Below are 122,708 nucleotides of genomic sequence, written 5' to 3' on the forward strand. Positions count from 1 at the left end.
TATATATAAACACATTATATTTTATATTTCGCATTTTCAACCCCGATATCTTGAAATTCAAATATAAGATAGAGCCATTCCCATTTTGAGGTTAAACTTCAATATAAAACTTATTTACTGTGGAATATGAAATGCTCACAGTTAATTAGTGGTGAAAGTAATAATCTGCCTATAAAATTTTCAATTAATCACATTGAACTGTAAAACGATAGATCTTCAATTGGTCCAAATCTCTTATAAATTGCCAATGGTATTTTCGTAGGTATAACTTTCTCTCTACGATATAAATTGCCAACCAACTGTCTATCGCGTATTATATTGATGACGCATGTGTAATGTTTCTTTCCACCAACTGTAATTGATATTTGTTTCATTCGCTATGTGTAGTTGTTTTCATAATATTCAATTTCCATGTATTTTTCTTGTTATTTAGTTGAAGTAAAATTGTGAACGATAAAAATGACTACTGACACAATAACAAATAATAGAGTAGTCGACTAGGAAGAAATACATGTGATCCAAATGAAATCTTCATTCGATACAAATGATTCGGTGTCAATTTATACCTTTGCAAGCAAATTCACAAGAGACGTATGGAAAAGTTGTATGTAAGTTAAATAGAAGAGGAAGGAGATTTTCAAAAGAAGTTTCAAAGGTATTTTTTCATAAATATTTCAATTTCATCAGATTAGTTTTTCAGATTAGGTACATGGGAAAAATCGATCTTGAAATTTTCCCTGTTCGGTTTTTGGCGAGTGGAAGTTTTTGAGTAACTTCAACTTCTCTATTCAAAATATCCTGCCATTCACTTGAAAGGTTGCTAGTGAGGGGTGGAAGAGAAAACCTTTGAAAATTTAACAATGAATTTTATTTTACTGTATCAGAAAACGACAGATCCTCTACACTTGTTAAATCTGAAAGAAATGCTAGCACATACAATTTTTTTCAATCAGAAATACTGCATTTTGATCACATTTTACAGGAAAATTATTTTAAACCTCAAACATGTCCAATTAATATATTTATAGTTGCTTGAATTGAATTGGAGAAGTTCTGAATTCCACTAGTAACTGTAGGTAGTATCTTTTCACCACTCCATGGTGAAAAGCCACTACCGTCACTTCAGGTTTTTCTACGTTACAAAACTACTGAGGAGTTTATGGAAAGCCTCTATAAAACGAAAGAACTCAACTTGTGCTATCTATTTTTCTTAAAAACAAGAGTTTTTTGAATCTATGTTCTAATCTATGTTCTATTTTCATGACATTTCATAGAAAGTGTTTTATAAGCATGATAATAATCGAGGTTATTTTTTGAAACATTTTGGGAATCTAACTCAATTAGAACTATGTTCTAAAAATTTCGACTTTTGAACTACAGGGAGCTGAAGTTTTCGAAAACAAATTTTTCATTAGCCCAAAGGTATTTTCTGCTATGCAAAAACATTTTTATCGTTGCCAGTGTCGTCCCTACCTAATTTTTGCTCAGACATTTCAAAAATTGATTTGACATTGATTTCCAGCAATGTCATTATTGATGAGGAATGAAAACGTATCTAGTAGGTGAGAAGCAGATTTTGTTTTGATAGTTGCCTTCCCATTCTAAATGTAACAGTATTAGTTGGAACCCGTTGAGCAAGAGGTTCATACGAAAACCGGAAATTGAGAAGATCATTCTGCCAGGATTGTGTCATCAACCTCTTAGTCTACCATATTCGTGAGATGGGTCTAGATGTTCCTGACAAGAGGTGCAAAGCCGTTCATGAAGTGCCTAAGATTCTTACATCGACAAAACGCGAGCCTATAACTACTTTATTACTATCATTGGCACTCCTACATTATTGACAGATGACCGGTGTTGCTCCGGGGATTGTTGAATCCGTTGTAGGAAATAAGAGGTGCCGAATTCATTGAAACTTTTCATTTTCCACTCTCAGGCTCAGACAAACCAATAAACCTGGTGTAGTCCTCCTCCATCAAATTGAGACGATATTCATCGTGCAGTTTCCACCTCCAATGAAGCGATCATTTTCCGAAAAGATGAGAAAAAACAAATGAAATTTCGGAATTTCGTCTTCGAACGTCTCAGAGTCTACACAGAGTTGAAATGGTTATTCTGATTGCTGGAGTTCTTAGTGGAATGACGCCCTACCTACTTCAGATCTCGAAATCGAACCAACTTTCAACCGGGCCATGGCATTGCGCCTGCTCGGGGCTCATTATTCCTCGGACCCAATGATCTCTTAGCTCACGGTACAGAAAGTGGATCTGAGCTTCGGAGAAAGGGCTCGACCGACGCAACCGTTCTGGTAAATTCACAAAATTCACCACTCTTCAAAAATCCAAATAACTCAAGATTATCTCCTATGATTAGCAGCCTGAGGTCTACCCCGACTATATACAGTAACATATGAACTCGGGTTCATAAGTAACTTGACCACGAGGTTCTATTGTTTGACTTTTTATATTGTTACGTCCTACAGCAGTCCTCAATATTATGTCTATTCGTGAGCATTTCATAATAAACCAAGTTTAAGGTCATGCAAATTCAATAATCTCATTTGATAATTCAAAATTGCAACTGAACACTATACTCCACTGAACTGAACTGAACTTCTTTATTATCGCACTTATTTCACTAGTTTACTTTTTTATTAGTTGCTTTCTTTATTCTCGAACTATTTTGCGTTCTGAACCAGTATGTGAACTAATTTGATCTGTCTCTGCAGCTTGACGTTCTCTCATATATATACCACACTCGAACATTCTTGTTTATTCTCCTATACACGTGAACATTCATGTACCTATATTCACAATATGAAACTTAGCACGTGCCGATGCGACGTCATGCACGTTATGTTGTCGGATTTGTGCCGTTCGCTCTCACGCCATGTTAGCTTCGTCATGCGCGTAAAAATATTTTATATCAGTCAGCAGGTCCTAGGAATGGTTCAAAATATGCCTCCTTTCTTTCTGAATCAATGAATGAATAGATTGTACCGGTGCAGTTTGCGATATAAAGGGAATACTTAACCATGAAAAGGTGACACAGCCAGAATTTTATGAATTTTTGATATTTTGTCAAGAAAAGGTATACCTAGACTATAGGGGCAATTGAGAAGAAAATGGGGCGTCTTTTGTTGACAACTGTTGTGGTCAATATCTGATGAAATGTGAGAGATGAGAGGTTACCATTTATTCTTCCATTATCTCTGCAACAACTTTCACTATCGTCTTTTAGACGAAATTGCTGCAATTGGAAAATGTAGCAGGGCAAAACAAGTGAATGTACAGAACTTTTTACAATTGTTCTGATATTCCAAAGAGCTGTTAGATCGAAATGATTAACCTCAATATTTTCACTCGTATTACCTTCAGAGCAATGATATACCCAAAGAATTCCACTCGGGATGTATTGCTGGACTTAAAGGAATGGAAAATGCGATGATGTCTCCCCTTTCGACGACATGTATCAAAGTAGAACCCAACAATGTATTCGTTATTCAGATTAGCCCCACTACTGAGGCATATAGAAGGTCAAAAACTCCCGTGATCTATCATTGCAGAAATTAAATCCCACCAATAAAACCCTCATTATTATTATCATTAATAATATTTCGAATATTCAAGATGGTGGCGGTTAAGTATTCCTTTATCAAAAAATCATTTTTCAAAATTTCCGGCTGTAGAAATCCGAAAGCACTTTTTCGAAATCACGCGGGTGCTGCATCGATGATTTTTATAAAAACCGCCATATTTTTATAGCAGCGATACGAACCCGCAATACCAAAACGGCCACAGTGAAGCTGTACCGGTACAACCTCGTCCGCCCCCCGGCTACTCGCCCCCGCGGGATGAACAAATGGAACCTGTCGATTTCTCAACCGCAAATGAACCCACCGTTAATTTCAGTGGCGTGCGGCCTGTGGCGACCTTCGCTTCAAGCGCTGGCGGCGGGCCCGTCTTGGCGCCTGGCTCCGGCTACAGCAGAGAATCCACCCCCGACAGCGGAGGCAGCCACTACATGGATGCCTACAGGGATCCAGCAGGTACGTATCAATGTTTCTTGCCCTGAATAATATTGACTACGCGATTGCTATTTCTGCACCAAGTTGAAAATCAGAGGACAACGACGAGGTCGTTGTCAACGTCACTTTCATTCGGCAAAACGTGTTGGTTAATGCGACTGTTTGGCGAACAGGAGAGCCAGGTTCGAATTCTGGTCGGGATCAAATCAGTTTTTCTTTCATTGATATCTGCATACTTTCAATTTTGACTCTTCCATATTTATATTATAGGCGATAAAACTTGTATTTATAGTCGGTTTATTTCATGCAATCCTGATGTTGCTCATATATGTGAGCGATTCTATAATGAAATAACAATTTTACTTCGAATGCATGAAATTTAGTTGTTTAATTCCTCATAACCAACAAATGTCATATTCTTCGCATCAACACCACGCAGAAATGAATTAGAGATGTGATTCATCGGTCATTCAACTCCGTTGCTGGTTAGTGCACCCGGTCAGGTCACATTTTTTCAACTCAGTTTTTCATCTATCTCGGCATACAGCCAATTTACTCTTTCACAATAATGAAGATCTTGATGCATCTACTTGTTAATAAGAAACATATCCACATATTTTCGCGCACACTTACTTGAAGCAGAATCACTCCAACGAACCATGATTTCCAACTTGGTCGAATACGAGGGATGTGGGATTTGTGAATTGATTGAGAGAGCTACTTATACATGCGCCGTTGCCACGTAGTGAAATATCTTATAGATTACAATAACTTTGTTGGTCGAACTATGCGTCAAAGATGATAACTCAGCAACGACTGACTTTTTCAGTCAGGCATTGTTGAGACTTCGAAATCCGCAGTCGTTGCGAGGACCTTCGTCCTCGCAGACTACGGCCTTCCAGTCCGGAATTTCTTTTAATTAATTCACTTATTCATAGTACATTCCTTGGTGAACACTTTATCATTTTTCCTAGGTTATGGTCCAATGAGTCCGCACCCAGGTTACGGTATGACTACAGTGGCGAGCGATTATTCGTCGAATCCGTACACACCATACCCCACAGGCGGTTATTCATGTGCCAGCGGATATCCGGGAGCGGTGACAACAGGATATCCTGTGCCTCCCGGTGGATATTCTCCCAGCACTTGTTATTCGATGCCTCCACCTCAGCATTCCCTATCGCAGCACGATAAGTCGCCAAATAAAGACAGGTAGGTGTAGTTTCTCAGTAATATCTGAACTTTTCATCAATTTCTCTCGTTAAATGTAACTCGAGCTCAGTAAAACAACCTAAGGTAGCAAAAAGTTGGAAGAACTTTGAAGAGAAGAATTTGTTTTCAGGAATTTCCTGAAACTGAACTGAGAGAACGAACGGCGAAGGTTCTGCATTTTAACATTAGAGTAAAGTGTTGTATTCAATGGAGTGGTAGACCATTCTCAAAAGACAGATTTCTATTTGCTTTCTCCTTCAAAGATGCTTATGCAATGAGGTTATTTTTCTCAATTTGCTCTTCAAATTTTTGTGGCTTTAGCATTGGCCAGATTGATAAATGTATTAATATCTGGTCCATATTTCCACAAGGTATCATGCGATTGTTGGTTTAGTCTCCTGAAAACTCATTAATACAGTTTATTCTATGATTTTCACTATAAAGGGTTTTACAAACCGCGACACGTGTTTCGCTATACAATAAACTGTATCAATAAGTTTTCATACGGATTTTCATCAAGTACGGCCAATTCTATTAAATTAGTGTCCTGAGTTAGCCATGGTATAATTTCTGAGGTTATGTGATCATTTAATAAGCGTTGTGTGTACTCTCTGGAATCTTAAGAGACTTCGAGGACTGGACAGCGAAGGGCTCAGATACTCCATGCATGTTTGGGTATAACTGATATGATTTTAAAAATCAGCAGAATGATCTGGTATGCGTGCGCCACAATCCACAATAAACCTACGTGAATAGATTGAAGGAAATCTTTTTTATGGACAAAACATAAGCACTACAGGAAAATCCTTAAGGCGCTATAAAAGCGGTGACTGTGCGTAAGTAGCGATTCTCATTGGATTTGAATCGCTGGACGAGATTATATTCATTTGAAAAAACGTTCTCAGGAAGTTTATTCCACATACACGCAGTTCTCAAAATGGAAGAATGTTGATTCAATGAAGTTCGACGTGTACTGAGTGGAACCTCAAAAGATTAGCACTCTTGGTGGAATCAAATGTGCTAAGTTACTCGAACACTTCCTGTGAAAATATCTATAAAAGAGAGACAAATCTACAACTTTTCTTCGATGTTCCAGACTATCAAGGTTGCGCAAGTGTTGTTTGCGCTCCAGTTAAGCAGGTGGCTCTTTTCTGGATGGAATCCAGCAGTTTCAGGGTATGCTTAGGGGCGAAGCTCCATACATGAGAACATTACTCCAAAGAAGGTCTAATCTGAATTTTGTAAAGCATCAAATGGTGCTGAGGAGTGTACAGTTTTCTGGTTCGGAACAGTATTCCAAGCTTTTGAGAAGCAGCCTTTGTAATTCCAGTGACATGATTATGCCACAAATAGCGTTTCTACTAAATTATTATTATTTCTTCAATTAGTTCTTCATTTGATTAAAATAGTTCTTATTAGTTTGAGTATAAAGTAATAATTTCTTCATATCATTTTTATTTCATTTCTTTTATTACACTTTTTAGTACACGACCATATTATTCAAGCATTATTGAATTAATAAATTGAATAGGATCCAAAAATTAACATGATATGAAGCACTTTTTAGTCTCCTCAATTAATATAACTAACTGCCAATCATCAATATGCGTCATTTTCAAAATGAAATTCAATTTCAAATCTCGAATAATTTCGAGATACATCGACAACAAAATATTCAAGTATCATTATTATTGATTCGGTCTCGTTAATTTAACAAAACTAAGAATTGATCTCATTAGCGGACTTTATTTGTGCCACTCCGTATAACGCCAACGACACTGAACCCTGATAAACAATCCATTTTAGAATACCTGCGAGTCGGTGACGTCTTGATTGATAACGTGAAGAAAATCATTTACTCAGATTCAACACTTATTTAATAATGGTTATCTGCATATGTTTATCGAAATCCGCAATCTATCTTCAAGTCTAATTTACCAGTTTGTTCGGGAGGAATATGGATAAAAATATGTTCAGTAATTTTCGGTTCCGTTACCCTTAGGAGGTTCAAGTACATTTTGTACGAGACTCATATCATGGAAGAGATAAAAAGGTAACATATAAACATATTCTGAACAATTTCTGTGTGATATGATTGTAGTTTTTCTAATAAGTTAGGAGCAGTTTCAGTGCTTTTTTTTTTCATTACACTAGATTTCATACCTTTCCTATTTTTAACTTTTGTAAACTTTCAAGCATTGATTTTCTTCAAATAAGCAGTATTTTGTTAGGACTTTTACGGTGAATTGTTGGAATGAGTAAGTAATTCATGATTTGTAATCTTTATACATAGTTTATTGGCCCATTATTCTTGAATTTGCACTCGGAAGAAAGTTTTTTCTGTCTCTCTCTAATGACAACAATGGATTTTTAGGTTAGGAAGTGCTTTTTCTACAGAGTGATCGAAATAATGATCGATATAAGGAGTTAATGATATTAGAAAGAAATGTTTCACTTATATACAGTGTTAACGGTTATTTTGTAGTATGGATTTCATTGTAGTTATTCAATTATTTCGTTTGTTCATATGTTCGTTTTTAAAACAATTTATATTTTATTCTCACGTTAGTATTTTATATTTATATTGTTACAAAATATTGAACTTCTCATTTCAGTTGCCCTGACCAAATTATTAAATTTGGCGAAAGTTTGACATATAACAGTGAGTTTTCTTTGTAACATCTCAATAGGTAATTGACTGCTACCACACGAAACACCGATTTATAATCAATTCAATCCAGACTATATTCGTACCTGAATAGGTTGACTTTCACAACTATCTGTAGAAATGTACTTATTAAGTACTACAGTTTCTACTAATTCAACCTAGGGGCGGTGACTGACTGATACTTACAAAAACGCGTGGTTTTTGATTTTTGTATCGGAACTAAGTAGTTGCTTTCTAATGACACCAGTACATTTGACCGTTTTTTTTATTCAGTTACACATATTTTCGCCGACAACAAGAAACCTGTTATTAGGCAAATATAACCACAAAAATGTAGTTTCAGTTCTACCGTCTCCCGTTCTTCATGTACAAAATGCTATTGTCTCCATAAAAAGTCGTTTCCCGAATTCATCATGATTAAAAAGGTTTTCATTTCTTCTAAAACTAACATCTCAAGACAAAAACTATTTGGTTATCGGTACTAACACAAAGGCTTTGCTAACCTCACCCACTGATTTTTAAATGGCTTTCATCATTGCCATCTTTCGGCGACCTAGTTTCAGCGAGAGCCAAACCAAGGACAGTAAGGAGCTGATTCAGTGCCCAACCACTAGCTGTGATGGCACGGGACATATTTCTGGCATCTACGTCACCCATAGAAGGCAAGCAACATATCAACTTCTTTTGTTGACAGGACTGTGCTTATATGATGCTTCTATATAGATTTCTCGAATGTGGCCTATAGTACGAACCTTGCGGTATAAATTTTAAAACAAACTGATTGTTGCGATATTATGTCGTATAAGCCTGGTTCTGTTATAATAATCGAAGCCAAGAGTCCGTGTCAGATTAAATTGGTATCTTCAAAAATATACTGAGTCAGGTCCTTCGGTCATGACAAAATTAATAGATATTGGCTAAATATTACATCAATGGATGGATCGAACGGTTCAACAATAAAAAATGAGTTGCCTTGTGATTTATTAACCGAGATATTCCAAATCACTGAACTTTTTTTCTATAAAACTGAAACAAAGAAACAGGTACAGGTTCCTTTCTTCTGAAGTTTCTACCCAGCGTATGTTGAGCAAAATTAATATATTTTACTAGCTCATGGTAATTTCGTGTGACATATTATGCTGAACAAATTTTAAATATCTCTAAAAATAAGATGCAGTGAACCTAAAAAGAAAGTGTTGATTTTTTGGTAACCTTCAATAGTACTTAAATCTAAAATTGTCAAATTCACCACAATTTACTGGCTCTCTGTTTCTTTAAGTTTACATGATTCCCATGAATAGTCCTAAATATGGAGATATTTTGATCATAAAAGTAACTGAGATGCTGATTTGGCTGATTAGATATTTAATTGAAGATCATTTATCTCAATATGTTCTGATTCAAGTTTATCGGATCTAATTGCAATATTTTTATTTGTAAGAGCTCTAGTTAATATTCATCATCCAATTCAAAGATACACTTGGAATCAATCTCCAAATAAAAAAAATATATTTTCTGATTATGAACTTTCATTATTTCCTTCATGATGAAATATTGACTGATTTGATTGTTATTATTGGCATCGATTTAATGGTCACTGTTATTTTTAATTTATATATTTCTTTTGTCATGTATATTTATTTATGTATGTTATCATATTAAAATGGAATTATTATATTCTTATTGAGATTCATTAAATTCGGGTACATGAATATGTTTATGGAAAACTTCTACTCTTAGGTATTCATGAAATACTGTCCACTTTGAGATATGTTAAATCAATTGCTAGAGTTAGTGGTCATATATTCTGAATTAATTTTTTTCATTAATGAAATTGTTTCATGTCCTTTTTTTCAATTACAGTTTGTCTGGTTGCCCTAGAGCAGATCGTTCCCAAATTCAAGCACACTCACAAGAGTTGAAATGCCCAACACCAGGTTGCGATGGCTCTGGTCATGTAACTGGGAACTATTCATCTCATCGAAGTTTATCGGGCTGTCCTAGAGCCAACAAACCGAAAAGTAAACCCAGAGATGGTCAGGACTCTGAACCATTGAGGTGAGTCATCTAGAATTAATTCATTACGAAAGTTTTTACATGAAACGTAGTACTTTCAAATATTGAGCAACTTTGTAACAGGTTGAAGCAAAGCATTTTCATTATAATTTATCACTGTACTTCGTAAGAAATATACATGTAATTTCGAGACTATTTAGAACTGTTGATCAAAAGTCGATTTTTTCACGCTCTCAGATGCCCAATACCGGGTTGTGATGGATCTGGACATGCGACAGGAAAATTCCTATCGCACAGGAGGTAATCTAGATGTTTCTGTAATATGTTGAAACTTTCCTTGGTTGTAGTTGTAATATAGTCTTCCACTATTTCCATTTATGAAACCAACAGAAATATATTTAAGAAGAAAAATTTTCTGTTTTCTTTGACTTCTCAATGTTTTTGTGCTCTGCTGCATGACATATCCATAACTTGAAATTGTTGGTTTTTCCACTTCAAAAATAGTTTTTCATATCTTGTCATATTTTGAATACCTATGTTGCTTACATTCATTCAATTACCAATCTCATCTTTGATTGAAGGAATATCAGAATATTTCATTTTTCCCTATTTACTGATACTCATGAAATAAATCAAACTCAATTCTTCAATTCACTCAATTAATTCACAATCAATCAAGTAATTTTTTATACAAATAAATCAAAAATATTTGTAGAATGAAAGTTGTGCAAAAATACAATTAGTAAATTTATAATTTTTGTTGTTGTCTCAGTATATAAAATAACAATTTAACATTGATATGAATGTAGATGTTCAGAATTGCTGTATTTTTTATTAAAGCTTTTGAGTGCTTCATCAAAAGAGGGTGGGTGCTATGCCACAAAATCAACTTAAGAAAATGAAGGTTTCATCAGAATAAGTAATAATAATAACTGTATTTACATTAATTGAAGTTAACTTTCTGACAAATAGGCGAAGTGTCAGCTGAAGCTGTTTTTCAAACCAAACATAACACTAAAATAAATCATCATACATTTTGAAAATAGATGTGAGAATATGACACACTTTCCAGGAGTTAGTATTAGGATCCACAGGTATCAGCACCATCCAGAACCAATAACTTGTGTGGCATAGCCCCTTTTCTTACTCAGGCACTCGATTTCTTTTGAAGAACTGATGTACAACAAAACTGTGTCAAATCTGAATCATATCTGTAAACATAACATGCACTCAATGATTCAACTAGATCATCAAAATTGTGTACCCTTTCAGTGCTTCTGGCTGTCCAATTGCCAACCGAAACAAAATGCGAGTCCTGGAAAGCGGTGGTTCAGTAGAGCAGCACAAAGCGGCAGTAGCAGCAGCCACTGCTATGAAATTTGAGGGAGTCAACTGTCCAACCCCCGGATGTGATGGAACTGGCCATATTAACGGATCGTTTCTAACTCACAGGTCACTCAGTGGATGTCCAGTAGCTGGCCAAAGTATCAAAAAGTCTAAATATCCTGAAGACATGCCGTTTTATGCCAAGGGATATACAGGTTGGTTTACGTTTATTACAACTTGTCTCAAAATATTCTATGGGATATCATTCAGCAGAATTGTATTTCTGTAGCAAGTAATAGTCAATTCAACTGCTAGTTCTACTATATAAATTTCACAGAACTTCACGTATGTACTTGTCTTGAGCCTCTGCTCATTCAGTATTCCTTTTTGTCATTTTCAAATAGTGAATATCTGGCAATCATATCCTTCAATCCTGAAAGATATTGTATTCCAAAATCACTTCACAAGAGTTAAATATATTTGAGAACCAGTGAATTTGTGAAACTACTTCCCTACAGAATATTCTTTGGATATATTGAGAACATATATACAGAGTAGTTTTTCTCATTGAACTAAAGTTTATTTCTAGACATCTTCTTGCAGGTATAGAACAAGGTCCCAATAATGGTGAAGACCTCATGACTTTGGAAGCTGAAATTTCAGAACTTCAGAGGGAAAATGCCAGAGTGGAATCACAAATGATAAAATTGAAATCGGACATAAATGCCATGGAAAGCCATCTTGGACATGGTGAAAAGGTGAGTTTGTAATAATCATGTAAAAACATTTCATGAGTTATTGCAATTGTGTAAGGTTTCAAGCAGTAGGTACACTATTAGAAATCTTTTAGCAAAATGATACAATTAGTTGAAGAACCAACTAGATTGATATACCTAAATGGTTAGTTTTTAATAAATAAGAACCATTTCGTGACCTAATCACACTGTGAATGATTGAACTGTTTTGAACTAGTGTAACACAATAGGCATTAATTTGAAGTAATGAAATGAGATTGTTCTTGACGAAAAAATTAAATATTGCAGTCTCCAAACTGCATTATCACTTCTGTACATTATGCACTTCACAACAAAGCAATGAGTATACCTAATTTCAAAATCAAATATTGTATTATAGCGTGCTAGTATTTATATGGGACAGTCCAAGACAACTAAAATACCCTTTTTCTTTTTGAACATTCTCACAATGATTAGTAGAACAAGATAAAATGCAATAAAACCAAATAGTTCTTCGTGAATTTTGGGGGTAATCTCAAAAACTCGTTCAGAGTGTAGACTTCTCAAAATGAAAAGTTATTAATGTAGGTAGGCAAGTTTTATCATATCATCACCAACAGTTATCAAGATATTGTGAAAATTATGTTCTGAAATCTTCAATATGTAAAAAAATTGGTTCTAAATTTCAATGTCAAAAGTTGAATCTCCAAGAGATGTCTAATGATAAATGCAATAATGAATCCATTTTGTGGGTTTTATCTCAAATTATAACAAAAATATTGAATGGATCTCTATCAATATGGCAATGAAACCCCACTTGGGTTTTATTTGAAAAAGTAGTAATTGTATTAGGTTTTAACAGCAACAGATTTCTTCATAATTATCATACATTTTGAAAGAAAACTAGTGGTGATGTAGAATTTGTTTCAAAATTTCAATAACTACAGAAATGAACAGCTGATGAAGGATGGAGACCATAAAAATTGTGATTTTTATTCCTTCTAGTGGGAGATTCGACTCTCAACATTGTACACAACTACTCGAAATTTTAGAGTGTATACCTCTTTTGTTGCTCCCATAGTTCTGATTCAACAGGGGTTTCCTCCATTGTCAATTTCTTAAATTCTCGGAAAATATACAAATATCTGTTAAATGAAGAGATATGCTCAAGCTGCTGAATTCCCTGAAATTAACAAAGGTAGTCATATTTAGAAGTGATAGATGTTTTCTTTTTATTTCACCGCATTTATCAGCTTAATGTTAGTTATGCTGCCAAGGAACCCACTAAAATGAGTAGTGGACTACCAATCGATTAAGACTGTTTGAGCCAATAACATATAGATGGCGATGCTAACTCCAATAAGTTCATACTATAGATGTGTTCGTTTGTACAGAACTCCGTTATGTCTAGTCTATTCTGTGTTCGATATTCACGAGAGCGAAGAAAAACAAGTGATGGGTTGGATACGAGATCAATAATGGGGTCAGACAGATTTTTTAATTGTCACTTGTCATATTGAAAAAAGAATATTTAATTTTAAGTATTTTTGCATTATGTACTTTTCCTATATGATCAGGATAATATGAACAAGGCTACACCTCACAAAAAAAATATTACCTATAATAAATCTGCGTTTTTCTTTTTTACTATTCTCATGACAAACACAACTCATAAATTAAAAGTAATCCTGAATTTTCAAATTTAGTTTCTTGTCACAAGATCATGACAAATATACCTATACCTAGCTTCAATTTCTCAACAAAGGTTCTTGCAGCTTATGACACGTGGTGAACATTTGACGTTTTGATTTTTTTATCCAATTACTTTATTTAATCTCAAAAACTTGTCTTTTCAGAAGAAATATAGATCGATTCTGACATCTCTTTGAACATCAGATGTTGATGTTCACTTTTTATGGTCGCCATTTTCTTAAAAATTTTAGCGCCAAACCATTCGATTTTTCACCATTTTTGAACTATAAAAAATCTAGTATTTTGATATATTAAACTGTAAGAGTTTTCGTAGTAAATATATTGAACAATTTTGATTCGAATTGAATTCAAATTACGACTCAAGACAAAGGCAAAAAGTCGCAAGGAGGTCTATCCTTGAGTTATATAAAACTTCCTTGAAACAACGAAACAGTCAGTCATAACTCAGTTAATTGGTTTACAGATTTTCAATTCAATTCCGTATCTTTGTTGTTCAAACGAATATTACATTAAAAAATAAAATTCATGCATCAATGTTGCCACTTTGAATATTGAGAATTAATGACCTAACTTCCCATGATATATGTATGACTCGTGCGAATTTACCTTTAGATAACTCGACGTAAACCATGCATCGATCGTATCGTCTACGTCTAGCGACAACATCCAACTGGAGCAGATATACGTTGATGAGCAGTTGATCTATTTCAATTATATATTATTTTGAATACTTCAGATGACAAGCAAGGATGTGATAAAAACAAAGGTTATTTATTTTTAACTGTTTGATCGTCTAACAGTATTTTCAATGAAGTCGTACATATCCCGACAATAAATAGAGTGGAGAATTGTAAAAATTTAAGAATTGTATCAAATATGCATCTTAATTGGCAATGGTGTGGTCTCTAGACTCTTTTATGTACGTCAACAAGAGTGTCACTACATGGGGAGTTACTGGTAGATAGAGTTGGTTGCCAACTCATGAATACATAATACACATAAATGTGATAGTAATCATGTACAGAACATTAAAAATATTCATGAAGTCCTTTTATTTATGATATAAGTTGAACATGAACAATAAACAATTATTAAATATTATTCAGTCCTAATTAAGAAAAATGGTGTTCAATTAGTTCAGTCTATTTAAAAGCTGTTTCTCATCAGATTCACTTCTCTTATATATTCAAAGAAAATTTTGACACTAAAAATAATGATATATTAATTTCAAAACAGAACTTTATATATCATTTCACTAGCAAAAAAATACCTAACAATAGGTTTCATATCAGTCACAGCTGCCTTTTCGTAAAAAACCAATAGGACTACGTCACTAAAACTCTTCCTTCTCCCCTCAACGCAGGAAACGCAAGCCCTCAGCCAACGAACCACCAACCTGAACGAGTACTACGAAAGCCTTCGCAACAACGTCATCACCCTCCTGGAGCACGTACGACTGCCGGGAGGCGGGGTAATGACTCAAGAGAAAATCGGCCAAGACAACTTCGATTCCTACTTGAGTAAATTGCAAACGCTTTGCACGCCTGAGGGGTACTGCAGTGACGAGAACAGACCATTGTATGAAACTGTGAAGTGTGCATTGCAGGATTTTACTGTGTTGCCAACGCCTATATAAAATTGAAATTTCTTGAAAGGTTCTTGGGGCTTCTTGTAGTTGTAGATTGAAGTAAAAACTGTCCAAAAGTTTCAAAGTGACATCAATATAAATTTCTTCAATGGAAGGCCATGGATCAAATATTGATAATGATTTTGATCCCTATCGAATTTCATGTTAGGGGCTCTTCGAGTTGAAAATTACTGCATGTTTTACGTTTTTTTTTTACTAAAAATGAAGCAATACTTGAAAGTTACTAATGGACAAAATAATTATACGAGGGTATTTGCAATTTTAACAAATATTATGTATTAAGAGAAACTTAACTTGGATCACTGATAAGTCACTGAAACTTATTAATATCATCATTTTTTAAAACTACTATGAGTGGTTTGTTATTCTTGATTGATTTATTATTGTGAAATGAATGATTTAATATTTGAATAAACATCTTTTTTTTTCTCCCAAAACAGATGTACCTAAAGTGTTTATAAAAAATCAAATCGATTTTTTGAATAACGTATACAATGAAAGTCGGCAGTTTGTGACCTCCTTCTATCAATGAACACTCTCCTGTAGTAATTCACTATAGATTTCTGAAAAAAATAATTTTTGAGAAAAAACTCAACCTAAAGAGCTTTTCAGAGTTGAACGATATTTTATTATTTTCATTTCATTTACAATAGTTACTAGAGTTGACACATTTAAAAAAATTGTCTTGAAGAACCCTTTCACCACTTGAAATTCAAACTATTTCAGTGGATCTGGTTGAAATCTAAACAACCATCAATATGAAATCCACTGACCTTCAACATAAGCAAGAAATTTTCTGTGTATCCACGATACTGAATGTTTTTCCTACTCTGGAGCCATACGTAATATTAAATTGTGATTTTGTAAATAAATACCCAAAGACAAAGGGATATGAGCTGTATAGATATCTCTGGCTAAAAATGAAAAATGCAATGTATTATATACCTACTATTGAAAAATGATTGTAAATAGCTCGTTTTTATTTGTATCTATGTACAAAGTTCGTTTTAGTTAAGTATTTATATCTTCTTGACCATAATGGTTATAAATATTGGTTCTTTCTTCAATTGAACACACTGAACATTTCAATTCATTCATAACCAATTAAAGAAAGAAACTTTAGTATTGATGACATTTCAGCGATACGTTTAGTAAAATTTGTTTCACTGTTGTTTTTGTTAAATTATCTGTAAAAAGGTTATAGATATTTATCTTCTTTTAGAGAACTATTTTAATAAAATCGCTCATAAACATGGAAACTTCAAGTATTAGTATAATTTTTTTAGATACTCTGTGATTATGTATACCTAGTCTCTATATAGGTAGAAAAACTAGTGCTACTTGTAAGCATTCATCGTAAATGCTCAAAGTGATTTTTTTCAGTGGGGAGAACCCCTACAGTTATTTTCTGTCGAGCATTCAGCATCCCCTTGAAAACGTGCAATGAGGTGTGTATATGATAATAAAATTCACACAGTGTTCTGGAAAGTCTGTTCTGTTGTTATTTATGAATTATTTCATTTTTAGTTAAACTTAAACTCCAACCGAAAATGGTGTTTTACTGTGCTGTTTACCCAAAAGATATTGTTGTGTAATGTGTAAATATATGAATGATATATTCGAATTCTCATTATTCAATTATTTGTTCTCACCAAATATATATGTTAATATACATGTGTTGTTATCAAATAAAGTATTTGAAAGGCCTCTGATGGTATTTTTTTCATTCCTAAAAATTTTTTCAACGTTTCAGGTTTCACAGAATAAAGTTCGGCTCAAAAAACCTAATGATATGACAAAGCAGCTACAAGCAATTCACAAATCAATATTATATATGTGTACAAAAAATAATTCCGGTTCTCAGAATATAACAATTTTTGAAGAATTTTGCAGCAGTATTCAGAACACTCATCCGTAATGAATTGTTACAAGTGGATCAACGTTATTTTATGAACATCGTCTGAATAGTGGTAGATCATTCACATATGAAAGGAACAGCGAAGGATCAATAACTGAACAATGTGGTACCCTAAAAGTTTCACATCTTGAGTGTGTGAGGGAACTATGGTTCTATTTGTCATAAATGATTTCAAACAATTTTTCATATTGGCAGTTTATCAGTCAACTGACCTCAAAAACTTTTGTAACTCAGGTGAATACATTAGTCTTTCTCTATGACTTTTGAGAAAACATCAATAATGTGACAGTTTCCTGTTGAATTAGTAATCAAAATGATTCATAACTCACACCTTTGAACCAATCACATTCGATCAAATTTATATCTCACTACCCTGAGGCCAATCACAGATGAGCGAATGCATAACTTGAGAAGCCTTAAGAATTCATCTACTTCGAAATTGTTTTCAAACGTCAAACTTAATCAGTGTACTTAGAATTCTCGTTTTGAAATATATAGTTTTTTTGGATTCGGAAAGTGAAAACGACTGTACCACTCCTGAAATTACTAATGTGGCAGACAGCAGGTCTGTTACCATGAAAATGAAAACAAGGTCATACAGCGAATTCCAGCACCTTATAATCAAAGTATCGATGCCATTTTTTTGAGAAAATATGACATGGCTCCAGATGAAAGATTGCTGGAGTGAAGAAGCATAACATAGCTTCATAAACATAAACTCAGACATGTATCGCGGTTTTTGCTAAATATAACTATTCACCTTTTATGAATTTGTATAATGGGTTGTCTATTACAGCTATTCCCAGTCGTCATAAACATCACCATTTTAGAAATGCAGAGAAACTGCCACTGCCACCTCCAGTTGAAAATAAAATTAACATTCGGTTTGGACCGTTAAATAATACTTGTATTAGTGTTACTAAGGTAATGGAAAAAACTTGGTTCTGTTGTGCGGATTCAAATATCATAACCATAAAATACTAACCATTATCAATATCTTTTTCTCACTAATCTACCATAAATTAGGTTTCCTATATATTCCTAACTATCTACAGAAACAAATGAGAATTCGTTTCTCTAGGACTTTGCAAATCAACTTACAAACTACTTTTTCGAAGTCTTTTTGGGGATTACTATATAAAAATTCCCCCACGAATGTCGGGGAAATTATTCACCAACACTACCAACGCGAAAGAAATAAGATATTGGATTATGATATACATTCAACAATTCATTGGAACGAATAATTTTCATCCAATGATGTAACGGATTTTACTTTACTTTAGATACCCCCTCGACCTAATTTGGTTCTATTCTCAGAGTAACAAATGTCTTTTGTTACTCTGAGGTTCTAAATCATGATCCGCTATAGACCATATTAGTTAGGTTAGGATTTTTCGAGCACGAAATTCAAACTCAGGTCCATCACGAAAACCTGTCATTAATTTCCCATATAAATCTTATGAGACCAAAAATTCTTCGAATTTGTCGCCTTTTTTCAGGTATTCCATCTTCCTTCCATTCCATTCCTTAGAACTGATTTTACATAAAAAAGATGAAATGGAGTTTCTTTTACCTGTTTGATACAAAATAATTGAAAAATATGGATAATTTTCTATGAATTTGTCAATATAGAAATGCATTGCAAAATTCATGGAACGCATGTCTTAGATTGAAGAGTGGTATATTACTGGTGGGGCAACAAAGTTAGCGGGATATTTAAAATTTACGTGTTAATACCTACAAAGATGAGCTTCAAAAATGTTATTTCGAAAATGTGAAAATGGTGCATTGTTTTGCTCCTGGATGTAACCATAGGTATCCAAGCAATTGCAACATGTTTGCAATTCCAAGGAATGAAAAATAAACAAAAATATATAAAAATACTAATAACTCTCATGAAGTTGAGAATGAATTTTCCCCACTTAGATCTTGCCATTCGATTTAATTGCAGCCCAACAACTATTACAAATATTTTTTTACTTGGGTTCTCCTTATACATAAAACACTTTACAGTGAGTTCATGACGAAACTCCCATCGAGATGTAAAATTATAACAAGTCTCCCTAATTCTTTCTCATCATTTACCAAGTGCAGGCTTATAATTGACTGTACAGAGGTAAAAAGTACAAATCCAAAGGATATGAACATGAAGAAACAAACTTACAGCAATTATAAGCATGCAAATACTTATAAAGTATTGGTGGGAGTTACCCCAAATGGCGTTATAACATTGTAAGTAACATGTTTCCTGGTTCAACGTCAGACAAGCAAGTATTTTTGATGAGTAAATCGAATAACATTTAGAACCAGGATGTTTTAAAGCCTGGAGGATGGACACTTGACTTCAATTATTCCATTTGAAAAAAGCAGTCCATTTGGAGAGGCCCCCAAAAATCCACAAGTATGTAGCCATAGTCCTGTTCACACGACCTTTGTTCCTGTTAGTTTTTCAAAAGATTGAATCCCATTAATTTCATTCTGGCGTACCCATTGAATTTGTTTCACCCTTTCCAAGTCATAGCTTCCTGAAAATAAAATTCTGTAAGTTTGCTAATCAATATATGGAAAAAAATGCCAAATTTTTTTTTTTCGAAAATACTTTCATTGAAATGAATCATTTGATGTACAATATGTGTAGAAGATAAGAATTACAATACTTCTATGAAAAAAATATAATAATAAATTTTACAAATAGTCTGTTGATGAATTTCACTAGTTCGGACTTCCATTGTCTACTATATAAAATGATTTGAAATCTTTGAAACAACTAAAAAAGAAGAATTAAAAATGAATACCTGAAAATAACAATTATATTAAGCAAAATAAACCTGAAATGAAATAATAGTGAAATAAAATACAAGTAAAAATAGAACAATTGAATAAATAAAAAATAAAGAAATGAAAAAAGAAAATTAAAATAAAAAGTGGAGAGATTCCAAGTCACGTTAGTTCCCGACGTTTCGATTGTTAGTATCTACAATCGTCTTCGGGTGATGACTGGACAGAGACGCTTGATTCATTCCCAAAAAGGAAGAAATAGTCATAGCCATAAATATGCTTCTGAACCCACTCAATAAATAAAATGAATTTACATTCTATTAAATTGCCTTGATTGGAATAAATTATTGGTTATGAATAAAAACTCACCTGTATATCATAGTTCTTGTCCCTCATGCTTGCTTTCACTTTTCTCTTAATGATTTTCAATCCTGCATCAAAATTGCACATTTCTAAATGTCCAGACGAAAGACTCTGTTCAACTTTCTGTATGAATTTCAAATAGTCACGAAAATAATCATTGATTGCAGATAATTTTATAATATTTGCCATTGTTACTTCAGATTACAAAGTGATTATTACTACTGGAATAGAAGCTTGACTGAGTTTAGTTTGGAATATGAAGCATACTCAAGATTATTATGAATTTATATTAATTTTTAATAATTTTAATCATTATCTCAGGTAACTGAAATGAATGAATGAAAGTTGATTAGGTTTTAGGTTAGTAGTGGCGTTACGTTTACCTGAATCGATCTACGACAATAGAAAATTTCTTGAACATCACTAGTTTCATTTTAATATAAAAAAATTATAAAAGGGAATTTCAATGATGTTCTGACATTGATACATTTATAAATCATGAAGGTATCTAGCTCAAGATGTTTAAGAGCTAACATTCATTATGTACTTGTGTAGTTTCATATTGAATTCAAACCTCCATAAGGTCTCCATGTAAAATTTTTTGAAGTTGGACCTCGCGCCAAAAGTGAATCCTAAACTAACTAATATGGTCTATATACAAACTTTAGCTTTAGCCAATGTTTGTTGCGTATAAAAAAATAAGAAGAAGAAAACGTATTTGCGGTTGAGGTTGTGTTTTTTAATTGGAATTTTACAAAAAGTTCTTGTTGGTTTTGGGAAAATATTTTAAAAATGAATAAAATATTCTCTAGAACCCTCAGAAAGCTTTGCCAAACGAATTCGCAGTATAATACGCACCAATCGGCCAGTACATTCAAAGCAGCCATTATTAAAGAATCTGGAAAACCTTTAGAAATTGAAGAACGCAAAGTAGTGAGCCTCAAGCCAAATCAAGTACGAGTACAGGTGGTTTACTGTAGTGTCAATTCGGTGGATTGCCATAAATTCAGACAAGGTGGTGGAGAGTTTCCCTTCATACCAGGCTATGAGCTCTCTGGGGAGGTTATCGAGAAAGGCAGAGATGTTTCAAATGAAGACATAATCCTTGGCGATAGAGTTGCTGGGCTGAGTCTTGAAAATTTTGGAGGGATTGCTGAACAGTGTGTGGTATGCATGGTTACCAACTAACTATAGATAATTTGAGAATTTCCATTACTGTTTTCTATGCACTTTAGGCAGTGTGCTACTCAAAACTCCAATAGGAGACTTCATGTTAATTATATAACACTAACAGACTATTTTCAAATGATACAAATTCCGCCAGATTTCATCAGCAACTGAAGGGTAAACAAATAACTTGAAATGTATAAGATAGGTAGACCATAACTGAAGGAGGGTTTATAAAAAGAGTAAGATAAAATAGGAAAAATATAGTGTTTTTTTGTATATTTGTCATATTATTCTGAACTTGGTACTGATGCATAAGACATTATAAACTGTCTCTGTTTCTTTGTTCTATTGGCTGTAGCCAAGGTCTCTTTATATACCCTTATTTTTTTCAAGTGATCTCTGAACTGGAAAGTGTCTGCTGTATAGACTTGTAATCATTGTGAACCAATTCTTGCATATTAAAAAAGTTTATTGTTTTTTCCCATATTTTCTGGCCTGATTCTCTTCTGAATTCTATTTCATTAATTATGAAACTCTCACAATGTTATGCATTTTCTGTGATTCTGTAGCCTCCTGGTACTTACTATAGAATCCCAGACCAGGATGATTAAAACCCCAAGTGTGATCTGGCTATCTGCATAAACTCATCTTGGTACTGCCTTTGAATGTGCTTAGGCCTCCTTTTGAAATCGTCGCATCTAAGCAATTTTTATTGTATCAGATAATGCAGCCCTGCTTGTTTCAGTTAGATGTTGATGATGTCTGGAGAATTCCAAGTGACCTGGAAAGGAAGGATGCAGCTGTCATAGCATATGGCCACTCTACTGCTGTATATGCCTTTTCAAAGTTAGCTTCTGTCAAAGAGAATGAAAGGATTATAATATCTGCTGGACCTGCAGGTTTGGGATTGGCAGCTGTAGATGTTGCTGCAAATGTTTATGCAGCTAAGGTAAATATTTTTTTTTTATTGGATCATTTTCACATATATCAACTTTAAGGTTATAGGCCTTGTTGACACTGAGGAGCGAGGTGAGCTGGTTCGAGAAAAAGGTGCCTTCGAAACACTTCATTTCAGTGAAAAGTTAACTAAGCAGTGCATGAAAATAACAGAGAATAAAGGAGCAAGTATTGTTTACGATGCAGTAGGGGATTATATGATGGAAACCATTGGGAGTTGGTAAGGACCAATAATCAATACAAAATTCGAAAGTTCAATGCTGAAGAGTTTGAAAATATATGTATGAGGTTATTCTTCAGTTCTGCAGGAAATATTTTTTAGGAGATTTCAATTATTATATGAAAAATGTATATCATGAAGTTTCTTCCAGATACAAACTGGAAGGAAAAATTAATCCAAAATAACTATTTTCAAACATATGAACATTTGATTACAGATTCGTAATTACAGGAATGCTACACAATGTACTATATAAAAATGTATCAATATAAAGTTTAGCTTCACGGAACTATCAAACTCGTGGTGAAATGAGCGCCTCGCCTTTTGAAATTGTTTAAATCAATACGTTTCCATAAATTGGGTTGTAGTGTTCCTATTTCAATTCCATTGTGAATGTTTGGAGTACTAACTGAAAGAGAAAAAGTTATTTTTCTGCAATTCATTGATAACATGTTTGAAACTAGTTGTTTTGGGTGTACTTTTTCTTTCAGGTTGTATCTGTAATAAACTGCTTTGTCATGAATTTATTTTGGTCAATTACTTGCTATCTTTGAAAGTTCCACACATTTTTTGATGAAAAATGGACAAGTAGACAACCAAAAATGTTTTTCCAGTTTTTCCAAAAGTATTATTTTTTTTATTTAAATGAATTGTTTACTTTTGAATCAACCATAAAATAGGCCTCATTATTTTTTTCAGTGTTTCAGTAGGTGGAAAAATCTTTCACGCAGCACCATTCTTCTATAAAACTGTTCCAGCACCTAAACCACACTCATTTCTGTCTATTGTCAGTTTGAAGGAATTGAGAAGGCAGAATAAACACCTTTATAAAACGGTAGTAGATGATACTCTAGAACTTGCCAATGAAGGAGTCATCAGTGCACACATAAGTGCTAGGTTCAGCTTAGGTGAAATCAATGAAGCTATTAAATTCATTGAAGAAAAAAAATGCACAGGAAAAGTTCTAATTCACGTGGATGGATAGGTTATAAGTAAAAAAGTGTGATGTATGAAACTGCTATAACAAAAAAAGGATTTTTAATTTATGTATATGCTTTTTATGGAAAATAAAATACTTTTTACTGAATATATATATTCATTGTCTCGAATAAAAAATAAATGATATCACAAACATAGTTCACAAGTACAAAATCGAAGTTACAGGTATGAAATATAAAGTGGATGAAATTATATTATAAAAACATTGGCATAATAGATGGTGACTGAATAAAATCACATTTTTAAAATTATAACTAGTCATCATATAAGGATACAAATGAAATAAGCCACTTTGATTTTTCTAAAATATTGCAACTTAGATATTTTTGTGAAGACTCTCATACTGGAGATTCCATCCATAATACCTCAATTTCATATAATAAAAAAAAATCTGTTTTCAGTACATAGACTATCTCAATCTACCTTACAATCAGGATTTGAATGGTTTATAAGATTATTCCATTCAAATAATTTGGAAACTTTTTTCAATTTCTGATTTGAAAATCAGTGGGATTGACAAATTCTTTAAATTTGTACTTTCATAATAAATATATCTACTTAAATCACAATGGATAACAAATATTTCTAAAAATGTTTATCCTCAAATCTATTATATTTACATCCTCAAACACACCACCTATTCCTCCTTTCTTGAAGAAACATTTATTACTATTTCAGATTTTTCACTAGTTATTCATCACTAGCTCTTGGAATATTTGTTTGAAGTTGAACATGAGTCTGTGAAAATTCCTTTTCCCCTATTAGAAATATCTGCATAGTCTTTTTTTCCTTTGGAACACAGTTTGCTGGAGAATTGGGCATCTCTTTTCCTGTTGAAAGAATATAATGTGTAAGATGAAATACAAAGGCATGGGCCAAAATGAATTGACATAAATTGAAAGGGGTATATTTTAAGGAGAGAAAAATTTTTGGGAAAGGTTTTGAATTTCTACTTCTTCATTTTTATACAAAAAAAATGTGGAAATCTTCCAAAGAAAAGAAGAAAAAACCCTCTCGAAACAACTACTTTCATATAAACATACATAATAAAAAATATTCTCGAAACAGCTACTTCTATATGAACAATGAATTATAAAAAAACACTTTTTCCTATTCAGTTTGAACTACAAACATTAGTTTACATTCGTAAAAAAGTTATTTTGAAATTAATTGTCTTTTTCCTTTCTTTGGATGATTTCCTTTTTTTAGTAGATAGCCAAAACTTTTGGCATCTTGTACTGAATAGTACTAGTATTTTTATGAGTTATTTCGTAGTAGATAAGAATATTAGTTTTCACTCTACGAGGAGGGGTTTAGGATTTTTTCATGAATTACAAAAACTTTGAGGAACTGTTCTAATTGTATATGCAGACTGTCATAGAAAAATGTGAAATTTTCATATTTTTTCAAGGTCCATAATCATTAATGAATAAATTTTTAGTCTGGAAACTCTCCATTTCTATATAACGAGTAAAAATCTTAAAGAAAAGAAAGAATTATTAACTTTTTTTGGATATGAAAAGACCATATGAAAACACTTTAATTTTCCTGTTGAAGGAAAGATGCTTTGCTATAAAAACTTCAGTCAGTTTTTGTAACGAAACCTGAACTACAGTTTTGGATGTTTTCAATTCCTCAACAGCAATGTAACGAATGGGTTGGATGCAGGGCCGTAGTGAAAAGAAAAACCAGGGGGGGGAGGTAATCCAAATTTTCCCAACCCCACCAGCAAAATTTTCCAACTTTCGAAAAAATGAAAGCCGAAGGATTAGTTACTAAGTACTATAATATATTAATTGTCTTACTTATAGCTATCCAAAGATTGGCTAAATGCTTATGCCCATTAGGGTATGCACAAACAAAAATAAATTTTGGTAATTATAAAAATAATAATGGGAATTATTCTACTTTGGATCAAGGTTCTTGGTCTTCCACCATATCCACTATGTATAGGAATATTCAATACAAATTAAAGGAAACAACACTTAAATAATATCGTGTTTATTGTTTTCAACAATTTTTTTTTCTATCTTCACGGCCTGAAATTACCCAACTTTTCCAAGTCGAAAAAACAGCAAAAAGTTGGGAATTTTGTAAGACTGTCACTTAAAAATTTGTGGACTGTTCAGGGCTGTTATCTTACTTGGGAGAAACTAAGCTTTTTTGAAGTTTTCAATCTTCACGGTCCAAAATTTCCCAACTTTTTCCCAAGTCGAAAAAACGGGGGGGGGCCTCTCCCCATCCTACCATGGCGACGGCTTTTGTTGGATGCCTTCATCTATCTTCATATATTTCTCAATAGTTGAAATTGTAGAAACAATATCTACATAATCTACTCCCGTATAACTATCAGTCAAATGCATCTGACATGGCAGAAAACATTGACAATGTTCAGTTATCTAGAGAGTTATCCAAGATGACAATGAAATTTAATGTATCGGTCACAGGTCAACATTTTTTTTCTAATTTTTCCAAACTTCTCAGTTAAAGAGCATAATCTTTTTTTGAATTTTCTGTCCTTTGATGTTGAAGAATATAACCGGTTGAACCGGCAATTAATAGTTGAATACCTACGTTTTACAATTGTAAGCAGTAATTCATAATAGTTCAGTATGATTCAACTAGTATTATTGAAATCTCTCCGGACAGTTGTCAATTAACTAAATGATTGGCTTTGGAAGAGAGTTTAACAGATGCAAATGTTATACTAATCGGGGTTGGAAAATATTCCTCTACCATTGAAGAAATTCATCGTACCTAATTTGTGACAGAAACATTATTAGCATTTTTAAAATCAAGGTGAATTGAGCAAATATAGATAACAAAAACTGAAACAACCATATTTGCCGTCATGTATTGAGTTCATTTGCCGCTTTTTTCTTCTCGCCTCATTACCACAAGTATCGGAGGAAATGTAGTAAGTGCCTTTAGTAATCATTAATCATTGGAGTTGAGAATTACGGAACATCTAACAATTCACCCAAAACTTTTCAAAACCTATTTATAAATCAGGTAATTCAGTTGTATCTAGAATTCCAAGATGATATACCTTATTCACTATTATCTGTTCTGTAGGAAACCAATTTACAAATAGAATTCCATGGAATTCGAAAAAAAAAACACCATGGCTTTGAATTTTGATTTGGACATTCGAGTTCTTTCATTGCATTGATTGGAACTTAGTTTCCCATATATAATAAAATATTTCCTACAGTTTAGCATATTTCTTGATGTTTTTCAAGATGTCAGAACAAATTTCCATTCATGAGTCCTATTATTGTTCAGGTATGAGCATTTTTGACACCATTTTGGGGCACACTTTCCTCACATTGAAATAGTTTCTCGATATTTTCATCTGTTTTCGAAGTTGAACGACGTCCTGGGAGTGAATCATCTTCGATGTCTTCTCACCCAGTGTACATGACATACATTGGCTGCACTTTAGTATTTGGGATAACGCCCACCAGGGGGAGTGGCATATCAATCGAAAGGGGACGATGAGAAGAACACAATGGATGGGTTTTATCGCAAGGAAATAAGAGGAAAAAAATTTGAAAAATGTCAAAATTTTCTGACATGAACTAACCTAACCTAACCTAACCTAACCTAACCTAACCTAACCCAACCCAACCTAACCTAACCTAACCTAACCTAACCTAACCTAACCTAACCTAACCTAACTGAAAATTCAAATACAAGTTTTAATTTTTGTCTGTCACCTCAGTCTCATTAGCGTAGTGGTAGCGCTCTTGCCTGTTGAGGCTGAGGTACCAGGTTCGAATCCCGGTTGGGGCAGGCTAACCAAAATATATGTAATAGAATAATATGAATAAAAAATATTTTTTGTCATTTCCTCGCGATGAAACCCATACCATTGTGTTCCTCTCATCGTCCCCTTTCGATTGATATGCCACTCCCCCTGGTGGGCGTTATCCCAAATACTAAAGTCCTGCCCATACATTGATCCTCATATACTTGTGAGAGAGAATAGGTTATTCTTGCGGATTTACCGTAATTTTTTAAAAGGAATCACGTTGACACTTTAATCAATTAACACGCCTACAGTTTTTCCGACGAGCTGCAGATACCCGGTACAACAAGAATAAAAGCTGTTGCCCAAGTGAGCAAGCTAGTTACACCCAACCGGCTGGAATGTAACGGGGGATACCTGGCGACTAGGCAATATGACGTTTTATTTTGAGGCTCGCACCGTTTGTCTCACAGAAAACCAGCCCCGTTATTTTCTAGCCACATTTCGTACTGTGATTTTTGTACTTTTAAGTTGAATTACACTGCTTATTGTTACATAAATAAACTCACCCTCGCCCTGGCATCTCCATTTCTTCCACCAATACGTTTTTCACATAGAGGTGGTCATTGCACCAGAACAGGCACAAAGTTCTGGGTTCTAAAACATTCATATCATATTCCCAGTTGAGCTCTACTTTTCTCACATTCCCTCCTAGATCTATAGGATGAGACACTATTGTGGTATAGGTAGCGCCATGTTCCAACTTCATATCACCAGATGGGGTTAGGTCCATGTGGATTACCCCAGAGGGGCTGTAGACGGAAGCTTTCAGATGACCCTGGACCCAATTCTCGGCAAATGAGGGGTGTGCTGTTTCAACGCTTACTCGATAAATGCGGTCTGAAAGAAAAGAGAAATGAACATATTTCGAAGGATTTGCAGAATAGGTGAAATTTGAAGTGGAGAATTTCTGAGAATCATGTCAAGCAGCTTATATGATAGTGAGGTGCAGTGCACGAGGTATTTTAAAAGATTTTGGACTACCCAGCCACTTGATGAATCTACAATCTTTATAAGTAAGGTGTCCAGATAAAATCTAGTGACTGTTGAGGTAAATATATTCACAAAGTTTGGTAAATCATCTGAAAACATTTTTCTAAGTTACATCAAATGAAATATAATTTTGTAGAATTGTCAAGAATAATAGATGTTCAGTAGTATTATTGAAAGTAAGTAGTTGTATTGTTTGAGGGAAACATATTTTGTTGTTCACAAACTTTTTTCGGTGTGAAAAAATGAAACTGAAATCTTTAATAATCTGAAATTTCATAAAAACTTCGTTGGACTGCTGGTCGTACTGATTATAATTATTGTTTGTCATCGGTCTCTATGAATGATTCTTTATTTAGTTCTGGCTTATGAAATCACTAAAAATGTCGCAATATTAGAATGCTTTTTTTTTTCTACATGGGAGCTATCGGATTTGTTCACTTCTTCCAAGTCTCTGAAAAACACACTGCATCCCCGAGGGTTTATTGCATTTTTTCTTTCATATCTTTATGATACCCGTCCCAACAATATCGTTTCCTGTAATAGAAAAGATACTTTGTTGGATATTCGCCAAATTCTTCTGGACATAATATGGGTTGTCAATACCATACATTGCTTGCCTCCTTTGATTCAGTGCCTCTCATTTGAATAAAACATGGCGAGGTGCCTTTATCCCTTTGCTACGCATTGCCTGCAGTTAAGAACAACCCCATTTTGTTCAGGTATTCTCTAAATGGGCAAATAGATTACACTTTGTGCACTCGGAATATAACTCCTCTATGCATAATAACGATGAAATAGTTTAAATTCTAAAATTTAGATTACGAAAACAATTTTTTATAATATCTATCGTTTTATATTTTTTTTATACCTGTATACCAAACTCAATCGATCGAAATGCATATGATCTCATAATCTTAAAAAGTTTGCTTTCAAACAAATGCTTTCGTTTATAATAATTTCAAGACAAAATTCCTTGAATTAGGTACCTACCGAGATTTTATCAAATTATTATGGCCAAGTTATTTGCTGAGAAAAAAGCAACAATAATGGATTTGCAAGCATACATATAAATATTACTGGAGTTTAATCCCAACACTAAACCGTTACTTTTAACACCTCGACACGTGTTTCAATCACCAAGTGATCTTCAAGAGGAGGATTAAACAGTTCAATCTCAGTTTAATCTGTGTTGGTGTTGGTGATTGAAACACGTGTCGAGGTGTTAAAATAACGGTTTGGTGTTGGGATCAAACTCCAGTAATATTCATTACTACACCAAAGGTTTCAAACAGCATACATATATACAATTCTCGACCACATTCGGATAATTAACAGATTGAAAGAATAACTGCAACAGTTTTTCACTTCATTCATTATCATATCTCGTATTGCACAGTTCAAAATCTCCACAAAAAGTGTCAAACTCAAGCATTACCGGATTGGAACCAGAAACCTATAGACATAGAATGTTTTATTTCCATTCAACTCAACTTTCATCAGCTATAATACAGAGTGAACAAACGAAAATATACTGCAATGTAATCTACCAGAGAAAGAGCTTAAAACAATATTTATGAGTTTTCTGGATTGATGCGGAAAATTCTTTCTCGGTCCACCCTGTATAGCCAACGTCCTTAGACTGCTCACTTAATAAAATTCATGATTGACAGTTCATTATGAAATAACTAATACTTACGACAAAAAGGATATTCCTTCCCAGTGGTTAAATAATATTTGTTTCCTATTGTTTCTTGTAGCTTTGATTGCGGTTGCAATTCGTTTTCCAACAATCCGGGAGTTGAATCTGCATGATATCCCATAATGGCACACCCTGTACCTGGCTTGCAGGTGAAACATCTTCCTTCTTTGAATTGGTTATAACTGGAACAGGTGTGCCCTAATAACAATTAGGTATGATTAATGAAAATTGAGGTTTCTCCTGTTGAGAATTGAGCGAAACAAATTTTGAGTCAGAGTTTCTTTTACATGGTACTTGGTGGTTCCTTGAGAAAGCGAAAGGTCACAAATTTTCATTATTTGCCTGAACAACTTTGTATTCAAAAGTCGAAATTTTGACCTTAAACTCAAAACTTCGAATATTACTGAAGTTTAATCCCAACACCAAACCGTTATTTCAATACCTCGACACGTGTTTCGATCACCAAGTGATCATCTTCAAGAGGAAGATTAATCTATCTCTTCATATAATCTTCCTCTTGAAGATGATCACTTGGTGATCGAAACACGTGTCGAGGTGTTGAAATAACGATTTGGTGTTAGGATAAAACTCCAGTAATACCTATTCATCATTACACCAAAGGCTCCGAACATTCCATCTCAAAACTTCGACTAATGAAGTCAAAATTATTCAAGAAATAAAAAAGGAAAAGTAGGCCTACTTCACTTCTATATAGTTTCTTTACTTCACAGATGTTTAGATATTAGATATTAGTTATGGTAGGTAGATTCAAGACTCACCTATGTAGGGACAATTCGCATTGATACTATCTATAAATAACTTGATGGCTCTAACATGGTTACAAGCCACAAGTACTCGGGATGCTTCCTCAAGTCCATCTCTGAAAAGTTGAAAGTTTTGTATGTTGAATAAATATAAACAAAAACTAATCTCATTTCAGCTATCAAAAAATAAACTTTCGTTACCTTATGAGGGTGAGTGGCACTAAGGGTGTTTGAGTTATATCACAGCCAGGTTGTTCTTTTCCATCGTTCGGATAGAAGTCCAAATGACCACAAGGTTGAGACATACCATACCCTAAAAATTGTTTTCAAATGTGGATTATCAAACCTACCACATTTAATAGTTACAAAACTCATACTTCCTAGTTGAATTCAATACTCGAAATAATAACAAAAGATATGCAAGACAATCGTCACGGTTGGTATTATTGTTAAAAATTATAATTATAATTGGTGATTTCATGACTTTATCTCGTGGTGTACCTGAGAATAAATGTTTACAGAATTAAAAAATGTAGAATGTGTATTTGTCATCAAGTAGATCGTGAAATTAACAAAATAAAATATTTCCATAATACAGCAAATTTTGCATCATAAAATGTTAAAAGAAAATATAAATTGAAAAAGGGGAACGAAATGTGAATGGCATAGAGAAATATGGAGATTGAACCGAATCGATACTGTTGAATGAAACATTGTTGATTCCTTGGATATGATGTGAAGTGTAGAAAATATAGAGCAGAGTATAGAATTTAGATTACAGATAAGTATTTCATTTATTGCAAATGAAACCAGTTTCTTAGTACACATTACTGTAGCAAATGAACATAATTCAGTTGAATATATCTTATTTATTTGTATATAGTAAACCTTTGTTTTCCAATTATATTAAGAAAATTGTCTTGAACGACAAATAAACATTCAATTTTCCATCAGTATATGGAACAGAATATGCCTTTATGGTTATAGCTGTGATAATTTTCAAGGTTCAACATATAAAAATATTCACCATACCTGTTAACCGTACCATAGAATTGGTATTTTCGTTACTCCAGTCTTTAGTCCAAATGATTATAGCGTTATTCGGAGTAGCGTTTGTTGAAACTTTAAAAAATATGTGCATAAAAAGACATATTTCCAAAGTAAGCTGCCTCTCTCTAACATAAAATTATGTAAAAACTATTTCCAACTTGATACCAAAACTAAAGTTCGAATTTTCCAGCAAATGTAACCCAGTATTGGTATTTTATTTAACTTGCAATGTTTGCATGCTAGTTCGGGTCAAATCATGCAACTGAATTCGGTAGCAGCAATTTTACTGCTATTGAATAAAAACATGTTTATTTGACTATTTGTTTCCGTAGGAATACCAAGATTGTATAAAGTTGTATTTTCTCAACTTTGCTGTTTTTATCGAAATGAGGAAACATAACTTACCAAGAAAAATTATTCCCTTTCCATCTGTATGGATGACATCCACTAGTTCTGCATCACTGGGATCCAGTCTCACTTGTGGCGGCATGCCCTGTATAATAAAAAATACAAAGCAACCACTGTAATGAAAATTGGTTTTATTTCATGAAACTATACTGCTAGTAGTTATTATATAGTTACAATAATAGGTGTTGATTCACCTAGAAAAAATAAATGACTTAAATTTTTTAATTTTCTTATTGTTGTTTTGAATTGCCTACAACTATGTAGGCTATGTATGTATGAATTTTATGTAAATAGAAGTGGATTATTTCATAGTTTGGTGAAGGCATACCTATGTCCCTACATGTTCCATCTAAAACTATTATATTAAACCAATTAGAAAGTACACATATAACTTTTTTATAAAAGATTTACCCTAAGGTAGTTAGGATTATATTAAAATATTTGTTTCCAATGAGTCAGATGGAAAGACCTGTAGGTGTTTGTGCTGGTACATACCACAGAAAGAGTTTCTTTGGGAAACTACCTAAAATAGTGGGATTTTCTTTTAGCAAGAAAGTGGTTATGAGAATCAAAAATAAATATTTCGTTCCACAGTGTTTTTTGGAGTTCTCCAAATATTTCAATATTTGTTTGAATTAGTTGACTGAAGTATAACAGTGATGTCATTATTGCAAATATTTTATGAGTATTGTTAAAAAAAGCTTTCTGGCATTCTTGAAGGTTTTTTTCTTCAAATAAATTTTCGTATATGCACTCCATATCTTCATAAAGAAATTATATTTATATGCCCCACGAACGTGTCAAAAAATTTAGGTATCGAAATGGACGTGAATTTAAGGTTTACAAAACATGTCACAAAATATGTTCAAAGAAGTTACATGAGTTTGAAAATGCTTTATCCTCATCGTCATTTATTATCAATAAGTTTGAAAATAAAATTAACAAATGCTCTTGTGTTGAGTCATTTTGCATATTGTGATGTTGTGTATGGTTCATGCCTGGATAAAAAAGATATTTTAAGAATTGAGAGAGTTCAAAAATCATGTCTTAGGTATATATATATATATATATATATATATATATATATATATATATATATATATATATATATATATGGTATTAGAAAATATGACAGAATTTCATATAAACTTAAGGAAACCAATTGGTTGACTATGGAAAATACACGGCTACCCTTGGCTACCCTCTCGGCTACCCTCTTTCATAAAATATTGATCAACAAATGTCCATCATATTTGTATAACAAAATAAGATTTCGTAGCGATGTACACACTCTAAATTTGAGGTTTAAAGGGTTACTTTCGCCCCATCGAACCACTCTATATCGACGATTCTTCAGTTATAATATATATAGTTTGTACAATAATATTCCACAAAAATATAAAGTTAGTAAAGTTTCTTCATTTAAGTGCTGTTACAAAAAATATCTCATCGCTGCTCAATCATAAAGCCATTGATTTCATTGATTTCATAGATTTCATAGATTTTATACTTCTGAAAAATTTTCAGTAATAAATTTGACATATTTTCTCTCTCTCTCTCTTTCCTCTCTCACCTTCCTCTTTTTTTTTCTCTCTTCTATTTTCATAGTTTTTTCTCTCGTTTAGTTTTCTTCTCTTCAAGGCTAGAACTAAGATCAACAGTACCCTTCCGGTACATGTTGTTTCTAGCCTTATTTGTAGTTTTTATCATTTTTATAGATTGTATATTTATTGTATTTATATGGAACTACAAATAAATAAATATTATTATTATTATTATATTTTAATTTTTCTGCTTTTCTTTGGAAGTTTCCCACACTTATTGTTTGATAATGGAGAAATGGAAAGCAAAAAGACGTTTTTTGCAAAAAAGTGATCTTTCCTGAAAATATTCCCTTTTCAATTCAATCGAAATTCCTATGGCTGGGATTAACTGAGCGTCATTGTAACAAGAGCAGACTTCTCTATTTCGGTGACATGAAGTCGTAAAGTTATGGAAGAAATTATTGCTTTGTCTTGTAATGATATTAAAAATGGAGCTGATGAGGTGATGAGACAAGTGTTTTATCCCTGAACTTTATAGTACACAATTGGGGATGGTAGTATTCCATGTAAGTGAATTGATACCATTCACAGAAATGCTACTTTGTAGTATTCCTGTGAATGATATCTGTTTCAGTTCGACAATTGATGTTTTAAGTACAAACGGGATGGAATATTTATGTCTAAAGATTTTTTTGTAGTTAGTTTTGCTTATATTTTCTTTAGAAGTTTCCCATATTTTTTGTTCAATGAAAATAATACCTTTTAAATTTTATGTGTATTCTATTGTTTGTAATTTAGAATGAAATTTTGCCTTAGTTATTCCAACAGTTTAAAAATATTTTTTGTTAACCATATCTTTGGAAATATACAAATGTACAACAGACACAAAATATTGAAATTATTTAGTGTTTTCAATCTCCCGAGTATTTGTTCTATACCTATGCTAAAAGTGATATAATTTACAATTCCAACCCCATTATTATACCTTTCAAATCCATTTTCAATTTTAGATAGTGGGTATGACGACTTTTCTTTTGAAAACGTAATTTACGAGAACAAAAAACTCAATAATTAAAGCTTTCAACCCCTCTGTATATTTCGTTGCTTACAGATAACTCATTGACACTAGAACTCGAAATTGTGAATCTAATATCATAGAACAATATAACTGGGTCATGAGTCGAATGTTTGGATTCAGCTGCGATTCCAAAGTTGATGTTTTGTGAAGAGAGTTGTTATACTAACTTACTCACGACAGTTTTGACTAACGATTACTTCAATGATAATGTAGTTTCAAAGAGTTCGCTATTACAATATCTCACCTGAAAGTATGGCTCTGCTGGATCTAAACCAGTTATTCTTCCTAACCCCCGTACTAGAGAGCCTGCATAACCTGCTGTATGCGCCCCGAGAGAATGTCCGATTATGTGAATATCTCTTGCATCTACTTCATAATTTTTCTGAAATTGAAACAAAGAATGTACAGAAAATCCAGAAGTGAAATTCAATTCAGGAATAAAATTTTACAATTCAGAATATGTTGTTTATGAGGCTACTGTTGTGAAATTAGACTTGGTCTTCAAATCCTAGTTATACATTATTATTAAATTTGATGTTTCAGTGATACTTCTTTATATGTAGAGTAGGGAGGGTGAGTGTAAGCCTTCAGCACTTAGGCCACATGTGACCCATTGTACATCCTCTCGAGGAATTGTCCTCCTAGGTCATCGTCCATCCTGTCCTTTCCAGAAAGGTGGACAGGTCACTGGGAGACATCTCCTTTATATCGGCAGGTGTAGGCCAAGACTCGCCGAACACACACTCTCTTATTGACGATAACTCCAGGCACTTGCATAGGACATGCCTCACAGTCTCATCTTCCTGCATAAAGGTGTGTCCACTAGGCCCATATTATGGAGGTGTTTCCTTAGCTGACAGTGGCCCATCAGAAATCCTACTGTTAAGCATAGATTTTTCCTGGTCATCGCCAGATATTTCTTTGGTACCAGCTTCTCAGGGTCGCCCAGGGTGATCCTGGCAAGATTGCATCCTTTGATTCCATCCCATATCTTTAGGGATTGAGCATGGATGTAACATTTGGCTAGTTCCGCAATTGTCGAAGTCATCAGGCCGTAGGTGCCACAGGGTCCTGAAATTCTTAGTCCAGCCGCTTTCTTGGCTAAAGAGTCGGCAATGCGATTACCTTTACTCGTGACATTTAACCCACCTCAGGATAATGTTATTATCTACCGAGGCTTTGGCTATATCTTGGTGGCACTCTAGTACTAGCTCTGAGGTAACACGTTGTCTATTCCAGGGTAATGGGGCTTGTCTGCTCTCACTGCAGTCAATGATAGTTATACATTATTTATATTTGTATTGAACTTGTATTTTATATTTACAGTGTTATGAATTCATACAATGCAATTTTTTGTTGTGACAATTCAATGCCTGTTTTGCACATGCATTTTATAATTGCACACGTTTGTTGTTAATGTGTTTCAGTGTTATAAATGTAAACCTGACTATTTATCATATCTATAGATATCTAAAGATGATTCTTTTTAATTGTAAACGACTTTGTCAATGAGAATTACCTTCTTCGGACAATAAAGTATATTTTGATTTGATTTGTCTCTAGTTCTCCTTCATCTCCAATCGATTTGGTCAAACAATTAAAATCGGATGAATCATGTCACTGTAAATTTTTGTAAAATATTTTTACAACTTTTTCGACTTTTGAGGAACGATATGTCTGATTCTTACCCCAACTGTAAGTATAATTTTACTATTCTGCACTACACTATACTGGCCGTTTCTTTTATCATATGGTAACATTATTATATTCTAAACCGTAACAGATACGAAGACGATTAAATGGGAAAAAAAGGTAACTGTCATCGGGAACAATACAATGATCGAAAAAAATGTACGGGGACTCTCGCCCTTCTCGAGTTATAGAGGAAAACCAAAAATGCCGTTTTACGTTTTTTTCGAATGAAATTGTTATTTCGGAGAATATCAAAAAATGAAAAAAAAATGTTATTGTATTCGGAGTGTACTATGACGATGTAATAATATATACTCCACAAAACATTTCATGTCAACATGGCCACCATCAACTTTTTTTTTTTAAATACGGACCTGTCTTTTTCATTACAGATATTGATAAAGTGATAAATTCACAATCCAAGGGTATATCACATTTGATATTTTTATAGCGTTTCATTTGAAATAACCACCATCATCAGTGACAACAATTTATTTTATCATAAACTTTTAGGAAAAATGAAACCAATACGGCAATTCAACCTACATTAAATGCTTGAATTGACGACTTCTTTATTGGATGCACATAAGTTGTCAGTCCAGACAATTTCTGTAGCAATTTTCTAGCATAATAGGTGTAATAATAATACATGCATCTCTTATTTTTTGTTTGAGATGGTCGATATCTGTACTGGGTGTTGAAAAAACTTTGTCCTTTATGTATACCCAGACAAAAAATTTAAAGGAGTAAGATCTGGGGATCGAGCTGACCAATTAATTGGTCGATTATTTCCAGTCCATTTTATTGGGAATATTGCATATAAACGTTTCCTCACTATTACTGCATTATGTCCTGTTGAGAATATTGTATTTCATGGCAGATATTCAGTGGCAATTATCTAAGTAGCCATCGAATTCATTAAACAGAAAATGAAGATATATTTCACTATTCAAATGATCATCGTAAAAGAAAGGGCCAATGATGTTTGTTCCCACAATTCCCATCCAAATATTTATTCCGAACCTTCCTTGGAAATTTGTTTCCCTCTAGTAGATATTTCTGTTAAACCAACCATTGTTGGTGAATTTTGATTCGTCCGTCCATATTATTTTTTTACAAATATTTCCAACTTCCCTATTTCTACGTCTTGTCCACTTCGCAAATCGTACTCTCGTAATCCCTTACATTGAGGTGATGAATTTTGTGTATTCTGTGGCATTTATATTTGTTATTTTTCAAAATAGTTCTGGTAGATTTCACTGGGTGAATTTTTTGTGGTAATATTTGCTTACCCATAACATTTATTTAATTCCTCACATTTCCAGTAACCACACATTTCTTTCTGAGAAATCCACCATAGTCCCTCAAATTTCTTTCTAATCGTCTAAACATTTGGATGTTCGAAATAACTCGGGTATAGCTCAACATACATATTCCTTGCCGAAAGAGGATTTCTATTTGATTTTGCATAACCAACCAGCATATTACTCCTTTCATTAGATATCAACAACGCATTCATTTTTCCTGCCACGGAAACCAAGCGAAGCCTACGCATGTAAGATTGTAAATGAAGTGAGATGCTATTTGATCATACCAAATTTTACAACAATCGAATTTTGACCAGAAAATGATATTTTCGTTACTTCCAGGATTGAGAATAATTATAAAAATATTACGAATTACAATTGATTAGGGAGAAATAAGTGTTGTAAGAAGGATTACGGCAATAAAAAAACTTCCGAAACGAAAAAGTACGAATTTTCATTGTGTTAGGGTACCTACTTGTCGAATTTATTGGGTTGTCTGAATTATATTTTTAAAAAATCCAAAAAAATTACAAAAGAAGTAACGACAGGGCCATAATTAATTTAAAATTGTTGTCACTGATGATGGTAGTTATTTTAAATGAAATGCTATAAAACATCAAATGTGGTATATCCTTGGATTGTGAATTTATTGCTTTATCAATATCTGTAATAAAAAAGATAGGTTCATATTTAAAAAAAAATGATGGTGGCCATGTTGTTTCTCCCGTATAACTCGAGAAGGGCGAGAGTTTCCGTAAATTTACTTGGACCATTGTATTGTTCCCGATTACAGTTACCTTTTTTCCCATTCAATCGTCTTCGTATCTGTTACGGTTTAGAATATATCAATGTTTCCACATGATAAAAGAAACAGTCTGTATATGAATCCTTTAGTATATCAGAAGAACAATTGAAGTTTTTGATTTTTGAGGAGTAATGTAAAAGTCAAACTTCAAATTTGATAGGATTTAATATATCGAAAGATTCCCACCATTTTTTGTATGAAGATGGAGAAGTAGAAATCCAAAACCTTTCTTTCCCAAAAATTATCATCTCCTAATAATATACTTCTTTCTATTCAAGCAAGATTTCTATGGCTGGAATTAAATCAAATGAGCGAATGAATATCATTACGTACCGTCATCGATAACATGATTAGATTTAACTCATTCGTGACATAAAGTCGTGACCTTGGCTAAAAGACAGTAGGTCCCTCGCAGGGAAGAGAAGCCGTCACAACCAGTGCTTGCACTTCCCTACATCATAGGATTATCGGAGAGGATAAGAAGAATTGGTTCCAAGTACAACATCAGAACCTGCTTCAGATCCGGTAACACTATCCGTAGCAGCCTCACGAAAACCAAGCCACCAAATGCGGACTGCGATGCCAAGAATTGCATTTACCGGATACTCTGTGAGTGCGAAAAATCCTATATTGGTGAAACCAAGAGGCCATTGAATGTTCGCATTGCCGAGCACAAGAAATACACACAGCGAGGGGAAACCAGCAAATCAGGAATAGCAGACCATGTTTGGACCCATCAACACAACATCGAGTGGTCTCAAGCTGAGATCTTGCACAAAGAGGAACATTGGTTCAGGAGAAAATTCAAGCAAGCCGCTTACATGTTGTCCAACAACGTATGCAGCCAAGCCAGCGTGAAAATACGCAACATATGGAAACCCATCATCAAGCGAAAAATGGCCAACTCCCGCCAAACGGTCATCTCCCACGGAACCAGTGAAACAGAAAATGAAAAGCGGGGATAAGTGAAAGTACTCGAACGATCTATAAATTGTCATCTCTCGGAGGAATCAGTCCAGTCATCACCCGAAGACGATTGTAGATACTAACAATCGAAACGTCGTGAACTAACGTGACTTGGAATCTCTCAACTTTTTATTATTTTTATTTTCTTTTTTCATTTCTTTATTTTCATTTACTTTTGTTCAATTGTTCTATTTTACTTGTATTTATTTCACTATTATTTCATTTCAGGTTTATTTTGCTTAATATTAATGTTATTTTTAGCTATTCATTTTTAATTCTTCTTTTTTAGTTGTTTCAGGGATTTCAAATCTTTTTATATAGTAGACAATGGAAGTCCGAACTAGTGAAATTCATAAAGTCGTAATTTTATGAATGAATTGGGTGCTTCATGTTGTCGTGTTATCCGGCTTGGTGCTGGCAATGAGAAAGTGTCCTATTCCGAAACGGATGTACGCCAATGAGGATGAGAAGAGTTGTATTCACCTGCTGTGCATATGAGAATCATCGCTGGTAAGTGCTTTGAGCGCTTCACTCATCAGTTTTTATTTCAATTTAGGTAAAAACCTGAATTGATAGTATTCGAAATTGTGTTTGAAGATACCATTAGCTAGATTTCAGTGGACAAGTTCAGAACGAGTCTTTGAGCATCCTTCCTTCGCGAATTTTTTTCTGTTTTGTTTCCAGACGAGGTCATGGAATACACCAACCTTGAGTTAATTTATCACCCATTTGATAAATGAAAAAGAGAACAAGATGAAACATTACTGAATTTAATGTCAATTTTATTCTTTGCTCCGCGCCTACCTATTGACACACTTTCTTGTTTCGTTAACATTATATAAGATCAAGGAGAGCTTATTTGGCAATAAAATAATCGCAAACTGTGAAAATATTTCAATGTTAGTTGACAATATCGCTCATCTATCTGTTAGTGGGTAATAAATTGAATTATATGGTGACACAAATGAAATATCAATTATTCATGAATTTTCCCTGAATTGGATAAGTGGTGTGGTAAGTTGTACTCTTTCAATCCTTCAGAATGTTATATGTCCAGTCTATCGTCTAAACTAGATGTTTTATCACAAATATAATAGTGAGATCTTGAATAAATACTTATGCAATAATATTGAAATTGATATGAGCGGCTCTCAGTTTCCCGACAAAACCACTTCCAACACACCAGCACTATAACACTCTTCTCGATACTTCTGTTACCAATGAAGTCAGCTCATCAGTGAGGCATTTCCAAAGGCGAAAACCCACCAAAAAACACAATATGGTTACTGAATGGTGGTCAACAGCTGATGTGATTCACTATAACTTTCTGCAACCGCGCTTTCGACAATTGGTAGTACTGTCATCATCTGGCACTCCTCAGGAGTGCCAGGAGGAGTGCCAGATGATGACAGTACTACCAACTGTCGAAAGCGCTCGCAGATAATTAATAGACGATATAAAGCTTCAAATCCTTTTTGTGAAATTTAATATTAATATATATATATATATATATATATATATATATATATATATATATATATATTGAGTATTTCAGCTGGTCGTACTGTCATCTTCTAGGCACTCATCAGTTTGATGAGTGATGAGTTCACCATCGCTATTGGAATCACTACACAGGAAAAAGTCTGCGACTATTGGTACTTGTCCAAGGACGCCACATTTTGAACAGATAACAAAAATTTTAAGTAATTATAACTGCACCAATATCGAATTTCAACACTCAAATCACGATCAGTTTCTGAACTGAACATTGACAACAGGACGGCTCGCATTCTATTCGTCACCGTAACATGACTCAAAATTTAATTTTATGACTCTTCGGCCAATTATAAAACTCGGTGAATGTAAATGAACAAATACAGTAAAATCCTCCAAGTGCTCGGAGATCGGTACGAATATGGCGATTTGTTTGATTTCAATAACTGTCAAAAGAATATTTTTGGTGAAGTTTTGAAATTTTATACTGGGATCGCTTTGCCATTCTGTGAAGATGCAACTTTTCACTATGCAACATAAATAGTATAACAGTGAAAAGTCGAGATTTGTTCAGAATCCAAAAATGAAGTTTTCATGAAAATTCTTTTAAATTTAAAACTCACCACCAAATAATTGATCAGGTAGGCAATTTCCAGTCCTACCAATCTAGTGTTTGCAGTGGCTTGTGTGTAGAGGGGTAAACTGCCACCAGCCCAGTCCACCACGATGACATTGACATCCTGGGATTTGAGAAGTTCATCTCTCATATCTCTCACCTAAAAATATAATTGGAACTTTTTATTATTCGATACCGAACTCACTAATAAGAATAGAAGAAACGCAGTCATTTCATTTTCTCTTGCTCAATGAAGAAGTTACTTCTTTCAAATGAATTGAACTAAATTTGATACATTGAGTTTGATCATTCCTGAAGTTCTACATATTATGTTTTGTTTCCTTTCAATTAGAAACAGATATTATAAGAACTTTTGTTTTCAAATGAACTGCCCAATTACTCCACATGTTCGCTCTGGTCTATGGTTGTCGCTTGTGTGTGTGTCAAAACTTAATTCCGATAAACCTCCAATAAACTTTATGTGAACATGTTGAAGCTGCTAGAATAATCTCCTCATTTTCCATTCTTTTTAATAACATGTTTAATTTATTTCAGTGACATCTAGAATCACGAAAGATCCATACTTGCCTTTTCCGTAATATCAATTGAGATAATGTTGTGGATAAAATATTTGGTGATTCACTTGAGAGCAACTCTCTCTTGAAGAAGGAATCGTTCAACGAGGATCGTGCCTGAAAGACACTTTAGTCTTGCCATCGTAGCTAAACCAATAAACGAAGTCGATTCTAGTAACCACTCCTAGTAGTTACCATGGTATTACTGACTTCTCAGTGATGGAGGGTTTTAGTTTCCTGATAACTTTTTTGGCTGCTGGTGAAACACTATCATTTGAAAAGAAGGGATACTGTTGAATTCACAATCTTAAACATCATTCTTTGATGGAACGAATACATAAGGTTGCCATTGCCCGAAGAAGAACTATGCAAGGCCATTTGATTCGTAGAGGAAGAGAATTATATGTTTGTGAAGGCCAAGTCATTCGTCGAACTGATTTAGTTCAACATCGGATCGATACTGGTGATGCCAAACCTATACGTCAACAACCGAGACGACTTCCCTTCGCAAAGCAAGACGTAGCCGAATCCATTGTTAAGGACATGTTGGAGGAATGAGTAATCGAGGAATCAAACAGCCCCTGGTCGTCACCTGTTGTATTGGTGACTAAAAAAGATATATCGACGAGTTTCTGTGTAGACTACAGGAGGCTTAATGATGTCACCAGAAAGGTGACACCCTCTGCCCAGAATAGATGACACCCTGAACATCTTGGCTAACTGCAGATAGTTTTCAGCATTAGACCTGAAAAGCGGATATTGACGGGTGGCAGTTCGCCCCGAGGATAAAGAGAAACCTGCTTTTTCCATCGGCAACGGATTATATCAGTTTGAGTTTATGCCGTTCGGATTATGCAATGCACCCGCAACATTCGAACGCTTGATGGAATTGGTGTTGAGAGGAATCACCTGGAAAACATGCTTGTTCTATCTTGATGACATAGTTACTGGAAAAAGTTTTGACGAATATCTGTCAAACTTGAGGAGTGTTTTCACAAGGCTTCGGAATGCTCATTTGCAGGTCAACCCCAAGAAGTGCTGCCTCTTCCAGGAAAAAGTGAATTTTTTAGGACACAGGAAAAATAATCTTCCTGTTGAAGATGACCCCTTGGTGATTGAAACACGTGTCGAGGTGTTGAAAATAACGGTTTCGTATTGGAATAGAAGTCCAGTAATATTCATTACTACACCAATGGTTTCAAACAGTGCATCATAAACCCACCTGACTATTGGAGAACATCAATTTATGTACTGGGTGTAATGGAAGCACCTACATTTTGCTGGTATATTTCAAAATCACTGTAAGAGAATGAACTCCTGTCTCACAACGAATAGATTTCGTTGGTTCGCAATCGATTCGAGAAATATTGAGGTCTAACAATATTGAGGTCTTCCTTTATCTTTGTAGATAATCATCGATATGTTTGGCCCATAATAATTTTCAGACAAATAGTTCCCAATTTTTGTTGGTACTTCTGAGATTTCTGTATTGTTCCTCATTATGTATGCTTCCAGCATCTGCTGGAAAACATGATGCCAAACTGACAAGGTTTTCTGAAGATCTTGGTAATACCCGACAAAAATATTACGTTTAAAGTGGAACAGTAACGATGAATGACAAAAACCGGAAAAGGAAAGGTTCGTACACGTTATTTATCTATATTTATTGCATATCCTCCGAATAGAAAGGAATACATACTTATAAATCTCCGATGTCCCACATATATCGTTGATCTGAAAGTACTTCCATTATTATCTACCCACAATTCTCATTCTTAACACGGAAGAAAACTTATCTTGATTGTAGAGTAATAACTTGACGCACTGGCATGGATTCGTTATTGTAGGTCATGAAGATAAACAATTTGTAATAATGAAAGGCGTAAATAACTGAATATTAAAAGTTTCGATTGAATTGAGTAGCAAATATTTTTAAGAGGAATCAGTTTTTTTGGAAAAAGCTTTTTGGCTTTCTACTTTTCCATCATTCAACAAAAAATGTGGGAACTTGCAAAGAAAGGATAAGTGGAAAGCTGAATAGTTTTTTTTCTGGAAAGAGGTTTCAACTTCTAGAACTTAACTGGAACTGAAATAAATATTCAGACGGATTAGTGAAAAGTGGATATTCATCAATATTTGAAACAATGAATATATTTTTTACGTGTATTTTGATCCATTTTCATGTGAGGAATAAAATATTATCTTTGCAAAGTGGACTGTTGTTCATTGTTTAGTTCTCGCTCTCTGTCTCTCTCTCTCTCTCTCTCTCTCTATATATATATATATATATATATATATATATATATATATATATATATATATATATAAATAAATAAACTATAACTAATTTTTCCTTTATTTTCAGTATTTTACTATCAATGTAAATTACAAAAAATATTTGAAGTTCTATAACTTCTATTTGATTAGTTACATTACTGGACTGGGCTGGTTGCCTATGAACAAACGACGTATTTTGCATTGCTGTGTATTATATCACAAAATTTTACTCACAAAACAACCTTCATATCTATATTCAAAAATTCAGAGGCGTTCTGAAGCTCACAATGTTAATATCCGGTTTCGACAGAAATTATCTGTACCCAAGCACAACACTTCACTTCACCGATCTTGCTTCTCCTATGGCATCGCTAAACTCTACAATTGTATTCCCGATGATTTCAAAAACTTGTCAATCTTCAACTTTAAGAAAAAGGGTAAAAGTCTTTTGTTGGATGGTACTTTAGCAATAGACTTCTGATACATTGATGAACTTATGCGACATTCATTGCACTTTGTGACATAATTATTATTTTTATTTATATTTATGTGTATATTCTTTTTCAGTTGTACTATGTTTATGAGAAGGTATATTCTTTTTTCTTCTGGAGGGACCAGTTTTTGTCACTGGTCCCTTGACGTGGTTGCGTGGAAGAGCGCTATTCTATCTTTCTCAGAAGATAGAAGAGCGAACGATGCCATTTGCTACATAACATCAATCAACCTTGTTCTTTGTAACTGCTTTTTGTGTAGCAATAAAAACATTTATTATTATAATTATTATTATTATTATCTGCGAGCGCTTTCCACAGCTGGTCGTGCTGTCATCCTCTAGGCACTATTCTGTGTGTGGCTTCCATGTAAGCAATAGCGATTCATGCATATACTGCGAGGAAGGTGACACCGTCGTACATACATTCTTCACCTGTATGAGATGGGATCAAAAAAGACAAGAAGTGGAAACGGTCACAGGTCAACTAACTCCAGACAACATAATAAACAAGATGCTGGAGGATGCAGAAATTTGGACTAAGATAAGCTCCCTGGCCAAATACATAATTGACACGAAGGAGAGAGACATCAGGGTGAAAGAAAATAGACAGCGATGAGGAAAAAAAAACTAAAAACAATAAGCATTCTCTTTCTGAAGTAATGCCCCAAAGCAGTTCCAGAAAGAGCCACTTGAATGCTGAAGAGGGGTTTTAGTGGGTAGGCTGTGACAGAGTCATGGAGTCCCACACTTCGAGCAGGAGCGTTCCCCTCAGGAAAAAAAACTATTCTTTGTGTTGAAACTTCTCTTGTTTGATATATTGAATATTAGGTCTTGTTGTGTTTTGATTTGTACTTGTTCTTCGATAAGTATTTTTGACTGTTAAATTTATGGATGTTTAAGTTTTCCCAAATGTCCATGCGGTTTCCCTTATTGACTTGTTTTATGAGTTTTATGTTCTCTGGTGGGGGAAAGTTATGTTTGTTTTGTATGGCGTGTGTTGCGAGGTTTGATTTATATACTATTGGGTTTATGTATGCCTTTTTGTTCATCGTACCTTTGGATCAGTTTTTTCTTGGTTTGGCCGATATAGAATTTGTTGGCAGTCCGAGCATTGTATACTGTATATCCCGTTTTGGTTTTTGTCTTCTTCTTTTTCATAACTGTTTTTTTTTTGTGTTATTTTCGTGTATGACTTGTATGTGATGTTGATGTTCAATGGCTTGAAGATGTTTGTTAGTTTTTTGGTTTGATGTCCTACGTACGTAAATGTTATCCATCGTTGTGTTGTTTTGTCTGTTGGGTTGGCTTGATCCTTGTTCTGTATTTTTTGTTTGATTCTCTTTTCTAATTTATCTATTGTGTTTTGAGTGTATCCGTTTTCGTTCGCTATTTGGTATATGATGTTCCGTTCTTTGTTCCGGGCTTCCTTGCTGAGTGGTATCCTTAACATTCTATATATGAATGCGTTATAAGCAGCCATTTTTTGTGATGGTGGATGGTTTGAACTTGCGGGTATGGTGGAGCTTGTTTGTGTAGGTTTCCTGGTAGTTAACTTTCGAGTTGTTTTCTTCCTCAATGCCGGAAAATAGTTTTTGATTTATTTCGTTAATTTCTTTTGTTATTTGATATATTCTTATTCCATTGTTTTGTGATATGTACATTCCATCATCAACGTATCTGAACCATTCATCTCTTTCATCATGTGTTTTTATTATTGTTATGATTTTCTCATCTATGGTTTGCAGGTATATTTCGGATATAATGCTAGATAGTGGGGATCCCATCGCTAGTCCATCTGTTTGTTTATACATTTTTCCTTCAGATTCGAAATAATTTTGATAGAGTATTGTATTCAGACTGTGTTCCATTTGGTTAATGTAGGTTTTGTCTATGTTTTGGTGACTAGACTGAATAATCCAATAACTTTATTTCACTTCAAATACAACAAAAACTTCAACAATGTCTATGCCCATCGCCTTACAAAGTCGCTTTGCGTACCGCACTGTAACTTCCACTTGACTGTGTAGATATGCTCGTGGTTAGCGTGTATGTATCGTAATCGAATGCGGCAGAATATTTTTCGAAATTCCATCGAAGTCGGTAGCATTATTCTCGCTACATCTACAGCGGCAGCGAACATCGTACACTCGCGCATTCTCAGTTACATCGCAATTGGTTTATAGCTACCAGTGGCGTCCGGCGTTATTTTCTTTAAGACATGATTCACAACACTATGATATGTGTGACATTTTCAAAATAAGTTACGAAACAACTTTACGGTGAGTAATTTCACTAACTTTTTTATTTTTTCTTATATCATGGAAACGACAACAGCTACGATTATTGTGGGAAGTTTGTTATAAAAACTCAATATAACAGAACCCCGAGATTTTAATCAAATTCGAAACCTTGGCAATATGCGATTGTTTTTCGAAGAATGATTGATCTTGTTACCCAATCAATCTTTTTGAAAATCACAATTATTACCATCTCAAGACTAGTTAACTTATTTAAATTAAGTCCAGAAAAATACCCAATGAAGTATTTGTACAAACTGATACAATAAACGGAATTTTTGGATAAATCAATAGAATGTATTTGTTAATATGTAACCAACTCATATATTATCGTGTTTCAAAGTATTCATTATTTCCTGAAATTCCATTCTTTGGTAGGGATTCAAAGAGAACAAAAACTAATCACACTATTCCGTGACATCGAATTTAAATCAATAGTGATGGGCTTCAATGTTAATGTTTAACGACTTTTTATGAATAAATTACCTGCGTTGGTGTTGAAAAGCTATTAATGGTGATAATTTGTTGTAATTCTCTATGAGAGCCAACAATACATAATAGGCAAGTCTATTTGCTAGTTATTTGTATGTTTTATAAATTACTGATTGTTGTTTTGTCTTCATTTGAAATACACTATAAGGTTTATGACTTTATTGCTCCATTAAATATAACTTGTAAAATAATGTCACTCATCAATAGTTTATTTTTATGCTAACTGACTGAATGAATGATTTAACAACTGTCTTGAAACTTTCTTGAACAATCTTCTAATTTTTCGTGAGAATTTTCGGGAAAATCTGTTAAACAAAAATCTGGGGTCTTACCTTTTAACGTGTGATTCCTAACACGTTATAAAAGGACATTCTATTTTCCATTATATGAATAGGGACAAAAGTAATAACACAGGCTAGAAACATCATGAAATAACTTGAAATTTTATTTCTTATTTCTGATTTTAACGCATTTACCTTGGTTATTTTATTTTATTTCCTATTTCATTTTTATTGTTTGCATATAATTGACATTCAACCTATTCTCTAATCCATTATCAATTCATTTTCATTTTGAGTCCCAAAAATTAGTTTTCATTACAAATTGATCTGTTTTAATGTATTTAAAATCTGTTTTTCCGTTAACCAGCTGTTTATTTAATTGTAAGTCCAATCCTGTTATATTCACCAAGAAACATTGACAACCATTATCAAACGAACAATAAAGAACGTTCCCTGCAAGTGGCCGTCGATGGATATCTCTCAAATACTTTCACCATCAACGCTGGTGTTTCCCAGGGATCCATATTGTATCTATCTCTCTTTTTATTGTATATCAACGACTTATTCGATAAAACCAAGAACCCAATGTATTGCTTTTCTGACAACAGCACACTTGTCTCGTCATTACATTTGGATTCCAGGACATCGGCTGCGGATGTACATCTTCACCGGCAGCAGCAGGTTTCATATCTTAATGCGGATCTAGAACTAATTTCGAATTGGAGTGAAAATGACCAGCCTCAATTCAATTCTGGTTCGATAAGTTTGTTGGAGGTTAAAATGGACACCAATATGTCTTGGCACAATCATGTCGCTGGAATTGCAAAGGCTGCTTCTGAAAAGCTTGGAACACTGTTCCGAACCAGAAAACTATATACACCTCAGCAACTTTTGATGCTTTATGAAGCTATTATCAGACTTTGTTTGGAGTATTGTTTCCATATATGGAGCTCTGCCCCCAAACATACCCTGAAGCTGCTGGAACATCGAAGAAAGGTTGGAGATTTGTCTCTCTTCTATAGATACTTTCACGGCAAGTGTTCAAGTGACTTGGCACATCTGATTCCACTAAGAGCGGTACATATCAGAAGTACGTAAAGGACTATGACTGTTCTTCGTTTCGAGGTTCAACTCGAACTTCACTGTTTAAGAAATCTTCCATTCAAAGAACGGCGTTTATGTGGAATAAACTCCCTGAGAACGTTTTTCTGAATGAATTTAATCTACAACGATTCAAATCCAATGCGAATCACTACTCTTGCACAGGCACCGCTCCAAGAGCGCCCTAAAGATTTTCTTGTAGTGCATGTGTTTTGTCCTAAAAAAAAAACACTTCGACAAATTGGTTAAGACTTTCGAAGCCGAGGTTTTCAGTGTCACTATTTTTCAGGTTCGAAGCCCGTGAATTTTTGGTATTTCTTCCTGACGTTTCATTGGTGCGACTGGCTAGTTGCTTCAGAAATTTATCTATTCGTTTCGCCAGCTTCTGGCGAGACAAATATCGTCAGAAAAGAGGAGGAAAAACGGATAAAATATCAGGATTTTCTCTTCGAACTCCGCAGACTCTATCCAGATCATACTGTCAAGATGATTGTTCTGATTATTGGAGTCCTTGGTGGAATGATGCCCTCTCTACTCTCGAATCTTGGCTCACTGCGCTTGCTCAGGGCACATGATTCTCAGACCCAATGATCACTTACCCCACGGTGTGGGGAGTGGTCATTGGTTGATAATGCTGGCGCGCCATTCTGAATGTATCGGGGCTTTGGGGGATAGGACCTGACCAGCGCACAGTACGGTGGAAAAAAAATAATAATAATAATACATCACAAGAGGTAACAGCAGTGAAAAACTCTCTCCGCGGCAAGTATCAGCACAAACTTTGACAGATCTGGTCATTGGAACTGTCGGGGAAGAACAAAGTTGCTGCAACAAATATGTTTGTCGTTCCAATCTTACTCTACTCGTTAGGAGTTGTGAAGTGGACTCGGGAGGAGCTGTATCAACTCGACGTAAAGACCCGAAAAATGATGCATCTCTATAGGAGTTTGCATCCCAAATCGTCCGTCCCACAGTTGTACTTCCCCCGACAACAGGGGGACCGTAGACTTTTGAGTTTGGAGTGTCTACATGAAAGAATGGTACTGGATATTGCCTGTAAAGTCGTCAGGAGTTCGGATCCCCTTCTCTGCATGGTCCGTGACCATGAGAAAGCAGGAATTGGAGCATTTCTCTTCAAGGCAGCTGCCCGAGCAGCTGATGAACTCGGTGAACTCAACGAGTTGACCACAACCCTGTCACCGAGTTGGAACCCGTTCAGCAACAAGCTAATATAAAAGCCGCAGTGACCACCTCACTTCTGCGGAAACAGAAGGATAAGCCAATGCATGGGATCTTCTTCAATAACATTGAAGACCTTGGCTTGTCAAAGCGCCTGACTTTCGCTTTCCTCAGGTCGAGTGGGCTGAAGTCGGAAACTGAGGGGTTCATCATGGCTTGCCAGGATGGTGTCTTCAACACCTTAGTCTACAGCAGTCGCGTGATGGGTAAAGAGGTTCCTGACACAAGGTGCAGGGCCTGCCGCGAGGCGCCCGAGACCCTAATGCACTTGCTATTAGCATGTCCAGCATATTCGGTCTCGGCCTATATCCATCGACATAACGTGGCCCTAAGAGTGCTATATTACCATCTACGGAACTCTTACGGTATTGACGAGACACCGGTGTTGCCCTACGCTCCGGGGGATATTGAATCCGTTGTGGTAAACGAGAAGTGCCGAATTTATTGGAACTATTCGTTCCCCACCCTGAGGCTCATACAAGCTAATACGCCTGATGTAGTCCTTCTCGACCACCAGAACAAAACGATATTTGTCACGGAGTTTTCAGCTCCTGGCGAGACAAAAATCTTCCGAAAAGAGAAGGAAAAACGGATGAAATATCAAGAGACCACTCTATCAAGATGGTTGTTCTGATTATTGGAGTCCTTGGTGGAATGATGCCCTCTCTACTTTCGAATCTTAAAATCATACCGGATTGCCGCTCTAGGCAGAAATCTTAGCCACACAGATGCAGAAGGCTGTCATTCTTGGCTCACTGCGCTTGCTCAGGGCACAATATTCTCGGACCCAATGATCACTTACCCCACGGTGTGGGGAGTGATCATTGGTTGATAATGATGGCGCGCCCTCCCGAATGTATCGGGGCTTCGGGGGATAGGGCCTGACCAGCGCACACTATATTAAAAAAATAATACTCGTCTTTATTATTTTTGAAAATAAAGGGCAAAATTCACTTCAGTTCCTGAATAAATCCAACAACTGAACTGTTCTTCCACCTTGAGTTAGTATCTTTGATGGCTTGATATTACGGCTACGAAACGCGTATTTATGTTGACTCCCCAGGTAGTTTGGTGAGCTAATACTTATACCTGCCTTAGGTAAATTTCATAAACCGTGTTTATATTGATTCTGGTAGTCTGGTGTGATAAAATCTGCACCTGGATTAGGTAAATTGTCAATAACATCCGTTAAACTTCTTCCACTTGCCTTCATACTGTTTGCTGTTCTTGAACAGGTTCACAGCTTCTACTTTTCTGTTGAAAGTATCCATATATTTGTGGATTTCTATTGCCTCCCGTACCAGTTGGTTATGGTACCCCTAGTCGGGTGCCATGAGTTTCTTGTTTTTAATCAGAACCCTGTGGTTTCCTTCACTGAGTGGGTGTTCTGCCACAGCCGACTTTCCATTTAGCCTAGTCTGTTCAGTTTTCTTTATGCTTCTTCAATGTTGTTCTCATGGATCTTTTGGTGGTTCCGATGTATACTTTCCCACAAGTGCACGGTATGCGATAAACCCCGTCTGCTGATAATGGGTCCCTTTTGTCTTTAGCTAGCCTTAGGCTTTGCTGTATCTTGTGGGTTTGAAAACCGTTTCAATGTTGTCTTTTTCCAAGTGTTATCCAATTCAGTCCTTGACCCTAGGGATATATAGATACGCGCGTGCAACCATCTGAACCTTCTCCTCGTTTTGAGCTGTAGAACTCTTCAGTGTCATGGCTTTGCTGATCTCGGTTACACTGTATCCATTCGATCTTAAGGTCACTTGAACATGTTCCAGTTCTTCTTCTAGATACACTGGTCCACATATTTTTCTAGCCCGTTCCGTTAGAGTAAAGATAACGCCTCACTTTTGACTAGAATGGAGTTTCGATAGTGCGTGCCGGTACCCATCTGGGACCCATTATTAGCAGCAGGGGGTTATCGCATACCGATAGCAAACAGCATGACAGCAGGTAGAAAAAGGTCAACGGATGTTTTTGACTATTTACCTAATCCTATTTACCTAAGCAAGGTACAGGTAAGCATTAGCTCACCAAACTACCTGTGGAGTTAACATAAATATGGGTTAAGGAGATATTAACTCAAGATGTATAAACCTCTGAGAAAAGCTAGCTACTCGCGCCAGCGAAACGTCAGGAAAACATTCCAAAAATTCACGGTCTTCAAATCTGAAAAATTATGACACTGAAATAAACACTTCATTACTGATATTTCTGTATTTTTTCTATTGCGTATTTCAAAATAACAAAATATACAGGAAAACCCATTTCGGACTAAGCTAGAATTACCAAAAATTATGATTGATATTGATTTTCTCATCGTATATACATGATAAATTGGAAAAAAAGCTCTGCAGAGCGTTATTTTAATGTTTAGGGACTTTTGCCGTGAAATAATATTGTAGCCTACAAATATCATTTTAACTGAATAATTTAAAGGATTTTTGGAGAGGCCGGCTACACATGAGAATAATATTGAAAAAAGTTGTCCCACACCCATAAACCACAACCTCTCGACGGGCGTTTCGGTAACCAAGTGTTGCATCATCACGAAGACTTAGTCGTGTCTTGATGATGCCGTCAAAAGACTGTGCTGTGGTGTGGGGAAAATGTTTTTGACAGAATTATTTCACGCCAATTATACCTATCAAGATATGAATAACAAAATGTTGCCCGCGGCTTCTTAGCGTAGCCGTGATAGATCATTTTAAACAAAAAGTGACAATATTTTTTCATCAACGCAAAACTTCACGTTTAATTCAATATAATATTTGAACCCCTATTTTTCCTCATTGGCGTTGAAAATTCCTGGTTCCCTTTTTTGATGCCTAGTTACGCTATACCAAAAACCTACCTGCATATTTCAAGATTCTAGGTTCAGTAACTTCGGCTGCACGTTAATATTATAAGAGCGGGAAACGGCTAGAAATGAATATTCTTACTTTAAAAACAGTAACTGAAAAAATATGCCAAGTGTACTAAGTAATGAATAGCTTCGAGAATTGTATAATGTGACCTATAAAGAAATTCGCAAAACTAACAGAACCGTCAACGACGTCTGCCCTCGCGCATCTGCCCGCGTTCGGGTTGCGTTCTCGGCGATGGCGCTTCATTGCTTAGACCGCTCCTTTACCCCCGCGCATCGTCCCCTATTGTCTTATAGTAGACGCAAGTCGAAATGACTTACTGCGTTGCGTCAAGTTATTCTTATCATGATAGTTTATTGTTATTAAATACTTAAAACGACAATTGCATCAATTTTTATAAGAATTTGACAGATATTCTGAAATACAGTACAATTTAATTGCATGTATAGCTCAGTATTTTGCACATAGTGGCTGCCATATAAGAGGTTTGATATCGCAAACTTTTATTCAGAACTATTCAAGATTAACAATCTTACGGTACATTATCTGCATGAACTCCAACGGTATAGGCAGCGCACGCCAGGATAGCTCTCAGGGAACAATAATTTTTCCGACGGACTTAATACTTATCATTATATTATGACCAAAATTAAACAAAACCATTGTAAATTGTATTAGCCTATATGTTATTCTGATGTATAAGGTGTACTTATGTAAAATTTCATCTACATCCGTTCAGTCGTTTAGGCGTGAAAGCCACAGACATACATACATACATGCATCCTCACAAACTTTCACATTTATATAGTTTAGATATAGATAATTTGCCTTCAGTTTAGTTTTGAATCCTACATTAGAAAAAAAATTAAGAAAACTTACCCAGTTCGATAAAGGCGTGTCAATGAAACCGTGAATGATGAATTTGGTTTTCTTCTTAATATCTAAATTCGATTTTTCGATCGACTGATTGTTAGCCCGAATAAGTTGGCCCTGGAACAAATGAAAGTTGATTCATACGTCTGGTCGAATTTTGATGCACTTACATCACTCGGGTTCAATCGCGTATAAAGTATAAATCTAGTATTTATCACAGCTCGAGGCAAGGGAAACACATTGAATGGTCTCAGAATTAGGTGATACCAAGTCCTAGTAATATTGAGACATCCCAGTTCATCGTAGCATCTGGTTTCATTTTCAACTGAAACAAATATTTGTCAAAAACAACCCACATTATAAAAATGACACAACAATTAAAATATTCGAATTTCGGGAACAAATATGGTCACTAAAATATGAAGTGAATGTATATGTAGGTTACAATCGAAATATCGACCCAGATTTTTTGTACTCTCTCTGATCATTTATGATTTTATATGGTTTTCGGTTGGTGAATTCTGTTAATTATCTGAAATACTCAGTTCTGTGAAAGTAACAAACAAACAAAACAATAACAAGATTTGGATCAGTAAAAAATTGAAGGTAACTTGTCATGGATTTTAAATTATTTTGCTCGTCAGTAACCCAATAACACAATACCATTTATTCTCAAGGAAAATTAAATAAAAATAGTGTGAACAATATTGAAAAAGAAAACTGTTCGATGTAAGATGCTGACACATCGATTTTATGATGGTGATGATAATAACGACAGAGTGAAACTTGAACCACCATACTTGAATGCTTATTATTATTATTGATTCATGTCCCATTCACTATTTCACAAACCAGTACTTTGAGACTTCCAATTCAATCATATATCATTCTCAAATGTTTTTTCTGATCTGGAACAGTGAATTTTATTCGTTGAAATGAAAAATTCATGTCATGTTCGCCAAAAAATTAAATAACGACTTTCTATATAAAATCACTTTTGAGGTGAAATTGAGTATTCAAATTAATGAGCTATTATACACTTTCTACAAAACGGAATAGTCCCATTTCAAATAAACGAATCAACATTTTTCAAAAATTTTCAATGATAAATTCAGTCCAAAATTTTCAGAAATGAGAAGTAAGAATTGTGTGGTCATTTCGGAACTCATTTTAACGGCATCAAACTCAATCTGAAGCTGGACGATTGAGGAACGACTCTCTATCAATTCTAGAAAAATGGTACTGGTACCATTTGATAAGAGGCGAAAGTATTCACTCAAATCCTCAACTCCAAATGGAACATAGCTTACCCTTTTCATAAAAGAGAAATACTCGAGATAACCCATTCAACACCTCATGTGGATACAAAAAGTAGAAAAACCATGAGTGAGAGCAAAAATTCGTTATTGTAGGAGTGATGCTGATTTCAGCAGACCGAAAACCTGAAAACCAGGTATAAACATGTAGATTATGGATATTATTTCACTCGAATTCATCGAAATTCAGAGATGTAGTGTAATAATTTCGAGGAGAAATTTGAAATGACCATAACTAACTGCACCATTGAAGGTTATATTGATAGGCACAAGATTGTTGTTGTGGAACTGACTGTACATTCAGGCTCTTCAATTCCCTTCGCAGCACCTCCACCATCTTTCAGAGAGACTTGCAAAACGGCCCTGGAACAAGTAACAAGAAGAAACGAAGTAATTTTGATGCAGGTGCCAAGTCATGAGATAATTAAAGGAAATGTGGAAACTGACGTACTCGCAAAGGAATAGGAAGTTGAGGAATTGAGTGCCAGGACAGAGACTGAAAAAAACCTATGAAGGAACTAACGCCAAAGTACACCGGATAAGTAGATTTCGACAAAAAAGACTTGAGATTGGGGAAACGAATTTCTTATAGGACACCTTTTTTAAATGACTAGTTAATTTAGGAATAGTTGTCGATACTTTGGCTACGTGGCCAAAGCTGTAGAACTTTTTTTTTTGTGAAATACAATCTATGGTCTACGGAAGATTCATATTTTTTGAAGAGATAAAATGCTCTGTGATATTAAGAAATTGCCTCCTCTGGAAAAATGATCAACTTCGTCCAAAATATCATTCTCCAAGGCTCAAATACTTTAAGGTTATGTACAAACCATCTAATTACTGAGATGGTATATGGCCTTCTAATTCATTTCAATAATGTACTTTAAGTAATGAGATATTACGTTACATATTCGAAACAGCAGGTTATTGTGTGGTTTTTATGAGTAATAATGAATATTTCTTTGGTAGATACGCTATAAGTTCAAGAATAATTTTGAGAAATTTTATGACGCAGGTATCTCCCCACGGCAATATGAAATCATTCTTATTTTATTTCAAACTGAAAAATAAAAAAAAAGAAGTAAAAGATCTTATAACTTTGTACTATTGGTCTGTATAGATGATATAAATTATGAAATCGTTGATTAATGATCAAATGTCCATTTGGAAACATTCATTCAACAGTTTAGTAATTTGAATTTTTTTGTCAATTTCATGATGGAAATAATTCATCTCCAATTTTTAAATCGAACTTTTTTAATCATTATTATTTATCGTCTTTCAGGTGTTGGTTTTCCTTTTTGACACGTCTATTTATAGCAAAATCGATATTTCCATTGCAATAAAATAACAAAGCACTATCGCATATAATGAATGGGACTTCCAAAAGGGACTTCCGAACTTTGACAATTGATAACGGCCATCTTGTTGAAGCTGCATTTGTCAAATTAGTTGCCATTTATTCAGTATGTTTTGTCAAATCACCATCGACTGATATATCATTCAACAACAAGTGCTAATAATAAAATTATTCTATCAGAATGGGTGTTCTGTTCGGGCAACGTACCGCGCGCTTCGCCCATTTTATTAATAATTGATGACAATAGTTATAGAACACATTCATCAAAAATCACCTATATAACTGAAGTAGAAAATTGATGAATCAATGCATGTACGTGTTTAAAATGACTTTTTATTGAATAGGTGAGAAGTGGGTCCAAAACGTAACCATGCGGTACACAGACTCTTTTGGACTAATAATAATTCACTTACATGGCAACCAAGGCAAATTGACATCTATCCTATCCGACCTGCCCCAATTGAAATTGTCCAAAATACCCGCACTGGCGATTCCCGAAAGGAACAAAATACCACTAGCCAAACGCACTTGCATCAGTCCCATCATCCTTTTTCTAGGACAACGTTTTTCAAAGAGTTCATGCACATAGAAGACGTTATTGTTTCACCACTCGCTGTTTACTATACAGTGCACAGAAATCGCTTGTGTAACTTCTCTTCAATTATTGGTTTCGATATGGCGGGTGGTCTGAAAAAGGAAAAAATGTCGTTAGAAGTCTGATTAGGTAAGCCATGAAGTACAAGGTGATCTCGTGAAAATGTTGAATGTATGAAGAATTATTAGCTCAAACACGTTTTTGTGGTATTCAGTTCAGTGATGTTGAACAAAAGTACATATTACTCTAAAATTTGCAATAAAGAAGAGCGTATCGGAGTTTTCTCAAACATTTTTCATGAAAGGTAATCTAAGAAACGCTCTATGCGTATTTTGACGATATTTTGAGACATCGAGCAATGTTGATTTTTTGAAGCATTAAAATATGCCATGTACATATTAAAAGTCTCACTATCAAATGTGACCCAAACTGTCTCTTTATGGCTCCAATATATCTGTAGCCTTTGTTTCAGAATGAAGGCTTCGATATGATAGAAACAAATAGTGACAATTGCGGCACTGTTTATTAACGGATGGGTGATTATGTTGCAGCAGTAGAGACAGGCCGCAATGGGTTAGTCAGAGAAATCGATCACTATGTGAATGAAGCTATCACTTGATCTGGAGATCGATTCTTGAAAGATAAGATATTCTTGGCCGTGCAATTGCACTTTAGTACGTATCACCTTGTTAATCCTGAGTTCGTATAAATTGATACTTTTGAAGGTTGTCGTTTGTAGGGACGACAGCTCTTTTTTTTAAATTTGACCTGTCTTCAAATGAGCTTAGAAAAATTGTCAAAAACTGAATATACCCCAGTCACCTCCGACCAGGAGTTATGCTGATGGTGCCAAAATGATTCAGTGAAGCAGTTGAGTAAAGTTATTGAACTATAAATGTACCTACTACATGATGTCTGTCATATATTCAAAAGAACCCAAATATATAACAAAAATATGGTAGTAAAAATGAAAAATTGATTTTTATTGATGAGTTATTGATGCCCGGGTTATTCTTCCGAAAAAAAATTAGTATGAGTGGTAAAACTGATTATTATTGAGAAATCAAGTGAATTCTTGTTGGATAGTAAATGAACGTTGCTGGTAATTTTGATCGTACACATTATGTGACGGAATAACTGACATTTATGTACTTGTGATGCACTATTTGAAACCTTTGCTGCAGAAATGAATATTACTGGAGTGTAATCCCAACAGTAAACCATTATTTTCAACACCTCTACACGTGTTTCAATCATCTTCAAAAGAAAAATCTATCTTTCTCTGATGACAAGATGATGACTTGTTGATTGAAACGCGTGTCGAGGTGTTGAAAATAACGGTTTGATGTTGGGATTGAACTCCAGTAATATTCATTAACATTTTTGTGTAAATACCGTAATTTCGGGAATACGGTATGTTGAAAATATACAATCATACTTTACAATTTGAATTATGTATTCTAGTTGTTGATAGTTAGTATCGTTTTGACTAAAATGGTTTTTACTGATAGATACCAATAAATGATAGTATCGGGACATGACTAAAATTACTTCCTACAGCTATGTTGAGCTATAATAGTTCCCTACAAGGAACATGATTTACATATTCGATTTCCCAGACCAACTTCCAGTATTGCTCAATATGCCACAGAGAATGGCCACAAAATAAGTGAGGAATGCTTGGAATTGTTGAGACTGGTACTTGACAAGTTTTCAGAAATGGGCACAGTTTACAGATAGGTAAAAGGTAGTTAAAGCTAAAATTGTTGATGAATTAATAATGAACAAAAAAGACTTGAAGCAGTATTGTCATATCTGCAATAGTTAATTTAAAAAACAAAAAATCGAATGAAAAAGACAAGTTTCAAGGCATAATAATATTAAAAGCTATATAAAAAAAATTAAAAAAATAACATACATGGCTATTTTTATTACATAATTAAGAATTTAAAAAAAAGAAATGGAAAAAAATAATTTATTTATAACAAATTGTTTTTGGAATAAATAAATAAAAAACTAAAACAAAAATTTTTTCAATCTTAAAGAACAATAAAATTCATTATTGAAAACAATTGTTCCCTAATTTCAATATTTGGTCGCAAAAACAATTGTTAATAAATAAATGCATTTTTTAGCAAACAGATAATTTTTTTAAGAAAGCTTTTTATCTCCAAAAATCATAATTTTCATAAATGAGTATATATATAATAAAATAATAATAAAAATAATAAGTGTATATAATAAAAAATTAGATTTACTTACAAACAATGTATTTGTTTACAACAATTTTTTGAACAATAACAGTAAAAATATTTGTAAGTAGCTTTTGCATGAGTCATCGAAACACGATTTGGGAAAAATATATTTACTTTTTTAAATTTTTAATTCTCAATTGTTAATAAAAAAGTGGAAAATCAAAATTTTGTGATTTTTCAACGGCGATATATTTATTGGCCTATTGAGAATAACTTCACAAAGTGAAAAGAATTCTAGGGTTTTAATTTGTTAATTATCAGGGTTTTTATGTTAACTTTCAGTTTATAAAAAAATATTAATTAACAAATGCATAATGATTGGAAAAATTGGGATAAAATTTTTTTAATGGCATACCTATTATTGTTCATTGATATATCCCAAAACTACATGAATTTTTCCATTCCTTAATTTTCTTTATCAATATGTTTGAATATTTTTTTGTTGCTGTGTAAGATAGCCAGACTACCCGTTTTTGGCTGGAGTCGAAACTTTTTTTAGCAAATTTGATGATCTTTTTGAATCTTTTTTCAAAATTCGAAAATTTTGAATATTTTTCAAGGTATTCAAAAAAAAATAAACCTCATTTTATTTACTAATTTGTTTATAACTTTTGTAATTTTTTTCAGCGCCTTTTCTAACTTCTCCTTAAACTTTCTACGTGACAATATGAATCGAGTGACACCTTGATCGTAATTTTCGGAGACTATATACAAATTTTAGAAGAAAATAGTACATGTGAACTATATTATTAAATTTGCGAAAAGTCTACTTTCTGTTGTTTCGAATTCATCAAGATTATTCTGGAGTGAAAGAGAAAAGAACATCACCGGTTACTCTGCAATGTTTCATAACTCCTTCATAATGATTTGAGCTGTTCAAACATGTATTAGTAGGGAAGCCAAATATAAGGATATAAATGTAGAATAAATGAACCAAATGTAGGGATTTAGCCTTATCTACGTTTACAATAAAACTAATGGAATTACCACGAAGACAGCCGTAGGTGTCATCAGATCTCCGGGAATAATACAAAAACAAAGGTTGAGGAAGTGTGTCTTTATATTTAGAAGAAAAAGTTTCAACAAACTGAGTATTCAGAAAAAGCAAAATCATAGACACCATTTTTGGGTTAGTTCTCCCTCATGAGTATGGTGTAACCAGGTGTAAGGATGGCTACCGTTAGTTCCAAAAAACATAAAAACCAGCCACACATTTATAAAAAATCTTTTGTGCTTCTTGCAAACCAGTGATGTTTTATTTCAACGATTCAGTTTTTCTGGGTCACAGAAATTTTCTACGGTTTTGAAGGTTTTTTGGACTAGCCCGAATGTGAATTTCAGAAAATAAATATTCTATGAAGACGCTGCCATTACTTAATGATTATTTTCAAAGTTGAACATCAAAATATTCAATAACTTGACTAGCAAGACACATGTATTCTTTTTTATTTCCATCAGACTCGAAGCGACGTTGTGCATTCTCTAAAATCAGTGTTACATAATTATTTCAATCGCAATAATCAAATTTTGATCTCAGTTTTGACAATTCGCGCTTACCGGTACCTAATAACAATTTCAGTATTGAAAATAATAATAACACTTTTCGCAACAATATTTCATTACTACTACTACTAGTTTGCAAATATTTTAACGAAGGATCCTGTATATGGTAATCAATTTCATTGTTAGCAAACTTTGGGCAGCTGATATGTTTCCGTTATTTCCGATTTATTCCTATTCCATAGATTGATCAAGAAAGTTTCTCAGTATGTTCATAAAACTGTCATCCAACTGTGTTCATACATATGACCGCCTATTGGGTAAAAAATAAACATAAAAAGCGTTTTAAGGTGCTGAAATTTCTTCATTATTTCCAAACAACTCTGTTAACTTACTGATTACTAATTACAACATTATCATTTACAATTCATTGAGTTCGTCATTACCACAGTAAAAGTTTATTTTTCAAATCCTTTCGAATAGGTATACAAGAGTCTATAATGATCTATTTGTGTTGTGTTATTTGATATTTGTACTCAGTAGCTTCATGGTGAATGAACTCAATATTATTATTATAATTATACAATCCGATTAATTTTGGCTTGAACATATTGAGGTTATGTATAAAAGACCATATAGATCGTAGCAATTAGTGACCAGAGAGCTTTGCCAATTGTATTTTAGTCATATATTATGATTATATTCCATCTCCTCCGAAACTACGTTTGTTGCTTGAAAAAAAATAATACAAAAACATATGGAACTATCAAAATATTTTTGTTCATGCGTATGATAGTTGAAAAAACATATAATTGTACATGTGATTCAACAAAAATATATTTTCATATCTGAAATGATTGAAGATGATAATGAAAATTTTCACACAATTCCCCATTTCCCATACGTACTCAAAAATATCACATTTCAAAGATAATCTATTAGCTACAGAGACTTAGAGGAAGAAAACATATATTCGTGATAGCGACCCGCTCCGCACGGGTGCAATGCTGATACCAAATATAAAGTCACCCACCGGAAATTTAAGGGCTTGAAGAAACAGTAAAGAAACACTGAAGAACGCGTCTTTTTCCGTCGCGGGTGGCGCCCCAGTTGGAATATTTGAAAATAATTTCTTATTGCCCATGCGTACAACATGAAACTAGCCTACATACAAAATTTCAGCCTCCAAAAATATAGCGGCATGGAGAAACAGAATTCAGGTTTACCAATAGGCTCACTCACCCCTTAGTTCACTTTTAGCAGACATATTCATGAACAGATCGGAGAACACTATAGTGAATTCCGACCTGGGTAAAAAACATATTCATTTTTGTTACAGATATGTAGACGATATTCTTGCCTGTTTCAGAGGTACTACACGACAGCTGAACCAATTTATGACATTCATGAATAGTCTCAATAGCAACATTCAGTTCACACTCGAAACAGAGATAGAGAAACAGATAAATTTCCTAAACAGAGATAGACAAACAGATAAATTTCTTAGATCTGACCATTACAGACAATCAGAATAAATTTGAGTTCACTGTTTTAAGAAAACATAGCTATACATACCTTATCATCCCAAGCATTTCTTTCCATCCAGACAGTCATAAATTAGGAGCCTACAATTCAATGTTGCACAGAGCATTCTCACTGTCTTTGTCTGCTAACAATCTAGCTAGGAAAATTGATATCTATCATTACACAGATAAGTCATAATAATGGGTTCAACGCAGATACTATCCAGAAGTTAGTCAAAAAACAAAGCCGTAAATTCACTTACAGATTGATATACCCTGAGGTCAGACAACCAAAAATCAAGAAATGGGTAACTCTAACATATTTTGGAAAAAGAACAGAGATAATTGCGGGTTGCAGAAAAAATAATGTGGAAGTGGCATTCAGACCACATGCCAGGTTATCTGATTTCCTTTTCAATGCCAAAGATAAGGTGGACAAGTTGGAGAAATCTGGTTTATAAGCTTAAGTGTCCGGAGTGTGATGGTGTTTACGTGACACAATGTGATCGAAATTTCCAAAAACGGTATGCTGAACATGAAAGGTCCTTCAGACTAGGAAAACATTATTCGACATTTTCAAACCATTCCTTGGCATGCAATCACAAGTTCCCGAATCTAAACGATACGGAAATTTTGCACTATGCAAGGAAGGGTTACAAACTCAATTCACAAGCATACACATTGCAGGTGCAACCTGTTAAATGATAAAATCTATTCAGTTTACTCATCGGTTTACAAATTAGCATATTCACATTGTAATTAGTAAAAAAAATTCAGTTACTCAATCAAGCCAAGGGCTAATGTAATAAACCATTGTAAGTTTAATGTAAGTTTGAAAATGTCTTTATAAGACGAAACTGCAGTAAAGTTGGTTACAAATAAAAGTGGTAAAAAACATAGAAAGTTTTCAATTCTCTTTTCTTCAAAAGGTAATTTTTATATGTAAACTCCCCCTTTTATCCCCAGGGAAAGCCTCAGTTGGGATATTCAAAAATCTCTTCTCATTACAAATCTTGAACCTAAAATGAACCTATATACAAAATTTCAGCCTGCGAAAATATGGAGGTACAGAGAAACAGTGATTGAAAGGTAATTTTTATATGTAAACGCGCCCCTTTTCTCCCCAGGGGATGCACCAGTTGGAATATTTGGAAATCCTTCATTAGTGCGCATCTAAGACTTGAGAAGCACCTATATCCCAAATTTTAGTTTCCTAGGACTTACCAGTACGGAGACACAGAGATGAATAAGTGAGTGACTTTCGTATTTATAAGTATATAGAGGTAGAGATACACCTGTACTTGCCGTTTTTGGTCACAAACCGAATTCTTGGCACAAATTCTTGCACGAATTATTTCCTATATATCTACATAAATATTTATTTCTTTGACGTACGTACTTCTCTCGATTCTAATGAAAGTCCACGCGAATGCAGAAAACCGATGGGTGTCACAATGCAGGTAAGCATGACTACTCTATTAGAAATAGTTATTTTATTACGTTACATAAGCCAGTACTTTTCTAAATCAGGTCAGTTTTCAGGGTGACTTCGATTAAAACAAAAATTCTGAATATTCGACATGTGAAACAAGATATTTTAATTTTAGGGTCATTTGGTTATCGCTTTAGCAGAAAAAATATCAATTTTTTATAAATACTGAAAAAAAAGAGTTTGTATCTGTATTCTAGAAAACATTAGTCAAATCAGATAAACCTGATTTCGAAATACTTTGGAATGGGAAATATTATTAAACAGGCAGCATAGGTGATGGCTTTAGCTTCAGGGGGCGATTATTTACCATATTTGATGAAACTTCATATGAACGTATGCCCTGACTTGCTTCGTTTTCGAAATAAAATGAATAAAAAAAATCAAAATATGTTTTTCAATTAAACAGCTATCGACCCGTTACGAACGACAACCCACAGAAGTCAAAACTTCTATGAGCCAAGGATTAACGACGTATTACGTTTCAAAGTGCGATTCATAGCACGAGTTGGACCATACGCGAAAATCGATCGTCCTGTCGTGGGGCTCGAACCACCGTTCCGCATAGCAATCGATTGAATTAGTTAAACGAAAAACTCACGATAACCAACTCTCTAGGTTTTCCAAAATTTTTCCTTCAATTATGATGGAAATTGGCATGTTTGATTGCAATTACAAATGTTTTTTTTCATTCATTATATTTGAAATAATAATTTCAATGGTCTTAGAGGGTTACCTGGTTGGTATTTATAGTTGACAATGTGCAAATTACTCGAGAAAATGGTGAATGAATGTTCAATGTGGGTTCTTGAGAGTCAAAGTCGGGATTCAGATCTCACAGAGCAACCTTAGATAATATAATAGACCTGGAGAGCACTATTCACGAGGCATTTGCCAACCAACAGAAATTCATGGCAATCTATGTCGATATTAACAAAGCTTTCGAGACTTCGTGGCGTTAAAATATTCTTGACAAATTGAAAAAATGGGGTTATGATGGGAACGTATTAGCATTTGTACAGAACTTCCTTTTGGAAAGAAAGTTTTGAGTTCGAGTAAATGGTACATTATCACAGTACACAATTCCAGAAAATGGTATTCCTCAGGGCTCGATAATAAGCCCCACTATATTTCTAATAGCACTCAATGACGTCTTACGCTCCTTGAAAAAACCCCTTGAGGCAAGAATATACGCAGATGATACCTTGCTAAACTGCTACAGATCCACATAAGTTCTCTAGAAAAATGGTCCAAAACCACAGAATTCAATTTTTCTACAGAAAAAACTAATTGCATTAAACTCACCAACAATGAAAATGAATAACACAACATTAACATTCGTAACCCACATCAGATTCTTAGGGATGATATTTGACCAACAATTAAATTGGAAGCTGCATGTCAGACATCTAATGCTATCATGCCAAAAAGGAATAAACCTACTCAAACACCTAGCTCATAAAAAATGGGGTGCAGAAGGTTCAACACTGCTGCTGCTGTAACGATCTTTAATGCGCTCTAAATTAGATTATGGTTGTATTGCATTATCTCAACTGGATTCAATACATCATTCTGCTCTGCGCATAATCGCAGGAGCATATAGGACCACGCCAGTGGAAAGCCTCCACTCTGAATTAGAAGACCCTTCTCTGAGTTTTCGCAGAACCCAGTTGAGTTTGTCATATGCTGCCGCAGTTGCATCTATGAAAAACATTCCCACTCACAGGAATACAATAACAAATCGATTTCTAGCAAGTTACTGTCGGCCGAGATCTTCCATTTTACGAGAGGATCCGGCGACAAGTAAGTTCTTTACAAATGGAGTCATTTCCAACTCCGTACCCCACTAACATCAATTCTGCACCACCATGTCTCATATAGACTCATATCATAAACACTCTCCTATCCCAGTTTCTCAAACACGATACAAATAAGAACATCATCAAACAAAGTTTTCGACAAATCCTGGACCTGCAGTAGTGGCTGACTATGTTGCATTAAACTTTAAACTTCCAGAAACAGCAACAATACTAACTGGAGAATTACTCGCCATCCTTCAAGCTCTCCAGTACGCTAAGTCAAGTGCATCGGACACTGTCTCAATCATTTCAGACTCTCTCAGTGCCTTACAACGCCTTCAGCGAATATATATCAAACACCCCATTGGAATACTTATTTAACAACAATTTTTTGAACTCCAATCGCTCAAGAAGAAAATCATCCTACTTTGGGTTCCTTCGCATGTGGGGATTGTTGGAAACGAGAGTGCTGACTTTCATGCTCGTGAAGCGATTGATAATCCGAACCAAAGTTCAACAATGTATAGCCCTCATACCGACCTGAAACAATACTCCAAAAGCTTATTGTTGAGTAAATGGAACATTGAATGGCAGAGTACTCCATCCAAACTGAGAGAATGTAAACCCAAAGTCGGACCATGGAACTATGGAACACTGAAAGAAAGGAAAAATTTATAATCACCCGTCTTCGATTAGGACACACCAATACTTGATATCTCTAGCAGATCAACCACAGTGCCACATTTGTGAAGTTGCACTAACAATACATCACATCATAGTGCAGTGTCCAGTGTTTCAATTAGAAAGGGAAATGTGCAAAATATCGAAGGAACCGAGGAAACCTTGAGTTATTTTAGTGCTAGCAAGATTTTAACTTATTTAAATGCTCTGAACTTATCCAACAAATATAATAGTGTACGTATATTAATACATTCGGCTGAGACTACCACTCCATTGTCTCTTAAAACATGTGAATTTCCTCCTGGATTTGGCATTGGTTGATTTGATTTCATTGAAGAATATCGTTTTGTGGTCTTGTTAGTTGTTAGCCTGAAAGAAATGAATATTCCTTCTGCGAGTCCACTTAATCGTAGAATCTTCTTTAAGTTTTTGGATGAGTAGTACACAACAGCAAAAGAAAATAATTCAATAGGTCTCCATGAAACTCCTAAAAATTCCACAATGATTTTTTGATCCAGGTTTCTAACAATGTGGATGATATATACTATAATTTGAATTTGGTTGACATTATTTCTTGTTGTTTCCAGTTTCCCATTTTTATTCTTGCGTCAATGACAACTAACCATGGATTCTTAGGCATTTATATTTTTATAAGCTTTCGATGGGATTGTCATTTATGCATATTTTTTGTGTTCTTATTAATTTCTCTTTGTTGATTTCAAAGGGGTCAAACACTGCAAGCTATAATGTCTAGACTGGCAAGATTCATTCGAAATACTTTTGCAGCACGGTGTGGTTGCGGATTTTAATTGAATGAAAAATTTATGAGATCAGTTCCAAATCAGGATTGAAAACTTATTAAGAACCATTAAATTCAATAGATTTAATAAAATGAAATAATTTTGTTCGTAATATCATATTTATTTTTGTCTTAAAAATTTTTTCAGAAATATTGGGGATTAATTGTGAGTATATTGGTGAAAAAATAAATCTAAATTCATCTGGTTATAATATATGTTTTGTTACATTCATGTCGTGAATCTGTATTGAGAAAGAGCTTGCTATAGGTGTGACTGCTTGGTTAATTCCTAGAGTTCTCATATATTTTTCAGCTACTTTCTAGAAAACAGGAGGTGAACCTCAAAGTGGTTTCCACTTTCTGTTCTTGCAATTGATTGAAATGAATTTTCTCTAATCAGGCATCCAAATACTACTGTACTCAATTATTTTTTCATTAAACGGACTTTGGCAGTATTACTAGTTGTAGAATACCGAATTTTTACAGTTTCAAATAAAAAAAATGGTAAAGCTCATATGTTATTGAATGTAACTTTATTTTGCTGATCATTAATGATCATTAACATCAGTGGATTATCTTCAAGAAGATAAACAAAATATTCAACGAAAGTCATTTTTTGTGGAGGAAAAAATCAGTTTTTTATCGACCTTTTTTTGGGTAGTGGTTACCTTCCACAATCTGAAAAAATATAAAAATTATAATGGAGAACTTTATACAAGTGTAGAAGGGCAAACTTTTTAGTTTACCCCGATAAGTTACTGCGTAAAAATCAAAGTATTTTCCACAAAGAAAAATCTTCTATTTATCAGTAACTTGTCGTATTTCACAATTTTGCCTATCAAAAAAATATTAAGAAATTATACTTATCTTTTACGTTTCGGAGGCCAAAATCTGCCTCCGTCTTCAGAAATGGATGAAAATTCGAATAAATATGCAGTTATTCCTTTTTTGAGAGCTTATTTCTTTACTTCTTCGACAGATGTCGAATAGAAGATTTTTCTTTGTGAAAAATACTTTGATTTTTACGCAGTAACTTATCGGGGTAAACTAAAAAGTTTGCCCTTCTACACTTGTATAAAGTTCTCCATTATAATTTTTATATTTTTTTCAGATTGTGGAAGGTAACCATTACCCAAAAAAAAGGTCGATAAAAAATAAACAAAATGAAATTAACTTTGTGGAGTTTTGATATCCTTCTTCGCATGATATTCAATTAGTTTAATATCACAACTATCAACGCTTTTGGCCAATGATATGAATTTTGCTTTGTCTTCCGAGTTTCATTATACATTTTTGAAAATTATTTTTTTATTTATTGGTTAATGGTGAACGGGGCCAATATATTTATAATCGAAAATGAAAGTTTTCAATCCACATATCAATCAATTTGTTAAGTTGAAACTCACCAAATTATAAGGAAAAGTTACCTTTAGAAGCACTTGTTGAAATATATGATTTCATATATCAGTTCTGTTTTATACTGACTGAACCCAAATGACTGTTATTAGGATTTCCTCTTTCAACAATGACGTATTGATTTTTTTCATCTCATCAACATAAAAAAGTGTTTATCATTTTGTTTTGAAACATTATCATACAATAAAAACCATTTGAGTGAATTCCACCGTAATTTAACTGATAGAATCGTCTAATTTCTTTCACAAAAATGTTATCATTAAGTTAATATACGAAGTTTGCTTTTTACTAGTGTCTCCATACTGTAGGATGTAGACACTAGTATTTACTAGTGTCACCTATTTAAATCAAACATCAAAATCAATCACCTAAGGGTAGCAAAATATATAGGGGTGTGTATCACTTCCACAAATATAACTATAAGTAATAAGGCACAAACCATAGCAGATAACTTTGCTTTTCATAATTTCTCTCAAATGAACACAATTAAAAACTGTTATGGCTGTATTTTGGATTCAATTTTTTCAAATGTAAATGAAAGTGTCAAATAATGTACTATTACCTTGTGATGCATACCACCCAGCTCTAAATATAGTTCTCAATTTTGAAAATGTCCATGCAGAATTAACTTTTAATAGTTTTAGATACAATTTTAAAAAAGGCGACTATATAGGTCTAAATTATTAATTGGCCGGAATAAACTGGAACGAACCATTGGGGAATATAACTGACACAGAAAAGGCAGTTGATAATTTTTACAAGGTGCTGTTTTATGGTATGCACAATTTTATTCCCGTTGTGCGATTTAGAAAATCAAAGTTTCCTCATTGGTTTTCGAGTGACTTAACATACTCAACAAAAAAAAAAAGAAAATAGCTCACAAGCGGTTTGAAAAAGTCAAAATTGGAATGATTATTTGATATTTTTAAACCTTAGAAGACAATGCAATGAACTAAGTGAACACAATTATGATAATTTTGTACGAATCACTGAATACAGTATAAATACAACAGGAAACCTTAAACAGTTTTGGAATTTTATTAATGATAAAAGAAAAAATTCTGATCTGCCCGAAAATATGTATTTGGGTGATCAGTATTTTGAAAATGGTAATTATATCGTAAATAATTTTGCTAAAGAATTTCAATCTATTTATAAACCTAATGAACTAATATACCAGAAATTAGTTACGATAATACTCTCCACATGGGAAATTATTCCTACATTGAAATTGAATGCACAACTATCAACTATCATGTGAAATGAACAAAATACAATTAGTAATAGTTGTCAAATTGAATATTATACATAATATTTTACCAAAAATAATGAGTGAATGGCATGCCAATAAACAGAAATATTATTTTGGTGAATTATTAAAATTCACGACTTTTTGGGAAAAACTGAGACAAATTCAATGTTTGGGCTAGTACACCAGAATCATTAACTTCCAAAACTTCCAATTAGACTATGGCCCAATTATGATGATGACCCGTTACTTGGTGATTATCAATAACACTATTCATGATAGTAAGCACAAATTGTTCACATTATAGAATTTATTTCCAATACGCATTCCGCTACATAGTATCATCCTGTCAGAGGATGTAGTGAAACGCGAATATTATTTCTCGATACTCTCTGACTTCTGAGGCACAGAAAAAGAGACAGTACTTTTTCACCTTCTGGGAAAAAAACTTCTTTTCTCTCTCGACAAATAGACACATGATTTTCTGAAAAAGTAGGACAAAACGGTTAAATATTCTGACTCATTCACAATGCTAGTAATCACGCATTGAAAGATAAACACTCACTAGCATTTAGAAGCTCCAAATTTCGACTACTGTGGGATGTCAAGAAGAGACGAAACTGATTTTTTTAGTTCCCATAAGTGCAACGGAAAATTATTCTTCCTTATTCTTCTTATTAAAGGCTGGTATATGAGTTTATATTTTTAAAGTTCACTAAATACCATAGATTTAAACTTACTTTTCATTCACATCACTCATCGTCTCACTTTACCTTACGAAATCTACCTACATTTATATATTCTGTATTAATCAAAATGGAAATTCTATTCATCGATTATTATGTACAAATCACCTATTTTGCGAATCGTTCATTTATTACATGAGTATTTGGTGATTTCCAGATGATATTAACGTTTCCCAATGTTGAGTCATCAAAGGAATAATTTTTATGAAAAACGATCTCCTTGTGTACATATTCCTGTGAATAACACTTCAAATAATATTATGAAAGCTATATTGTACAGAAAATTTCAATTTGCTATGGATTTTTTTGTCTCACTCACTAATCATTCTTGTACTTGGTTTATATGATGGGCCACTGCCAACATAGTTTTGTGTTTTGAATATTTTGTGTTTTGACTAATTGTCTAGCTTCTAATTCCTAATATATACTTCAACAAGTACCATATTGTGATGGACATTGAAGAATTATTTCCTTTCTTCGGCTTGGATGTCACTCAATAGGGAATTTTCTCTCTGCTTGAATATGATTTTTGTAGTGTTGGAGAAAATCAAAGAGGCAATAAACTCATTTCAACCCCAGGGACCAGATGGCATCCATCCTGACTAGAACTCTGGGATACATAGCAAAAACATGAAGACTAATTTGGATCACTTCATCCAAACACTTGGAAATATCGGATAGGATTTGGCGAAGGCCTTGCAACCAATCGGTCTCGTGGTTTTTGCATTAAAGACGGGTATAAAATACTGTGAAACCAGTATATCTACAAAAATGACTTATGTTGGGTTATTGAGAAAATAATATGCTTAGAAGAACTAGGAAAGTATTTTAGCTGCTTTCTAGGGTATAGTGAATCCAAAGATAATAATCCACTCAGTAATGTTCCTAAATGACACGCCTGAGTGGGTATATATTTTTCAATTCTATGACACTATGTTCTCAGGAACGACTGACGTTTTTGCCTTAATCTGTCTCTTGAAGTGACGTACGCAAATTATACTGAACAGACGAGAAAAAATGATGATAAAATATATAGAATCACAACCTTGACAGCAATGTTTTCGTTTTCTAGTATAATGAAATTGTACTTAGTTGCCTAGTTAAAACTGCTGTGGAAGACAAAGGACAAATTTCGTTCGACGGTGGATGTCAAAGCACAGTAGAATACAACCAGTAGGCTCTCTTACCACGTGATCCGCCCGAGTTGTGCGTTCAGTGCTGTAGTATCGAAGGATTCGACGTCACCACGGGCATCGTGTTAGTTATAATTAACGGTGGGAAATTGATATTGTGTTTAGTTTATTCAACGTTGTTATTATTGTTTTTAGTTTTGGAGTTGGTTATTGTTGTTTATTTTATTATTAAGTGATTAGAAAATGGGAGATGTAAAAAGGCAATTATAAAGAAGTCAGGAAATGTTCGCTGCTTCAAAGAAATTTTATAGATTCTCGAAAGATCCCGAAAGGTAAGTAACTACCTGATACGTTGCTCAATCTGTATGATTTTTATTCTATGGCAAAAATATGGCTGGAAGCTTGCTCCAGACCTGATTTGCTTAACAAATTAGAAACACCTCATTCCCAAAATCTTGTTTTTTGTTATTTCACATGAGTACTTATTTGCAACACATTATTTTATATGTATTAACATTATAGAAAAAATAATTCAAGACAAAAGAGAAAGAAGATTAAACAAAAAGAAAATACACATTTAAAGCTGAGATGAACATTTTTCTAAATGGTCAACAGCCGGATTTTTTGCTCGGGCTGGCCGGACGGCGATATCAACACATGTGTGGACCGCATGTTTCAAGGGTTGGTGAAATCGCTGTACAGAATAAGTAACTTACCACAAAATCTTCTATATTATCCTTAAATTTCGTTTTTATATGGACGCACATCTATGGTAAAATAACGAAACCGGCTCCGCACTTCATTTCGAGGTCACCGAGAACGTTGTGAATTTATGAATGAAAGTATTGGGAATTGACTTACTGGTTGATTATTTTTACTGTGGTCAAAGCTTGGCTTTGCGATAAACCTTCTTGGAGAGTTTCTTCTATCTCTTAAATTCATGGATTGAGTCTTCCGTCGTTTCCACATATGATGACTTCGTAAGAGGAGATGCCATCGCCTTTACTCACTTTGCCTTCACTACAATAGTACTTTTCCAATTCAGATTGATTTACGACTAGTGGCAATCATTATTGCTGGATAATCATGTATCCAAAATTTGAATGATGTGAATTGATGAGCAAATTTTGATTTACAAGGAAAAATTGTTTCTCTATAAAAAATCTTACTGCAAAATCTTTTGGATTTACTAAACAGTTTTACGCAACACGTGTTTCGACATACAATGGCTTCTTCGGGCGTGTCTGTAAAGACGCCATTTTTGTAGATTGAAATTACGACTGAAACTTTCAAGTCTGGAGGATTATGATATCCTGATTTATTGAAAATGTAAACAGTAGGGTCTGCTATCTGATTAGCGATTAGGTTTAACTTTTCCCATCCCTTACATGTATTTTCTTGATTTTTAGCTATCATATAACACAGACGTATTATTAACGCATTATTAGATCCAAAAAGAAGGACTTTTTAGTGCTTTTTTTCTTCGATATCACATTTTATACGAGTAAAACTGAAGATCACCTATCATCTTATATTACACCTTAAGATTTCATAAAATCTTCAACTACAATTTTTTTTTAACAATTTCGAAAAATGACCGTTGCAAAATGTAATAATCATAATGGATAGAGGAATTTATTAATGTGAAACACGTGTGTGTGAAATAATTATCATCTCCAGTGCATAGAAAGCGACTAATTAAATGCCTATCAAGAGATCACACTGCCGGCAGGTTAGTGAATATGAAAACTGTAGATGGAAAATTGTCGGAACAAAATCACAAGTCAAACTATAACATAGATTACCTTATGTCAATGGAAGTTGATTGCCCTATGTAAAAAGTAATTGACAATATCTCCAGATGAACACCATCCACACTCCAGTCACTGCAAAAATATGTGTGAAACATTCACCGCATGCCTAGTTTTACTGTCAATGCCACTAAGTGTTAAACATAACAAAAGAGACTATCATAGTTTTAGAAAAAGTTACACAAATGGAGTTCATGGTCATTGTTACGTAAAGCTACTTGAGGTTTCGAATTTGTTATTATTATTTATTGTTGCAATATTTTAATGTATTGAATGGTTATTTTCGAACCACGATTTACGCATGGGTGACGCATTGGAAAATTTATTGACCATCATGATTAGATAATCCAGCAGTTGACAAAAATATGCTAACGTTTCATCACTCGTAGTATGACGATTACATTGGCTTGGTTTTTAATCATTATTTACTACAGAGATTGCGATAAGGTGTGTGTACTCACATTTTATTTCAAAGAAAGACTAAGATAACTTCAAAAGGGAGTGTAAGAAGGGAACTACTTAAATACGAAAATGACTATATCCGCATCGAGAACAATCATATCAAAAACAGTCTGTTCAAGACTTCAGCTACCACCTTGATATACCTTACAATATTTATAAATACGTTGGGTTCATAAACAGAAATGGTCAAACCAGTGGCGATTCTAAAACTTAAGGGCGGGGAGGGGGGGCACTATAACTAGACGCCAAGATTCAGTAAAAAGGCACAGGTATTTGAAGTAATACTGTATTTTCCATTAAGAAAAGAAATAATATCACAATACTCCAATGAAAGAAATATTTCAATAATAAACAATGCGCACTTGCAAAAAGCCAGCATACAAAACAAAACATTTTATTATCTCTTGGAGAGTAAACTAACCATTCACGTATGCTGCGCTGTCCAGAAGTCGTTTTTTTTTAAGTTTGTACCAAGAAACGTAATTTTTTGTAATTGGAAACTGTAAAGTCTTGGAAGTCATCTGATAACCCAGGTTGGCAAGGTCCTTTTAGAATTAGTTGACGCACTATTTCAGGGATCAAAATAGTATTTTCAAAAATGTGTCGACGACAAAATAGAAATATCAATTATAAAATGATTCATAAAAAACAAAATGTTTTTCCCACCTTCATTCTCAGCAGACATCTCATCAGAATCATCTTGCTCTTGAGTACCTACTATCACTATCCAAATCCGAATCTACTTCCGTAAATGTTAAATCAGCAAAACCTAATGAAAAATCAGATTTTGTTCTTACTTTATAGGTTGATGTGGATGAAACATCAAGAAATGTTGACTCCGTACTGACCGTACTCTTCGTAGTGTCAGGTTCATTTGGAACCGATTCCTCTACACAACTTTGAGTTTGAAATAATTGTTCTTTTGTTTCTCTGTAAATCTATAAGATTCCATAATGAATACGATTTCGGGTCTTCAACTAAAAATTAAGAACTTACGATTTGAAAGTTTTACAAAAATTTTATTTTGTTTTAGAATGTGATGTAGCAGCATATTTCAACTTTTTCACGTAACTTTCGATGATCTGCTCGACAAACTGTTTATTCGTCAAAGTAACAATAACAAACCAGACTACTACTACTGCTACGAGTGCCACGCCGAGATACAATCAATTTCAAATCTCTTAGAAAATGACCACATTCGCATTGAGGTGCGTATTCACCAAAAAAGCGAGCACGAGCGAACAAGAGTGAAGGAGCATTCTGCATCAATAATCGTCTGGTGAGTACGGGCTAGCGAGTGAGCAAACGTGTGCTTGTTCGCGTTCAGAAAAGACCGAGAAGAAGCCGGTACATTAAAAAGGTGCTCGCACAAAGTAGATGGATCAACAAACATACACAAATGCTCGCTTTTTTGATGAATACGCACCTTTAGACTGCTAGCGATATGGGATTCACAACTGATCGAGGTCGAGGTATTGAAAGCGAATGTTCCCACGTTCATTGGTTTTCCGTATTATGTACCTAACAATAGATTTGTGAAATATTTAAAATCGGAAGGGCGCTAAGAACATTTTACAGAGGGCGGGTGGGGCATACTGCCCCCCTTGCTCCCCCGTGGCGCCGCCACTGGGTAAGCCATCATCAAACCTGTTGTTATGGTTATATCTCAATGACTTGTTGCCGAAAGAAATGGAACAAACGTCAGTGCAACTAAAATTGGAGAATCTGGAACGATTCTCTATCCGTGAATCACAGGAGCCATTACATATTTGAAGGAAATGCTGAATGTCTCAAGAATACATACAATTCAAAGATATAATTATAATCAGTATTATTAGATAAACCAAAGAACAAAAGAATAAAATCACAATTGCATCAATTCACGAGTGCTGGAATTCAAGGTCATAGATCAGCTTTTTGTCTACTACGTTGGAACATAAACTGTTCTTTCACTTTGATCAGTTTTATCTTTCTGCAGCTATCATTATAACTTACATACTTATAAACTAGACAAAAAACGAGAGAGATCTAGATATACTAGGAGAATGTATAAAGAAATTGACAATAAACGATTACTTGATAGATAGAATTGGAATCTCTGGCGTGAAATGAATTTATTGAAAACACTTTCCCCGCACCAGACCCAAAAAAACACAAGTTAAAATCATCTTCTAACTTAGCGAAACGCACGTAGTGAAATAGTAGTTTTTTATTGAAATCTTCATTTTCAATGAAATTGATGTGATTAAATTTTCATCTGAAAGGTTCCCACACACCAGAATTGGATGTTTCACAAAACTAGAAATAGACGTTTCTGAATTAGTTCCAATAACTGAAAAAATACTTTTCAAACTACGACTATAAGGAAAATTATGATCCTCACTGCGGATCCTGGTGGAGACTTCTGCCCATGTTTTCCATTATTTCATAAATGAATATCCAAGACAGTTCTGCACTCAGTAATTTAGGAAATGTTCAAGAGAAATAGAGAATACTGAGTTAGTTTTTCGTAATCTGGTTTAACACATTTTCCAATGCGACATTTCGTTCATTGAAATCCATCACCGAAATATTTTTACAAAATACGGACCAGTATATTTTTTTTATTCATTTTGGTAGTCATTGTAGTTACGAATTCATTGATATATTACAACATATGTATTTTTTGACGTTTTTCCCAAAAAAGCATCATGACATAAAGTCGTAATTTTATGAATGAATTAAGTGTTTTTTCTCATAATATTATCCAGATTTGGTGCTGAAGAGCCGATAAGGCAAGTATCTTACGGTGAAATATCAGATGTCCACCAGTGAGGATGACAGTGTTCCATGTAAGAGAAATTTTACCTCATTCATTTAGTATATTGTGTAGCAGTCCTGTGAATGACATCTGATTCAATTCCATAACGAATGTTTCGAATACAAACGGAATAGAGAAAGTGTTTTTCATATGATTCAGTGTTCATATAAAAGTATTTGTTCAGAAAGAATTTTGCTTCCGTGTAATTCAATGTTTATATGAAAGTATCTGTTTCGGGAGGGGGCTTTCTTCCAGTTTGTGCCTGAAAGTTACTTTTTTGCATGATCTACACATCTATGTATATAGACAATTTTTTGAAATTGATTGCTTCCTTCCTTTCTTTGGAAATTTCCCTTATTTTTTGTATGAAGATAAATATGCCGCACTCCATATTTCCCATTTCCCTGCAACTAAAATGCCTGGCCTCAGCAAATTGTTGTATGACTAGAAAAATATAATATTCCTATGAAATGATACCACCTCAGGAGGCGATATTGTTAGGAGAATGTAGTTTTGCGATCAAATAATGGCAATGTTTTTGGAAATGTGATCCAGTCAGAGCATGTTTTGTTTTCTGATGAGTGCATCTGCACGATCATGTTAATAGTCAAAATGGCCGCGTCTGGTCTAATAAAAATCATCATTGGATGATGAGTATCAATTAAATGGCCAGAACGATCCCCTGATCTAACGTCATTGGTCTATTTCATGTAAGTATTGTATACAAAACTGAACCCATCGACTTAGAATGGCCACGCCTTAGATTTTAAGTAGCGTTAGAAGAAATTTATGATTGAAAAAAGTTCGCGGCTGAAATTTTGAACATTCCCTATATTGGCATTAATGTTCTTTATACAGTATCAAGAAATGAACAGTACTACTTATCAGGCTTTGAATGTATTGTGAATTCATTAAATCACATAATTTTCTATGTATACCGGGTGGCAACGAAATCATTGTACCTGACACCATTCTTTTGTTTCTGAAGTGAGAAAATCAAAATTCGATGGAACGTATAATTTACTGAAACTGATATTTCCCAAAAAAAAACATTGAAAATCTATTTATGTTCGACTAGGAATGAACTCAAGTTAGGAATTTTGAATAACACGCTGTATAATTCTGTATTCTCTGATCATTTTCTTTCAAAATGACGTCGTTGGAGACATTTTCTCCAAATTTAATGAGGCGTCACCATTTATAGAAATATTGTCGAACACGTATATAGTGAAACAAAAGACGATATTTGCAGTTTTTTGAAACAAAATAGGAAAAGAAATTTTCCACCATTTATCACTTAATTTGTCTCAAAATTTTTGATTTTGAGCTCCAACATTAAAGTCTACCTCTAAATTTTACAAAAATATGTCAAAGATACTTTGCGATTTTTTATTCCGTGCTAAAGAAAGAAATGGCAAGGAAAAATTGATGAGTGTTACGAGAATTGGTGAGAAATCTCAAATCTTGAATTTTTATTCAAAAGCGGAGCGATCGTCGTTGTTTGACTATATTTCCATAGATATTGTCATAGTGCCGCCGAATTTAAAGAAGAGGATCACTTGTGTTATACCTATCACTGAAAAATCAATTTAATATTCTGACAAATGGCCTGAAAAATATACAGAATTTTATTAAAAATTCTTGACTTAAACCAGTTTTTCCATTAGAAACATTGGCTTAACTGAACTATATTTCGTTTCAAATTTCTTACCCCAGAAACAAATCAATGGCGGCATGTACAATGATTTCATGGCCACCTGGTACGAATGTATAGATGCATACTTTCAGCCTTTATAACTTTATTTCATTCCGTTATCATAAAGACCAACATATTCTAGAAAAAATATGAATAATATTGATATACAGTTCCAGGTCTTTTTTTGGATTTCAGGAAGATTGATTTATTGGTGATATGTTCTTCAACCATATTCCGTGGAATAAATATAACCACGTATAGTAAAAAGAGGTTCAGAATAACACGATAATTTCAATTAGTCCAATTCCAAGATTATATCAATGAAGATGCAGAATGGAAAAAATAGTACTTCCGCTAATGAAAAATATCTCTTGCTTCTATAGTCTATTTCAAAAGAGTGTAGAGTAATAAATCATGAAGTGTCATAAAATTTGCCTGAATTTCGTTGTCGTCCATGGGCGTAGGCAAATCTTAGGATTATTAAACTTAATAATTAAAGTTAATTAAAAATTACAGGCATAGATAATAATAAAAGGCCATTTTTGGGAAGTAATTTGGTCTAAAACTAAGTACCTACATGTATTTAGGTAAGTAAAATTTCTTAAAAAAAGATTAAGATTAATTTTAGTGGTTCTTGTAAACTTATTTAATATGCAATTTGGGTTCATATACTTGAGCATGATTTCTCAAAAAAGGGTTAACACTTAGTTCCGAGGTGCCATGTCATTATAATAATCCCTTTTTGACCCTGCCCACCAATCATGCAATACCTATTAAACCCAGGTAATTAAGAAAAAGGGTTTAAATATATTGTAATGGTGTCTTAAACATTCGAGTTATAATAGTAATTGTTACTACACCAATTAAACGTACAGTGATATTGTGATATAGAAATAGTGAAAAAGTTATAAAATGGGGACATTTACTCCAAAGAAAAGAAGTGTAAAAAATTATCCGCTATCTGTTTGCGAAAAAGTTATAATTTTAAATGTATATGATTGCATAAAACACGATCACCCTAGTTTGTCTGTGCAAGAAAGTGTTGAGCGATGTGCCCAAATGACTGGAATTGGACAGTCCACGATTTTTAAATTATTGCGAGAGAGAAAGATATCAGGCCAGGTAAGTCCATGCAAGAGAAAATCAGGAAGACCAATAAAAATCTTAGATGAAGACACCAAATGTGACATTCGAAGAAAAGTTCATTCGTTTTATTTTAAAAAGGAAATACCCACTCTTGAAAAAATATTTATCGAGATAAGCTAAGATAACTTTAAAAAGTATGAATTTTGCCTGGGAAAAGCACAATCGAAAGGCACTATTACTGGAAAGTGATGAAATTGTTTGCTGGAGACGAAAATATTTGACAACTATAAAGCAGTACCGCAGAGAGCAAAAGAAATTTTTTTATCTTGATGAGACGTGGATAAACGAAGGTTATATAGTCAAAAAAATGTGGCAAGATAAAAATATAACAAGTTCTCGCCAAGCTTTCATAGAAGGCCTTTCGACGGGTATTAAAGTGCCTTCGGGAAAAGGGAAGAGGCTTATAATTGCTCACATTGGAAGCGAAGACGGATTTTTAAAAGAAGGTTTGTTAAGCTTTGAGTCGTGCCGGACGGGAGATTATCATGAGGACATGAATTCGGATGTCTTCGAAGACTACTTCGGGGAAATGTTAAAATTTCTTTCAGCTGATTCGGTCGTGGTTATGGATAATGCAAGCTACCATTCAAGGCGCTTAGAGAAGGTACCAACTTCAGCTTGGAGAAAGCAAGAAATTATTAACTGGCTGTCAAATAAAGGTATTCAGTTTGAGACGAATTCAGTAAAGAAGGAACTACTAGCCATAGTAAAACAACATAAATCTCGCTTCATGAAATATGCCGTAGAAGATGTAGCAGAAAAGTATAAAGTAACTGTGCTGCGCCTACCGCCATATCATTGCGAATTAAATCCTATAGAACTTATATGGGCACAAGTTAAAGGATATGTTGCAAGGCACAATACCACATTTAAAATGAAAGATGTCAAGGTATTGTTTGATCAAGCCATTATGGAAATCACATCAGAAAACTGGCAAAAAGCAATCCAGCATGTTTTAAAAGAGGAAGATAAAATGTGGGAACTGGACAACTTGGTCGATCAGGTGGTTGACTCTATAATTATAACACCAGGGGATGATGACAGTTCTTCGGATGAAGACTATACTGATGTAGAATAATTTAATTGAATTGTAAATATACTGTAGCGGGATAAGCAATCTGGACAGAGACCAGTGTATCAGTGACAGTGACACTTTTGCTTAGGTTAGGGTTTAGAATTAAGGGTAGTCTGAATAATTATTTTCTCGGAAGGTTCTCGAAAATTGTACCTAGTAATCTCTAGAACATTCAATTAGGGTATAAATAGAGTGTTGTTAAACGTTAAGGGAAGTTCACAGTTTTAGTATTGTTCAAGTGTCAAATTGTAATAACGTATCCAGTAAAGTTCTTGTCGTTTTTGTGAATAAATTGATTTAAAGTCCCCACAAGTGTTTCAATACGTAAAGTTCGTTCGTGTGTGTTTGTGAGTATTTCCCGATTTCGGTTCGTATATATTTTATTGTTACATTTTATATTTTTTTAATAACACTGTTCTGCTGTATTAAATTTTTATTTCCTTTAATATAATTTTTATGAATGCATATTCTTTTGGCAATTATCCCACTAGCGCGCCTCTGGCTCAGTATTTATCCGTCGATAACAATGGACAAATCCCTTAAAACAGGGTGATACCTACCTGCTCTTTATGAAACGACATAATTTTGCAATGCGGACTAGGGAAGTGACAGAATTTATTGACGGATCACCCTGTAGCGCTTTTGAATACTTAATGAGATTTTATTACTCTACACTCTTTTGAAATAGACTATAACTATCCTTCCATTCTTGATAGGAAACTTCAAGCAAGCTAACATTCATCTGTTCGAAACATTTCATCAGATTGAAGTAATGAAAGTATCATCAGTAAGTATAAAGAATCCAGCAACACTTCTAGAAAGCCATTATGATATATTTCTGATTCATTTTGATAAAAAAAATTTGGTTTGGAATCATAATCATGATTTCAATAATGTTCCTCCAATAACGGAGTTTCTTCACCACTGTTGCAACTTTACAAGGGTTGGAAGTGGTTACCAAAAAACTGATCAACTATTTTTGTTACCAAAATCAAACAATCAATCTGTTATGCTGTACAAATTCATCAGAGAGCCCAACCCACCAAAACAAACATTACTGACCTAGAACACTCTTCACCAACACGAGTAAACAAACACTGATCTTTCTCGTTCACGATTTTCAACTTTCATTGGTAACAAACGAAGAACGCCGCGTGCCCGTTCCAAACTCAACCTTTCTCGCGACTGAGAGAGGTATCCGCGAGTTACACAAGATCGACGTGCGGTGTGGAGTACCTCTTGTTATGCAAGGAAGAAATTCGCAGGAGTAAGAGAAAGCTTTCTTTGGATTACTGTTTTGGTTTCGGTGGAAGCCGAGGACGGTCATTTCGGTTCTCTGGTTTCGATGAAACTCTATAGGATGGATTATTACACAAACACTTGATTTGCGTGCTTGGAATACTTGATGTCGACAGTGATACCGATAATGACAAAGAAACCTTTCTCTGTTTCTCACAGGAGTGATGGCGTTCCTTACAACTCTAAACGTTTATAGGATATATTCTTTCTCAGATATACGAAAACACTAGCTCCATCATAGCATCTGAGCATTAAGAGTCCAAATATTCAAAACAGAAATTCGCATGAGCAAGGAAGAGCGTTCTTTGGAGAACTGTTATTATTTCAGTAACAGCTGAGGACGTTCCTTCCAGTTCTCTGGTTTTGATGAAACTTGATAGAATGAATTTTTTCACAAATAATTCATTTACATTCTTGGGATACTTGACGTCAACGATGATATTGCTGATGACAAAAAACTTTCTCTGTTCAATGATATTGAACACTTGATGCTAGGAAACACTAGCTCCATCATAACATTTTAACATTGAAGAGTCCAAATATTCAAAGCAGAAATTCGCAAGAGCAAGGAAGAGCGTTATTTGCAGAACTGTTTTTATTTCAGTATTTTTTATCTGATAATACATGTTCTCGATATCTTATGTGGAAGTTTCTACCTGTCTGACCTGTATAAGCTGTTGATTTAGGTATAGTTCCTTCATGATCAATTTTTTGTTCTTATTGGAGATCAGTTTTTCAATTAAGTTGGCGGTTGTTATATGCTATCTGCTTTATGATCTTAAATTCTTCTTGAAAAGCCTCCTCTGATGACGGTATCATAAATGCTCTATGATACATAGGGCCTTCAGATGTATAATACATAGAGCATTTATGATATCGCCATCAGAGGAGGCTTTTCAAGAAGAAATCAGGATCATAAAGCAGATAGCATATAACAAACATATTCCCGCCAACTTAATTGAAAAACTGATCTCCAATAAGAACAAAAAATTGATCGTGAAGGAACTATACCTAAATCAGGAAGAACATAAAGAAGGTAAAAAATATGCTAGCATGAGTTATTCAGGAAAGCTCTCAGAAAATATAAAGAACTATTTTTCAAAACTCAACACAAGCACATCATTTTCTAATATGAATAATTTAGGAAACATGTTATTCAACGCAAAACCCAAAAGGGATAAATGGAAAAAATCGGGCATATACAGACTAGAATGTGGGGACTGCCCAGCAGCTTATACAGGTCAGACAGGCAGAAACTTCGACATAAGATATCGAGAACATGTATTATCAGATAAAAAATCAGCCATATATGGACATCTAAAAGAAACAAACCATACAATAAATAAAGGAAACATTAAAACTGTTCATACATGTAACAAAGGAAGGGCGATGAATTTATTGGAAGCGTTTGAAATGAATAAATTGTACAAGGACCCCAAGTTCATAACGCTCAACGACCAACTAGATCTATGCAGCTCGCCCCTTTTGAATTTAGGAATTTTAGGATCCATCCAAAATTTGGCAATCGTGACATATTGTAATATTGGTAACGTTTTTGGTCAGGTACCTATAGCAGATACCTGTCCACACTATTTAAGACGCAACTTGACAATTTGTGGTAGTTACTTGAAAATGGCCTTATAAGCCGAAACCGCTCGTAACGAATAAATAAACACAGTAGAAACTAGACAAAAGTATTTTCTTTATTCTATATTCAACATGAATTTCTACAAAATAAATGAGTCATCAATCGAACAAGGTAAAATAACATTTGAACATTGAAGAGTCCAAATATTCAAGGCAGAAATTCGCAAGAGCAAGAGAGTGCTTCTTTTGGAGAACAGTTTTGGTTTTGGTGACAGCCGAGAAGAGTAAAGAAAATAGACCTTTTTAGGCAAATTAGACGTGAATGATGATATTGATGATGACAAAAATAGTTTTCTGTTCAATAATAACAAGTATTGAACACTTGATGTTCTGAAACATTGCTTACTCATAGCACAGGCTCCTATCACCCCGGTAAGAGTTGTAAACTTCCTTTCAGATGAAAACAACAGTGACCAGATCAGTTATATAGCTTTCAGTTGAAACCTTTGGGTTCGAAAATATCAGTGATATATGTTTTATGAACTGAGTAACGCAATGTTAATGAAACACAAAATGGTTGTTGGGTTCAGTTTTCCATAAGAACCGAGTCCCAAAATTTGTACTCCGATTGGATAACGCCCAGGTTTCCTCAGATATAATTTGTAAACAGTTTTCACAAGGAATATTATTTGGGGAGGTTATATTGATCATAAGAAGAAAGCTACGTTGTGACGATATCAACGAATCTATACTTATAAATGCGAAAGTCACTCATTCATCTCTGTTTCTTCGTACTGGTTAGTCCTAGGAAGCTAAAATTTGGTACGTAGGTCTTAAATGCGCACCAAGAAAGGATTTTCGAATATTCCAACTGAGGCGCCATTTCTCCGTTCCGTTATATTCTCGGAGGCTGAAATTTTATATGTAGGTTCGCTTCATGTTGTAGATGTGCAATAATAGAAGACTTCAAAATATTCCAATTGGGGCGCCAGCCGCGGGAAAAAAAGGCGCGTCAATAAAACAAGATTATAACTCGTTAATACAATTTATTGTTTGATTTTCACTACAAAGAATTTCACAAAAACCGTGACACGTGTTTCACTATACAATAGCTTTCTCAAGCGTAAAATAATAAGTTACTTCTAAATTACAACTATTTTATACTCTAACATATTACCTACTTATGCCTACTTTCTAATGAATGAATCTACCTGATAAGGTCAGGTATAAATTCATTAACTATATGAATGAATTAAATTTTCGGAAGTACCGTAATGGGCCTGTTTCATGCTGTGGAAAATGATACTGGTTTGCTTATAGACTGATCAAGTTAGATGTATATTATACTTATCAAGCCTATTCGGTCCCAAAATCTCTTTATATTTGCAGAAAAAAGAATAATTCGAAAAGCAAGAATTTAATTTGGCCGCGTGTCTGTTGACCAATAAAATTGATCGTGTCTGGAGTGGAGTTGCCATGTGTATTGGTTTTCAATATCCAATCACAGATCTGATGATCCAATTTGACAGACGCCATTTTTGTTGTTATTGTTGTCAACTCGGTGTGAATACAACTGTTACAATTATATAATTACAGAATGTTTTTTTGTGAAAGGTAGGTCTCGGCGGATACCTATTTTGCTGCATATTCCGTGTCGTCAGTTTACATTCCGAAAAATATTTTTTCAGATTATTTTTGGATTGATATATTCTGGAGTAATTGTACATTTCACTGTACATATTTTTGCTTTTCTTTTCAGTCACCATACTGCTCCTTGGCCGAGATAAAATAAAAATTGAATCAAAACTTTCCATCCTTCGATAAAAGAAAAGTCTAAAATGAATGTCATATAAAAAAAGGATCTACTAAATATACCACCTACCGTTTCCATTTTTCATTCTTCATTTCTGTACCAAAGTATTGCAAATTTTTCAAGTAAAATTCCTCGATCATTTCAAAATCTACTCTTGGTAAGTTGTCGGGAGTCAGCTTTAACAAAACTGGGCTCAACATTCATTTTGAAATTATTTTAACAAAAATACGAAGATTGTGGAAACCATTGACATTAGAAAGAGAACGTTGTCACATACACTACAGAGGGCGATGGTCTGGATGACAATATGGCTATTATATCAGTAACGTTGAATTTCTTTTATTTTTTTTTTGGTGGTTGACATGAATGCATAATTGATTTAGTTTATTAGGGTTCCTGAGCATTCGAAAACTATTTGAAAATACAGCTCGTTTAATTCTATTTAGAATAATATTTAGGTATAACTTGTACTATATCAGTTATGAAGGCAGATATTATTGTCCATTTTTATGCTTAATTCGTGGTTTCGAGCGATCTTATTATTGTATATTTATTTGTTTGCTGGCTTTATTCTTCAAAAAATGAATGAATAATTACAGAAAATTCTAATTGATCGTTCATTTTCTTAGAAAAATGGAGTACCCATATCACAATTTATTGGTTTATTCGGCATTGAAAATGTACGTCATATCGGATCCATTCTGCTTGTTTTTGCAACATTGAGTTTCAACTTTTTCTTAGCTGACAGCTCGCGTAGGAACAATTCGTTTGTTCATCGAGTTCAGTTTGTGTATGTTTTGAAGGTGTTTTAGAGATATATTTGAATATTAATATGGTGCATTCTTGTGCTGAATTTTATTGTGCGGAAAGGCACAAGAAAACAGAAAGCGCATTGGTTCATAAGTGAATTATTTCATAAAATGAGTTTAGGTTCCCAAAGGATAAAATTATGAGAAAAAAATGGGTGAAAGTATTGGAAAGAAAGAACTACAATTCTTCTACTCTTCCAAGACTTTATAGAAATCATTTGAAAATTGACTATAAATGAAAGGGAAACGAAAATATTGAATTTGATGACAGAGTTTTTTATTTCAACTTAAAGTATTCTCCACAGAAAGTATTATCTGGAGTTAATACTGTTACTGAAAGTATGAAATAAAATTAATTGAATTTTATCATATGATAATGCTTTTGTTGTATCAGTTCGAGTACGATCAATTCTGTCTATACTTGACCTCATTCAACCTTTCTCTCAAGTTTTGGAAGATTCAACAGATTATCCAAACGAGCCTAAAAGCTCTCATATTAGAAAGAGGTGTGTATGTAGGAATCGTTTTTTTATGATAAACTGCAGTTCTATAGATTGGAGATTGTAGAATGAATTGAATATTTGAAATGATTCTTTAATTCAGTTTGTTATATTTTTTGATTTTCATAACTGTATATTATTACATAATGCATTAAATCATAGTTAAGGTAAATATTTTGTGATCTATCGACTTTGTGTACTGATTTTAGATATAGAACTCATTTGCAAACATAATTTTTCGTGTACATTTTATTCCATGTGGAGAATTTTTCATTAATTGAAACGTTAACGGGTTCATATACACTTCCATAATTGAATTGATAATTATAGGCTTCGTGAATTTTACGATTTGGCAATGTTGATTATTTCTATTGTTCCTATTGGTCAATCGAACAAGAAGCGGAAATAGGGGCGTGACGTCACCACCCTACCACATTCGATTTTTAATAATTAACTAGGTACGGGAAAACTACTGTACTTAGAGAGATGAAACAAAGTGCACTGTTTTCAATTTAAAATTTCTATCAAGTGAATTATAAACTAAAAATCATGAAACAAGCCCATTATACTTATTTTTTTACCTGGAAATAAACAGATTAAATAATGTCGAATTATTCAGTACAGTTTATTCGTTCATAAGATATTAAGATCGAAATGGTGGTGCTTGAATTCATAGTTGAACTCATGTCTCTCTGTGATTGAATGAGTGGCATATGTTGAGTTTATTTTTCCATTCTGGAAACTATTTCTGTGTTCCTTCATGCGGGCTTTGAACGTTCCACCAGTTTGACCTATATAAAATATCGGACATGACCCACATGATAATTTATTCACTTCCGATTTTTCTGAAACTGAACTTTTATCTTTGTTTTTCAATAAACTGTGTTAATGAGTTTTATTATGGATTTTCATCAAGTATCGACCAGTTCTACTCAATTAAACAAAATTATCACTGTTTCTCCATGCCTTTAATTTCCGGTGGGTGAATTTATATTTAGTATCACCATTGCACCCGTGCGAAGCCGGGGTGGGTCGGTAGTGCAAAGATAAAGAAGACAACTGTTATAAGGACAGTGTTGAAGAGGCTATTGAAGAAAACGAACAGAAATGCGGATAATTGAAAAATTTTAAAGAACAACGATAACGTGTCGAGAAATAATTTGGAGAAAAAAATAAGTATTGAAAAATAAAGTGAAGAAAAATATCGTTACAAACTGAAAAATAAAATATGGAAAAATTGCTTCGAAGCATTCAAGTACCTAGTCTCCTTGATATGAGAAGAGAGAAAATAGAAGGAAGAAACAAAACAAACCGTAGAAGGCAAGCTATATATCTGTATCCTTTCTAGATACACGAAAAATCATGAAGACATTAGTTTTTCGATAAGGTGATCTCACCAATACATATGTACATGGACACTTGGACATCAACAAAAATACATGGAAGGAATTATGGCAACATAAATGACATTTAAAAGAATACCAGAAAATAAAACCGAAATGGATAAAATTAGAAACACGACATATAAACACCATATAAGAATGTAGTCAGCAGAGAAAAAAAAGTCACCTACATTGGTTTGAATACGTTAGGAGAATGAAAGGAAAAGAAAAAAGTTGGACAAGAATTGGAAGCAGGAACAGACAGAAAATAATCTAATAGTTAGAAATGCTGTGGTGAAAAGAGGGGATAATTGGATAGAGGTACAACATACCATCCAAAATGGAATAAATCATGGAAAACAACATTGCAGAAAATTGAATTACCGCCCCTGTCTCACACCCCATACGTAAAGACAAGGCGTTCACGCAATGAATGAGTCGAAACATTTTTTTTCAGGGCCGCAGATAACTGTATGGAAGCATGGACAACAAACCACACGCACAGATATGCTGCCGTGGTCTTTGGGTTTTTATCGGATACGTTTTGTTTGAAACTGCGGTGGACACTATCAAATGCAATGAGACAACAAACACAGGACTTTAGTTCTTCTCACACTGGTGACGGTTCAAGTCTCCGGTTTCATTCTATCGAACCAGATTTTGTTTATGTTAATACCTTTTTTTCCTTCGGTTAAAATTGTCTCTGGGAAAGGTTCACTTCATTATCCACTTCTGATCATTCTATTAATTTTTGATGACTATTGTCTGCATTAGATTTTTCTTATGAGCTTAACCAGTGATTTCTTCCTCAAGTTAACCAAACTACAACTTTCCCCTTGTACACTATATTATATGATGGAATTTGAACTGAATTTATCGAATTGACTGTTAATGTAATTGTTTGTTTTCTACCTTCTGCCATTATACTAATGAAAAGAGGAAGTTCATTTTTACACGCGAACGATAGACTATATTTCCTATTGTCATCCACTGATAATGAAACAGCAATCACTGTAGAGTTTATTGTTCCGAGAACTTCCTTGTTCCGTCCTTAATGTACCCCATAATATACAAATGAATAAAATTGATCGATAATGCAACATAATGTGCTTAGCTTGATGATAATTAAGTTCAAACTGAGTAGGTACATTTTGTGAAGCACAAATTACGATAGATTACGAGACCTGCTAGCCACACTTCCGCGATTTTTTGAACATGCAATAAATCGCTGATTTACATGAAAGCAAATCACTAGAAATACTGAACAAATAAAGGAAATTGGTCTGTGAAAAAAAAAAGAAACATACCAAATGTAAGTGAACAATCTCAGGACTACTCTTCTTGATTTCAATAGGAAGATAGGTAGGTTGCCAGATCAAAAGTGAATGAGCCTAATCGAGGGTTTATTGTGGCTAACACCAGGTTAGATGACAAAAGTGAAACTCTGTCAAATTCTGGAAACTTGATTCAGTCCGGGACGGAACAGGCATAGAGTATGTGCACGTCTTCCAGACAGATACGACACATACTGTCTTCCGACATTCCAAACCTCTTTATATGATAATTCAGAAGACAGTGACTGTAATTAGGCCTGTTAGATAACGTAGTTCATCCCTACAGTAATTTATTAAGGAATGAACCCTAGTTCGCCCACCGAACTCTGGCCAATGATATAGTTACACCCGTTCCAGTCTACAAAACAAATAAAAATATGAGTAGAATTTAATTCAATTCATTCTGGACACTGGGTCGATCTTGTTGATATCGAAATTAGGTATTTTCAAAAAAGTATCTTGGTTTATTCAATACGTAAGTGGCGCAGTCGGTAGGATGAAATATGCTTTGTAATCCAAGATACACATAAATGTAATGATCACTGAAAAAAAATGAATGATTATAAAGCAGCTTCATCAGTATGGTTGATAACCCGAGTTGCCACACTACCGAGTTTTCGAAACATACTAAAACGACGGAATCATACTTATCGGAGAGGCCAGTCCAGTTGAAATTCCATTCAACTGAATAATCATCATCAGACACTTCAAGTGATGAAAGTGATATTTTGACAAGCCAACCACTACAATCAACCCAGAAGAAGGGGGACTCGATAGAATTCTTGCAAAAAATCGACCATTAACTTCAATGCGATGCAAAGATCCTTTAAATACAGGAATTGAAAGACATCCACCCTGCAGGACACAGTTTTGTAAGCATCTTCATAACCCTTACGGTGGTTGTCCTCGTAGCCTTCATAGCTTTCCTGCGTACCTATGTAGGGAGTCGATGAAATAAGTAAAATGAAATTTTACTCATTTTGTTCACTGATTCCATCTTCTGAATGTCGAAATAAAGTATTTGAAGAAATGTGTTTTCTTATATTGAATACGTAACTAACAACTACTTCGAATAATATATAAATGCCTTGGAATGGACCAATCCTGCTAGATTTTTCCAGGAATCTGGAAATCTTTCTTTTTAATGCTTATTCCCAATAATATTATATTAATCAATAATCTACACTAATATTATAAAGAGGAAAGATTTGATTTTTTGTTTGAAGAAGGCAAACTTTCCCAATTTCTAGACTTTATTTGGAATCGAATTGTTTAAACCGTATTTAATTATTTTCAAAATAAAAAAAAATCATAATAGAAGCCTCTTAATCACTAGCGCAGGTGCAAAGATGAGGTGACGAAACAAGAACACCTTAAGGAGGTATATTTTGCAGTTGACGAAACAAGAATAAAATGGGTCATAACAGGTAAAATTTCCCTAGGTGACGAAACACGAATTGACGAAACAAGAAACTACCCTATCGATGTATGGTATGTAGTGGATGCCTGTCTACTCAATGTATGTGGGTTTTACTCAAACTCAAGCATCACATCTAATTTGGGTTCATCACTCATTGCATTGGCAGCTGCTTTTTTTATCTGCCCCAAATGTCCAAGCTTGCGAAACTGCTTCTCTATTTTGATCATTGTTCCTAGAGATATGGGCACTAAATTAGGATATTTCTCATGAAATAGGCGAGCTACTTTCTGTTGTGTTTGTAAAACTGTTATTGTATTCATTTCCGTTAATCTAACCATTTATCAGACTTGAAGTTAACGAACTCTAAACTTAAATTAAAATACTGACAACTAGTGTTCTAACGTACAAATCAAGTTGACAAGGCGTTTTAAACTAATCTTGCCACGAAAATTATTTACAATCTTTTGAAGAATACCGTCTAAAAAGAACATTTCCATGGTTTTCGCTTACTTTCTTATTATCAATACTTCAACATGAAATAAGTTTTGAGTATATTGCACTAAGTTTTGGGTGTACTTTATCGAATTTCGGAAACCACATGATTTCAATTTATTTTATCTCAATTGTAGCAATAAATTTGAACAGGATAACATTTTGGAATAGAGGATGAAAATACATTTCCAACGATATATCACAAGCCTATACTTCCTATTTAAAGGTTGTACCTGCCATTCGACGGGGGTTGAAGGCAGGGGTAGCAGTTTTCCGTTGAAGTTTGTCAAATTATAATTTAAATTGGACATGTTTCCGGATTTTGTTAAAATATGTACCATAACCGAAATAATGAATTTATTCTATTTGGCTTTTTTACACACTTTAGATATATCTCACAAGTAGAAAAACCTAAAGATTATTTATTGATAGGTATCAATAGATATAAGTTCCAATAAAATGAAAATGATAATTAATTAGGTGTCTATTTCATAGTTTTTCAATATTTTTCATTTACTAAAGTTGGTAGAAAAATGTATTTTACAAGTAAAATTATCTAAACTGTGTCAATAGATATAGGTCCAGGTGAAATGAAAATTACTGATATCAGTTGAGCTGAATAATATAAAAAACATAATTTGGAGTCTACTTCATAATTACATGACATTTCTCATTCAATAGGGTTGTTTGAACGTTAGTTGAGTTTATGTATAGCATGGATATTTTTCCCTAATAAATATTAGAGGTAAAGGGGCATAGTTCGTATTTTTCCTGGTTGTATTACGACACTTTTATAATCATTGTATCTTTATCTCAGTTTTCGTCAATGCAGCATAAATAGTGTACACAGTTTGTACATTTTGTACAGATTTTAGTGAAATTTCTAAATACGATTTTTACTGAGAACTGATGATGTGTCTAAACTGAAACATTTTGCTTTCAGAAAAAAAATATTGCTAGGCAACAGGTGTCAGGTAACGTAATGTTTGAATTGCCGGTCGTAAATGAGTAAAGAGATAGTTGATTTATTGGACAGAATGAAATAAATATTTTTCCTGCAGCAAAATAAATACACTGTTTGAATCAAAAAGGGTATATGTTTAGTAGAGACCAATTTTTGAAATTATTTGCTTTGAGCGATCATCAATATGGCTTTCGGAAAAAAAATCAACAGGCGACTTTCTATCGTATGTCACCCATATTTGGAATAACGCAATCGAGAAACATAGAGAATCAAGAGCTGTTGCGCTTGATATTTCTAAGGCCTTTGGCTGTGTCTGACATGAGGGTTTGCTACCCAAACTTCGATGCTATGGCGTGTCGGATCATTTCTGTGTACGGCTCTTGAGCTTCCTGAAAGAACGTTTCCAGCAAGTGGGCGTCAATCTTTCGAATACTTTCACCGTCAACGATGGTGTTCCCCAGGGATCCATATTGTCTCCAACCCTCTTTTTATTGTATGTCAACGACTTATTGGAAAAATCAAGAATCCAATACCTATATTGCTTTGCTGACGACAGCATTTGGATTCCAGGACATAGACTACGGAGGCACATCTTCACCGGCAGCAGGAGGTTGCATATCTTAATGAGGATCTAAAAGTGATTTCGATTTGGCGTGAAAGTAACCAGGTTCAATGCAATACCACAAACACCCAAACATCAATTTTCTCTAAGAAGAAAAATGTCTCTGAACCGGATATAATAATGTCAGGTCAAACAATTCCGCTTTCTGCTTCGATAAGTTTGTTGGGGGTTGAAATGGACACCTATATGTCTTGGCACAATCATGTTACTGGAATTGCAAAGTGTTCCAGAAGCTTGGAACACTGTTCCGAACCAGAAAACTACACACACCTCAGTAACTTTTGATGCTTTATAAAGTTCAGATTGGTATTGTTCTCGTGTATGGAGGTCTGCCCCCAAACATACCTTGAAGTTGCTGGATTCCATCCAGAAACGAGCCATCCGCCTGACTGAAGACGCGAACATCATGTGCAACTTTGATAGCCTGTCTCTCTCCTATAGAAACTTTCACGGGAGGTGTTCAAGTGACTTGGTACATTTGATTCCACTAAGAGCGGTACATATCAGAAATACGTGACAGATTGAGATTGCTCATCGTTTTGAGGTTCAACTCAGTACACCTTGAACTGCACTGTTCAAAAACTCTTTCATTTATGTGGAAAAAAATTCCAAAGAACGTTTTTCCAAATGGATTTAATCTTCAGCGATTCAATCGCTACTGTCGCATAGGCACCGCTCTGAGAGCGCCTTGAGGATTTTTCTTTGGTGCTTGTATTTTGACCTTAAAAAAAATTGTGTTTCGCTGAACAAGTTAGCATCATCATGGGTTGGAAATGACACATTTCATCTGGTTCTGATATAGAAAGAGTGTCTTCTTTGTATTCGTTACTTATCAGAGATTCCGATTCTATCTATCAAAATACAATTTAAATCCTAACCCAACCAAAACTGACGCATGTTTGGCAGTGAAAATTATCTGGTCAATTTACAATTTAGATATCCATGGGTGCAAAATTCGCACCCAGCTCAAAGTTGGTAGGATTGTTTGAATCACCATCATAACTGAAATCTAAAAAATCCTCACCGATCTGATACCTGGACTCTGGGACCAAAATGTCGACGTACCCAAGATACGGTTAAATGTTTCTTAGCTATCCCACACAACGCTGTGTAATAAATATCCTTCATCAATGATGTATGTCCCATTCATATCTTTCATTATTCGATAGTTTCGAATTGAACCGAATCATAACAGATCCGTGGAATAGCCCTACCTGGTAAACCACGTAAAAAAATCGTCCTTAGTTCACTACCTCAAAGGTGGCGTGGACACGTATGCAAGTGTGCATATTATGACGATTACAACTCTGCCAACTTTTTGAATCGTTAAATTTGATAGATAATTATCTGATCTACAACTTTTGTCTGAACTAATTTTATGATAACACTGACCCCGAGTAAATTTTTTTCAGGTATTGAATTGATGAGGAGTTTCTAAATATAATTTGTGATAGTGTTTTAAACAATCCTACCAATTTTGAGCTGGGTGTAAATTTTAGTACCTTCACTCCTATTTGTGGTCTAATTTGACCGGATAAGAATTTGCGCGATGTAGTTATAATATTGCATAATTTATTTCACTCTTCGGCCTTGCTGACCCACATTTTTTTGTTGTTTACAATGTACCTCCTCCATTTCCTGATCGTTTATCATACCAACACAATATGCTTCGTAAATGGTGGGAGACAATTTCCAATTTCATATCTTGATTAGCTTTCTTCTACTTATGATTCGCTTCTTTCCATAATTTGAACAGTAATAATTCGAATGAGATTTTAATTTGATCGGAGTTATATAATTTGTTATTCTGATTTCGAATTGTGAAATGGGTAAGTAGAACATGCAGAGCAATTTGTAGGTATTTACGGTAGGAAACTTCCGAATATAATATGTTAGGCAATTTCACGGAAAAAATTCATCTAACAAAGTCTTCGAAAAAGGTAGTAATTGCAAAATCGGAAATGAATCTCTTATGTCGTAACAGGTGACATTCTTGATTTAACAAAGTGTATGAGCAATCAAAAATAATTAAGTGAGAAGGTCATTATTATTTTCAGGAAAAAAATGTATCAGATAATTATGTATTAAAAGTGTTTTTGTTTAACATGATGTTCATATAAAAATAGTTGTTTCGAGAGAGATTTTTCTTCCAGTTTCTGTCTGGAATGATGTACACATTTTTGTGAAGAGTTCATTCCGAAATTGATAGTCTTGAATATCGAAGAAAGGTTGGAGATTTGTCTCTCTTCTATAGATACTTTCACGGGAAGTGTTCAAGTGACTCTGTACAAGTGACATTTGATTCCACCAAGAGCGGTACATATCAGAAATACGCGACGGAATGTGGCTGCTCATCGTTTTGAGGTTCAACTCAGTACACCTCGAACTTCACTGTTCAAGAACTCATTCATTTGGAAAAATGCGTTCCTGAGAACGTTTTTGTGAATGGATTTAATCTCCATAGATTCAAATCCACTGTGAATCACTGCTTTCGCACAGGCACCGCTCTGAGAGCGTCTTAAGTATTTTCCTGTAGTGCTTGTGTTTTGAAGTCGAAAAAATATTGCTTTTTTCCTTCCTTTGGAAGATTGTCAGACTTTTTTGTAATAAGTTGGAGAGGTAGGAAGCCAAAACCTATGTTCCCCAAAATATTGAAAGTAGTTATATATGAGATTGAAGATTTCATTCCATTATTTGCAAAATGTATAGAAATAATCACAATAATAACTTTGTTAAAATATTGTTTGAATTTAATATAAATAAGTCATATGCCGGGTGTCATTGTGTAGTAGGTAATTTATATTGCGGTAAATCATGCCCTAAAGTAATAATACCGGCCGCCACTGGTAGCCAGAAACCAATTGTGACGTAGCTAAGAGCGCGCGAATGTACGATGTTCGCTGCCGCGCTAGATGTAGCGGGAATAATGCTACCGACTTCAATGGAATTCTGGCAAATTCTCTACCGCATTCGATTACGATATATAAACGCTAGCTACGAGCATATCAACACACTCAAGTGAAAGTTACAGTGCAGTACGCGAAGCGATCTAGTAAGGCGATAGACATTCGAATAATAGTTGAAGTGTTTGTTGTATTTAAACTGAAATAAAGTTGAGTTGGATTATTGTTCAGTGTAGTCAATTATTGGTCAACCCACGCGTAAAAACGTAACAATATCCTGTACTAAAAATAACTCGTTTCCAGGTATAATTTCACATATTTTTTCAAGTGTCAATGACAATTTTTTTATTTTTTTCTGAATGTGTGAAGAATTTCGTTCATGAGAACGCTGTGAATGTTGTGATCGTTTTACCTGTGACGACCATTACATGTTAAACACTTCACCAAAATGGTTGTATTGCATTTTTGGGAGCAAGGCTTCTGCATTTCTTGGATTTTGTCGAGCATATTATGTCAAAACTGCAATTACAATATTTAAGTAACTTATGAGTCCCTCTTATGCAAGCCTCAGTTTAAAATAGTCACATAGTCACCCATTAATTAGTTGTTACAGGTTAAAAAAATAGGTCATGTTTTATGATCATGTATGTATTCGCAATTCTTTATTAATGGTTGCCATCTCGTGAAATATCTTTGGAAGAAAACAGAAAAAGAAAGAAGGAAGCGGAGAACAAGAAGGGAGACCGCATGAAAGTTGATTCTGACAGACAAATGTGCAGTATTGAAAGTAGAACATATTTATCCATTGATGATGATAATGAACGTCTTTGATAATTTTCCTATATGTATGGATCATATAAAGTGCTGAGATTCACTATCACAATCGGCATCAGACTTCCATTTGTTCTTCCACCTAGCCCTGTATAGACTAATAATGCAAGACAAAACATATATATTTACTTTGAAATGCACTTCATTTTCAAGAAATATAGGAATGTCAATACTGAATCAGTAATCTCAGACCAGACAGTTGACAAATTTATATTTACCAGCTGAACCCCTGAAAATTTGATTTTGCATTATTATACTTGCATATTAATAATGTTTAATAATTTCTGAGAACATTTGTGTAACTGAATATGCGGTATTGAACAATTATCCTTTTCAAGGTAATGAACATACTTTACTCCTAGATATTCAGGTGTGGCCGATTTTTCGCATATTCTTCATTGCCAGCAGACCTAACCTTAGAATTGATGGAATGGTTTTTGTACAACATTTTCAGTAATTAATTTTTTTTTTGGCCGTCGGACGCATAGTCCATAATAGCCAGCAACTAAACGTTAGTTTTTCTCTCAATTTTTCGAAAACAAGAGAACGGGTTTAGGATATTACTTTTCACACCCAGGGGTCGATCAGGGTGACTTTGCACACAGTAATTTAATTAAATTATTTAAGAGCTCTTAGTATTATCTTACTACTTCAGAATGTAGGTGACCTTGAGCATGAGAACTTTTCTCTATAGACAATGATTACATTTTAAATTTAGAATTTGGTTAAAAACTCACAAAAAATGTCAGTAGTTTTTAAAAAATCAATGAATCTGAGAAGAATTCATTTCATTTTCAAAAAATCACATTCAAAACAAATAACCTCAACTTTTTGATAGTACTTACTTCAATTCATCAAAATTTCAACATTTTATCATCTTTCACAAATCAGATAGTGATTAAACGCTGCATAAAAATTTACTTCACTTCCAGCTAGTAACAACATTCTTTTTTTTCCTTCTGCCAAATGTCGTAACAAATTCTTGCTAAAAATTGAATGTGATATGTAGGTAGGTATGCCAGTCACTACAAATGGAACAACTATCATAACAATGACTAAGCATTTTCGAAACATTCACTCGCATTTCTTTTTGAGACTCCAAATCGTATGCATAGACCACTTTCTTCGAAAGAATGAGCCAGGCGTCTATTATGTAACATTTAATCCCCGGAGGCACTAAAGGCGCCTGATAACTATCACCGTTTCAACACTTGATGGGTGCTTCATCTCGATCTGCATACTCATGAATCGTACACATAATTATCTATTATTAATAGTCATGTAACCGACGATTTCGTTGATCTTGTCAAAATATGAACAGATTTTAAACAACTTCATTGCGAAAGAAACGCTTTATTATTTGTGTTACTGTATAATAGTAAAAGTTGTTGCATTTTGCATTTTATATACAGGGTGTTTATTGAATATGCGGCAAAAAAATAAGGGGATATTCTTTGAACTATTCTAAGGGTATTTTGTCCTTTGACGATTGTTGATAGGGCGTTTTATTTCAAAGATACGGGTCGAAAAAGAATTTCGACAATAACAAATTTGGTAATTTTAAAATTATTAACGTAGCCGAAATAAAAGTGTAGCATACTACACTGGACCTACCAAGTAATAGAAAAGCTAAGAATTCCTTTGATACCTACCAACAACATTCCGATTACAGTGGAAGATGTGAAAAATCGGATAATTGCTAGGTGTAAAGCAAACAGAAACGATCCTGGTGTTTTTGAAAGAGTCGAGGAGAAGATTGGATTCTTGCATTCCGCCCTTGGAATAGTCCAAGGCATAGTCCCTTGAATTTTTGCCACATATTTAATAAACACCCTGTATATAGTGGTCCAAACCGTGACGACCAAAAATTAATTTATGGGATCAAGGAGAAAACAAATATCTCCCATTCACATAATCCATTTATTTGTTCAATTTTCTGAACTCAACAATTTTATTGCAAACCAGGTAGTTAACAAATACTCTACTCATTTTGCTTTGTAGGCCAAATGCATACAAGGGAAGCCAAACTTGCAGTATTGGGAATGGTGATTTCACCATCTAACATTTGTCCTTTGAGGAGATGCGTTTTGGAAGAGCAGATTGAATAAAAGACGGCTTGATCACCAAAATGAAAATTTTATGTTTGACAAAAAAATGGACTGGCTAAAACAACTCATCCATAATGTAAGTTGTTTGGAGACAACACTTGAATCCCTTGTATGTCATCAGTTCGGACTGTTGTCAGTTATCACCCGAAGACGATTGTGGATACCAATAATCGAAACGTCGTGACGTAACTTGCTTTAGAATCTTTTAATTATGAATTTTCATTTTTTGTTAATAATATTATTTTAATTTTTTAATTTTCAGCTTGTATTGATATTTCAATTCTTAATTTTTTTGGTTTTTGCTTGTATGTTATTCCATTGTAATTTCACTTTTTTGTTTAATAAAATTGTTATTTTGCCGTTAATCTTTTGATTTTTTACAGATTCTTTCAGGGATTTCAAATCAATTTATATTATATCAGACAATGGAAGTCCGAACTGATGAAATACACCACGAAACATTGTCAACCACCTTCAAACTTGAATCCCTTGATCATGACGTACACCTCCAAAATTTCGTGATCTAGTTCAATGAATTGCCAGAGCCTTCAAAACACCAGGGGGAAGGAACGCAATCAACAGTTTTGGAAGAGTCTGAATTCAAGAATTTTCTATATGGTTACAATAAAAAGCTTTCACGGCATGTATCGTTAGTTTTCAAGAAATTATGATTCTAATGTAAACATTTAAAAAATCAAGGCTCTCACTAATCCTGGAACAAAAGACAAATTTTGTGAATATTTCCACTGAGGAGCACATAATATCTTAAAATGTACCAAAATGAAAACGTGAAAGGCTCTGCTTGTTTGAACTTGGGCATTTCTGGAATTAACGATGGAGCTGAAATCTTTCATGTAAAAAATGTAAGTAGCCAAAATCTTTCGTTACCAATCCATATTGTACAAAAATCTAACTTCGGAATATGTTTAAAATATGTTTAAAATATGTTTTTCCGTTAACCAGCTGTCGCACCCACATGAACGACAACCCTCAGAAGTCGAAACTTGTGCGAGCTAAGGATTAACGAGGTCTTACCTTTTAACGTGTGATTCCTAACACGGGTTGGACGGTAGCAAGTGAAGATCGATCGTTCAGACTAGGGCTTGAACCACCGACCAACACGGCAGTCAATTCGAGTGAGTGAACAAAGCATCCACGCCGAACCGCTTGGCTACCGACTGCCCCATATGCTTCCACATATCCAAAAAGTTCCTCTCACCGAAATTAACAAATGAACGGTAATATCACATTACTATTCACATAAATTCACCTTGAGACATACAGAGATAACTCAAGTGAAGGAATGGTAACATTTAGAACATACTTTCAAATATATTTGAAATGGAAACGTCCGTAGTCGTATCACGAGTTACAATCACTAAAAGTGTTCCTGAAATGGCCCATTCTTCAACAGTTTTGTCTCTCAAAGTAAGCGGACGGGCCAAGTTTTTATTTTAGATTCACATCAGCAAAATGAAAATTTGTAATTATTATATGAAAAATACTTTCGTCTGCATGAAAATTTTTCAAAACTGACTAGCGAGCGCTGTTGAAACGAATGTATTTGCCTTTATTTTTAATTTTAAGTAATGATCTGGGAATAATTGTATCTAATGTAGAGACTTGTAAAATTGTTGTACCAACGAGGTTGTCAGGGAAGATATATTGAAATATGTTATTTTGAGGTCTGTTCGGTTTTCATTGTTTGAATAAAATACTTGTTTTTGCATTCTGTACATATTTTTGTAACGGAATCACTGATTTCTGTAATACATATTTATTTTCTTGGAACAGTCGAATGAAAACTTGAGAAATTTGTTTCTTGTGGAATGTAAGTTTGATTTGCGGATTTTCAACTGTAAGTATAGCGACCAAGACTAAACTCAAATGGATTCTCCATGCAAAATGTACCTATAGAAAACGAAAATAAAGTCCTGTCTTTCCATGTTTGCCCTAATGAGACATCTGAACAAACGAATCAGTATGAAACTTGTTCATACTCGCGCATACAATAAACAAGTGGGTGATCCGTGATAATTATTCATAATGAAGACTTTTATTGACCTATTGAATGTATGTTGGGGTAATATATTTTTCATAAAATTTCACAAACATCGTTTGAAATGGTTTGTAGTCGATTATTTTCTCACATATTCAGATAATTTTAGAACACTCTTTGTCCTAAACTTTGTTCGTTTGGTTTGTTCATAAATGGAAGCATATAATAATTTCTCTTTGTTGTTTCGCAGTGAGTGAGGAGCTCATTAGGCTATAATGTTTATTGTGTACTGTTTTCGCCAGGTTAACGAAGTAGAGTTTTCTCGAATCAAAAATATCGGCCTCCTTCTAGAACCCTTGAGTCCGGTATCGTCTACTTCAGATTTATTGATAATTTTCTTTTTTTTCTGATTGATTTGGCCGTTACTTGATGAAGATCCGTAGTAATTTCATAAACTACACCTTACGATTTGATCTCCAAAAATTTTATAAGGTATATATCACGACATGTTTCGCTAACACAGTAACTTCTTCAACAGTGATTTGAAGACTGCTGAAGACTGTTGAAGAAGCTACTATGTTAGCGAAACATGTCGTGATATATAATAAAGTTTGTGGGGATCAAATCGTAAGGTGTAGTTTATGAAATCATTGATAGTGAACTATTGTTAAACCATTTTTGATCGGTAGAAAATCTTTCTCAATTTCATTTTTAGAATCATTTCAGGTATCATCTCCATAGAGAAAGTATCGTTTGAGATGTTTACACTGCCTGAAGTTTTTACAGAAAAAAATGTATTGACGTAAATATCGAATAACAAGGGTCGTAGATCTGTTCTTCGAGGAACACCAAAAAAATAAACCTTTTTCATTGCTTGTTATGTATCCTGTATACTGTATATCTGACTACGTACCTCTCACAATGTGACGAGAATATTTTGTGATCGATGTTTCAATGGTCTTTGCTAGTACTGAAAATATTCCAATGAATGGCTTTATTTGATAGAAACAACTATACATTTTTCACGTAGAGGCTTTTATTGCAATTTTTTTCTCCAAACCTATATCATACTTCGCACAACATTCAAGAATATTTTTTCTATAATTTTAATATCAAAATCATTTAAATAAATAATTCTGTATTACATCTTCTGAAGATCTTTGACCGAGGCGTAATAATGACCAAATTCAACGCCAAAACCACAGTGAACAATGCCTGCATGAAGATCAAGATCTTCAGATGATGTGGTGCTGCAGGTTTTTTCCGAGTTTTCCTGCAGCTGAAAAAGCAAATGCGCCACTGGAATCAATGAAGTCGCCCCGGGGCGCCAATTAATGTTTATTGTTGTTTTAATTTTTATCGTTGTTTCAATAAAGAATACATTCTTATTCTGTATCTACCCGTTGAATAAAATATCAAATATAATCTTATTAAAAAAAGCTCTAGCCATTGCAGAGGTTCCTTCGGTTCTTGAACCCCTTGGTGTTATTCGAGATGATGAAAAGCGTCCAGCAGGATGAGTCTAATTCCTTGGAAATTTGGAAAACCTCTGGTTTGGGACTTCACCTGCGTGGATACAGTTGCAGCTTTACACCTTGCTGATATGTCTGATTCCATTGGTGCAGCTGCTATGATTGCAGAAAAATCAAAATTTCGTAAATATTCCACTTTGCTTAAGTTCCTACTGTTTCTTTCCTATTGCTATTGAAACCTTTGGTGTTTTTGAATCTCATACTTCTGAATTGTTGAAAGAAATTGGTAGAAGCATGATGAATTCTACCAATGACAACCGAGCCTATTCATTTTTAATTCAAAGAATCAGTATCGCCATTCAAAAGGGTAATGCCACATTGATATTAGTTACTCTTCCGTCTACTCAAAAATTAGATGAAATATTCCCGAACCCACAAATCAAAATTTCCTATGAACATCGCAAAATGGAGTAAGCAGATTGATCACTTCCCAATTGTCTCGGAAGATGCAGAGGAAAATAAATAAGTTCTGGAATTATCTTTCTCTCACAAATTCGAAAAAACCACCATGAATATATCTAATTCAGTTTCAAGAAATGTTACTTCAAATTCCTCATTCCGTTGGTCCAATGATGGAAAGAATCATCGCATCCGTGATTACTGGAAAGAAAACAGCGGTGGCGAATGTATCACCAACAGCTACAACACAATTAGATCAGTGATACATTCCTCAGTCAAAACTCTTGAGCTAAATGGGTTGAAAAATATTGGCAACACCTGTTTCATGAACAGTGTAATCCAATGTTTATCAAATACGAGATGGTTACTGGAATATTTGAAAAGGATGAGTACATGAAAGATATCAATACTAATATTTCCAGTACGGAGGGTGCTTTAATCAAAGCTTTCGCAGAAGTTATCAAGGAATTGTCGTCAGAAGAGTCATCTGATAGAGCAGTGAACACAGTCTCTTTAAAAAGTCAGATTCAGAGTTTTGCTCCTCAAAAAGCACAAGAGTCATGGCTGATTTATTTGAGTACATATAACTCTAAGATTGTAGGTAATTTCGTTGGTTAATTAAAATCAACGATGAAGTGCACACATTGTGGACACTCATCTGTAACCTTCGATCCTTTCTGGGATTTGTCACTCCCCATACCACAAAGAACTGGCCAATTGAGTTCATCACAGTGCTTGGGTTTTTCCACAAGAGAGAAAACTTTGGATGGACGCGAAAAACTGACTTGTTCAAGTTGCAAGGAAAGAAGAAAATGCACGAAGTCTCTATCGATCCATAAGTTTCTCCGTATTTTAGTCGTTCATTTTAAAACATTTCCTCTAACAGAAAGATTTAGAGACAAGTTGAATGTTGCCATCGATTTTTCTCTAGATGGATTGGATATGAACAATCATGCAGCAGACAATGTGACTCCTTGTCGTTATGATCTATATGCACTTTCGAATCACAGTGGGTCTACCTACAGCGGACATTATACAGTATTCTGCAGACATCCTTATACTGGCACGTGGCACGAATACAATGATTCGCATGTGTAACCAATTTCACGAAAATCGCTTGTGAGTGGAGATGCATACATCGTCTTTTCTGAAAAGGAGGAAACGAGTCCGTACCTTTGAGCGTTTTGAAAAGTTATTTTTGAAGTATTGATTTTAATGTTACAATGATTATATGTTATTATTTTCATAAATTTCAAAAGTGTTTATATTTTTCTGTTGTGAAATTATTATTTTTAGTTGAAATGGTGTCGTTTTCTATTATTAATGGATGCTATTAGTTAATCTCTAATATATCTGGACCTACGCCTTCATTTTTTATTGTACTGATAAAACTGAAATGTATTTTATCTTAACGTGTCGAAAATAAAGTAATTGAATGTGTCATTCATGTAGTTCCCAGAATAGATAAATATGTAAGTGCAATTTACTTTATCAAATTTTTTACTGTTTTATGGCTCCAGATAATCGGTAGAAATTATGGTATGCAGAAAGTTTATTCAATAAGTTTTAACGTTGAATTCAATAATCAAAACTATAATCTATAAGTTACAGAAAAAATAAAAGCTGCATTGAGGAATCTTGAAAAAAATTACATAACGTCATATTACAAAGAAAAAATGTTGAAAACGAGAAGAAAGGATTTGTGAAAATAATTATATGAGATCTTTCTTCTCCATATCGTTATTCACATTACATTAGTACCTTCAGAGTACAAGCGTTCCTGAGAATAGTAAAACAGTATTAACTTGCTTCCAAAACTACATTTCTAAAAAAGAAGACGGTGAATAGAACCCAGAGAGTTAAACATTCAATAAACTCACAGATGATGACATATGTGTCAATAGCGGTAACAATTATCTGTTCCATCCAGTAGCGGTTGAAACTTTTGGTGTTTATGGCCCGGAGTCTCTGTTATTCGTTCATGAACTCGGAAGAAAAATAGGTCGAGCAACGAAAGATCACCGTTCTACCTCTTTTTTGATAGAAAAAATTAGGTATTTCTATTCAACGTGGCAATGCTGCTTCGGTCCTTGGAACTATTCCTCCTTCACATAATTTTGATGAGATCATGCATTGCCCTAATTTCAGTACGGAACTGAAATCTCTTCGAAACAAGCCGAGATATGTGGATATTCATCATTCTCCTATCAAGATTAATTCACAAGTGATCCACCTTCTTCTTTTTCAGTGCGGTCAGTGGACTCAGGTCATTCTTGCCTCCCAAATATGAGTTGCAGTCCTCGTAGTTCTGGTTCCCTTTCTGTGGAAGAGCTTCATGAAGCCGAATCGATCCCTCTACGAAACCCTTCTTCAACTGGAAGGATCGATCGCAGCTTGAGACATGGTTCTTATGGAGATTCTGTGAAACGTGTTCTTCCTTACGAATCAGTAGAGAATTATCCTGAAAATATAGAGAACAAAATTGGATTGGATAATTTAGGAAACACTTGCTACATGAATGGCATTTTACTAGTGTTGTTTATGACGAAGAATTTCAAGAACGAGGTTTAAATGATGAACGAGAACGGAAATGTTTCCTACTTATTCATTAAACTCAAACACCTGTTCATGCAGCTGCTGTTTCATAACAATGTATCATCTTCCCTCCAACCGATATTCTGGAGTCTTTGAAGTCTATTAGACACTCGTTAGGACAATAAGAGGATTGTTCCGAATTCTTGGGGTTCTTGTTGAATACTCTTCGTGAGCAAAATAATAGCAAAATCAATACTCCAAACCGCTCTGGATTGAATGATTCCCCAAAGTCCATCTCGTCTTGTGTTGGTAAATCTTTTGCTGGAAAAATCCTTACTTGTTCACTTTGTAGCAGATGTTCAAGAGGTAGCGAAAACTCATGTGAATTTCTGGAACCTCATCTAGCTTTTCCTAATATGACTAATAACCAGTCCGTGCAAGGCTTATTGTTAAATCATCTGAAAATGGAATTTTTAACAGGTGATGATCGACTGTATTGCCGAACATGCGCCAAACTAACTGACTGTTATAAAGAAAAAAGTATATCTGAGGCACCAGTCAATCTAATAATAACACTGATGATCCTCAAACAAGACTCAACCTCTGACGGAATCAAGAAACTCTTTGGGAGGTTCGAAATAGATGAACATTTCAATCTAGCAGACCACTATTATAATATTCATGCAGTCATTGTTCACTGTGGTTCTGGCGTTGAATTTGGTCATTATTACGCTTTGGTCAAAGACGAAACGGACTGGTTCAAGTTTAATGATAGTCGTGTCACGAAGTGTTCTGCCGATGCATTGAATCTATTGGAGACTCTGGAAGCACCCTACATTTTGTTTCATAAGAGAGAGGACATTGGTAGATCAAGATCTTCAGATGATGTGGTGCTGTAGGTTTTTCCGGGTTTTCCTGCAGCTGAAAAAGCAAATGCGCCACTGGAACCAATGAAGTCGCCCCGGAACGCCAAATAATTTTTATTGTTGTTTTTATGAGAACGAGATGAGAATGAGATGAGAATATAACATGATTTATTTTTATTGAAATCAGAAATCAGGAGAATAAGAGAAATGTCAGGAAAAACTGCTAAAAAGAGTAGAAAACTATCTTCTTCTAACAGGGATTTTTGAACTTTGACAATTGATAACGGTCATCTTGTTAAAGCTACATCTTTCAAATTAGTTGTCTTTCATCCAGTCTGTTTTGCCAAATCACCATGGACAGATACAGCATTCAACAAAACGTTCAAATGATAAAATTAGTTTATCAAAAAAGTGTTCTGTTCGGGCAACGTACCACGCGCCTCGCCCATTTTACGGTCACCATAATCGTCCTACCGAAAAAACTATTCGCAATGTGGTGAGTAAATTTGAGTCCACTGATTCAGTGAACGATACGTCTACGAAACGCAAGATCTACCGAAAACATCGCCGCTGTCTGTGAGCGCGTGCAGGATAACCCGAGGCAGTTGAGTTCGCGTCGCTCATAAAAACTCGGCCTTTCGCAGACCACAACTTGGCGAATTTTGCGTCGTGACTTGGGCCTGCACCCGTACAAAATTCAACTGACTCAGGAGCTGAAGGTAAACGACCGTAGTCAACCACGTGTGTTCGCTGAGTGGCCTCTGGAGCAGTTGACAACTGACCTATATTTTCTTTGCCCAATGCATTTCGAAAAAGTCACTGTTTGGTGTGGATTTTCGGCTGGCGGCGTCATCGGTTCATATTTTATTGACAACGACATATTTTATTGACTATCAACAGTGAGTACTATAGGTTTCCGCCTTATCAGAAACTGCACGGATCAAGTCTTATTACTAACCTCATTCATAGAAGCAGGCATCCAGAATCAGCTTAAGACAGCAGCCGTCTTTATAGATCTGACGGCTGCGTACGATACTGTAGTCATTTATTTATTTACGTCAGCGTATCCGAACTTTCTCGAACTCGTTTCAGGCATGTCAACAATATACAAGGTGTAACCAAACAAGTGTAAAACATTCAAGGAGGTGATTTCTCATCGAAAAAAAGATAGGATCTTTCATATAAAGGAACTTCATTAGAGCATCCCATGTTAAGATACAGCCCCTCAAAGGGGGTACATAAAATTTGTATAACAATTTTTTTCACAAGCACTGAAGAAGTTACAATATTGAAATCAACCTGACGTTTTGTACTACCAAAAAGACACTAAGCCAGTAATTTATTTGGTTTACCCCATGATTGTAAGGGGTGGAAAACGCAACTCCTAAAATTTATTTTCAATGTAACTTTTTGCCTTATTATTTGTTTATCATTCAAAAATTTATTTCCGATAGCCTGTTTCATTCTAAACAAAAAATGTCTCTTGTGTTTTTTTCCCAAATTAAACCAGTTCGCAGCAAAAAATTATTTTACGAACAACTACAGAGATACATCGTCATAAATGCGAACTGGATTTATTTTTATTTTGTAGTTAGTACCTGCATTAAACGATTATAGGGTAATAAACAAAACTAATTTATTAATAACAAAACACACAACATGTAGAAATCATAGTAAATGTTCAATATGTCTACCTTCAGACATTACGCATGCGTCTAGACTAACGATGTAAAAGTAACGAGAAAAAGCGAACCCGTATGTATTCGTTACTATGAAAATGAGTACTCGTTACTATCGTATCGTTACGTTGATCGTTACTTTTGATACCTCAGTATAACCCAACCCAACCAAACGAATCGATTCGTATGTTGTATCGTTTGATACGAGTGTAGAAATGCAAATGGACTATTGAGTTAATAGTATTGACAGTATCTCTAAATTACATTGAAAAAGCAACACTGTGAAATTTATTGACAAAAACATTTCGACAACAAAAATGTTTTATTTTTAAACTGAAATTAGACATATTAAAGAATAACACCAGATTCTTTTGTTCTTAAACTGAATTTAGACATATTAAATGAAAACATTTTAAATAAAAATAGAATATTTTCTTCTTAAAATGAATTCAGACAAATAAAAACATTTGAAATAACAGAATCTTTTGTTCTTAAACTAAAATTAGACATATTCAATAAAAACAACGTTAAACAACAGAGTCTCTTGTTCTTAAACTGAGTTGAGACATATTAAATAAAAACATATTTTAAAAAACAGAATATTTTGTTTTTAAACTGAATTTAGATAAAAACATTTAAACAACATAAATTTTTGTTCTTAAACTAAAAATAGACATATTAAATAAAATCATAACGTTAAACAACAGAATCTTTTGTTCTGAAACTAAAATTAGACATATTAAATAAAAACAACATTAAACAACAGCCTCTTTTGTTCTTAAACTGAATTGGTACATATTAAATAAAACATATTTTAAATAAATCTTGTGTTCTTAAACTAAAATTAGACGTATTAAATAAAAAACATAACGTTAAACAAATCAAAAACTATTTTTTTAAGCCTTATCCCTAATTATGATATCGTTCCCTAATTATAAAATTAAATTAATAAGACTAGCCCGTAAGTAAAAAGTCTTTCTTTTTTTTATCTGACATAGACAAAAAGGGAAGCCATGATTTTAAAGTTCGTAATTGTGGAGGCGAAGCAAATAGCTAGTTTATTGGAAAAATCTCTGGTTCATATTTAAAAATAAAAGCTTTTCCATTCTCTTTGGCTTAATAGAGCAGCGCCTCTCGCTTAATATTTGGCCCGATTTCGAAAAAGTCCTTTCAGATGGTACAGAAGAAGCCATAACTGATAAATATTTATCAGCCAAGCTTGAGAGCTCCGGGTAAAGTAATGTCCGCGCCTGCCACCATCTCAAAGGACACTCATTTCGAGGTATAATTCTTTCCTCTAAATATTGCCTCATAGTAATAATACTGCTGCTAACTAAGGAGTTTGAAGCTGACGCTGACGTTACCAGATTGTCAAAACCTTTCCAAATTGAATCTTCGTTATCATCGTCAGTGTTGCTAGTTGATATAGCTAACATTGACTGAGTAGGTTCTGTAAGTTGCTGTTGGCAGTTAAACTCGTTTTGCAGCTCAATTTTCAATGCATCTTTGGCAGACTCATAACTTGGCACATCAAATCGAAATGCCAACTTTTTGAAACGCGGGTCTAGTAGAGCTGCTTTCGATAATACGGGATGCCTGTAACAATTCCTGAACCTACTTTTAAATTCTGTTAATATTTTATTAACCAGTTTTTTTCCCGTCTCTGTTAAAATATTCGAAGTCAAATTGCAAAAAATTTCCGTCAAACTTTCCGTCGAAGCCAAGATCATTGAAACAGTCACCTTTTTTTCAGAAGACATTTCTTCAGTGAGTAGTTTTAATGGTTTTAGGATTTTTATTATTTCTGGCAGTGTCTGCCATTCGCCTTCTGATAGATTTTCTACTGGATTATGTAGGATCCCAAGAGATGCTTCTAAAGTTTCTTGAAGGAAATAAATCCTTTCAATCATATCCAAAGTGCTATTCCATCTTGTCACTACATCCATTTTTAACTTTAATGGTTTTTGACCAGGCCTCAGCTGGTCTTGCATGGCTATTAATTTATTGTTAGCTATTGGACTTCTGTGGAAATATTCCACAATAGCTTTTATTTTTTTTATCAGGGCCTCGAGGTCACTTTCTTGGAGTCCTGCACGCACCACTAAATTGAGAGTGTGAGCGATACACGGCAAATGCTCATAATTTGTCAATCGTATAGCAGCCTTCATATTTGCTGCGTTATCTGTAACGCAGACAAATATTTTATTCTGTATGTCCCAATGGCAGAACAAATTGTGCAGCTCTTTTTTTATGTATTCGGCCGTGTGTCGCTCATGGCATTCAAAACAGCCAAGTAACGCAGACTTCATCTCCCAATTTATTAGATAATGGGCTGTTACGGCTTGATAGGACGTTGTTGCCCTAGAAGTCCAGCCATCGGTAGTGATTGATATATATTTAGCGCTCTCCAATTCTGCTTTTAATTTTTTTTGAACATCAGAATAGTGAGCATCCAACAAAGTATTACTTAATATATATCGTGTAGGTATTTTATATCCTGGTTGTAAAAAATTAATAAGGTGTTTAAAACCCGCATCCTCAACCATAGAAAAAGGTTGAATGTCTTTAACTATCATTTTAAAAATTAAATCATTAATTTTCTTTTCTCTTACTACACTCACTGGACGTTTGATAAAGTCATTTAAATCAGTCTGCTTTGAATTCTTTTCATTACTGTTAATCACAGGATTAGACACTGTGCTTGTTGAAGTTGATGGTATTGGAGCTTCCAGAACTGTTGCATTTGACGCGGAACACAAAAAAATAGATTCATAAGTTGGTCTATGTTTTTTTATGAGATGCTTTTTCAAGTTTGTAGTAGAGCCACCTTTCACGGAATACAATGACTTGCAAAGATCACATTTTACCTTATCGTCTTTATCCTCCGTGAAAAAACTCCATAGTTTACTTCTTTTCTTATCCATTGTATGTACCGGTGAAGTTATACTGTAAAATAATAATAATAATGTAAGTGTAGGCACATGCGACGAGTATCATTATATAATATAAAAACACCAAATAAATCATATTTGTAAGCCCTTTTGAATAATAAATCAATATTTCTGTAACAAAAAAGCAATTTTAAACGAGGCCGTAGAATTTTCGCTTAAGTTTTATATTTATTTAAACTAAATTTTTTTAGCAAACTTTAGATGATATTCAATTAATGAGTTCAATAATATAAAATATACAGTCGACTCATGTTCATTCAAACTTTGAACCTCTCTATAATTCAAAGTTTTTACGAGTTATTTAGAAAATTTATTTATATTTTGAACTAAGTCAATACATTTTTGTACATTTGGTAATTCGAACAAAGATATTATCGCTATATAACAAAACAAAACATTAAAATTCGAAAATACTTATGTAAAAATCGTAACAAACTAATATTAACTAAACAAAACTTTATATAGGTACCAAACAAAACTTTATATAGTTACTTATAATTCGTAAACAATATTTTCTTACCTTATTCAAATTTCAAACACAAATAATAAACTATCAAAAGCAGTAAAGGAAATAACTTGGATAAACAATTAACTTTCACTAATAATAAACAAACATCGTTATTTTGTAATTGTAACTTTCTTGTAACGAACGGTTTTGAATTCACCGAATAAGAGCGCGCAAGGTGCGCATGCGTAAAACCACAGATTAAGTAACAAACGTACACGAACGGCAAATGTTTCAATACAAGCAATGCTTGCAATGAACCATCAATGAACCCATCCATTATACAATAAATGCGAGGAACGAAATCGTGCGATTAACCAAATACATTCGAGAGTAACGTTTCGTTACTCGGTACCAGAGGACGCACCCGTTACTCAGTACCGAATACATACAGTTTGCTACAGGTCTAGTCTAGACCTATCCACTGATTTGCATATGTTTCAGTTGAATGCTGACGTGCTACTTGACTAAAATGGGCGGGGGCTCCATCATGCATAAAAAACATATCCCTTCTGGCACCCAAAGGAACTTCCTCCAGCAGTACCGGATGCATTTCTCTTAAAAATTGAACGTATGCCTCACCATTTAATCGAGGAGGTAGAAAATGAGACCCAATTAAATCATCCCAAATAACTCCAACCAACACGTTAAGAGAAAACTGTTTTTGATGGTTAGTTTCGACAATAGCGTGAGGGTTTTCATCAGCCCATATGTGGTTATTATGAAAATTAATAATCTTGTCCCGAGAAAAACCACATTCGTCTGTGAATTCTATCGTCTTCAGAAAGTTAAAATTTCTTCTAATCATTTCCAACATCCAATTGCAAAATTCAAGACGGTTCGGAAAGTCTCGCGGTAACAGTGCCTGTATTCGTTGCAGATGGTGAAGATATAAGAGTTGTTCCTTTAAAATTCGAAATACCGTATATGATCAACATTTAGCTGGAAAGCAATCTTTCTAGTACTGGTATTAGGTTGTTCTTCAATCAAATTAAGTACTGCTTCCTCAAGCTGTGGTGTTCGTACTTCTCGATGGCGACCACAATCCTGCGTTCTTTTGTCGAATGAACCACATTCTCGTAATCATTGATGAAGTCGAGCAAATATTCTATGTGAAGGGTGCTGCCGCTGAGGATACATTTCAGTATATCTTCTAGAAGCTTCTAACCCATTCCCCTGCGACAGACCGTAAACGTAATGCATATCAGCCATTTCCTCATTTGTGTATGCCATTTTAATAACAAGTGAATTATTAAATTAACAAATTAAGAATAGAACAACAACACACAATTATTATTAATTCAATTTCGAAAATTCACAAACTGACAGCGTCATACCAATTTAATTGTCACTATCGCTAATAGCGACCTACTATATAGATTAATTAGTATCGTATTTTCGCATTTATGACGATGTATCTCTGTAGTTGTTCGTAAAATATTTTTTTACTGCGAACTGGTTTATTTTGGGCAAAAACCCCAAGAGAAATTTTTTGTTTAGAATGAAACAGGCTATCGGAAATAAAATTTTTAAATGGTAAACAAATAATAAGACAAAAAGTTACATTGGAAATACATTTTAGGGGTTGGGTTTTCCACCCCTTACAACCATGGAGTGAACCAAATAAATTCCTGGCTAAGTGTCTGTTTGGTAGTACAAAACGTCAGGTCAATTTCAATATTGTAACTTTTTTAGTGCTTGTGAAAAAAATTGTTATACAAATTTTATGTACCCCCTTTAAGGGACTGTATCTTAACAAGGGATGCTTCAATGAAATTTCTTTATATGAAAGATCCTATCTTTTTTTCGATGAGGAATCACCTCCTTGAATGTTTTACACTTATTTGGTTACACCTTGTATATTGCTGACATGCCTGAAACGAGTTCGAGAAAGTTCGGATACGCTGACGTAAATAAATAAATGACTATAGGTCGATGATTACCAACTTCTATTGGCCTGAATTGGATATTCTATACTCCAACGACATGGAGTTTCAACAGGACGGCGCTACGTGTCACACAGCTCATGCCACATTGAATATTTTGCACAAGCGATTTGAGGGTGATATGAACTGGCCACCGGAATCGTGCGATTTGACCCCGTTATAAACTTTTTTTCGTGGAGTTTTCCTGATTCGTAGGTGTATGCGAATAAGCCACAAACCACAGCGGTCCTCAAAGCCAACATAATCTATGCCATCGGTCAAATTCAGCCTGATTTATGCGCCAGAATCATGAGAAAATAGACGTTTTGGTTGGGCTACATCCAGAGAAACAGTGGCGGATATTCGAACGATATTATATTCCACACATAATGGCATCAAGAAGTCTTTCAAACAAATGAAAATTTCGATGATATCTCACATGCACTTTGCTTTATTCAAATTCAAAAATAGGAAGTGCAGTGCAAGAAACTCAAAAATGCCACTAGAAAATTTCAATGATATAACGTGACACTACTATCAGCGCTACTGAGATAAAATAGCTTGAAGAAAATGGAACTATCTTTGTAGTCAAAAATCAATATGAGGCACATAACATGTTTACTTCAATACTCACTTAAGTTTTTGCAGAAGCGATTGAAAGTAAAAATGTGAAATAAGTCAATTATGATTATATTTAATGGATTTGTCCCATTGTTAGTTTTTGAAAAACAAATAATGTCAAACTACAGCACTAATTTTTATTCAAAAAAAGGTGGCACAGTTGAAGTTTTTGAAAAATTGAACTCTTTCATACGTATCATCTCTCTCTTTCAGTAATGTTTGTCGAAGAAAATGTTTTTTTGATTGTTTTGAAAAACCGTTTTAAATAACTGTGTTTACCTTCTCATAGTTGAGATTCTATATTTTCAAATGTTGATACGTTCTCTTCATAATTACTTCGTATAATATATCGTTTTCTGATTTCAAATTTGTTGTGAATACGAATACTTCAGATAATATTTGAAAAAGAAAAAAATCTTCACCTTATTTTTGAAAGTTTTTTTTACTTTGAACAGTTCCTTCAGCTTAATTTTTTGAAAAACATCAACAACTCATTGTAGTTTTGAAATAACTCGACCAGTTATCAGATTGATAACTTCAAGAATTATAATTTTTCACTCAATGAGACATATAACTGAGATCTCAGTTTTGGCCACTCCCTGTATATCTATTAAAACTGAGACATTCTCCTTGACCTATCAGACAATAAAAAAGCAATTTCAAAATCAGCTGCAATTACTCTCCTTTCTTTTTTTTACCATTGTAACTCTTCTATTCACTTAATTTTTCTCACTTTCACCGACCTTATAAATTTCGAATAACCATTTTGTGCTAGGTCACAATTTCCATTAAACTTAATTTGTACACACATTTTGAAGGGAAAAGTAGACTTATCGGTTTCAAACCTAATTGCTCGTTAATGTAAACCCTCACTTTCTGTTTACTGTTTTGGTGGAATACATATTGTTAATTTGTATTCTTGCGATCTAGTACAACTGAATTGATAAAGTTGATAATTGATAATTATGGTTTTGAATAATAAGAATTGAGGAAACAATGACGATCAGATTTGAAGGTGAAGTATTTCATTAGTTCGGACTTCCAAATATAAATTGATTTGAAATCCCTGAAAAAAGAATTAAAAAGATTAACCGAAAATAACAATTTTTATTAAACAAAAAACTTAAATTACAAAGAAATAACATACAAGCAACAACCAAAAAAATAATCAAAAATTGAAATATAATTAAAAGTTGAAAATTAAAAAATATTATTAACAGAATATGAAAAATAAAAATTAAAAGATTCCAAAACCAAGTTACGTCGGGCGATATCACCCAAAGACGATTGTGGATACTAACAAACGAAACGTCGTGACGTAACTTGGTTTTGGAATCTTTTATTTTTATTTTTCATTTTTTTTTGATAATATTTTTTTAATTGTCAGCTTTTATTAATATTTCAATGGTTTATTTTTTTTGGTTGTTGCTTGTATGTTATTTCTTTGTAATTTCAGTTTTTTGTTCAATAAAAATTGTTATTTTCGGTTGATCTTTTTAATTTTTTTTTTCAGGGATTTCAAATCAATTTATATTATATTAGACAATGAAAGTCCGAACTGATGAAATACACCACGAAACATTGTCAACCACCTTCAAGCAAACGTTGAAGATGAAGGTTCATTACTAGCAGGAAAAATATCAAAATTCACTCGAAAATGTTTGGGTTGGTAGGTAGAATTTCAACCTCTGGCGTCAAATCTATTCAAGATACTTTTTTCATACCAGAACAAAAAGTACTGACTTTCAAAAACAAAGTTAGCACCATTAGAAGATGACCAAAACTAACTTTCAATTCAATCAATCAATCAATCAGTTTATTTTCCTTGTGACATTTACATGTATAGAAATAGTCAGTTTGTGTTGAATACAAATTTAGGAAAGTGTAAACAATTCAGCGAAAGTTATGAAAACATACAATAAAATGTTCATACAAGTATATGTGTTTCATACGTTATCAAATAATAAAAATTCATTTATATTATTTAATGATTTGTCAGTTAACAATAATTTGAGTATTCTTCTGAAGAATAGTACGGAGTCACAAGACCTCATTTCCTTTGGTAGAATGTAAAACATTTTTGGGCCTAATACATTAGGAACACATGAGGAAATATTCAGCCCTGTCTTTTTTATCCTGATGTTACTGTTTTGTCTCGTATTATGTTCGTGTATATCCATATTGTGCAGAAATCCATATGTGTTCTGGAAAACGTATAAACATAATTCATATACATGTATAAACAAGGAACTCTCAGTATTGAAACTTTTATAAATATTTTTGCATGAACCCATCCGCGGAATTTCGAAAATACACCTCACAATTTGTTTTTGAATGGTAAAAATATCGCGTGCATGAGTTGAATTGACCCAGAAACAAATGCCATATTTTATTTCGGTAGGTAGTCGGGCGGTTCGACGTGGGTGCTTTATTCCCTCAGTCAATCGGCTCAGATTCGTCAAACTCTCAGTCTCAGATTCGATAATTTTAGTTATTCCACCGTGTATAAATTATAGGGTGACTATTTGTTTTCGATTCTTTAAAAATGATGACATCCATTCATGTGCTGAACCTTGCAAACCATATGTTTCCAATATTGATAGGAGCTTGTCATTTTTAACACAGTCGAATTGGATTCGATAAATGGAGAATGTATTTGCCACTTTCGACACAAATGGGAGGGAGGCAGAGAATGCTGTGTCTTATCTCAAGAACGGATCCCCATATTTTACATTCACGTATGAAAACAATAAAGAGAAAGAGCAACCTATTCCTGAATCTTCTCATTATAAAAAACACCGATAAGGATTTAGAATTTGATGTATGTAGGAAAAACAGTTGACAGTTACCAACAATGTCCAAATACAAAAAAAAATTGAGGAACTACATTCTCTTCTACATAGGGTGGTCATGTACACCTTGAGTAAGAAAATATATCACATCGAGAAAAAAGTTATGAAGGAAATAGCGAGTGTAACGAGTATATTTCAAACATATTCGATGAGTTCATTAGATAGTGATAATAATTCTTCTATTTGAATCAGAATACACAAAAGGATTGATTTGATTTTTCTAAAAGGTAAACAAGAAAGTGGTCTCCACAATTACTGGTACACTTTAACAAGTGTTGGGCAACCCGGATAGGATGACCGAAAAAAAAGCCTGGGATTTAACGAATTGAGCTGTGAGGATTGCGATATAAAGTATGTTGGTCGCGCCAAGCAAATTTTAATAATTTAACAAAAATCTTGGAAAAGCATAAAATAAAAACAGTGTTCAAGCCCACCCGGAAAATAAAGCAAAGCCTCAGATCTGCGAAAGACAAAAGACATCCACTATCAGCTGCGGGGTATATCGTATACCATGCACCTATGGAAAAGTTTATATTGGTACCACCAAAAGATCCGTGAGTACAAAACTGAATGAACATCGGAGAAACTGTAGATTAGGTGAAATAGACAAATCGGAAGTAGCGGAACATGCGCTTAGTGAAGGAGATCACACGATATTGTTTGAAGATGTAAAACGACTTGCCCCCGATCATGGATATCACAGCCATAGAAATACATAACCATACGGAGAACTATAACAGAAAAGAGGAGACGGTAACGTTTAACCGAATTTAGAATTCCGTACTCAAAGATGCTAAAGTGGCAACAGCGTAATGCAATGTTACGGTTGTTAGAGATGACAGGTCACTCATCAATAAGTCAAGTAGCAATACCGTAACCAATAACAACCCCCCACCAGCAAAATTATTTTATAATTTCATGGTGCTGCAACAGTTTTATTTTGTTGGTATTTTATAATCAATTCCAAAATGCTAATTGATTATATTAGACGAGCCGTGAACATAAGCATTGTAAGCAATGAAAGTGTTTTATAAATTTGTCATAGAAACGTTAATAAAGTAAAATAAAAAATCCGTTATAAAATAGTCACGAAATTATCACAGATTCGTTTTTACAATTAACTTATAAAACATATTCTCCTATAAAAGTGAATTGTTTTGTAGCAATTTTATAAACTGCTACAAAACAATATATAAAACTATTCCAAGATTATTTTATAACTGCTTCCTGTAGCTTCAATGAAATTATTGTATTGGAATGCTATCAAACAAAATTTTGTTTTTATTACCATATTGTCACTTTAATGATAATTTACCAACTATTTTATAGTATGGTATATTTACTACAATCCCAAAACAATAAAATAACTGTTATAAAATAAAATTCCCTCCTTTAATATATATTTGCTGTCGCCAAGAATAAAATGCAGCATTAAAGAAGATCCATCTGACATTGATTTTAGAGGTCGAATAATGAAGTATAATTTGTCAGTTTTATTTGACTAGCGTCCCAATAACTATCACGGAGAAAAAAGATTTGTTGAATGAAAGAAAATTCACTTCATTCAAAGAAATTAAAAGTGTCATATATGCACGACAAAATATTTTGTTGATGCAAGAAAAAAGAATTGAATTCAAGTAATATTTTGTCTAATTAATAGCGAGAATGATTTAGAGTAATTCGGATATTCTATTAAACAAACAAAATTTAAAAATGGGTGAAATAGTGGAACTGATTGAAATAAAAAAATGTATTTTCTATTTGAGAGAAAGTTATGTTCAAGAAACATAACATATCTGCAGGATGATGGAGAACTTTGCTTGTTTTGATAATGAGAAAATTACCACTGAAGTAATGAATTTTTTGAACAAATAATGAATAGTAGTTGAATGAACAATGTTTATACCTTATTGTGAGTATCTTTCTGATAGAGTAAAGCATTTCGAGAGTCCAAAATAAGTATGAATAATGATGAACCAAATGAAATAAAGTTGCAAATCAAAATCCTTCCCTCTTGTTTGAATTTGGTTATTGTATTCAATAAACCAAATATTATACTAATTTGAGTACCAGCATCTCGTTGGTAGTAATGGAGATTCAGATCGGTTCTACTGAAAATTACTTTATTCTTCTCTAGGACTTCAATATGCTTTTTACCATCAAATATTTTCCCATAAAACAAATCATTAGACCATCGATTGTTGTCATCTGCTGATACTGATTCGATTAGTACATGAAGTTTGTAGATAGAAAGCATTACGTAGTTTTAGTATTGAGAAAAGTACTTTTCGGCAAAATCATAAATACAGAGAGTCAGTCATTGAATTTACATGAATCTTCAATCGAAATAGATCAAGTTATTGAATAATTGCGAGAATATATTAAAGTTTGTTCAACAACCCAATTTTTCAATACATGAAACACAATTGGTATCATTTTCTCAACTGGATTATTGATCTACTTACGTAGCACGATTTTTTAATCAGCTGCTGATGGGAGTCTTGCGGATAATATTTCATATTCAATACTGATTATGTCAATGCCATGGAAAATTTTTCAACTTGAGAATGTGCAAAATATAAATAAAAGTCGAGAAACTTCAGTAACAAATTTATACAAACAATTAATAAATTATAATAGACTTCTACAAATATTACAATAAAAATATAAATTCTTCACAAATAGTTGATCCTAATCTAAAACATTATTATATTTTATTATTCATTATTATGATTGGTGATATCTACTAAAAAACAATTAGAGTCGATTTCGAAACCTTTCACTGAAGTACCTAATGTTCTAAAATGAAAGAGAACAGAGATTAGTGATTGTCACATTCAATAATACTATTGGATCAATTTCTTCTAAATAATTTGGACATTATCTCATAGAAATATAAAAATATAATTATTTTTTTTTGTACCAATCCAATTTAACAAACGGAGGTATCCTTATTTTTTGATAATAGAAAGAAAACAATGACGTACTTCATCACAGAAAAATTTGATTAGAAATATGACTGTGATGACAAAATTTACTTAGCTCTCCAACCATAACTTTCAGGCCTTCAAATCTACTAAATTTGAGAATTTTAGCATTTAATTACTTATAGGTACAGACCTGAATAATAATAAGTAGCTACAGCAAATCGCAAAAATATATAGTTATTTGAGAAAACTGAATATGTTTTCAATTGTAATGGTATACATATTTATTATAAAAGTTATGAATAAAAGACATACCTATGTTATATATGATTCTTAATTCATTACATCAGTGGTTTTCTTGATTGAATATTTTCCTTTTGCCAATTGAGGGAATCATTTCTTTGATGTCTTCATCAGTGAGCCTTTTAGCTATGTCTAAGGTTACATAATTTTCTGTTTGAAAAGTATGTGTTTTAAGTATATTAGTGGGAAATAAATAATATATGTATTTTTTTACCTTTAAAAATGCCAATCAGGTCATTTAATCCCAAATTATTAAGAAATTCCTCCATATCTAGAAATAAAAGAGATTATATTGCGTGTTTTGAGTTTGTGCAGTTTTGTTGGATGTCATCATTTCTGTAAATATGTTACAAATAACTTTCCTTTTTCGGTCTTACTGGTTTTAATAAAGTAATACAAGAGAAAACTGTGATTATTTCACAATGTTCTTCAAAAGAAAAATCTCAAAAAGAGGTTCCTTCAAGGATTCAGTATATACTATCATGATGAAAATTAAATCATTGTTTACGGCGCCATTCAATTATTTATGATGTAAGAAATTTACAATTCGAAATAAAGATACAGTTCTTCGCTGTATACCTACACCTATTTCTGTGGCAAACACCTCCATTGTATTTACTCTGAAAATGTCCAATTCCTCCGTATCCAAAGATCAAAGATCAACTAGGTACCCAGTGTATGCATACCTAGCTACCTCTCAATGAGAATTATTATGGGCAGAAAAACGTTTGTATATTTCTTTTTTATGTGAAGGAATGCTTAACATTACCTTTTTACGCAAATTCAGGTTATGAAAATCTGTTCTAAGACAAAGTCCCATATAAGTATGGAGGTTTCCTATATTTGATTTTTAGCGAATATGCATGTTGCTAATTTGTGTGGAATTTCAGACATTCTTCTGATACCAAATACAATCCTGATGCACGAATTTTGAACTTTTGTATGCGACACCTGTCGTTATTTTCTAAACATGAAAGATGAAAAACGTCTCAGTGATTAAAATGAGATAAAACTAATGAATCACATAATATTTTTTTGACATCTACATCAAAATATTGTTTATGGGATATATGTTTCATTAATGAATAAGCAATTTTAAGTTTGTAGGTTACATGCTGACGGAGACTAAGTTTATGATCTGAAATTAAGCCAAGATTTTTTTAATACGGCCTAATTTGTATCTGAGAGTTGCCCATTTTCAAGCTGAAGATTTTTGTAATGCACTGTTCGGAGTCTTTAGAGTAGTAATGAACATTACTGGAGTCTTATCGCAACATCAAACCGTTATTTTCACATCTCTTCCTCTTCAAGAGGAAGATTTAACTGAATCTTCCTTGCTAATTGAAGATAATCACTTGGTGATCGAAACACGTGAAACTCCAGTGAAATACGTTTCGAGGTGTTAGAAATAACGGTTTGGTGTTTGGATAAAACTCCAGTAATTTTCTGCAGTTTTTTACTTCTTCCCTGATCACCAATTTTATTTTTCGTATGGATCGAAAAACACATTCACGCGTTATGAGTTAGCCTTTTTGGCGACAACTTCACTGATGTATTACAATCGAAATCTTCTAAATTTCAAAATGTCATTTGGATAAGCTTCGAGAGTAACTTTGTCCTGATTTAACAAACTCTATATCTCTTACGGAGCTGCTCGATTTTCCCATAATATCCTTCGTTATCGTGGACATTCTTTTCACCCTATTGCACATTTATTGTTTTGGGTAGACTTATTTTCATTTCAGTAGATTATATTATAAATTTGTCAAGTTTGCCTATAATATACTACTGTTGATAAATGACTTATCTATGAATTTACATATGTACACATTTTTTCCTCTTCTTGTTTTACTTTTCCTTTTTTTTTCTATTCTTTTCAATTTCTTCCTTATTTCTTTTCCTTCTTTCTGTTTTTCTTATCTTCACATTACACAATACGAACGGATTTACATTCGTTTGGAACGTGACCGAACGCGACTTATAAGCTAGCTGGTAGACCTGTTAGTTTTATTTTACAATATATAGAGAATACAAACTCACTGAGAAGTAGATTTACATTTCTAAAATTAACTTTTTGATATATTCGAAAAGAATTTTGAAAAGATTTGTGTTGTTTCTATTGACGAGAAGTTCTTCCAATCTTATTGTGAACGTCATATTTTCACTTTTCAGTTCTTCGTATAGGTTATCGATATGTTCTTCACTTTTAACACAGTCTAGAATTA

At 33.9% G+C, this 122,708-nt stretch overlaps 4 protein-coding genes and 1 long non-coding RNA gene across 11 annotated transcripts in view; 2 read left to right on the top strand and 3 right to left on the bottom strand.

Annotated features, from left to right (window-relative positions):
- The window catches only part of LOC111517914 (uncharacterized), a 1,107,665-nt gene extending 1,089,639 nt beyond the window's left edge, over nt 1-18,026 (top strand). Inside the window, exons 12-18 of one of the 2 annotated variants that reach the window (XM_074175687.1) lie at nt 3,765-4,048; nt 5,002-5,239; nt 8,465-8,569; nt 9,771-9,965; nt 11,196-11,464; nt 11,853-12,007; nt 15,060-18,026. In XM_074175687.1, the coding sequence (XP_074031788.1) occupies nt 3,765-4,048; nt 5,002-5,239; nt 8,465-8,569; nt 9,771-9,965; nt 11,196-11,464; nt 11,853-12,007; nt 15,060-15,332 (1,519 nt within the window). In that variant the 3' untranslated portion in view covers nt 15,333-18,026. The remainder of the gene's footprint in view (nt 1-3,764; nt 4,049-5,001; nt 5,240-8,464; nt 8,570-9,770; nt 9,966-11,195; nt 11,465-11,852; nt 12,008-15,059) is intronic. The other variant, XM_074175686.1, reaches the window with a different exon arrangement.
- On the bottom strand, nt 10,814-13,428 carry LOC141482432 (uncharacterized). The gene is made up of 3 exons (XR_012465532.1): nt 13,225-13,428; nt 13,045-13,166; nt 10,814-11,900 (listed from the first exon to the last, which is right to left on the bottom strand). It is a non-coding gene; the product is annotated as an uncharacterized lncRNA (long non-coding RNA).
- Nucleotides 18,027-21,103: 3,077 nt separating the features above from the next.
- LOC111517922 (quinone oxidoreductase-like protein 2 homolog) lies at nt 21,104-23,840 on the top strand. The gene is made up of 4 exons (XM_023174222.2): nt 21,104-21,573; nt 22,322-22,525; nt 22,575-22,753; nt 23,453-23,840. Exons 1-4 carry the CDS (start codon nt 21,199-21,201, stop codon nt 23,736-23,738), a joined length of 1,044 nt encoding a protein of 347 aa, XP_023029990.1. The 5' UTR covers nt 21,104-21,198; the 3' UTR covers nt 23,739-23,840.
- Nucleotides 23,830-82,543, bottom strand: LOC111517921 (pancreatic triacylglycerol lipase). Of its 6 annotated transcripts, none has more exons than XM_074175691.1 (13): nt 74,141-74,295; nt 66,852-66,965; nt 57,564-57,837; nt 54,645-54,799; nt 54,481-54,591; nt 41,987-42,139; nt 35,344-35,481; nt 32,475-32,562; nt 31,221-31,332; nt 31,035-31,135; nt 30,253-30,453; nt 28,073-28,403; nt 23,830-24,582 (listed from the first exon to the last, which is right to left on the bottom strand). In XM_074175691.1, the coding sequence occupies exons 3-13, from the start codon at nt 57,694-57,696 to the stop codon at nt 24,453-24,455; spliced, it is 1,653 nt and encodes a 550-aa protein (XP_074031792.1). In that variant the 5' UTR covers nt 57,697-57,837; nt 66,852-66,965; nt 74,141-74,295; the 3' UTR covers nt 23,830-24,452. The 6 variants fall into 6 exon arrangements, with proteins under 6 accessions (XP_074031792.1, XP_074031791.1, XP_074031790.1 ...); XM_074175690.1 differs by lacking the exon at nt 66,852-66,965 and adding an exon at nt 73,197-73,355 and having other exon boundaries at nt 74,141-74,293; XM_074175689.1 differs by lacking the exons at nt 66,852-66,965; nt 74,141-74,295 and adding an exon at nt 82,388-82,543.
- Nucleotides 82,544-109,457: 26,914 nt separating this feature from the next.
- LOC141482460 (E3 SUMO-protein ligase ZBED1-like) lies at nt 109,458-111,323 on the bottom strand. The gene has a single exon (XM_074175789.1). It carries the CDS (start codon nt 111,321-111,323, stop codon nt 109,458-109,460), a length of 1,866 nt encoding a protein of 621 aa, XP_074031890.1.
- Nucleotides 111,324-122,708: the final 11,385 nt, after the last annotated feature.

The sequence above is a fragment of the Leptinotarsa decemlineata genome, unplaced genomic scaffold (genome assembly GCF_025532065.1).
Source record: "Leptinotarsa decemlineata unplaced genomic scaffold, Ldec_3_MD MMD2_tig00001064_RagTag_RagTag, whole genome shotgun sequence".
Lineage (NCBI taxonomy): Eukaryota > Metazoa > Arthropoda > Insecta > Coleoptera > Chrysomelidae > Leptinotarsa > Leptinotarsa decemlineata.

What these genes read in the sequence shown, in the direction of transcription:
- LOC111517921 (XM_074175689.1), bottom strand. Translation starts at nt 57,696, where the DNA reads ATGATGGGACTGATGCAAGTGCGTTTGGCTAGTGGTATTTTGTTCCTT. An exon ending in ACCTGATCAATTATTTGGTG is followed by an intron (nt 35,482 to 41,986) that starts GTGAGTTTTAAA and finishes TTTCAATTTCAG; the next exon opens with AAAAATTATGAAGTAGATGC. An exon ending in ATGGAGATGCCAGGGCGAGG is followed by an intron (nt 24,583 to 28,072) that starts GTGAGTTTATTT and finishes TTCTTTCAACAG; the next exon opens with GAAAAGAGATGCCCAATTCT.
- LOC111517922 (XM_023174222.2), top strand. Translation starts at nt 21,199, where the DNA reads ATGAATAAAATATTCTCTAGAACCCTCAGAAAGCTTTGCCAAACGAAT. An exon ending in GGATTGCTGAACAGTGTGTG is followed by an intron (nt 21,574 to 22,321) that starts GTATGCATGGTT and finishes TGCTTGTTTCAG; the next exon opens with TTAGATGTTGATGATGTCTG. An exon ending in CAAATGTTTATGCAGCTAAG is followed by an intron (nt 22,526 to 22,574) that starts GTAAATATTTTT and finishes ATCAACTTTAAG; the next exon opens with GTTATAGGCCTTGTTGACAC.
- LOC141482460 (XM_074175789.1), bottom strand. Translation starts at nt 111,323, where the DNA reads ATGGATAAGAAAAGAAGTAAACTATGGAGTTTTTTCACGGAGGATAAA.